Genomic DNA, 140675 nt, shown 5'->3' with positions numbered 1-140675 from the left:
TCGTCCGTTTTTTCCAGCATTTTTCAAATATTGCCAGTGGGTGGAGTCAGGCTCTGACCAGCTCTGTAGAAGCTAAACATGTGTAGCACAACATGTACACTGCAACAACAGTCTAATTTTCAAGTCAGAAGTTTGCTCACGCATTTCAAACCAGAACTTTGAAAAGGACAAAATGCTAACTTCAACTATTAAAAAAAAAAAAGATCAATTAAGATCTTGAAGAAAAATACATAATGGCATGTGCCAAAACATAAATCATAAAAGTGCAATTTGTACAGAGTAAAATACATCTGTACTTTGAACTTACAACAATTGAAATGTCATTACATTCGTGGGACAAATCAGTGCTAACTTACAAACAGCACTTTCAAATGTGCAATTCTCAAGCTCTGTAACAGATGGACATCGTGTAGCACAAAAATTTGCACTGCAATACAGTCTCATTTCAAGCATGAAGTTTGCTCTTGAGAGACTGGACTTTTTTTGACAGCTTTGAATCATCCAGTTCCAAGAAAAGTTTTGGAATACCTCAAAGGTGTACTTCAGCACTCTGGGATAATCGAGATTCAGCGCGTAGGTCAAGCCAAGGAGGACAGAGCCCTTGCAATATCTCCAAGTCCTGTGATGACTTCCACGCCCTCTATGACGATTCCAATGTTCTTTGGGCTGTTGCTTGTAGAAGCTCCAGGCTTTGGGGTCACAGTAATGGCTATTGTGACCTGTTCAAGTTCCTCCAAGTTCTCAGTGTCCTGCAACATGAAATTGCATTCCTCCCTAGGACTCTGTGCACTCTTCGATTGAGAGGACCAGAGAGGTTGTTCTTCTGTGTCTTATAGAATACCTTGGAGAACAAGGGGGACATCTATGCGAGTAGCGGAAGCATAAAAGGAGGAGCGACGACAGTGGAGATCGAGAGAGGAACAGGCCTGATTTTATGTTTCTGTTTTGTGTGGCCAGCAGTCGTCCGCGAGGGGCTGCTGGCTTATAGTTTAATTTTTTTATTTTTTTATAATTAAAGTCGTTGAATGTTCGCCGGTTCCCGCCTCCTTCTTCCCATATAACAACATACTTAGTTACAGCTTGATTGAAAAAAAAAACAGGGACAAATTCACTTTGACATGAATGAAAAGGACTGCATATCACCTCACATGTGAAATGATAAATATGGACTGTGATTCAGCTTCAAAGCATGGCATCATGGCTTAATAAACTTTTCTTGTCTTTTCATCATTTCAGGTAGCCGAAAATGTAGTAGCCAGAAGGTTTTTCTTTTTGATCGGATAACTGGGGAACGGATAAATTAGGTAAAATGTGTTCTGTTAGGCTGCTTTCTTGTCTCAATGACTGATTCAGACCTTTTAAAGATAATAAAACAATATGTTATGCCCTATTCAGTGATTTCTTAAACAGTTAAAATAATAATAATTTTAATCCAAACTCGTGTTTGTGTGTATAGGGGTAAGCCGAATTAAAAGTCCACTGGTGGCCTTGCACTGTTTGGCAAGTCATGTTTTATTAATTTTTTAATTCCATTGCAATGTTGCAATGCAAATTAGTCCATTCCATGACTAATATGATGTAGGCAAAATTCAACTGGTGTCTTGCAAGCAGCATGGAAGTTCATATCAGTGTTGTCTGTGGCAAGAGAAAACTGTGCAAAATTCAGAACTTCAGAATTGGCCTCCATTCAATTCATGAATTGGAATTTGAATTGAATTGACACCGCCCCACAGGAAGTTGAATTTGAATTGGAATGACAGGGGGTGGAATTAAATTCATGGCAATTCAAAGAAATTCCACACAGTCACACAACAGAAAGAATGTGTTGAATATCACATACATTCAGTGTTAGAAAGGTTACTCTGGAAATGAAATTGCTTACTGTTATAAATTACCCATTATAAATGTGGTTTGGATTACTTTATCAATGCAAAGCTATTTCCTTTTAATTTGATTAGTAACTAATTTAATTACACATTTTACCTCAGTAATACAACTAAATACAATTACATTAAAGTCCGCGTGAACCGGAAGTTGCAAACGACTTTTCTCAAGTGTTGTGACGCATTTCCGAGTGAAACGGAATATTGAACAGAGGGCAGGGTTTTACTTTAGCGCTCCTCCTCTCCATCTCTCGCCCATAGCAGAGTAACGGTTTGAGGGGAGTGGTTAAGCGATTAACCAACCCAAGCCGTCAAATCTACAGATGGTACTCAACCAGAATGCCTATTACCGCCGCGCCAGCCACAGCGGCAAAAATAATCCAGTCGCATTTCAAAGTCATTCGCGAAATGACCGCCAGGTGGCGCAGAGGGACATTGTGCAAAACAGAAGCTATTGCCATATTTTGAAATGTAAGCAGGGTTTATGTCAATTAACAGATGAAATAGGCTACTATAGAACATTGTTTAGGACAGAAAAATAGAATCATAATTTAAAAATAGAGACGAGAACAATATAGCTTTTATTTCATATTGTAGCCTACGCCTAGACGTCGGTGGGCGACATAAGCCTATTGCCCGTTGGGAGCAGTGTGATAAAATAATAATAATAATGATAACAAAAATAACAAACAAAAATAAATTAGGTGCAATGAAGCTGATTATTTGTTTACTATTCTATTGAGGCATGAGACGAATGATGAGCGCTTCTATGGAGAAGACTGGAGAAACCGGGCATTTCTCAGTGAGTAAATTCATGGCCGAGTGGTAAAACTTACGTACCGATCATTTGGAAGACACGGGTTCGAATCTCGAATAAACATAGACTATTGTACATTTTATATTAGCCTATTAATGCATGTCATTGCCTATCACTAATGCAGACAATCAAACAAACAAAACATGTTTTTATACAGGATAGCCTTTTTTTTTTTTTGGTTCCTAGCCTATAAAGAGTTTGTAAAAACATGGTTTTAAGCAAGGTGCGATTTGCCAGGGGGGACGGGGGGGCCTATAAAGAGTTTGTAAAAACATGGTTTTAAGCAAGGTGCGATTTGCCAGGGGGGACGGGGATTTCCTGGTCTAAACATCCCTGCTTCTGCTGAATTATTTTAATCCCCCCTCCCTCCACAGTAATCAATGCTATAAATTACTTCACCAATAGACCATTTAAAATATATAAAATAAAGATATGCAACAGGCACGTTTAAACGACAAACAATACAATCAGAACCAGTTTCAGTTACGTTCATGGTTCCAGTGGCCTTAATGCATGCACGGCTTTCAAAATGTCACAAAGCGTTTTGAGATTATTTTGAATGAAATATTGAAGTTTATAATTAAGTATTTTGGCACACCACGCCGAGTGGCGCTATCCATTGTTCTAAAGTCGGGTTTTATTCTGGCACGTTGAATTAATGTTCGGCAGACGCGGCTGCGCGTTCATTTGGATTTATTTTTCTCATAACAGACAGCTAAAATAACCTAGGCCCTAATAGGCTACTCCGTAGTTTTTTAGTCATACAGATCAGAGTAGAGTAGCCTACATTGTTCAAAACTGTAAACTTTTATTCATATTAGGCTAACGACAAAAGTTTATCTGTCGTCTCTGTCTCCGGCGTCACAAAAATGAACCGAAAGCCACTTGCCTCTGCTCAGTCACAATAAGAAATCGACTATGTCTAAAGCCTTTAAATGTCTAAATATTTAATAAATGTTATCTGATTAGGTAATCCGTTTGAAACCGAGAGGTGCAGAGGATCTACTCAAACATGTTTAGCTATTATGTGAGCGCTTCCCAATGAGGAACGGACAAGGGTGAAAATCTCGTTATGATTAAATGTAGTCTAGGCTAAATCGCCCTGAATTAAATTGTAAAAACAGATCAGATAATTTATTTGTCGAAATGTTGCGATATTGTTTCATTTAAGTTCATAATTATTCTATAAATGTTATTTAGTTTAGCAGCAGCACGAAGCACTGTAACCTGGCTGTAAGGATCCAAAGATCCCCGTGGAATTTAACATTGAGTTGAACATGTATTCATCACAACAACTGAGCATGCGTTTGAACAAATGAACATGCGTTTGTATTTAGGTTTGCTTGGAAAAAGCTGGCCCAAACCGAGGTAGCGTTTTATTTCTTCAATTATTGAAATAGGCTAATTAAATGTTTAGTAATAAACTTATATGACAGAAATATTAGGCCACATTTACACATAGCCGGGTATTTAGAGAAACGAATATTTCCTACTTTTTTTTCCTACTATGGAAGTCAATGGGTACAGACTACTGTTTGGTTACTGACATTCTTCAAAATATCTTTCTTTGTGTTCAGCAGAAGAAATAAATTAATACAGGTTTGAAACAACTTGAGGGTGAGTAAATGATGACAGAATTTTAATTTTAAAGTGAACTATCCCTTTAACTTGCACGGATTAATTGTTCACCACAAGACTAGTAATATACGCTAACAAAGTAAATAGGGTCCATTTTGATTTCATGCCGACTTTAAAGGTGGGGTATGTGATTCGCTTTTTTGTCCATTTTTTCAAAATTACTTGAAATCCTATTCCTAAACCCACTTTACAGCCACTAAGTTGAAGCACTGAAATGAAAATTAAGCAATTTAAGTATCTGTGGAACGGACAGGACTCGAAAAACTCCAGCCAATCATTTCCAAGACTACCTAGAATCATTGGACAGTAAGTTCGCCAATCAACCGGTCATACCATACCCCCCTCCCCGCGCGTGACCCCTTCGTGCGCATACTCAAAGCTCGTGCCCCAGTCACAGTAAGTGCAAGTCGTCCCGGTACAGTAGGTGCGCATCTGAGTTTTCGCTCGTGCATGATTGCGCGTCCATGTTTTTCGAATGGGTGGAGTCAGGGCCAGCGTTGGAGGAAAGAAGGTAGGACCATTTGAGTTGTGTATTTTCAAAATTTGCAAAAATCATACCCTACCTTTAATTTTGTAATTTAATTCATTACACGTAACTAGTCATTCCTCAACCCTGCATACATTTTGTTCTAAAATATAGATAATGATCAAATTCTTGAAATAAATTACCCCCTCAGTGTTGTTTAATTAGTTGTGTTCCAATGTTATTTTCCTTAACACAATCAAACAGTAATCAAATAACACAAAGTGCCTAATGCACTCATATCTGACATATACTTCATCTGACATATACTGACATATAAAGCTTCATTGTTAAACACTTCACTTAAAATATGTAGATACATTTCTTTGAATTTTGATTGAATTGCAATTCTGCATCCTTTAATTCAAATTTGAATTGTAATTCTAGATCCTCTTTTTGACATCAATTAAAATTCAAGAATTAAATTCAGGAGTCATTCTCAATTCAATTCTGAATTGTGCACAAGCCTGCCTCTGAGGAAGCCTTTAGAAAAACTGGAGTGAGGTCGATTGTCAGTGCTCAGAAGCAAATAGCGATGCGATGGAGGCATTTGGAAGAACTAGATCCGGCAGGTAGGCCCTTGTATCCTTTAGGACATGCATTCCGAGAGAGTGTGTCTGAATTTGGAACGCTTGGAAGACTATCCCATAATTTTAGAGACAAATGGGAGAGTGGTCTTTATTTAGAATAGTCTATTTGTAAGATCCTGTGATTTTGTGATTAACATAATTGATTTCAATGAACTCTCTAAATTTAACCCAACAGTGAATTTTTTTTTTCTCTGTGTTCAATGAAATTTTGTGCACTTATGATATTTTACAGTGGCAAAAGCTGGAATGACACATGGGAGCCTGCAGTGAATTCCTACTTTACATGTTATGCCTAATTCCCCACATCCCAACCAGCTTTCAGCATGACAGCCTAGTCACCTGGACTCATCAAGCACCCTTAATTTTTTAGGGTTTTTTTCTTTTCTTTTTTTCTTGCTTTTGTTCATTAAAGATTTTTGCACAATACCCAGTCTCTTTTTGTGTTTATTTTCTTGATGGTGTTAAAAAAATTTTTTTTTTTAAATCATGAACTGCACAACAGCCAGGAAGTGTACCATGGAGAGATCATAAGGGAGAAAGTTAGTGCTGTTTGTCATAATGGTGTTCCCAAAGGCATTTATTTATTTATTTATTTTAACATATTTTTGTTTTAGTATTAAGTCTACTTGAAATATTTGTCTGGTATGCCAGCCATAAATACATACCACAGAATACTCCTAAAGCTATTAAAATGTCACTTAAATGTTGTAGTCCGGTTTGAAATGTTCAATTACAATATTATATATTAATTCCTTTAACATTTATAATTATAATTAAAGGGATAACATTAAAGGGATACTTCACCGCTGGAAAGATGAATGTGTATTTAAATTGGGTCATTTATTTAGTAGAAATGTGAAATTATTTTAGAAGTTGGTGCCTTCTAGACTGAGAAAAGCTAGAAAATTTATTTTTGCCTCATGTGGATGAAAGACAACAACCCAGAATGCACTTGCTTCGCTGCCCTACGAGGACACTCCCAAGCCACGCCTACCAAGTAACACAGGGCGGTATCGGAAGTACTAGTTGACTCGAAACTGAACAGATTCCGTTTTATCGTGAGTCTCTGTGACGAGTTCGCAACAGCAATAGGACTCTCTATCTGTGTCCATAGGCGCACAGCGAGAGCACCGACACCACCAATCCGCCCCAGCTCCAGTCTGCCCGTGCTCTTCCTCCTGACCGCCAAGCAGGTCTTGCTCCTCTGCTGCAGCAACTGTTCATCGCTGTATTGCAGCTCGTACAGGTAGCCACGAGCATCGGATTCTCTCACCAGATCTTCAAAGTCCCCTTCTGCCATATCAACTTCAAAACTAACTTCCGCCATCGATTTTTGCATCATCGAAGGATTTTTTCCAGACAAAAAAATACACAAATCTCTCGTCTCAGGGGTACATGAGGCAGGGAATCACGATAATTCAAAATACTACAGGTTTTCTACTGATACAAAGCTTAATGCTAATTGGTGAAGTATCTCTTTAACTATTTAAATTTGCCTAGCATTTATTCACAGCAAAATAATGTAAAATTAATCATGTAAATATATATATATTGTTTTTATTTTGGGGGGCAGTGTGTTCTTCAAAGGGAAGAAAATTATGTATTTTCTGGTGGCAGCCTTGCATCACCTGTATGTTTGTTTTAAAGAAAAGAAAAATTAAAGTCTTTAAATAGTTTGGCATATCAATACATTTTGGGAAATTAGTACAAAGTGTGTGCAATCATCTTTAAATGTTACAGATGCATTTTATTTGATTAAGAGTTTAACTTACATCTGTTTAAAATAAATACTGCATGCTAGAATGACTATCAAGAGTAATTTTCTTTTTGTAAGATCCCTTTAGGGTTAATCCCTTTAGGGTTACAAAGCCTATCTTCAGTTGGAAGAGCCTGTTTTTTTGCAGAACTTATACATACATGATCATGGAAATTAAGCGTTGTTGTATTTCTTTCAACGAAAAATAACAACAAAATAAATAATTTGCGTACATCAAAAGTCGGAAGAGCCTGTAAATACCATATATGGACAAGTGTGACATGGCTTTGACGTTTCATTGGCGCCAGCAGGACAAGCTGTGGTTGGTCAGAATTAAAATCGCGTTTTGCTGTTGTTATGAAGTCAGTAATACTGTCAGTTAACACTGACTACGTTTACAAGCTGTTAAAATTCGGGTTAAGGTCACTCTTCGGGTTTCTGAAACATTCGGGATAACCCGTTTACATGCGTGAGCAGAGAGAGTTACTCGTGTATACATGGAATGTGTAATCAGTCGCCAATATCCCGATGTAAACGGCGACGCACGGTTAGCGTCTGGACGTACGGACAACATTAAGACGCAATATGCGTCATTTCCGATTCTTCTTCCTGTATCCAAAGACAACAACAACAACAGCAGCAGCAGGCGGATAATGAATAGTTTGGGGCAGATACCGATAGTCTTTGTTTGCGCTTTGGCGCTGGTACTGATCCACCAGCAGCACTTGACACTACTGTGCCTCATGGTCTTTATTAATAGAAGGAGAGAAATTGAGCAAAAGAAGGGAAATGTAGCTGGAGCTGTGCCACACATAAAGAAATTGGTCTCCTCCTCGCTCCAAAAGTGTGGTGCTGTGCTGCGTCTCGCCATGTTAACCTCGACTTGTTTACTTCCGCTATAATGCACGCGGGTTTTTTTTATGCGCCTTCTCTACTCAAAAGACCAAGATTCCTTGCGAATAGAACATGCGCAGAACACACATTTTGATGGGGATATGCCGAAACGCATTTACAAGACCAAATATTCGGGTTAGAAAAGGGGTACCCCAGGTATAATATACGAGCATATCCGGGTTTTTGCCGGTGTTTACATGGCCGTGCGCGACCGGGTTATTGCTAATATTCCGGTTTTGAACGGGTTATTGGCTGCATGTAAACGTAGTCAATGAGGTATTGCTATATTGAAAGAAATTAGACCTTTACCGAGATCTTAACCATAACCCTATAGTGTAACTACACACTTCAATGAACTACAATTTACAGCGCCGGTCCCATCGACACAATGATGTATGGGTTATGGGTAATGTATGGGTAATGTAAACATTTTGTAATAGAATTAAATAAATAAAATCTTTAATGAACAAAGTGATATCTAAATATGCTCATTATACAAACCTCTTTGACATATTTGAGAGCCAGTATGAAATTTGGTATTTTACTGTGAGCACTTGTTAAAATTATTTTTTTTTTTTCATTTTTTTGTTCTGAAGTCCAGGGGTGCTATGGGACCCCTGGGGGAGGAAGGGCAGTAAAACCTACACAGATGTACTATCTTCATCATGGACAACAAACTGTATTGAGTCCCATTTAAATCTGAATTGTTTTTTTCTTTCCCCCTTATCCATTACATCATGCTAGTGTTAGGTTTTGATTATATTGCAAGACTCTAAAAATACACTTATTCCTGAATTGCTAAAACACTAATAGACCTTGGTACATTCACTACCATTGCATTTAATGCTATTCTTTTAAACTTCCAACCATGTCTTCTTGCAGTGACATTATATCGATCTCCAAAATTACCTATATCTCCCTTCATAAAGGATTTTTCTGTCATGCTATCTGTTATCCATATGAATTATGACAACTGTGTTTTAACTGGGGATTTTAATATACATGTTGACAATTTTTCAGAATTTTTGGAACGGCTAGAATGTATGTCTTTCAAACAGCATGTAAACATATCGACCCACAAACATGGTCACACATTGGATTTAGTCATAGGATTAAACATCAATATAACTTCTGTTGTTGATCTGGCATTATCCTAGCCTGGGAAAACCCAGACCACTTTCGGCAAATTTATATTTGCTCTGCAAGTGGGTCTGGCAAAGAGCCCATTGAAACCCATTTCCAATCCGTCGAAATCGCGGCACCAATCAGAAACGTTGGGGCGGGCTTTACACGATGACAACAGAGCAGAGACGGTAACGCAGATTTTGTACATTACAAAGATGGATGCCGCCGTGGAACATCACAACATCACTCGTTCGAATCAGCTATCGCGTCTGTTTCAAGCGATTTAAAATTGTCATTTTCGTTAACACAAACAGAGAATTGCTGAGAGTCTCGAGATGTTTCTCCGTCGCTCTGCATACGTCATGACATTCATCGCTCTTGATTGGTTTTAGATCTATCCGACGTCCGTTGGTGACGCCCCTGTGGAAATGAATTGTCTATGGAGCTTTGCCAGACCCTTACTCAGTTACAACTGAGAGTGGTCTGGGTTTTCCCAGGCTAGCATTATCCGATAATTTCTGCGTTTTCTTTAATAGTATTGTTCCTTCTGTGCCTTACACAACGGAACGTGTTGTTAAACGTTTTATTAACTCTGAAGTAGCAGAAAATTTCGCAATGCAAATTATGAAAATAATTTTTTACCATCTTCCTGTGATGTCTTAGTTGATGAGTTTAATAACACATTGAGAACAGCTCTTGATGCAGTTGCTCCATTAAAAACAAAAAAAGTCACAAAAAAAAGGTTATTCCTTGAAAGACAGATCTGACAACGAAAATTAAAAGAAACTGTAGAAGAGCTGAAGGAAGATGGCGAAAAAACAAATTAGAAATACACCTTAATATACTCACTGAAAATCTTAAAACCTATAACAAAGAAGTTCAAAAATCACGGCAAGCTTATTTTTCCAACCGTATAAATGAAAATATTAATAACCCACGATTTTGATATAGTACCAGATTAATTCATATTAATCACAAAATTGATATTAGTTCTGCGTTACTGTTACGGCCCTTTATCTAACTTGTCTCGTTTAAATCACATATAAGATAAGGACCGAACATACTTAGAAATCACAGACGATTGAGTGGTTTTCTGACGTTAATCACGCCATAAGAAACATGAACCCTTAACTAAACCTATCGTAGCAGGAACGATCTTACCTAACTCCCGACAGAAACAACAAACAGTTGAGTCTTCCGGGCCACTGCTTCTCTACGCTATATTCTAAATAAATAACAAAAAGTGAACTAAGAAAATAACCTCTACCTGGGTCATTCTTCATTTGTGGTGGCAAGTGGTGTCCCTCTACTTTACAACAGTCGAAATGAACTTTAAATACCAATAAATTATAAAATGTTTTCATTTTTGTATTCTGTAGGATAAACACAATTTGTGCACTATTAATAGATAATTTTTAGTTTTAAAATATTTAATTGAGTTTGAGAGATTGCATTTATAACAAAATATGTATGTTCCCACCATATCTCAGAGAGATGTCATGGAATTTAATTACAACAATATACAATTTTTAACCAAAAAAAGTGGTTATATTATGAATATAGTTTTTATTTAACATGTACAATTTTATTAAATTGTTTTAAAAAATACATATTTTTTTAAATATTCACGAAAAAAGTAGTGTTCCCCAAAATTCATGTCTGTGGTGTTACATCAATGGATGTCGCCCCTTTAAGAAAAGGGGGAAATCTGTTTGGACTACTTCCTGTGTGTAAATGTCATTGCAGGTGCAGGTTGATCTGAGGGGTGCATGGTGAGTACATTCTTTCTTAAAGTTAGCTAAATTCCTGACAATTTAATGTGTCACACTTTATTAGTGTCTTTGGTGTTATGTTGATAACTTGCAGATTTTACATATTTTAATCAAAACATTTATAAATGCATAATTATTAATATTTCTAGAATGTCCTCTGATCTTGAAATCATCATGATGGCAGCCTCCATTTTAGAAAAGTCTGGATTTAGGCTAATTTGTCTGTGGTGTTACTGTCTTTCCTGTTAACACCACAGATTCTATAGTAACTCCACAGACAATATACCAATAATGTTGTATTTTTAATACAACACACAGGACATCCGTAATCATATAATTGTATCTCTTTTGTCAGGTATGGTATGATTAACAGCGTCTTTATAGACAGCGCAGAGATGCAGACCCAGTTCGAAGAGCAGAGTTCCTTCAAAAGAAACAGCAGACCTAAAAAACATTCAGTGCAAAACAAGACTGAGAATAGGAGATCTCCCAGAGAGGGGGAAGAGAGCAGTAAGGAAGAACTGGAGAATATATAAGGCAGAATACAGGGAAAGAAAGCAGAGAGAGTCACAACAGGGCACCTTGACTCCACCAGACACACCATTAAGTGTGATTTGTGTAAGTCAGTGTAAAGTTGTGATTAAGTGTAAATCAGGTGATTTGTTTAATTCCAGAGCCACTACCCGTCAACAAAAGGTCTGTTCAGATCATCCATGACATTTGGGAAGACCTTCAAGAACAATGAAATCTAAAACAAAAAAATGGTGATACTGATAACAACCAAACCACCTATAGGCACACTGCAATAAATAGGGCCAGTCCGTGAGCTGTTTTGAATGTTTTGTGTTAAAGGGGTCATGACATGGGTTTTTTTATTTTATTATTATGTTCCCTTAGGTGCAAATATAGTATTACTATAGTTTTTTTTTACAAAAAACTTTTACAATGTAGTGATTTATGACCTTTTCCCACCCTGTTTCTCATCCTCTGATTCAAACAGTCTGTTTTGGGGGTGTTTCCCCTTTAAGAGTTCAGTGTTAATGCCCACTGTTATGATTGGCTAACGTCAGTGCCTATGCATCAATTATTAACGACCCCAGCCAGAACGTTTGCGGATTCGGCGTATTTAAAAAGTAGTTTAAAGTTTTAAATACATTACTTACAGTTTGCGTCGTGGTTGTTGAGCCCAGAATAGTCGGCACGGACTTATCTTTGAGCAACAGTTTTCTGGCAAAGCCAGCATCATTTTGGGATTTGTTCTCAAAACAGTCATCCTTCAAACGATTAAACTAATACTGCCGTGACTGAGACGTCCGCAAAAAATAAAGTGCATCCCTTTTCCCCTGACGACTGGATCTTTCGCAGCGTATTCAAATATGTTGTTTGTCCACAGCCAGGAACAGCACATCTGCGTGGCATCGCAATTTCCCTGTACACAGACCCACTCACTGTCCGTCGACTGAACACTTGTGAGGCGCGCAGCCGCAGCGCGCGACGATGATACGAAATGAGCGTAGTTGTCTTGCGCTTAAAGCATAGTTGTCTTGTGCTGGAGGCGGTCTATATGCAAACGCTGGTACGTCACTTCGTACCGTGACGTCACTTCTTACCATGGATCCAGAACGAGCTGTATTTAGAGCTTGATTAAATAAATGATTCGTTTATAATGGGCTTCGTCTTAAGCTATGAAACTTGCAGGACGTTTTAATGGTACAAAGACCTCTTATATACCAAAAGATCAAGGCAAATTTGGTTTCTCATGTCATGACCCCTTTAAATGAGTTTGTGGAAACATGATTTATTCACTAAAGATGTTCAGATTTGTTTGTTTTTTATTAAATAAGTTTGTGGATATATTATTTATTCACTGAATATGTTCTCTAAATGTTCTTTTATCAGAGCAATTACTTGTAATCCTACTCATGATTAATTTAATTATTTTGCTCAATAAACTTTTAATTGTTAAACCTTTTATGCAATATGTCTGTGGTGTTATATTACGTCTGTGGTGTTACTTCAAAACGTATCCGACATTTCTTTACTTCAGAGCCATTTAATCTTATAATTTAATGGTTTTAGACTGTAAAATGGTTTTAAAGAAAGACTATAAAGGTAGCAAAGACCATTTTTCCTGCCTTTTTATGTATATACAATAAAAAATAAAAATAAAACTCTTCTTTGGCACACATAGGGGACAAGATGACCAATTAAACATTTATTTCAAAAAATTATATTTAAATGATCAATGAAACTGAGTCCTTAAAGTAATTTATTTATTAATTATTACCTAAAGTTGCATATGCCTGTTTATTTAGAACAAATCAAAATGTTACTTCAAATATTGGTAACACCATAGACATAAGTGGTTGTTTCACTTGTGTTTGATTCAAATTATTAAAAAATCTAAATGTTATTAAGCTTCAGTTTTGATTGATATAGAATATTAAACTAATTTTAAATGCATAGCAATACATTTTATTAAAAGAAAACAAACAAGCATTTTTACAATTTCTGCCTTTCATTTGCCACCCCAATTGAAGAATGACCCACCTGGCTTTAAATAATAAAATAAACTCAGATCACGATCATTGAAGTCTTCAGCATGGAGATTTGACACGAGACGATGAGCGTTCTCGCCATCAGGCGAACCACCCCAGCTGACAATAATCAGGAACGGAGGCGAAGAATGAGGAGCAAGAGAAGCGGGGAGAGACCGCGCCCTCAACGCCAGGCCGGCTTAAGTGCAGGAATTCCCATGATGTCACTCATTCCGCAAATCAGGGAAAACCCCCTAACTCCACCTATGAACTCAAATAACAAAATATTAATACACTCAGAGTCAGCAGTTCAATATCCATGTAACAGTTACCAAGTTCTAGATGTGATGAGTTTGCTAGCTACTTCAGAGATAAAGTTATAAACATTAGATTAGCAATCTACTCAGTAAACAAAAACAAGATTACTGTTTTCCCTCCTTTGCCTAGCGCCCAAAATACTGTCCAAATGGAAAGGTTTACTTTGGTTAATTTTGAGACTCTACGAAAGGTAGTGACAGAACTGAAACCATCCACTTGTTCTCTTGATCCAATTCCTACCTAAATCTATCTTTAACTCAATATCTAATGATATCCTTGAGATAGTAAATCATTCCCTACAGCTTGGCATTTTTCTTAAATTGGCCCTACTGAAACCTGTATACAAAAAAATGGAATTCAGATAACTTAACTCCTAGTGATTATAGACCCATTTCAAATCTTACCTTTTTAAATAAAATATTAGAAAAAATCGTTTTTAATCAGTTAAACATTTTTAAATGCACACTCAAAATTAGAGATGCTTCAGTCAGGTTTCAGAAAACATCATAGCACAGAGGCCGCTCTTATTAAAGTAGTAAATGACATAAGAATAAACTTAGATAGAAATTGGCCTTCAGTTCTGGTCCTCCTTGACTTGAACGCTGCATTTGATAGAGTGGATTACCAGATTCTCTTAAACAGATTAAGCGAGTATGTGGAACCGTTTTAAACTGGTCTTTATCATATCTTAGCGGAAGATCATCTGTAGTATCTATTAATAATTCTTTGTCTGAACATTATGAGGTACTGTGTGGAGTTCCTCAGGGATCAATTTTAGGACCACTACTTTTTAACATATATGTAACCACTCGGTCGTATCATCAGGAGACATGGCATCTCTTTTCACAGTTATGCTGATGACACACAGTTTTATGTAGCCGTATCTCCTGATGATCCACTTGCAAAATGCATCCAAGACATAAATGACTGGATGTCGCATAATTTTCTACAACTTAATAAAGACAAAACAGAAGTTTTGATAGTTGGATCAAAAGCACAGAGAAAAACTGACCCCTAAACTAAATATCCTGGGATTAAACCCAAGCAAAGTTTCAAAAAATGTAGGTGTTGTCTTCGACTCTGATTTAAATTTTAAAGTGCATGTAAGTAATCCTACTAAAATAGCATTCTATAATTTAAAGAATATTGCAAAAATAAGACCATTTCTCTCTCTGAGCAATACAGAAAAAATGAATGCATACATTTATAACTAGCAGGCTTGACTATTGTAACACCCTGCTTTCTGGTCTACCAAAGACTACAATTAATAAACTACAACTAATACAAAACTCTGCTGCTCGAGTATTGACCAAGACCAAGAAGAGAGAACACTTCACACCGATACTAAAATCATTACATTGGTTACCTGTTAGTTTTCGTGTTGATTTTAAAAACCTTTTACTAGTTTATAAGGCATTGTATGGTCATGCTCCTGACTATCTTTTAAAAATGCTTTCAGTACATGAACCTGTAAGGACTCTCAGATCATCAGATTCTCTACTGTTAACAGTACCACACAGTAGAACTAAAAGATTTGTTGATGATGCTTTTAGCCGCTACGCTCCTCGCCTCTGGAATAATCTTTCAGAAGAAGACGTGCTAGAAATATAAATAATTTCAAGTCTAAACTAAAAACACATCTCTTTAATCAGGCCTTCTTATAATATTTTTTAATATCTTATATATATTTTTTCGCCAGTGGCGAGAGCGTAACCAAAGTGGCCGGAAGCCATTAATTTTCAATGAGAGCCGGCGGCGAGGGCGGCGCGGTGCGTCTTGGACGGCGAGAAGAGTTGAAATCAAGTCAACTTTATGGTAATAAGCTATAACCATAGACTGTAAAAAAATATGGACGTAGTGTCCGTGACGTCACCCGTAGGTTTCTGAAGAGCATTTTTGAAGCCTAAAGTGGGCGGAGCCGGCCGTCGCCATCTTGGCCTCGCGTCACCGCTCGTCACTCCCGGATAACAGAATATGGGCAAAGAGGCGGAGCTGAGGAGCCTGGCTATCTGAAACCACGCCCACCTAGCGCGACGTTATGGAGTTAGCTCCATGGTTAGCGCAGGCTTGGGAGCTAATGCTATATGCTACTGACAGTACCAAGTCTGCGACTGCACAGCGCCTCGTGCTAAAGTGACACTGACAGTTGATGATTAAAATCAGAATGCCAATTAAAAAGGTCCTGTTTTTGCCCTTCGAAATATTATAATAGTTAAAAGACATAGCTACAAGTGAGACTGTGTATCGTGATTCTGTACAGCTATTCTGCTAGTTGAAAATGTATTATGCAGTAACTTTACAATATTACTCCGAGAGTGTGTGTGAGTGTGACCGTGATTATGTGCATACATGTCAGTCACTCTTTTATTACAGTCTATGGTCCTTCAGCGCGGCATCGCTCGTCAAGTTATTCAGTCCATTTTAAATTCTGATTTTGGCCGCATCTCAATTCCCAAATGAGTCAAAACATAGATATATTACCTATGAAGTTCAAGTAAATGTGCTAGAAATCCGCGCTCATTCAAGGATGTGCATTTATTGCATGGACGGAGAGACACAGACACCTGCAGGATTTCATCTGACGGTACATTAGCATGTTATAATCTGTTCCAGAGCAACGGTACCGCAGGACGAGTGTAGCCTTTATATCTATAGACGTTTTTAAATCTGAAAACTCCACAAAAGCAACGAAATTGTCAGACATCCATTAGTGCATGTTCACAGAGGAAAACAACTGAAATACAGCGCTGGTTGTTCTCTCGAACGATACTCGACGATAACGGCGGAATCCAAAGCCGTGGGCGAAGTAATGGGTGTATTAAATTATATGAAATAATCCCGAAAAAAAGAACAAACACGGCAGAGATGGCAAGTTCAGCAGCTGGAATTTGCTAAGGTGAAGTGACGGCTAACCGGCTAGCATTTACATCAGCGGTAATCCACCTGTCACTCAAAAGTGGACACACCCTTAATTTTGCAGAACTTTAAATATTAATCAACTAAACGGGTGAGTTCTAAAAAAATTCACCCCCCTCACAGTTGTTATGAAGGGCAAAATTAGCTGTATCTATAAAGCCACAGAGAGAACCAGGCTGTAAACATGTTTTTTTCTGCTGTAAAGTTGGGCATTTTAACATGCGGGAGATACAGATTTTACTCACTTCTGCAGCCAGCCTCAAGCGGCCAGTCGATGAATTGCCGTTTAATTCACTTCCGTGTTGGTTTCAAAAGAGAGACAGGGAGGTTGCCGCTTGGCTATAACGCGGTTCGGCGGCAACCAATCGGAATGTAGAAGTTCTCCGCCTGTGAGGATACCAGAGAACACAATCCTGTAAACTTTGGTTCCGACCACATTAGTTCCTAAGCAAAATGGAGGAAAAGTTAATTATTTATGTTGCGGGTTTCCCATTATTGTATGACTTGTCCCTGTCTGAAATTGTTGGTGTTTCTGGTGAGTTGCTGATGGGCATTAACATTATATATTTTCTAGAAAAAAGCGGGAATTGCATGATAACTTTAGCGCCATATCACGCAAAACAGTTGTTTATGCAAATCAGTCAGTAAAGTTAATTTTACGATTTTTACAAGATCAGTTTTTGTCTCTACATAATTAAATGTGCAACTATGATATGGCAATTTACTGATGCTGTACAATAGCCTACTTTAGCCCGCCAAATTTCATTGGATGTAATTATCAGCTGTTATAATAATAGTTACCTAATTTTGAAGTACAACTTTTTTTAAAATGAAAGCAGTCTCTTTTTTTATTAAAAATAATTCTGCAAGGAATAACAAAAGTGTACTATACCTGTTCCCCCTGTGATATCTATCTACAAAATGTTTAATAAAGTTTTAATTGTCTTTTCACTAGCGGATGAGTGCAGGAATAAAATGGAAGTCTCTTAGAGACACGTTTAGAAAGGAGAAGAGGAAGGAGGCAGAGAGGAATAGGAGTGGAGCAGGCGCAAGCAGTGTCCGGCCATGGTGCTACAGTGGGGTCATGGGCTTCCTCAACCCATTCCTAGAAGATAGGTTAACGTGCAGTAATATGGTAGGGGAAGACTTGACCCCAGAGGAAAGAGAATATGCCATGGCCGGGCACAATCAGGTAGAGGAGATGCACACACACAGACAGCAGTGTGAGTCCAGCCTTCAGGGACAGCCAGATGGAAGCCAGAGCCAGTCCAGCCTTCTTAGACAGGCAGGTGGAAGCCAGAGCCAGGCAGGTGGAAGCAAGGGATAGGAAGGTGTAAGCCAGAGACAGGAAGGTGTAAGCCAGAGCCAGGCCAACCTTTATGGACAGGCAGGTGTAAGCCAGGGACAGGCAGGTGTAAGCCAGGGCCAGACCAGCCTTCAGCCCTCCTCATTGAGGAGAAAGAGACCACACCACAGCTCCAATTTCGATGAGCGCATGCTAACAGCTTTGGAAGCTGTTAGTAGAAGAGCTACCACCAATGAGGACAGTGACAGGCTGCATTCCAAACCGCATACTCAATGAGTAGGTACTTAATTTCAATAAGTACTTACTTAACGAGCGCTAAAAGAGTAGGTACTTTATAGTCAAATCTCGTTAAGTATGAATGCGAACCGGACATCTGCCATGTTGACGTTATCATGTGACCTACGACGCGTTATCACAAGTGCAACAACTTAAAAGATTTGAACGACACGTTTAATTCATCTATCTGTAAATATCTTGATATTGATTAAACTTGCTCATTTTATGGTCTTTTTAAAGAAACTGCTGCCCATTTATTTTGAGAATACATTTAGGGTTGATTTAAGTTCTTATATTTAACCCTACTTATGTGACCCACCGTTTTATCCTTAACGATATTATTTATTTTTATTACGAAATCCCAAAATTGTCATCTCTTGAATATGTTGTTAATTTCTTTATTTTATATCCAAACATTTTCATCCACAAGCAAAAGTGGCTTACCGTGACAAATACTGACCGATACTTAATTATATTACTTTTTACTGAAAAAAATCAATAAAACAAACAAAATGTAATGTATGTCATATGACATAGCTATGCATGAATACACTCTAGATGTGTATATTGTGAACATATCTACATTTTCATTCAAACAATTAATTAAATAATGATATTTGATTTACTGACAACAATGATAAATATTAATAAAGGAGTAAATGAATGAATGAAAGTCACCATCACACAATAAACAAATGCAAGTCAACACATGAAACAAAGCTTTATTCAAACTACAATCATGTATATAGGCTACAGGCACTGAACCACATCTACTGCCATCTCAACACAGCGGTTCCCATTCTGCGGCTTTATTCTGATGAACCAGCGGACCGCCAGAGGTGAGCCGTGCCGGAGTGCCGGAGGTTGTTGCGTGATGTGTTGTGCTTCACAATCTGAGGCAATAAGGGCCGGTGGAGTGATGGAGGGTCTCATAAGGGCCGGTGGAGTGATGGAGGGTCTCGTCCATGGCACGATCTCCAGGATTCAGCTCTGTGCTCCTCATCCTCAGTGCTCACACCAGTCTGCTGACATTTCAGATCCTACAAAAATGCACAAACATAACACAAAAGCAGTAGTTTTAACAGCACAATGTCATTTGATTTCAGTATTATTTAGCAGACAAGAACGCTTTTTTTCCACAAATGCCGCCATCATCTTTCCTTGCAGGTCCACAGAAATCAAGAATCAGAAAGGTGCTGTAATAGCTCTGTTTGAAATTGCAATAATTAAAATAAACTACAACTTAATATTTAAATTATTATTAATTTCTGTAGTATACTCACTCAAAGCCTTTGATGACAGCCTTCAGCTTCATGAGCCTCTCTCCACCGGATAAACCCACATCTGTTCATCTGTCCCTGTAACATCCAGACAAGACTCCCATAACCTCTGTGATTTATGAGCTCAACACTACATTTTACATGTTGAGGTTGTTTTAACTTTTTATCCAACATAAATGTTCCTCAATTTATCAACAGTACTAATGGACAAATAAAATAGATAACTTATGTTTAGTTACTTTATAGATATGTTCTACATAATAGCACACATATCACTCAGATGTATATTTCATGTTGTGATGTGCTCTTCTGCAATACTTATAAAATATGTTCCTGTCAGATGTAAATAGACGTTTAAAATAAGCGTCTTTAAGATGTTTATGGTTTATGTAAATCCACGTTAGAGACGTAACTTACGTGTCCTTACTGGAGCTCCTGTCAGCTAGAGCTAACGTTATACATAATAAAACGTGTTTTACAGCAAAATCACAACTATACTATACTGTCTAACTCCTTTACACCTTCAACAGTTAAAACATTTACTCTATAGTAGTTTAACACATGCAATTTTAACACAAGGAACCGTGTTTACTCACATTTGAAACCCCGCGTGTCGCTGATCTCCGTGATGTTTGATAATGACGTATCCCCTCGCGTGGCCTCCTGGGATAGAAGAGTATCCACCGGTTGAGCACTCAAAAATCTGTCTGGAAGCAGTAAGCCATCCGGGAACTCCTCGCCTACTCTTTTATGAATACTGATGTTTCGAACGTACTGCTTCCTTCACGTACTGTTTTCGCCTACTATATAGTAGGAAAGTAGGCATATTGGAACGCACTTAAGTCCGAATCTCGCGATAATTAGTACGTCACCCAGGTAATTCTCGCCTACTCTTTTGGATTCATACATACTTTTTCGCTCGCCTACTCTTTTTCCCATACTAAATAGTAGGGAAGTATGCGGTTTGGAATGCAGCCACAGCCTTTTTTTTCAAAGCCTCGTGGAAGACTTCAGGTCGCTGTCTGTGAGGATCAGACAGGACCTGAAGTTTAAAATACACATGCTTGTGTATGAGGCTAGATGTCTGGAGGCTGAAGTTGATGAACACTGGGGTGAGAGTAACAGGGGGCAGCTGACAAGTCTGTGGGGGGTGATTGTATGCTTATTTACCTCGCAGTCTTGTCAGCTGCACCTTGTCCTCCCTTGTTCTAACAGTGTTTAAAAAAAGTGCTCAGTGTTCTGAAAGTATTAGTTCAAAAGTGCAAAACGGTTCTGTATGAAAGTATTGTATGAAAGTATTAGTTCTTGTAAAGTACAAAACAGTTCTGTATGAAAGTATTTTCAAGTTTAAAACTTTAAAATGTAAAAAATTTTCTCTTTTTTAACTTTATTATGTGTGTAGTAAAATAGGCAATAAAATATTGTCAACATTTCTGGTTATGTGTGTTTTATATTATTACAAATTACAGTCTTGCTCTGTCTATTAATATGAACTAAAATGTGTTTTTAAAATATGGAGAAACCATGTTTATGAACCGATATGTGTTTTTTAAAATATCGAAACACCATGAATATGTACTAAAATGTGTTTGTTTTTTTATCGAGACACCATGAATATTAACTTCAATGTGTTTTTAATTGGTGGCTCTTAAAAGAGCCGTTTAAAGGCATGGCTTATGCCACAGGTTGCCAGGGGACAGCTCCCTCTGTGGAGAAATAGTCCATAAATGTCTCCCGGACACGGAAGCACTCCTGTGTGGCATTATTGCTGCCCACTCGGCTGACCTCCTGTAGGCCAGCAGCTTCTCTGTCTCCAGCAGATGGTATGGGCGTCCTGGTGATGTTAGTGGACCTCCTCAGGAAGTTGTGCAGGACACATGTAGCCTTCACACAGGCGTCCACGTTGGCAGGGCTGATCGCAATAACTCGCCTGTACATCCGCCACTGGGCTGGGCTCAACAATCAGCCTTGCCCGTGACAGCCTGTAGTTATATACCCTTTGTCTGCCGGAGAGGTTGTGTCCTGGGAAAGGCCGCATAAGGTCCCAGCGGAGTGGAAAGGCCTCATCAGCCACAAAAACGTGTGGCTGTGGTCCCAAATGCTCTGCACCTGGCAGCAGAGCATCTTGTGGCAGGCCAAGGGTCCCATCTCGAAGTAACTGGCCAAAGGTGGAGTTAGCCAGCACACCACCATCGCTTGTCCCCCCCGTAGCTGCCAACATTCACTACCCGGAAGCAGTACCCGGAAACATGTTTGCCATAGATGGACCCAAGGCAGTTTGGAAAGTTCCACCGATGGAGGAACATTGGCGATGCTTTGCCAGTCCTCAGTGGTGGGGACAGGCATGACCTCCTGCACCAAGGCATCCCATATTGCCCTTGCGACCTCCCCCCCAATATCTGCCAAGGTGCTCAATCCCACACGATAGCTAAAAGCTATGGTGCGGTAGGAGTCTCCAGTGGCCAAGAATCTGAAAAAATAAATAAATAATAATAATTACTTAGGCAAAATGATCAAACAAACAAAAAAAATGTGTGGTGAAAAGAAGCTAAATACATTTACTTTTTTTCTATAAATATATTTATATCAAATTCTGTTTTTACATTAATGCATGAGTAATTGTCACAGTTCAGAAGGAGAGAGAGAGGACCCAAACGCAAAGGCAGATAATGTCTCTTTAATAAACTCAGGTAATCCACAAAAGGGAACACAGGCAGCCAACAAGGCGATAATGTCAACAGAAACTTTCTCTTCAAAAGCAAACGAGAAGGCTGGCGCACTGCCAGTAGCGGGGAAGACCGGCAAGTACAGAGAGCGGGTCCAGGTAACCAGTGGGCACAACAGGTCTCAGCAAACTCACGTCAGCGGGAGGCTGTGTAGAGATGGTTAGCAGAACGACACGTTCCAGACAGGACACGACAAGACAGCAGGTAAGCAAACAGTAACGTATGTGACATGAATCAATAATCTGGCGGAGAACAAAGGGAAGAGGAAGACCAGAAATAGCGTGTCTCATCAGGGGAGAAGGGCGTACAGGTGGAGAGAGAAAAGAGAGATGAGCAGAGGATATAAGAAGCAGCTGGGAGTAATAATGAGAGGGTAATGAGTAGAAGTGTAAATGCAAGTAGAAAACAAACCACGAGAGGGAGACAGAGAGATAGGGGAGGAAAACCCGGTTCATGACAGTACCCCCCCCTCAAAGAGCGCCTCCTGGCGCCCCCGAGGAGGAGGACTGGCGAGCGCGGTAGAAGTCATCAATCAGCGAGCGGTCCAGGATATCCCGAGCTGGAACCCAGCTCCTCTCCTCAGGACCGTATCCCTCCCAATCGACCAGGAACTGATGACCGCGCCCTCGAGGACGAACGTCAAGTAACTTGCGGACTCTGTAGGTGGGAGAGCCCTCAACGCGCACGGGCGTAGAGACAGGACGGGGAGGCGCACGCACAACGGGTTTAATACAAGAAACGTGAAAAACAGGGTGAACGCGTCGGAGATTAGCTGATAACCTTAGTTTGACAGAGACAGGACTGAGCACCTTGAGAATACGAAAAGGACCGATGAATTTAGGGGCCAATTTGCGAGACATGAACTGAAGTGGAAGGTTGAGGGTGGAAAGCCAAACCCTCTGTCCGACCGTGTAACGGGGACTCTTAACTCGACATCTATTAGCCGCCCGTCGAGTGCGGGAACGAGTCTTACATAAAGCGGTCCTAACTCCTCTCCAGGTACGCCTAGCACGCTGAATGAAAGCCCTGACGGAAGGTACATTAGATTCGGAGTCTTGCGAAGGAAAGAGCGGAGGTTGGTAACCAAGGCAACCCTGAAACGGCGACAAACCGGTAGCGGAGGATGGAGCGGAATTATGGGCGTACTCAGCCCAGGAAAGCTGTTCGGACCAAGAGGCGGGGTTACGGAACGCAAGACTGCGAAGGATGCGACCAATACTCTGATTGGCCCGCTCGGCCTGACCATTGGTTTGAGGGTGAAACCCGGAGGAGAGACTGGCAGAGGCTCCGATAAGGCGACAAAACTCCCTCCAAAACAAGGACGAGAATTGAGGACCCCTATCGGAGACTATGTCAGAGGGGAGACCATGAATCTTAAACACCTTGTCGACAACGATCTGGGCTGTCTCCCTCGCGGATGGGAGCTTAAGAAGAGGGATAAAGTGAGCGGCTTTAGAAAAGCGATCGACGACGGTAAGGATTACAGTGTTTCCCTCGGATGGGGGAAGACCTGTAATGAAATCTAAGGCGACGTGTGACCACGGTCGAGACGGTAACGGTAGGGGTCGAAGAAGACCAGCGGGAGGCGAATTGCTGGCCTTGGTCTGAGCGCAGACAGTGCAAGAAGCGATAAAACGCCGAATATCGCGCTCCCGAGTGGGCCACCAGAATCTAGATCGAATAGAGGCAATCGTGCCTCGAACACCGGGGTGAGCGAACAATTTAGATGAGTGCCCCCATTGAATTACGGCGAGACGCGCGGAAGGCGGAACGTACAAACGGTCTCTGGGGCAAAGACGGGGAGTAACGGAGTGCGAGAGCGCGCGCTTAACGAGCCGTTCAATTCCCCAGACCGCGGCTCCCACCACCATGCCCTGAGGAAGGATCTCCTCCTTGGTGGAAGCAACCTCTGGGGAAGCGAACTGCCTAGAAAGAGCGTCGGGTTTTAGGTTCTTAGAACCAGGTCGGTAGGATATGGAGAAATCGAAACGTGCGAAGAAAAGTGCCCAACGAGCCTGACGTGCATTAAGTCTCTTAGCAGAACGAATGTACTCCAAATTTCTATGATCCGTCCAGACTATAAACGGAACAGAAGCACCCTCTAACCAGTGTCGCCATTCACCGAGGGCCAACCGGATGGCTAATAACTCGCGATTGCCAACGTCATAGTTGCGCTCTGCGGGTGACAAGCGGTGAGAAAAAAAGGCGCAGGGATGGACCTTCTCATCAGCAGATGAGCGCTGGGAGAGGATAGCTCCCACGCCCACCTCTGAAGCGTCGACCTCGACGATGAATTGCCTGTTAGTGTCTGGAGTCATTAGAATAGGAGCGGATGAAAAAAAAGATTTTAGACGATCAAAGGCAGTCTGTGCCGAATCGGACCAAGAAAATCGCGTCTTGGCAGAAGTGAGGGCAGTGAGAGGAGCGGCGATCTGACTAAAATTACGGATGAACCGACGATAAAAATTGGCGAACCCCAGGAAACGTTGTAGGGCGACGCGCGAGTCGGGCAGAGGCCATTCCGTAACGGCACGAACCTTGGTGGGATCCATACTGATGCCCTCAGCGGAAATTACGGAACCAAGGAACGTGACGGAATTAGCATGAAAAGTACACTTCTCCGCTTTTACAAACAAACGGTTCTCCAGGAGACGCTGGAGAACCTGGCGAACATGCTGAGTGTGTACCTGGAGAGAGGGGGAGAAAATCAGGATATCATCAAGATAAACAAAAACGAAAATGTTTAACATGTCTCTGAGGACGTCGTTAACTAACGCTTGAAAAACGGCCGGAGCGTTGACCAGCCCGAAAGGAAGAACACGATATTCGAAGTGGCCTAAGGGGGTATTGAACGCGGTCTTCCACTCGTGCCCCTCCTTTATCCGGACTAGATGGTATGCATTACGGAGATCTAGCTTTGTGAAGATCTTAGCTCCCTGCAGGATTTCAAAGGCGGATGACATGAGAGGCAAGGGGTAACGGTTCTTGACTGTTATGTCATTCAAACCTCGGTAATCGATGCAGGGGCGTAATGAACCATCCTTCTTTTTAACAAAAAAGAAACCAGCGCCGGCAGGAGAGGAGGAGGGAACAATAGTACCAGCATCTAAAGAATCAGAGAGATACTTCTCAAGTGCCTCGCGTTCTGGCGCAGAGAGAGAGTACAAACGCCCGCGCGGGGGAGTGGTACCCGGCAAGAGATCGATTCCACAGTCATAAGATCGATGGGGAGGAAGAGAAGCGGCCCGGGAACGACTGAAGACCGCCCGCAGATCATGGTACTCCTCCGGAACGCCAGACAAATCGCCGGGCTCCTCCTGAAACACAGGGACAGAAGACACAGCAGGATGGGCAGACACTAAACATTTCACATGACAAGGCAAATTCCAAGAGAGGATGGAGCTGTTGAACCAATTAATCTGTGGATTATGTTCGACTAACCAGGGATGTCCTAACACAACAGGAGTATAGGGAGAATGAAAAATAAAAAAAGAAATAGTCTCTCGATGGTTACCGGAGACGGTGAGACTCACCGGAACCGTGGCACAGCGAACCCTGGCGAGAGGGCTGCCGTCAAGAGCATAAACCGGGGTAGAGCTCTCTAGATCAATGAGAGGAATGCCCTGTTCACGAGCCCAGGCCTCATCCACGAAACTTCCCTCAGCCCCAGAGTCAATCAATGCCCGGCAGGAGACAGCGGAGCCCGGCCAACGAAGATGAACAGGGAAAGTAGTGCGGGTGCGTGGCGGAGGGACTAAAGTTGAAGCGCTCACCAGTAACCCTCTCTCTACTGGTGAGCTCTGGCTTTTACCGGACAGGTAGAAAGGAAGTGAGAAGACGAACCACAGTACATACAGAGGCGCCCAGTAATCCGGCGCTGACGTTCCGCTGCGGAGATCCTTAACCCGCCCAGTTGCATCGGCTCCGCCTCTGGGTTGGTGGCGGACGGAGATGGAGAGACAGGTGCGAAAAGCAGAGATCCTTCAAGGCGGCGGGCTCGGCGGCGAAGTTCGAAACGCTTCTCCACGCGGATAGCCATGTCGATGAGTGGGTCGAGGTTGAGCGGGGTCTCGCGGGCTAAGATCTCGTCCTTGATGTCGGCATTAAGACCCTCGAGAAAGCGAGCCACCAGCGCGGGCTCGTTCCAGTCGCAGGAGGTTGCAAGAGTGCGAAACTCAATGGAAAAGTCGGCTGTAGACCTCTTCCCTTGGCGGAGAGTTGAGAGGAGGCGAGACGCTTCAGCCCCGTGCGCGGAGCGATCGAAAACTCTTAACATTTCCTCCTTGAAGAGCCCATAACGGTCTAAACAGTCGGCGTCGGAGCTCCATACGGCAGTACCCCACTCCCGTGCCCGGCCAGTAAGGAGGGAGACCACAAAGGCGATGCGGGAGCGATCCTGCTTGTATGTCGAGGGCTGAAGAGAAAACACAACCTCGCATTGCGTTAGGAATGAACGACATTCACCTGCATAGCAAGGAGGATTGTTCACTCTTGGTTCTGGAGCGTCGATATTCTTGTGAGAAGGCGCTCCAGCGCGAAGGTGGTGAAACTGCTGGGTCAAGTCGGTCATCTGAGCAGCGAGAACCTCCATGGCATGACGGGCGGAGACCAAATCATCCTCATGACGGCCCAGCATGGCTCCCTGCATCTCGAGGGCGGTCTGGAGAGCATCATCCTTCGCTGGGTCCATGTTGGCCAGATTATTCTGTCACAGTTCAGAAGGAGAGAGAGAGGACCCAAACGCAAAGGCAGATAATGTCTCTTTAATAAACTCAGGTAATCCACAAAAGGGAACACAGGCAGCCAACAAGGCGATAATGTCAACAGAAACTTTCTCTTCAAAAGCAAACGAGAAGGCTGGCGCACTGCCAGTAGCGGGGAAGACCGGCGAGTACAGAGAGCGGGTCCAGGTAACCAGTGGGCACAACAGGTCTCAGCAAACTCACGTCAGCGGGAGGCTGTGTAGAGATGGTTAGCAGAACGACACGTTCCAGACAGGACACGACAAGACAGCAGGTAAGCAAACAGTAACGTATGTGACATGAATCAATAATCTGGCGGAGAACAAAGGGAAGAGGAAGACCAGAAATAGCGTGTCTCATCAGGGGAGAAGGGCGTACAGGTGGAGAGAGAAAAGAGAGATGAGCAGAGGATATAAGAAGCAGCTGGGAGTAATAATGAGAGGGTAATGAGTAGAAGTGTAAATGCAAGTAGAAAACAAACCACGAGAGGGAGACAGAGAGATAGGGGAGGAAAACCCGGTTCATGACAGTAATAATAATCGAATGATATAATGGTATAATAGTCACAGTTCACTTTTACTCCTTTATGTCAATTTTCCCGATTATACTTGTTTGTATAATGTACAAAGTTTGTACATTATACTTCTTGTAGAAATGATTAGACCGGATTATACTTTTATACATTTTTAACGCAGGACTTTAACGTGTATCAGAGTATTTTTTACAGTGTGGTATAACTTAACTACTTTTTACTTTATTAAGTAAATAATCATATTTAATTATTATTATTGATAAGTAAAGGATCTAAATACTACTTTGTCCACAACTGGAAAATTGCATTTAAGAATGAAAACAATATCCAATATCCAACCCATTGAAAATACAAAACGAAATACTTATAAAAATATAAAGAAACTAATTAAACCTTAAAGAACAAAAATCTCGAACTCACCGTAGACAAATTGCAAGGCGCTTAGCCGCATTAATAGCACGCCGATAGTTGGTATCTTGCCTTCCAATTCGCGGCCCCAATTTTGACAGCAGGTTGTCAAACTGGTTCCTGTCCAGTCTGAAGTATTGCTGGAACCTGCTGTCATCCAGCCGCAGCTCCTGCACCAGCCAGTGATATTCACCAAGCTGCTGACGGGCTTGGAGAATATCATGGTAAATGGTAAATATACTGCATTTATATAGCGCTTTCACAGACCCAATCATGCACCCACACTGATCTCCGACGTCTTCTCCGCAGGTAACATAGACTAACCATAGACTTCCGTACACTTTTCACCTTTCACCGCACGCCAACGGCCACTCCTCTGTTGCTGAGAGACATAGAAGCTTGTGTGAGTGCTCATTCTCAGGGGAAATTCCTATTGGAGGATCTATTCTTTGATTGATGTCTTTTGGACCAATAGTATTTGAGAAAAGTGGGGTTTAGTCCCTCTTCCACCTGGGTTCAGATGCTCACAGACGCTAACGGTGTTCCGTACAGGCGGCCAACGGTGTTCTGTACAGAGCGCATTTCAGATTTCAACTGCAAAATTTGACGTTCAAATTATCATTTGTGAGCTGTTTATTTATTTTAAAAGAAGAGGATATTATTGAAATCTATAAGAAAGGTGAGTACATTTTTCTTTTTGTTAAAACTTAAGTTAATTTGCCTACTGCCTAATAAGCTAGACCACCACGCGATGGTTAGTCATGATGGTTAGTCTGAAGAACAAGAAGGAGGGTAAACAATTTGCATTTGTTTAAAACGTTTAATAATTGAAAATAACCAATTAATGGGCAACCGTGAACTGATAAAATGATAAGGATATTGTGTGCGTGTGTGAGTGCTGTAACGTACGTGTGTGTGTGTGTGTGTGTGTGTGTGCACCATTTAAATTAAACACTAAAACTGGTTGTAAAATTAGAAATTGTCAGTAAATCAGCAGTAGGATGTGTTAATTGTGTGTGTGTGTGTGTGTGCACTACTTAAAACGATTTACATTATGTGTGTGTGTGTTAGGTTATGTGGACAAACAACATTTATGGCAAAGCCACTCAGCGTCTGGCACTTCCTCCACCTCAGCGCATTCAATGTGGAACCAGAGATGACAAAGGTCACACTGCACCCATTCATCAATGGCCCCATCTCCTGACCCAGGTGGGACCACCCTACTGCATACATCGCAGTGTTCCCCATCTTCCTCAATGGGAGGTGGTGTTTGTTTTTTCTGCCTTTTGGCCTCCTGCGCTTGTTTTTTTCCCTCCCTCTTCTTTGCCATATTTTCTTTGCGCTTTCTCTTCTTTTCTTCCTTCTCTTTCTCCTCTGCTTCTTTCTGCTCCAGCAACTGAACATACTCGTCACTCGTGATGACGCGGGCTGGCAGCGGAAGGCGACGCCTCACCTTGTCCCTCCTGTCCAAGGCTGGGGTCATCAGGACATTTGCGAGACTTTCTGGAATCACCCCCGCTGCTACCAGGTAATTTTTTTCAACCCCCCTTTTGCAGGTGGGGCAAGGTGTTGGAGTGGTGGAGGGAGTGTTTGATGTCTGTGTGTCAGTAGTGGGATCGTATGTGTGTGTGAGAGTGGCAGGTGTGTCTGAGGGAGTGACGGGAGCAGTGGAAGGCGTGGCTGAGGGAGTGACGGGAGCAGTGGAAGGCGTGGCTGAGGGAGTGACGGGAGCGATGGATGGAGTGACAAGAGTGATGGGTGGTGTGGCTGATGGAGTGGTGGATGGCGTGGCTGAGGTAGTGATGGGAGTGCTGGATGGCCTGGCATCAACAGATGGGAGCACTCTCACCACCTAAGGCAATACAGCATATTTAATACTTATTAGCACACCACAAAAAAATGCAAGTACCTTAGAGGATAAACTATCATTGTATTAATGTTAAAATTACCTGGGTTGTGTCCACAGCCCCCCTGGACAGAGGGAAGATGCCTGCCTTCCGGAACCCAGTCTTTATGTTTGCTGCAGTGACAGCAGTGGGGTAGACTGCTTTTAGCAGGGAAGAACCACCACCACCAGATCCCCTCGCACTAGACCCATCCGGGACGCCATGGTGGAAAAACCAGCCTTAAGGGGGTTAAAGACCGCATTGTCTAGGGGCTGTAGGATGTGTGTGGTGTGGGCAGGGAGGCAGAGGATCTCAATTTTATTTACCCTACAGTACAGTATTACGTCTCTTGAGACATGCGTCTCGTGTTGATCCATAATTAGAATTATTGGCCTTTCCTCCGGAGCATACTGCACAAAATGCCTGAGCCATTTGAGAAACAGCTCAGAGTCCATGTACCCCTTCTCCTGGATGCCATAGAGAGCGTTGGAGGGCCCATCCAGCCTGTATGCGTTGCTTGGCAGCCAGGGTAGATGATGAAGGGAGGGATGCTGTCCCCAGCTCCACTCACGCAGCAGTGCACTGTGATGTCCTCCCTGGTGGTCTGCTGCTGCTGGTACACATGCTTCCTCCCAGTCTGGCACACCACCTTCTCCCTGGACCTTGGCTTGTCCCCAAAGCCAGTTTCGTCACAGTTGAAGACAAGATGGGGTTTGTCCTCTAAACTGTGGCGAACGTATAAGGCCGTATAATTTGAAGAACCCTTCAATGACCTCTGGAGTAGCTCCATGGACTCTCCAGGGAGTCGGCTGTGCGGGAGGTGAGTTCTGGATGGCGGGCCTTAAATCTGGACCACCAGACGTCACTTGGCCCCTTCTCCAGATTGACAGTGGTACTGTCCCTTCTGCCACTCTCTTTAATAATGCCAATAGCCAGCACTTTCACCACAGCTCTTGTGACTGGGAAGCCGTGGTCTGCCATCCAGAAAATAAATGAGATGAGAGCATCTTCTTCTGCAGGTGTAAGGGCCGAATTAGGATGAGGGTTCAGACTGTATTTTTTTTTTTTTGTAGTCCTGCAGGGTGATGTGTGGAATGGCATACTTTTTAGAGGTCTGCCTCAAACTAGCTCCTGCTATCACTTCCTGAACTGCCTTTTCGAGCACTACTAAAGTATACTGCTTTTTTCTGCCTGACATTCTTATTTTCCCTGGCTTTTCTTATTTTCCTTTGAAATAAACTGTTTGTTAAAACTGTGAATAAAAATAATTTCTAAACAATCATTTGATGTATGACATTTTATTAAATAACATTAACGTGTAAAGATCATATCATTGTTTTAACAGTATCATAAACATTCGATTTTATGGAAAGTTGGCTATGAAATAGCATCACAATCAATTCAGTTAACGTTATAGTAATACAACAGTTAACAGTAACATATATAACCTTATATAAAATATTGTTGATTTATTAAAGAATGACCATTTGAAATGTTAAAATATTGACGTTATATTTATAATATTTTAACATTTAAAATAGTCACTTAAATAAATCAACAAATATATATATATATATATATATATATATATATATATATATATATATATATATATATATAATTGTTGATTTATTAAAGAATGACTATTTTAAATGTTAAAATATTATAAATATAATAATCATAATTGCCCAGAGTCTGTGTTGCGTCTCTGCTGCCTGTCTCAGTGCGAGAGTTGCGCCAAGTGGCCATTGTCCGGAATTTACGTTTAAAAATTCCCATTTCAAAGCAGTTATTCAACCAAAAGTTAATATTTTTCATGATTTGTGATAGCATAATAATCAATTCATGAGGATTATATTACTGTGAGAAACATTAATCCATTAGAAATATAAATTTTTACCGCTGTAATTGTCTCCCCACCTAAAGCTAATATCTGGGCTGCAGCTTGCCTACCCTCCATTAGCACCTAGCAAACTTACTGAAATCTCTCTGGAACAAACGGCGGGTGATTCTCTTTCTTGGTCAGGGATGAAAGAGGGAGAAATGAGGTACACACACATATGTAGTTTATTTATAACCTGGAAGTATTTATTCAGCAATCGGCGGGAAAAGGTCATCTGTACGGAACATTGTTGCTGTACGGAACATGGTTAGTCTACGTTAGAGCAATGCCACACCAAACGCAATAACTTGGTCATCCATAGTGTTGTCAGTTTTATTAGAAAAAGCCGTGCAACACTATTTATAGCCAACATTTTTTCAGCGGGAATGTGATTCATTTGCTCAAAATTATAATGATTTTGACCAATTGCAGTAAAAGGCTACAACCAGGACAGTCATTGTAATGTAGATTGCACACAAATCAATGTTAATGTTAATTAAATACCAAGTCTATTAAACGTCCTATTATTATCTGCATGTTGAAATTAGACTCATGAACACAAAAGCCAGAACACACAAATGGATTTTTTTTTTTAATTTTCATTAGCAAAATAACTATAACTGTTAAGTTCTTTCCATCTGTCATTTTGTTACTTTCACATTTAGTGAACAAACTCCATCGCACACCTGTAGGTGATAGGTGCGTCGGATAATAGGACCAAACAAGTTAGTCGTTTCAGCAGATAAGGGACCGTTCGGTATTTATGGAATGGGCCACCGGAGGAAAATAGGGCTCAGAAAAAGTGCATCATGTCAGAACAGAACGCCAATGAAATGTTTACCACGAGCAAATAATAAACTTTTGTGATTGCGAATCACAAGCAGTGTCCTGTGAGTGTAACTCTACCGCTGCATGTGATATGTAGCCTACGTCGAGTTTGGGACTGAGGCGCCAGAACTGCAGTTGATAGAATGTGCGCTGTAGCACGATAGGCTACCATATTTCTTCAAAAGCAGATCGTGGAGTTATTATGTGACAGATTGAAAAGGAAACATTTGTATTTTAAAAATGCATAAGTCTGTGTACACTCTAATATATATATATATATATAGTCGCGATTTTGAATATGTATAAAAGTCTATAAAATATAAATATGTAGTTTATAGTTATTTTGAGTTTATCTGTGATCAGTTAATTGGCACGATAAGTTGGACAATCGATTGTTCTGGTCTGCGTGAACACTAGGGGGAGAGCTCGCGGGATTTCTCCATTCTACATAAAGCTTGCAGTGGAGAAACAGCGAGTGCGAGTTTTCTGTGATTAAATATATTCTTCCCCTTTTCAGGTATGAAGTATAATGATTAGTCAAAATACGTTGATGTTATAATATGTTTATTAAGAGTATGCAGACGCGAGTATTATCTTGATTGTGTGTTTGAAATGGTTCAGAAATGTGCGAGCCCATTTTAAGCACGTTGGTCACGGTGTATGGCCTATATAATGGCGTGAAGCTCGAATATGTTCTATATTTGTGTATTTAAGGTGTAATCCTGTTTATTTAGTGCTGATTTGTTGACTTGCTGAACAAAGGTGAATATATAAAGTATGAAAAGTGAATTGAGAGTTTCAGATGCATTGTCAGCTAAAATAACTAGCTGAAATAGTACATTTACGTGCTTATGACTGATTTGCCATATAGTTAATATGCATTTATGACTAAAAAAAAGATACATTTAAAAGAGTTTATACTCAGGTAACTGTAAAATGCTTTATTGTATTTTTGTGTATACTTTTATAGTGTTTTTCAAATAGCCTATTATAAAGAAGTGTACTTATGTAATTAAATGTGTATGGTACAAATTGTTGAATGTATGTTAAGAAAGATGTCAATGAGGTTCATTTGAAAAAGAAATGTGTACTGTTAATTATTACAAAAAAGATTCTACATAAAGCTTGCAGTGGAGAAACAGCGAGTGCGAGTTTTCTGTGATTAAATATATTCTTCCCCTTTTCAGGGGTACAACATTTTGGAGGCACCGCTGGGATTTACTCTTTGGAGGGCAGTCGTCACTTACCTGGCCGACACTTCCTGATGCAGTACATCCCCTAAACAACCCAGATAAACAGTGGAGAGTGGATAGAGTTCCTGCAGTAAAGGCAAGACAGAGGCAAAGAACCATAAACCTGAGGCCACAGAGATCATCAGGTGAAACAAAAGTTCAGTCAGTCTCAAGTAAGCCCCAACTCAGTGAAAAGGCCCACTCTATTGTCAAAATGGAGACAACAGTGCTAGAGGAAATGCAAGTTGAAGTTATCGCTATGTTAAACCCACTACCCAAAGACAAGCTTATTAGTGTTTGTGAGTTCCTGCAAATAGCAGACCAAGAGAATGTTTCATCTAAATCTCGCATGTCTTTGATCTCTCATATCCTTCAACATCTCGAAGAAGACATGACGGAACTAGAAGATGGCGGCATGTCTGTACTGTTAAGCCTGAGAGATAAAATTACAGAAATAAATACAGCCACTGAAAATGAGACCGCAGGACCAGGCGAAGTCACAGAAAAAGGTCGATTGCAAAGGGAGTTAGATGAGCTAAAAAGTGCAATGAAACAAAAATTGAGTGAAATTCAACAGTTGGAAGAAGTGAACACAAAACCCAGCATTGTCCAGCCTCAGCTTCAAATTGCTGCACACCCACCACATTTAGTGAGTACCCAACACCCCAGCCCACCTTGGCGCAAAGATTTCAAAATTTCTGGACAAATTGGTGACCCAGGTCAAAAAGAGAAATTAACTTTTTCAAGTTTAGCACACCAAATTGAGAACGGTTTGAGCAGAGGCTATCCAGAATGTGAGATTGTTGATGCAGTCATCCGTGCCATTTCCCCAGGCTTACAGTTAAGGAGCTACTTAGAAGGAAAACCAAACCTGACTCTACCTACCTTAAGACGAATCCTGCGCTCTCACTTCCAAGAAAAAAGTGCAACTGAACTTTATAAGCAACTTACCTCTGAATGCCAAGGGAACAAAGAAACACCACAGAACTTCCTTATGCGTGTTCTAGATCTGCGCCAGAAAATCTTGTTTGCGTCCCAAGAAGCAGAATCAGGCCTCAAATATGATCCAGCATTAGTTCAAAGCATGTTCTTACATACTGTACTCACCGGTCTCCAAAGTGACAGCATAAAAGTAGACATGCAGCCCCTACTTCTGGACCCCAATACCACCGATGAGGCTCTGTTGGAGAAACTAAACAGTGCTTGTGCCAATGAGGCAGAAAGACAAAAGAAAAAGAAAACCAATGTGCAGCACACAACTACTGTTGTCCATGCAGTTAAGTCCAGTGGTGAAGTGACTGATAAGAAATCCAGTGTGACTCAAAGTGTGCCGAAACCATCTTTCGACGTGCTGACAGAACTTAAAGAACTGAGAACTGACATAGCTTCACTAAAAACACTCAATGCTGAAATAGCTCACATCAGGGAATCGATGCAGCAACCAGCCTTTGCCTCACCACAATTTCCCATTCCTTCACAGAGAGCTTCTGACAGAGAAATTGTTCCGTGTCAAGTGCAGCCCTATTGGACACCACCGGGTGCCAACCAAACAAGAGTTAACACTCAATTTCATCCCCAGTATATGCCTCGACAATATTATGCACCAACTTCTCGTTCCCAAGCAAGAAAGTGCTTCAATTGTCAGCAGCAAAGAACAGAGGACCGTTGCATGCATTGTTTTCGATGTGGCAGTGGTGAGCACTTCCAAGCGGGATGCAGAATTCGTGGCATTAAGCCTTCAAGAGAGATTCCTTTAAATGGAGATCGGTTACTTCCACGGGACAGGGAGTAACCAGATCTACTAACCAGTCCCAGAGATGTGCAGCCTGTGGAAGGACAGATAAGCAGATGAAGCAGTGTTCACAATGTAAAAAGGTACTGTATTGTTCTAAGATCTGCCAAACTCACCATTGGGCTGAACATAAGCAAATTTGCATCAACTCAATGAGATCAGTCTCAAACTTCTCTATGGCAATGAGTATTCACACCCCTTGCATCACTCAAGTTAACCAGCATTCCCCTGTGACGTCATTAGTTGGGAGGCAATGTCTCGTGGAATGTTACCTGCACGGCTAACGATTTCAAGCACTGTGGGACACTGGCTCTCAGGTATGTGTCATTGATGAAGTGTGGAAACAGGAATACTTACCAGAAGTACCATTGAGAGATGTTTCCGACATTCTTGAGGCTCCAAATACGTTGAACCTTGTAGCTGCCAACGGCATTGATATGCCCTATAGTGGATATGTTGAAGTGACATTCAAATTATTATCACAGTCATCTCACAAAGCTGAACTTGTCATTCCTATGCTCGTAGCAAGGGGTCAAAACCTCTCTCACCCTATCATAGGTTACAATGTGATAGAACAAATTGTGAACTCCATTGATCAAGCACAACTAAACACCGTAAACAACAACATACTTGAGAAAACTGTGAAAACTGCATTCCCCAGCCTAAAGAGGAGCAAAGTCCAGGCATTCATTCAACTTCTGAGTGCAGAGACCTCATGTGAATACACAGTAAAGACCACAAAAGGGCATGTCAACGTCCCCAAACGTAGTACTGTGCAGGTCTCATGCCGAGTGTATATACAGCCAGTTAAAGAGGACAGCACACTCATTTTTGAACCTGATGTGAATCACCAGTGGCCGGATGGGCTTGAATTCACAGAAAGTCTAGTGAGGCTAACAAAAGGGGCTCCAACAAATATTACAATTGGTGTGTACAATGACACTGACCATGATGTAACTCTTATTGGCCAGACTCCGATCGGTACAGTACAGCCTGTCAAGAATGTCTTACCTGCTAGTATGTTTGAGGTGCCAGCAAACCCTACCTCTGCTGGAGTATGTCACATCCAGGTTGCGGATAACTGTCTTGACCACACAAGTACTGATGAATGGGACCCGCCCGTCGATGTTAGCCACCTGAGTAAACACCAGAGACAGGTAGTACAGCAAATGCTAAGAGAAGAGTGCCATTCATTTTCTAAGTCAGACAACGACATTGGGTGTATCAGGGATTTGCAAATGAGTATCTCACTTAAAGATGAGGAGCCAGTCAGTCGCACTTATTTGTCTGTGCCAAAACCCCTGTATCGTGAGATGAAAGAATATTTGCATGACCTCATAGCACAAGGCTGGATTGAAAAATCAAACTCATCATACTCCTCTCCAATCGTGTGCGTAAGAAAGAAAGATGGCAGCCTTCGTTTATGCATTGATTATAGAGACTTAAACCAAAAGACTCACCCGGATAGACAACCGATTCCGAGAGTGCAGGACATCATGGACAGCCTTGGTGGCAATTCTTGGTTTTCATCATTGGATCAAGGGAAGGCCTACCACCAGGGGTTCATGTCAAGAGAAAGTAAGCATCTAACGGCTTTCGTGACACCATGGGGTCTATATGAATGGGTGCGAATTCCTTTTGGGCTAATGAATGCTCCAGCAGCCTTCCAGCGGTGTATGGAACAGTGTTTAGAAGACCTGCGAGACGAGATATGCATTCCATACCTTGATGACACCTTGGTGTTTAGTAAGACTTTTGAGAACCACGTCCAGGATGTAAGGAAAGTGCTGCAACGGCTTAAGGAACAAGGCATCAAACTCAAGCCAAATAAGTGTGAGCTTTTCAAACCTGAAGTCCGCTACCTGGGTAGAATAGTCTCTTCAGAGGGAAGTAAAGTTGATCCTGCAGACACAGAAGCTGTCAGATCCCTGAAAGACAAACAACCAAAAAATGTTGGTGAGTTGAGGAGAATTCTTGGTCTACTTAGCTACTACAGGCAGTACATTAAAGACTTCTCTCGCATCGCTAGCCCTTTGTACGACCTGTTAAAAAGCACTCCAGAAGGTAATGCCCACATGACAGACAATCAAAGAAAGACAAAGACAAAATGCATGAAAACTGGTGTTCCATCGAGTAAGCCTATTACCTGGACTGATCAGCATCAGAACACTCTCGAACAATTAATTGACTGTTTGCTCCAGCCCCCTGTATTGGCATTCCCTGACTTTTCACAGCCTTTTGTCCTGCATACGGACGCGTCAGCCCAAGGCTTGGGTGCAGTATTGTACCAGAATCAAAATGGAAAACTTCGTGTGATTGCCTACGGATCTCGTACATTATCTGCTGCTGAGAAAAATTACCACCTACACTCAGGCAAGCTTGAATTTCTTGCTCTGAAGTGGTCAGTCACTGAAAAATTCCGTGATTACTTGTACTATGCTCCAACTTTCACCGTTTATAGCGACAACAATCCCCTTACATATGTCCTGTCAACTGCCAAACTGAATGCTACAGGCTGTAGGTGGGTGGCCGAATTGGCAGATTTTCACTTCACAATCAGATACCGCCCTGGCCGAGAAAATATTGACGCTGATACACTATCCAGATTGCCCCTTGACATAGGAACTGTGATGAATGAGTGTTCTGAGGAGCTGTCATCAGACGTGATAGGTGCAACAATTCAGGCGGTAGAAATTCAAGAAGGACCCAGCATCCCATGGTCAGTCTCGACAAACTGTCCCTCCATTGAAGTCTGTCCAGCAGTTCCAACCATAACTCCATTGTCGGTAAATGAGATAAGAGAAGCTCAAATCAATGACCAGGAAATTAGTCCTGTATATCAATGCAAGCTGTCTGAATTGAAACCACAAGTGAAACAACTCAAGACATATAGCTTAAAAACAAAATGCCTGTTTCGTGAATGGAGAAAACTTACCATTGATAAGGATGGTGTCCTCTGCCGAACCACTTCCTCCCGCACACAGTTGGTTCTGCCTGAGAAATATAAAGGAACAGTCTTGCGAGAGCTGCATGATGAAATGGGCCATCAAGGTACAGAGCGCACTCTCTCACTCATCCGTGAACGTTTCTTTTGGCCATATATGCAGGCAGACATTGAGCATTATGTCACAAAAACATGCAGATGCCTAAAACAGAAGAAGCCCTGTCATGAGACAAGAGCTCCATTAACAAACATTGTTACGACCCAGCCCTTTGAATTAATCTCAATTGATTTTCTCCACTTAGACCGCTGTAAAGGAGGTTTTGAGTATATTCTTGTGGTAGTAGACCATTTCACCCGATTCGCACAAGCATACGCCACTACTTCCAAATCAGGTAAAACCGCTGCAGATCGCATCTTTAATGATTTCGCCTTAAAATTTGGCTTTCCCTCTCGTATCCACCATGATCAAGGGGGGGAGTTTGAGAATCAATTGTTTGAACAGCTCCAAAAGTACTCCGGCATTACAGGCTCCAGGACAACCCCGTATCGCAAGGCAATGGCCAAGCCGAGCGTTTTAATAGGACACTATTACAAATGCTCAGAACACTCACAGAAAGTCAAAAGTCTAACTGGAAAGACTGCTTGAATAAGCTACTGTATGCTTACAATTGTACCCGTTCAGAAGTCACAGGGTTCTCTCCTTTTTACCTGTTTTATGGAAGGTCTCCAAGACTGCCTGTTGACATGCTGTTTGGGCTGAATTCAGAAATGCCTTCCTGGAAACAGAAAGAGTATGTAGAAAAATGGAAACATGGAATGGAAGAGGCATATAAAATTGCCAGAGAGTGTGCTAAAAAATCTGCGGACAGAAGCAAAAAGAACTTTGACAACAAGGTGAGGAGCACCACACTGCAGCCAGGTGATCGTGTCCTTGTAAAGAATTTAACCCCACGAGGAGGCCCTGGTAAACTTTGCAATTTCTGGGAAGATAGCATCCATACAGTTGTGCGACAGATGGGTGGTGAGCTTCCAATATATGAAGTTAAGCCAGAAAGGTGGGAAAGGGACGATCCAGAGTCCTCCATCGCAATTTGTTAATGCCTTGTGACCACCTACCTCTCGAAAATGCTCCGCATCCAAAACCCAGACAGAAACAGGAGTTGAAAAAGCCTCAAAGTAGTGATATAGAGTCTGATGAAGGGAGTGAGGATGAATTGGACTTTCATTATGTGTCTCCACAAGTACTTCAACCAAACTATGTTGTTGAACCTGAGAACCTTGAACCACTACATTTACCTCTGTACTACTTACCTCAGAGTCCGATGAGCACCCAAATGAGGTCCTGGAACAGGTTCCTGAGTCCATGTCTTCTGTGGAAAATGAACAAGATGAACAAGAGCCACCTGCGGGGACCGACAGTGCAGAACAAGAGTTTAACTCGCCTGACGATGGACAAGTCCCTGCTCCCATGTTGCCTGCTGAAAGTGACCAAGAGAGTCAAAGAGAGCAAATTTACCAGCTGCCTAAAAGGGAAAGATACCCACCAAGAGTACTAACCTATGATGAACTGGGTACACCATCTTATGATGTCAAGCAACTAAATGGGATCTTGCAAACACCACAACCGAACTTACTTTACATGCCTACACAGTGTCTGTCGACATGGGTGCCACCGTTTCAGCAATACTGCTACCAGTTGCCTTTGGTTTATAGAATCCACTAATTAGGGACGATGAACGGTTAAAGTTCATATGAGACTGTGAACTTGAAACTAGAAGACTCTGCATAATAGACTGTTACAGTCTGGCACTTTGAGAAAGATATGGAACGTTTGTTGGATGAATATTGCCTTTAACAGTTTTGAACTTTGACATTTTGAGAAAACAATGGACTGTTTGGACTGTAGGCTTGAGAGGCTGTTGAACTCGTGAAATCAAAAAAGGAATATGGACTGTTGTTTCATGCCTTTAAAAAAAAAAAAAAATTGCACTTTGATACACTCATGGACTGTTCTTTCTGATAACCTCTTGATTTTTTTCCATAAACTGAACTATTCAGTTTGGGACGAGTCATGGACTGTGAAAAGATTGAATAGAAAATTCTTGCACTACAAATATTATTTTATGCGACGTACAAACGGAACTGAGAGACTCTTTAAAGAGAATGTCGAGACGACATTAATTTTTGTTGGGGAGTGTGTGACAGATTGAAAAGGAAACATTTGTATTTTAAAAATGCATAAGTCTGTGTACACTCTAATATATATATATATATATAGTCGCGATTTTGAATATGTATAAAAGTCTATAAAATATAAATATGTAGTTTATAGTTATTTTGAGTTTATCTGTGATCAGTTAATTGGCACGATAAGTTGGACAATCGATTGTTCTGGTCTGCGTGAACACTAGGGGGAGAGCTCGCGGGATTTCTCCATTCTACATAAAGCTTGCAGTGGAGAAACAGCGAGTGCGAGTTTTCTGTGATTAAATATATTCTTCCCCTTTTCAGGTATGAAGTATAATGATTAGTCAAAATACGTTGATGTTATAATATGTTTATTAAGAGTATGCAGACGCGAGTATTATCTTGATTGTGTGTTTGAAATGGTTCAGAAATGTGCGAGCCCATTTTAAGCACGTTGGTCACGGTGTATGGCCTATATAATGGCGTGAAGCTCGAATATGTTCTATATTTGTGTATTTAAGGTGTAATCCTGTTTATTTAGTGCTGATTTGTTGACTTGCTGAACAAAGGTGAATATATAAAGTATGAAAAGTGAATTGAGAGTTTCAGATGCATTGTCAGCTAAAATAACTAGCTGAAATAGTACATTTACGTGCTTATGACTGATTTGCCATATAGTTAATATGCATTTATGACTAAAAAAAAGATACATTTAAAAGAGTTTATACTCAGGTAACTGTAAAATGCTTTATTGTATTTTTGTGTATACTTTTATAGTGTTTTTCAAATAGCCTATTATAAAGAAGTGTACTTATGTAATTAAATGTGTATGGTACAAATTGTTGAATGTATGTTAAGAAAGATGTCAATGAGGTTCATTTGAAAAAGAAATGTGTACTGCTAATTATTACAAAAAAGATTCTACATAAAGCTTGCAGTGGAGAAACAGCGAGTGCGAGTTTTCTGTGATTAAATATATTCTTCCCCTTTTCAGGGGTACAACAATTACATCATCCACGATCAAAAATTGTGATATCGCATAAGCACAAATATAAAACGACTGTTAGGCTATCATGTCTGAAAACAAACACAAATGATGCGTGCTACATTGGGGCTGTTTACACCTGGCCACTTCATGCGTTTTCTCAGATCGGATAGCTATCTGATTTATCAAAACGATTCCATTTACACCTGGTGTGGTCGCATAAATGCGTTTTTGCAAAACGGATTTTAAATCCTATCTTCAATTCTTCAAATAGTTTGCACGTTGGCTCATCTGCAGTGATGAGTGTTGCAGTAGCGTCGTCATGTCTGGCTATAACATGACATATAGCCTATAATACGCTCTCAGGTTTATTTTTATTTTATTGCATTTTTTGGGAGGAGTACAATTTACATATGTGGTTTCCACAACCAGATGCAATTACACATGTCCACTTTTGTCGGGAATGTGGCCCAGACCTCCCCTGAAGTGGTTTGAGCGATCGGATTCAAATCCGTCTCGAATGCGTTTCGGAGGGCATTTATACCTGGTCTTTTCACGATCGGATAGCTATCCCATCACAGAACACGCATGAAGTGGCCAGGTGTAAACAGCCCCTTATTCATCGCAAGACAGAGGCGAACCAACACTGAGTGGGGGCCCCAGGCAAAATTAACCAATGAGGACCTTTTTTTATTTTATATAGCCTAGGCTATGTTTTATATATAATATATAAGATTTTTGTTAATATATCTTTGTCACAAGGTGACGGGACAACGCAACTATCATCCGGGGAATTGTTTCCGGGTGGGAGCGGTTATAGTGTGACACCAGACCGGTCCCCCAATGTTTTGGGTCCGGGCGGAGCCGCTAAATGAAGAGACGAGCGTCAGCTGTGCGAGAGGAGGAGAATTAACAGTGATTGGGACACACATCCACATTGAGGATTATAAAAAGGTAATTCTGGCGTGAAGAGTGTGCGATACGGAGCGGTAAAGATTAACGCAGCGGAAAGGCGGAACTTTATTCTCGGCGTCCTGGGGGGACTGGATGAAAGGATCTATGAAGTGAATGTGACGAGGATTGGAGAGTGGCTGAGCATCCACATCGTGTATACGGTACATACTATTTACAGCGTTGGATATTCAGATCTATTGGTGTGAGAGGACGTCGGCTGGGATCGCGAGTGGGGGCCTTACTCACTGTGAGTTTGTTGTGGACTGCAGTGCTTAGTGTGGAGTGAACACGTGTGACTCTTTGAAGTGATTTCCTGCATGCACAAGTGTGGGTGTATAATTCTGCTTCCACCCGTTGGCCCAGTGGGCAGAGCCGTGAGAAGATTCCTTACCATTGTCTGTTATATCATCTGTTGTCTGTTCTGAGAAGCCGCTGTGAGAAAATCCCTTACCACAGCTTGTGCCCTCGTCTGTTGCTGTCTGCCCGGGAGAGAACTGGCTGTGAGTAAGTCTATCGCCATTATTTGTTTCATTGTCTGTTGTCTGATATAGAAGCCGCTGTATGAAAGCCTCTTCACAATTGTCCCCTTATCTGCTGTCTTCTCTGGGGAAAGACCGCCGTGTGAAAGTCTGTTCCATTATCTGCTGTTTGCTCTGGAGACGAGCCACTGTATGAACATCTCTTACCACGGTCTGCCATCATCTGTTGCTGCGCGTCTTGGAGAGGAACTGCTGTGAGTAGACCCTACTATCGTTCTTTGCTCTATTATCTGCCGTCTGCTCCGCAGAGAAGCCGCTGTGTGAAAGCCTCCCATCACAGCCTGTTCCATTGCCTGCCGCTGTCTATTCTGGAGAGAAGCTGTTGTGAGTAGATCTTACTGCCATTCTCTGCCCTATTATTTGCTGTCTGTTCCGCAGAGGAGCCGCTGTGTGAAAGCCTCTTATCACAGCCTGTTCCATTGTCTGTCACTGTCTATCCTGGGGAGGAGTTGCTGTGAGTGGATCTTACTGCCGTTCTCTGCTCTATTACCTGTCGTCGGCTCCGCAGAGAAGCCGCTGTGTGAAAGCCTCTTATCACAGCCTGTTCTATTGTCCGCCGCTGTCTATTCTGGAGAGAAGCTGCGGTGAGTGGATCCTACTGTCGTTCTCTGCTCTATTACCTGTCGTCTGCTCCGCAGAGAAGCCGCTTTGTGAAAGCCTCTTATTACAGCCTGTTCCATCGCCTGCCGCTGTCTATTCTGGAGAGAAGTTGCTGTGAGTAGGTCTTACTGCCATCCTCTGTTCTATGATCTGCTGTCTGCTCCGCAGAGAAGCCGCTGTGCGAAAGCCTCTCATCACAGCCTGTCCCATTGCCTGCCGCTGTCTATTCTGGAGAGAAGTTGTTGCGAGTAGATCTTACTGCCATTCTCTGCTCTATTACCCGCTGTTGTTCCGCAGAGGAGCCGCTGCGTGAAAGCCTCTTATCACAGCCTGTTCCATTGTCCGCCGCGGCCTATTCTGGAGAGAAGTTGCTCTGCTGCATGGAAGTCTATGCATTTACCTGCTGCCTGCTTCGGAGATAAGCCACTGCACGAGGGTTCCTTACCACAGTTGTTCCACTGTCTGCCGCCGTCTATTCTGGAGGGAAGTTGCTCCGCTGCATGGAAGTCTAGACACTTACCTGCTGCCTGTTTCGGAGATAAGCCACTGCATGAGAGTTCCTTACCACAGTTGTTCTACTGTCCGCTGCTGTCTATCCTGGAGGTAAACTGCATGAGAGTTCCTCACCGCAGTTGTTCATTGTCTGCCGCGGTCGGCTCTGAAGAGGAGCCACTGGGTGAAGATCCGTCTGGAGACGCACCGTCGTGTGCTCGACCCTTATCGTTGTCTGCATCCGTCGCCCAAAACGGCTACTCACTGGTTCCGCCTAAGAGGAACGAACGAGTCGACCTTCTGCTGGACAGAGGAGAGTGGAGTTGGAACTCTTCTACTACGTGTTTTAACAAATAGGATTTTAATTCAATAAATTGACTTTTATTACTTATCCTGTTGTCCGTCTGTGGTGTCGCTGGGTAACTCCTCGAGGTGGTACATATCAAAGGGGCTCGTCTCGGCCCGTGACATCTTCATTAGATATATTATTATACACAATTCAAAAAGTAGTAAACACAGAACATCTAACAGAACATTTTAACAACCTTATGTGCTCATTTTTTTAATTAACGAAATGTCAATCTTTATAACAGAAGATACAACACAATACATCAATCTTCAAGATACAGTAAATCTTCAAATGTGAAGATGTGAAAACAGATTGTCACCTTAAAAACAGTCATTTGCGTGGTGGAACAAGTCATGCTAAATAGAATTATAGTTAGCATCTTAACTTGTTCTATTATTTTATTAGTTTATTAACTAGCCTAATTGTTAACTCAAAAAATGTAATGTAAATAGCTGGATACTTACTAATTAAATAATGTCAAATATAGTAAATGTATTGTTGCCATATACTAAATATTTGACTAGTCGCTCGCACGTTAATTTCTGCTTCAATACTGCATGGGATATAGCCCATTCTGCGTTCAAGCGCATGTATAATCTTGATGTAAAAGCAGTAATGATAATAAATATATATTTAAAAATAACGATGCATTTTAATTGTTTATTAATAAACTCTTTTTTTCTAAATCCGTGTCCGCTGCAAACATGTCTCCATACATCTCCGCTGTAAAGTGCGCCTTTAAGAGAAATGCATCTTATACGGATTACATAATCAAATGATATTTTTTTCGTTTAAAAGTGGACATATCAAGCTTTATATAGATATTTTTTCATATATTTTAGGCTAGTATGCTATATAGCCTACGATATGTTTCTGCTTTTTTTTTTTTTTTTGACGCGCTACAGTTCACGGAGACCATGAAAGCGCGCCCTGATTGTTTTATTTTATTTTACGAAAGCAAAACGTTCTCTTGTTATTGTGAGTTTACACAAATAAAAGTATTGGGACTGATGCATTATTATTTTCTGTATGGCCAGAAATAGAGTATTTTAAGTTAGAGTGAGCGGCGATGCCAGTCGGATAATCCTCATGTTTAACAAATCAAATCATGCAGTTTCTACCTATCGCGAGTCAGTGCTGCGCCGGTTTGAAAAAGGCAGGTGTGCAGGAGTCTTTTAATGAACGTTTGGTGTAGGTCTAGGCATAGAGATATCTGAACATCTTTGCCAAGCGCAAACCAGTACAGAAGTAATCAATAAATTATCGGGGAGGGTCATGCCTTTTTTCACAATCATTTTGGAGGGTCATAGAAAAATGTATTGCTGGCGAAGGGAGGGTCAAGTCTTTTTTGACTATAGATCTCAAAACTCCTCCGGTGGCCCCTTAAATAAATAACGAACAGTCCCTAAGAAACTGCCGCACACTATCTTCACTTGCAATTTAAAATTAATGTTTATTAACACACAACGCTTCGGTCACACGACCTTCATCAGGCCTGATGAAGCACAACACAAATAATATTTTGAAGAATTTTGTCCATGCAGTGAAAGTCAGTTGGATCCAATACTGATTTCATATATGAAACTATTTAGTAAATATATATCTTAAAGTTTGCAGCCTTTTATAGTGTGATTACCATAGTGCAGTCATTTATTATTCATACGTTGCCTGTTATGTATTTGGGGGGATGTGTTTATTGAGCATATCTTATAGTATAGCCAGGATATAATTTAGTAATAATAAGAGATGATGGAAACGCATGGAAACATTGCTCTTTTATTATAATGTGGGTGGCTCTTAAAAGAGTCTTTGGTTTAGTTCTGAAAAGAACCTTTCATGCCTGTCACACCTGTGGCTGCCAGGGAACCTCAGCACAGAAGTACTCAACAAGGGTCTCACCTCACACGCGTGGCATCCCGGGAAGCGCTGTTGCTCCCTGCTCTGCTGATGTTCTGCAGGAGGCTTCTCCTTCAACAGCCAGGGTTTGTGGGTTCCGCACAGTCCTTTTTTTCCTCCGCAGGAAGTTGTGTAGAACACAGGTTACTTTCACACAGTCTTCTACATGGTCTGGGCTGACACCAATTACACGTCGATACATTCGCCACTGTGCTGCGAGTATACCGAACGCATTCTCAACTGTCAGCCTTGCCCATGAAAGCCTGTAGTTGAACACCCTGTGTCTACTGGGAAGGGTGGTACATGGGAAGGGTCGCATTAAGGGCCAATCCCAATTCTACCCCTTACCCCTTCACTTTCCCCTACCCCTCTGTTTTGCGCGTTCACGTGAAGGGGTAGGGCTGTCTCGATTCTCTTTTGGTTGGAGGGCTAGGGGAAGGGCCAGATAGCCCTTCAAACGAAGATTTTTCAGGACCACAACAAAGGGGTATGAGAAATGTCCCAGCATACACCAGCTACAGAGACAACATGGCTGCCCACCTGAGAACGGAGATACATAAATGTAAGTATTTTTGGCATTAATAAATATTTTAACAACAAAAAAACATTCGTTTTATGTTACATTCAATCTCGTGTTCATATTTACGGTGATGTTCTTAAAAGAAACGTTTGTCAAAAAAATCGCTGAAGTTAGCTAACGATAGTCCTGCAACATATTTTCATGTCTGATAACTGGGGAATGTAATTGTGGCAGAGAATGGGCTTAGGGACCGTTCGGTATTTATGGAATGGGCCACCGGAGGAAAATAGGGGAGGGTCATGCCTTTTTATTCTTTGTTGAGGGGAGGGTCATCCAACTTTTTTTAGTCTAGGGGGAGGGTCACCCAACTTTTGTATTCATGAAAACAACAAACTTTCAAAGTGGCTTGTTTTGTGCATATTTTTCCATGTAGCTCTCTCAGTCTCGGTCCCCCCATAGCTAGCAGATGGGTCTGACCCAACAAAAATCAGACGCGAAAGATCAAGTCCAGTTTGGCGCTGTTTGACAGTGCGCACGCGCTCAGAAAAAGTGCATCATGTCAGAACAGAACGCCAATGAAATGTTTACCACGAGCAAAAAATACACTTTTGTGATTGCGAATCACAAGCAGTGTCCTGTGAGTGTGTCCTACGTCGATGTAGCCTACGTCGAGTTTGGGACTGAGGCGCCAGAACTGCAGCTGATAGAATGTGCGCTGTAGTGTGTGTGATAGCGATACTACCACATTTCTTCAAAAGCAGATCGTGGAGATATTAAATCATCCACGATCAAAAATTGTGATATCGCATAAGCACAAGTATAAAACAACTGTTAGGCTATCATGTCTGAAAACAAACACAAATGACACTACATTGGGGCTGTTTACACCTGCCACTTCATGCGTTTTCTCAGATCGGATAGCTATCTGATTTATCAAAACGATTCCATTTACACCTGGTGTGGTCGCATAAATGCGTTTTTGCAAAACGGATTTAAATCCTATCTTCAATTCTTCAAATAGTTTGCACGTTGGCTCATCTGCAGTGATGCGTGTTGCAGTAGCGTCGTCATGTCTGGCTATAACATGACATAAAGCCTATAACACGCTCTCAGGTTTATTTTTATTTTATTGCATTTTTTGGGAGGAGTACAATTTACATATGTGGTTTCAACAACCAGATGCATTTACACTTGTTCAGTTTTGTCTGGAATGTGGCCCAGACCTCCCCTGAAGTGGTTTGAGCGATCGGATTCAAATCCGTCTCGAATGCGTTTCGGAGGGCATTTATACCTGGTCTTTTCTAGGGCTGGGTACCGAGTCTCGATAGTTTTTAGGTATCGACCGAATTGCCTTGATACTATCGAGTAAAGAAAAATGGCATGTTGTTCGGTTCCAGATTTCGATACCGCGCACATACTCATATGAGACGCGCGCGCACGCACAAACTCGACGCGCATACTTGTATGAGACGCGAGGACACACACACAAACTCTCCGCGCACATATTCATATGAGACGCGAGCACACACACACAAACTCTCCGCGCACATATTCATATGAGACGCGAGGACACACACATAATAGGCTACCTTAAAGATGTGGAAAAGTCGATCAAAAGTGTGGGTACATTTCTCCAGACTCGATGCCAACAGCGTGCGATGCAGTAGGCTATTTGCGGTAAAATAATTGCTGCAAAGACCGATAAATACGATGAAGACCTTGACAGTGCACGGAGTAAACATAAGAGCAGAAAGTTGCTCCGTCTCCGACTGGTAAATGAAGAGATACCTTGTTGATCTGATAGTGTTTATATTGCAATAAATAATAACCTACTGAATGTACACTGCCGTTCAAAAATGTGTTGGTTTACTTGGCTAGTCAGAATTTTTTTTCAGTAAGGATGCATTAAAGTTATCAAAGGTGACATTAAAACATGTGTAATGTTACAAAATATTTCGTTTTTAAATAAATGCTTTTCTTTTTAATTTTTTATTCATCAAAAAATCATGAAAAAATGTAGGCCTATCATAGTTTCCAAAATACTTTTGGATACTTACTTATTAAATAATGTCAAATATAGTAAATGTATTGTTGCCATATACTAAATATTTGACTAGTCGCACGTTAATTTCTGCTTAAATAGGCCTACTGCATGATATAGCCCATTCTGCGCTCAAGCGCATGTATAATCTTGACGCAAAAGAAGGCTAATGATAATAAATATTGTATTTAAAAATAACGATGCATTTTAATTGTTTATTAATAAACTCTTTTTTTCTAAATCAGTGTCCGCTGCAAACATACATCTCCGCTGTAAAGTGCGCCTTTAAGAGAAATGCATCTTTCATACGGATTACATCAGATGATATTTGCTTTCGATTTGATTTTTTTCGTTTTTAAAAGTGGACATATCAAGCTTTATATAGATGTTTTTTTTCATATATTTGAGGCTATATGCTATATAGCCTACGTACGATATGTTTCTGCTTTTTTTTTCTTTTTTTTTTGACGCGCTACAGTTCACGGAGACCATGAAAGACCCTGATTGTTTTATTTTATTTTACGAAAGCAAAACGTTTTCTTGTTATTGTGGGTTTACACAAATAAAAGTATTGCGACTGATGCATTATTCTTTTCTGTATGGCCATAAATAGAGTATTTTAAGTTGTTTCCACTGTTGATCGCATTGGCGCCTCCATGTCATGCAGTGCGCTACACACTCCGCACACACACTTGGTTATGCGCCTAAGAACAGCGAACAAATATCTAGGTTAATGTTAGAGTGAGCGGCCATGCCAGTCGGATAATCCTCATGTTTAACAAATCAAATCATGCAGTTTCTACCGCCAGTCAGCGCTGCGCCAGTTTGAAAAAGGCGGGTGTGCAGGAGTCTTTTAATGAACGTTTGAGGCATAGAGATATCTGAACATCTTTGCCAAGCGCAAACCAGTACAGAAGTAATAATCAATAAATGATCGGGGAGGGTCATGCCTTTTTTCACAATCATTTTGGAGGGTCATAGAAAAATGTATTGCTGGCGAAGGGAGGGTCAAGTCTTTTTTGACTATTGATCTCAAAACTCCTCCGGTGGCCCCTTAAATAAATAACGAACAGTCCCTTATCTTTTACCGTACGTCTGCGATGAACGTATTTTCATGTGGTTATATGTGAACACATATAAACGAACAGTGCTTACAGTTTCATGCTTTTTGCAACATGATCAACCAGTCTTGTATGTTATTTATCAAACAGGGACACCTGAGCAGGGTTCCTACACATTTTCCATTTCAAAATTCCATACTTTTCCAGACTCAAATTTCAAATCTTCTCTGTAGATTTTCAGACCATATTAAAATTGCCCCTATTATGCTTTTTCAAATATTCCCTTTCATGCTATGTGTAATGCAGCTCTCTGCAAAGGTATGCAAATGAAAGAGCACACAATAAATTAAGTTATTGTTTCTCAAAAGAAAGAATCGACTTTTAACCACCTAAACCGAGTCATCAGGAATTTGAATCCCACTTCCGTGACGGCTACACGTCACTGGGTAACCAACCCGGTCACACAAAATGCGTCCCTAGCACCTATTGTGTTTATCGTGCAATTTATACGTGAGAATTCGTTTTTACGTGCATAGGACAAGCATGGGTAGGGTAGGTTTAGTAGTGGTGTGGGCTTCCGACAATCACTGTAAGTGGTAGACCAATCACAGCAGAGTAGGCTCGTGACAAGAAGGGATTTAAAGAATCATCAAACCTGTGTGAGAATCATCAAAAATGTGGTGATGTGCAATGTATATTGATGCAATGTATAAATGAAAGCGTTTTTTGTAGGAGATCTCCAAAGCAAAATTAGTATTTTCAGTCCCCAAAAATTATTTTAAGCCAGTTATTTATATATTCTGCTGTAGTGTCAGTAGACATAGGTTATATATAAAACCAGAAATTGTAATGCGCAAGCTTGCAAAACAATTCACGTGCACATGTGAATAGTTTCTCGAGGGCACAAAAAAGTTTATAATATACACTACTGTGCAAAAGTCTTAGCCATGTCAGTATTTTCACCCCAAAAAGTGGATTTAAGCCAGTATCACGTCCGTGTCCCATCATGACAGTTTCACAGCATCCCTCCACCACCCCATCACCTCACTCTTGGCTGGTTTTCTATCCCAGTCAAAGAGGGGATAAATTACAATATCTGATTTCATGTATGTGTGAACTCGTGAATGCACAGCATTTTTTTATTATTATTATTTTAAATTCATTAGATTTTCTATTATAGAAAACTAAACAAGGGGCAATAGTCTGAAAATGCAAATATTTTTCCATACTTTTCCAGACCTGGAAATTACTCAAATCAAATTCCATACTTTTCCATACTTTTCCAAACCCCGTAGGAACCCTGCCTGAGGAAACCCGGAGGATCATTCGTTTTTGCGCTGACAACGAGCAACGTTTCCTGAAGTCCAAATATAGGGCAAAACAACTTTGGGAGTGAGTAATCTGTTAAACGTTACTGTGCTTGCGCCTAACTTCTGTTAGATATGTGTGCTTCATTTGCACTACACACTATTACATTTGTTTATTTAACACACCATACTTATTACATTTTCTTGCGTTTGTACATAACATACCTGTACATACTTATACCGTCTATTGTCTATGTTTGTATATTGTGTATTTTTTTTAAACATATTTTTACTTATTCTATTTTTATTATTTTTATTATCTGTGCCTTGTCACTGTCATTCTGCTTGTGGTGTGGAAGCTTCTGCCACCAAAACAAATCCCATATAAATGTACCTGGCAATAAAGCTTTTTCTGATACTTATTCATTACTATTTATATTGTTTATATTTATAAATGTTACAGGACCCTCGTAAAAGAAATGGGGTTGGAAGGAAAGGTGACTGGCCAACAAGCATCCAAGAAGTGGGAGAATTTGAAGAGAAAATAAGGTAAGCAATGTGGTGTTATAAAAACTTTTAACAATCTCAATAATAGTAATAATAGTAATTTATTTCACAACATGTTTAACATGTATCCTTGTTAAATGAACACACAAATATTTATTTTATATTAAATAAAGCTATAATTTCTTACAATATTTATTTGTCCCTTTTATTTAATTGCTAATGTAAAAAATGTAGTGAAATGAAAGGAATAATTGTAAGGATTATATTATATTATAATAATTAGGGCCGGGACTCCATTAAAAAAATTAATCTAATTAATTAGAGGCTTTTTAATTAATTAATCGAAATTAATCGCATTTGAATTGCATATATTATAAATATTTGACCTGAGAACAGTGAGAAGTAATTTTTAGTATACCATTGAATAATGACTGAATACATAAGCAACAAAATATTATTATTTGTTTTGTTCAAACAAGTCCAGCAGACCAGTGCATTTTTTGCCATTAAATGTAGCAATAGCATATTTATTTACATTTCAGAAATTCAGGTAGCCTATAGTTAGGTAGACCTTCTGTAAACTATGTTTTTTTAAGTAAAACACAATACTTTCAAGTACATTCAGAACATTGGAAAGCCTGACTATTAGAAAACATCTCTCTGTTGCTTCAGAGGCCATAACAGACTAAGTCCAACTCTCAATAACCTTGGCCAAAACAATAAAGAGTTCAACATAAAGTGCCAGTTGCACAAACAACATAATACATAGTTCAATATAAAGTGCCAGTTGCACAAACAACATAATACATAGTTCAACATAAAGTGCCAGTTGCACAAACAACATAATACATAGTTCAATATAAAGTGCCAGTTGCACAAACAACATAATACATAGTTCAACATAAAGTGCCAGTTGCACAAACAACATAATACATAGTTCAACATAAATGTACCATTTAAAAAAAAAAAAAAAAAAAAAAAAAAATTCCCAGTGATTGACCTCAGTCCCTATTCTTCCAATATCCTGATGAAAAATAAATCTCTCTGTTGCTTAGCCCACTGTTTGATCAACATTTCAGTAACAACAACCCCATTAGCCTCAGGATACCTCTGACTATTTCTTATTCTTCTCTTTCAGCCAGTTGCTGAGACAAACTAGCCTGTTCACATTTTCAGAGCTCAAAGCTGCCCTTTTCTTTTGAACTACGTTACCTGCCAGTGAGAAAAGTCTCTTGCAAGGGACAGAAGTGGCAGGGCTGCCCAGATACTTGCGGGCCAGGGCAGAAAGCTGTGGATGGGCTCCCTCATGAGTGGACCACCACTGCGGTGGGCAGTCTGTCTCACTGATGGTGGGCTCTGACCTGTAGCGGGCCAGAGCCCCGTTGGGCCCCTCTTCATCCTCTGATTCAGAGTCTGAATTAAACAGCAGGAGGCTCCTCTTCCTTGCTGGCTCCTCTGTGGGTTCTGGAGTGGCTCTGTTTGGTTTTATTTATTGTCACATCACAGATTTACAAAGTAAAAAGATGGGTGAAATTAATTTTCATACATGATTCCCATATAAAGAAAGAGGGGAGGGGAGGGGGTCAAAAAGAAAGAGAAAAGAAAAACGAAGACCATTACACATGTTACCTTAAAGCGTGGGTCGAGTGCTGTAGCCACCCTGAGCCATCCATGGTTGAGTGTATCTTGGCGTTGAGACAGGTCCTTTTTAAAGTCACTCTTGAACTTCACCACATAGGCTGGGTCGTCATCTGAGACCTCCATGGTGTGGGTCAGGTGGCGGAGAGCAGGTAACACAACAGAGCACGAGACATAAGTCTCACCCCCAAGGAGCTCAGTCACATATCTGCAGAGGATAGTTTAGGAAAGTGATTAATTATTGTGCCAATTAATAGTAGATTAAAAACAGTAGCAACTTTATACTATAGTCATAGTGATATTGATATTCAGTACAATAAATTTAAAAACAGTTGGTGGGTGTTTACCTGCATGGTTTAAGGAGGGTCTCGAGCCTCTGCAGTCTGTCCCACTCTGCTGTAGTTAACATGGTGAGCTTGTGCTTCTGTTTGGCTAAAGTAACCTTCACAGCCTCTTGGTTCTGCAGCAGACGAGAGATCATAAACAGTGTCGAATTCCACCTTGTGGAAACATCCTGTATCAGTGGCTCTGTCTTGTTCTAGTTGAGATTGCTCCTTGTGCAGTTCCTCTGTGTTTAAGGGGCTATGTTTAAAATGCCCCACTATTTTACGGCATCTTGCCAATGTGGCTGTGAACCCGCTGTCAGCCAGGCAAACTGTGATGGTCCTCTGCAACACGTGAGCAACTCACGGCATGTGCTGGAATGTGAGCTGTCTCATTGCAGCGATCATAGTTCTCAAAATCATCTAGCGACTCAAAATCTCCTGCCACGTTTTCAGCAAAGTGCCTAGTGGTGGTCTTCTGGATAGTTAAGGCAAATGAGTGAAGACGCCACTTGACGTCAATAAAGTGTGCCGTCACACCGAAGTAATTTGAATTGCTTACCGAGGTCCAATGATCCCCAGTCAGGGCAGCACACTCAGCTTTCTCCAATAAATTCTCTTTATCTTCCTTTTCATTGTCATAAAACTGCTGGACTCTTTTTGTCACTGTCTTTCTGCATGGGAGCTCGTATGTCGTATCAGATGACGCAATCTGTTGTACATTTTGCAGGCCCTTATCTTCTACCACTCCAAGTGGTCTACAGTCGAGTGCAATCCAGTGAGCCAGGCCGTTGGTTATTTTTTCAGACATGGACTTAGTTACCCAGGTCCTTAAACCAGTCATCTGGTGGAGTGTGGGTTGGGTGTGGGTCCTTGTACTCGGAGTTGGGCTAACGTCCATGCTAGCTAATATATGTTTTGCGTTGAGGTGATACTTGAGGCTCGATGTGCTGCGGTGATATGCAAATTCCTTGTTGCATAACTTGCACACAACCATGCTCTTGTCGACGCTTCCATCCGTTCGTTTTTTGTAACAAAATTTCCCATCCACGGGGCCAACCAAAGCGGTCTCGTCAGCTTCTTTAACGTTACTCATGTTCACTGTGTTTTGTTCTGTTTATGTCTGAAGTCATGAACGCTAGTTGGTGCTCTGGTATAATCGGTCCGCCGAAACTCATCCAGTGAGAAACGTTCTGCGGTGCAAAAATAAGTGTGATTAAAATGCGTCAAAAATGTTTAACGCGTTTTTTTTTGTGTAATTAATTAATCTTAATTAACGCGTTAAAGTCCCGGCCCTAGTAATAATATTATAATGACTATTGTGCTTGTACCTTCCTCCAGGAACCCAAAACACCTAAAACTGGTTCAGGAACAGATGCTGGAGAGGCAGCAGCTGCTACGTGGCAGTACTTGAGGTGAGGTGCATGAGGTGCTGGGTGCCAGGCCTTCTGTGGACCCTCCTGTGGTGGTTGCATCATTCAATGATGAGGATCCAGTGACAATACTCATGGTAAGGTTTAAATTGTTGTGGTCAGGAGGAATTTATAATTTTGTTCTTTTGATGTCAGAATGTAGATTTTCATAATTTTGACTTTACATATATTATTAATTTCTTTATTGTAATTACTTATGTATTGTCTTGTTCTCCTAGGAGATTGTTGAGCCCTAGTAATGCAGCCAGCACCATAGGAGCCTTCTCACCGTTGCCAAATACAGGAGCCACAGCCTCTCCCAGTGCAGCATCCCCCACGGCCATGGCAAGCCCCTTAACTCCTTCACCCAGGAAAAGAAAGCGGAAAACTAATCCTATTTTGGAATTTTTAGTTGAGGAGTCCCATGAGGAGCAGAGACGCCACAACGAGAGTGAGGCCAAGACTGAGAGGTTCTTGTGTCTCTTTGAAAAAATGTTAGACAAAATGTAATCATCTTTTAATGTGCTTTTTAAATTTGCACAGTTGTTTACAAGTTGCTTTGCACAACTCTACAGGCATTTCTACATGTTTATGCCAAGTTTTTGTTTATATGCTGTTCTATATTTTGTTATTTACAAAGTTTATACATTCCAGTGCAATATTTTATTGTTTTGATGTGAATGGATATGTTCTTATCTATTTATAGAGTTTTATGCATTTAAAGCAATTATTTACAAAGTTTATACAAAATGTATACATTCCAGTGCAATGTTTTATTGATGTGAATGGATGTGTTCTTATCTATTTATAGAGTTTTATGCATTAAGGCAATAAAAAAATATTGTTGTTTCTTAAAAAAGGTGTTTCTGGGGATTAATAACAATACCAAAAAGTAAAATACCTGAAACAGATACACAATTCACCATGCACGTTTTTGCAATGTAATTTTATTTGAAATAACATACAATGATAAAAAATAAGAACAATATATATATGTGTGTGTGTAAGAAGAATATTTATATATTTATAGATGTAAGAACAATATATGTGTAAGAACAATATTTATATATTTATAGATGTAAGAACAATATCTCTATGTGTGTGTAAGAGCAATATTTCTACACACACACAAACACACACACACACACACACACACACACACACACACGGATCATCTTCATGGGGCTTGCACAATGCCTGAAACTAAGGCAGCCAGTCTGTCCCTTGTAGCATTCCCAGATGCTCTTTCAATAATGCTGCGCGCCCTTGACTGGTAGTAATTGAAGCGTCCCTGGACTTGTCCAAACACTGGCTCTTTGTAGGGTGTGATCAAGCAGAGTGGGGTGTCTAAACAGGGATAGCCCCCATAATCCAGAATAACCCAGATAGCAAAAAATATCCACACAGCTTCTTTTTGCCGCCGGCCCTAAGCTGTCGGCTATAGGTGCGTCCCGCTGGCGTGGATGAAACGTTTGCCGCCGAATACGTCACTTCCATTTTTTTGCGAGATCCCGCCGCCGAATAGCCGGCGGGCCAACTGCTTCATTTTCTCTGGCGGTTGCCTCCATCTAATGGACCGTGGCCAGCTGGCGGCAAGCCGCTTTGAAATACAGATTTCTACTCTCAAAATCGACCAGCCATGTTGGTTTGTTTGGCATGTTGGGAGTTAGTGGAACTGACAGCATTTTAACTACTTTTCACATTTGAAGCAATTATAAAATCATAATAGCCTAAATTATAGCAATTATTAGTTTTTTTGCTCCAAAGCCATTAGGGTTTATAACAGATCCTGACTCTTGATTCCATAAGGTAAGGTTTAGGAAATTACATTTAAATGACGTTGAAACTCTGAAGTGCTTATACATTATGTAAAATATATCAAATTATTTTATGCACTTAGGTGAAAATTGTTTACATTTCTTTGATTTATGCACAATTGAGACATGCACCAATAAACCAAAAATAATTCCTTTTGTAAAACTTACTTAAGTTACTTACTTGCAATAAATATCTTTCTGATTCTGATTAGGTTTTAAAATAGATATTTCATTCATGGTATGAACAATTTAGCAGAATAAATTGATGAAGTTTTCACCAATCAGTGAACAGTGAAAGACATCTGCAACATGGCCAAAGGTATACTTGATATATTTGTATTAATTTGCGAGTGCAACCATGGTAATATCAAACCCCTGTTTTGACCTGAAGGAAGGAAAAACTGCATTTTTCCATTAGGTGCTTACGACGGAATCCTGCTTGGTGACAGGGGCTATGCCTGCAGGCAGTATTTCATGACGCCATTCCCTGACCCAAACCCAGGACCACAAACCCATTTCAATGCAGCTCTAGCCACGACAAGGACACTCATTGAAAGACCTTTGGGCAAGTAAAGGGAAGATTTCAGTTTCTGAAAAGTCTGAGGATTGCACCTGACAGGACCTGTTACATTATTGTTGCATGTGCCATACCCATACTCCACAACATTGTCACCATCAGAAAGGAGAGGACCCCTGTCGTGGACCTGATGATGACCTCCAGCCAGTGCACTTGGACCAACCTAGTGGCAGAGCTGCACGGGACAGAATTGTGGAACACCATTCTTCTTTTTTTTACAAAAAAAACAAACAAAAAATAAATCTTGTGAAATAAATGTCTTGTTTTGAGTCCTCTAACATCCTCATGTCTGAGTAGAGACTCAGAACAATCGTAGTCACGTTCATGTTGCAGTCACAGCTGTGTCTATTTGTGTGTGAGAGTGAGCATGTTTGTTCCCAATTGTATTTGTGCTCTAGTTCCAGGCCTTGGTTTTTGTGTGGAAATTTTCTGATTTCCAGATACTTAAAGTGTGACAACATTTACTGAGCATTGATGAATCGATTGAACATTGATTTTATTTGTGGAAAACTGCAGAGCTTTCTGTGGAGTTCAGAAGTTGTAAATTGTGTCTATGTTCACTCATTAAATTTTAATCACTCTACATTGGCAGCAACTCAAATGACTCTTGACATCTACAAATTTTAGATGTTTAATTAGACTGAACTATATTAATTTTTTTTATGTATTGTATATATATATATATATAATGTATATACCGGTAATTATACTTATTATAAATATTATATTTATGTATAATTTAATTTATGTACATTTATGAATATATATTTCTACTGATTCTTTGAAGATCATATTTAGCCCCCTGAAATGTTCTACCTATTTTCAGGTAATTAAGACTAATGAACTTTATATGCCTATTTTAATATTAGAAACACACCGACTCTTATATGCACTTCAATATAACATTCTTTATGTCTCGTTGTCTTTTGTTAGTAGTTTTTAATTAAATAGGTATTTCATCAATTATTGACCAGGCTCTTTTAGGACTACCTTTAGGACTTTTATTTTAGTTTGGCGAGATGACGTCACAAGACTGCGCCGCGTTCCTGCCTCTGTTGTGATTTGGCTGAAAGGTTTGTAATTTTAAACGTTTTAAAGTATTTCAATCTATGCAAGCCGTCCAGATAATTTTACAGTTTTTGCAAGTGATATATAAATGATTAATTATTATTGAAAGTAACATTTGAATGATTTATCTACATCAATGCTCATCCACACATCAGTAACAGAAAAGGTGCGTCTCATTTCGCTCCCTCTATCATCAATAAGTTTATTGTAAAAACGATTTCGGTCACTGGCGAGTGGTGATGGAGAAAAGGAGCTTTTGAAACCCCGAGTCAATCGAATCAAATGTTTAGCGAAATGATTCAGTGATTCGAATCGCCGCACGCTGGTCAAAACAGTGGATGCAGTGGAGAACATAATCAATGTAATGACAACTTTAACACACCAATTTGTAAGAGAGTCTCTAGAATCTACAAGTCATTAAATACCACGTGTAAATCTTAAATGCCTTAATATTAAGAGTGTTTAGTGTGTGTTCTTGTATAACTTATTTTTTTATTGTACTCGAACTCTGACTGACTCTCTTAACACTGAACTGCTGAACTAGAGCTGATTGAGACGCACCCAGAGATTTAGTTTGGATTAATTTTTTCTGTCTACTAATTATTCTCATCTTATTGTCCAAACACAGAAAAAGACACTATTGTAAATAGTGACACACTATTATAAAGATGGCGTTTATTAAAGAGGAGAGTGCAGAAATGACGATTGAAGAAACATTCAGAGTGAAACAAGAAGATACTGAGGAACAAACAGGTTGGTTTCATTCTCAAAGCTGAACTCAGTCATTTGATCCATACTCCGTATGCAGTGCGTTTGCGGTGCGTATTTTTTTCCGTACCCATGTTAACAGGTTAGAGCTTTCACACTGCACACGGATGCGGTCCGGCAATCCGCTCCAGTTGCGGTGCGTATACAGCAGTGCAGCGATCGTTTACGCACAGAGTCTATTTTCTGCTGTGCTGCACCGCACTGCAGCGTATTGTTCACATTGAAATAAATATCTTGACAAGAAACTGTAATAATTTGATCATTGCTACTCATAATTACAGTTAATGAACTACATTTACTAAATTACAGGATCAAGAAATTAAAAACGTTTTAAACGAGAATATAAATATATATTATTGCTGCATGTTGTTCTATTTAAACATTAATATGTAGGCCTACTGTGTTGCCCTTTTTATTTATTTTGTTTATCGTCACATTCAACCTTCATGTCATGCGAATTTATTAAATGTAAATGAATATCTGAATATGTAGTTGTAGCCTATATGAATTCATAAGTAAATAATATTATATAGTTTTATTTTTGAATATAAAGAAGTTAAACAGGGTGTAATTATAAGTTTGTTATAGTTATGTAGGCTAGTTATAATTAATTTTGACTATGTAATTGTAAATCAAAATGTTTAACTTTTTGGTGCTACAGCCAGCCTTATTTATAGCAGAGGATACTCGTTTTAATGTAGTGGCATGTGCTAACAATAATTATTATATCAAATATTAATTTCCAAAAAGGTCCTTTGTCTTCTGGGGGCTAGCCCTCTCCCGGTTCTTATTTTTTTTTTAGTCTTAAAATATGCATTTATAATCAGTATTTATACATTTGTATTCTAATTTAAAATATTTGTTTATTATATCTTAGCAACAGATATAGCGTGATAGCTTTTCTTCTGTCAACAACTCGAACTAAAACAAAGAATCACAATGATTAAAATAAATTTCATACTGTTGTAATGTCTGTAACAATGTCAAAGTTAAAGTTTGGTTTTAAAATCAAAATTACTTAGCCTACCAATTTTTTATTTTGTGACACAGAAACTACGTATCAGTAGCGCTCTGCAAACGCAGCATATGTGAAAGCACTATAGCGCGTGCTGCTCCAGTACCGCACACGCACTGCAACACGCACCGCACACGCACTGCATACGGAGTATGTGTGAAACGGGCGTTAGTGTGTAGCATTAAACCAAATGGGCCCTATCATACACCCAGCTATTTTTTTTCATGAGAGGTACAAAGTCAGTAGGAGAGCCATTTTTACAGCAAAGTATAAAAAGTTACACCCAGTCATAAATACCATGTCTTTTTATCAATCTGTCACCCCTGAACATACAATATGCAATACAATAAATACAAAGGGGTGGGGGAAAAAAAACATTCTTAAAAACATCTACCGGTATATGTTTACTTGCACAACTTTTGTTTCAATCGTACTGAATTCATTCCGATTGATGAATCTGACTGTATTGTATTTTACATGAACGCCATAAACATCGTGATGTGATACATGATCGGGTTGATGTGCGCGTTTTTAAGTCAAAAGATTCAAATCGGATTCGGATTTTTTGGCATGCGCGCACACTGCACAAATATACAAAATTTCCTGTTGTTGTCGCTTAATAACCATTCTCCTACATTGGTTCTTTATTTGTTTTAAACATCAAATAAATGTCATAATTTGGAGACAATGACCATATGAACCGCTGTGCCGTGCTGTTTGTATTTATCGCGCAGTAAAAATGGCCAAAACCAGTCATCTGTGGATGAGAATCTGAAACAAGGACTGGTGAGTCGTTGTCCTGCTTCACTTCACAGACGCTAAGTGAAAGAAGAATTATAAAATGATCATATCACGTATTATTTACCGCCATGCGAGCCGCGCAATGAGTAACACTGCTTTAACTGATCACACACACACAACAGCAAGCGGACCGCGCACCTTATGTCCAAAAACTAATTAGTTTGGACTGAAACCCAAACTAGACTGAGTGACCTCCATTGCAGCTAACAGAAGCCACAGAACACCTTCCTCCCAGTCTTGATTTAATGCAACACAATATGCACGGAAAAGAGACAGTGTTGGATGAAAACGCTTCAGCACGCCCTGACTCAGTGGATGGTTCGCGCTGGACTGGTGGTGTTGAATTCCCAACTGTTTTAATATCTCCGCGAACATATTAGATGTAAAATTCGTTCCCTGGTCACTCTGAATGACCTTAGGGATACCAAAAAATTGTATGAATTGCGACAGGGCCTCAACTACAGATCGAGTAGTGATTTTACGCATCACATAAGCTGCTGGATAGCGAGTACTCTGACACATTGGGGTCAACATTTATTTCCAGACTTTGTGTCGGTCCGTTACCGCCTTCAATCTATTAACAGATGCTCAAACGGTTGTTCCACCGGAGGTATTGGGCACAGTGGAGCTCGTTTTAAGGTCTGGTTAGGTTTCCCAGTCATTTGGCAAGTTTTAATTAACCACAAAACGGCCAATAAAAATACTGCGAAATTCTGTAGTACGTCTTCTTTACCCCTAAATGGCCCGCTATCTCGCCGTGAGCCAATCGAAGTACAGCATCTCTAAACTTCACCGTCACAACAACTTGAACAAGTGACTCATCCACTCGCAGCACTCGCCACATCCTCTGGTGGAAGAATAGTAGCAAACAAGGGTTAAGCCAAGATCATTCTAATGAGCATCCCGAAGATCTGCACGGGATAGAGTAGAGAAAAGAGACAACCCAGGAGCGACCGTTTTAACTGGTACGCGAGTAAGCATCAATGCGAGATCATGCAAGTTACATTTGTTTTTTTTTGGAAATACGCTCATTTTCCAACTCCCCCAGAGTTAAACAGTTGAGTTTTACCGTTTTTGAATCCTTTCAGCCGATCTCCGGGTCTGGCGGTAGCACTTTTAGCATAGCTTAGCATATAGATCATTGAATCTGATTAGGCCGTTAGCATCTCTCATAAAAATGTTTCTATATTTTTCCTATTTAAAACTTGAGTCTTCTGTAGTTACATCGTGTACTAAGACCGACAGAAAATTAAAAGTTAAGATTTTCTAGGCCAATATGACTAGGAACTATGCTCTCATTTACTGCGTAATAATCAAGGAACTGATTATTGATATTAATGATATTATGTAGCGCCTGAAAATAGCTAGGTGACTTCCAACGTGACTGGCACTAAGTTTGTAATATCATTGCGCCTGCTGGTACGGCTGCACAGTTCATTGATTATTACGCAGGAATGAGAGTATAGTTCCTAGCCTATTTCCAAAAAAAGTGGAGTGTTCCTTTAAGCCTTTCTATGTCTATTTCATGCTTTCGCATCTCTTTCTCATGTGACTATTGTATTTCAATAAGCTATTTTTGCTGTTCAAATGTCAAACCCACAAATGACAGAAGGACTTTGAGCCGCAGCAGCTACTACCGGTACTCATTTTGATATATTCGGCAAAGTCTGCGAATCACTCAATTCTTGTTTTAGGATCTCTCTAAGCTCATCCTTTCTCAATCACTTATCCATTCCACTCAAATAATAAAAATAAAACAAAATCATGTAATTCTACAATTTCCCACAACTGTTTTTTAAAACAACGATTCAATAATTTATCCGAAGGAGTGTTACGAAATTCCTCAATCAACGTCATAATGCATCTGATATATCCAGTCAAATCTACGTATGAAATTCAAATAACGAATTTAGCCTACCCCCAAAATACAATTCTTATGGTCAAAACTGTGCACATTCTCATCTCCCCACCTAATCCTAACAACATCCTCTAACTAACTCTCCCATAGTCTTCCGTGCGCTTCCAAGAGTCGAGCCCTTTGAAGCACCCATATACAATGGCGTGGAACAGAACAAACAGTTCGGAGCCACCACCACGGCAGTGCACTCAACCCAGGAGACGCAAACAAAACTAAAACAAAAATCAACGCAAAGCGTTGCTACAACCTAGCTGGGGAGAACATATAAAATACTCCATTTTAAACCGCAAGAACTTGCCTTTTCAAAGCTGACAACAAAATCAACGCATCAGTCACAGCTTCCGTCAAATGGTCTCCCCCACAGAACTAATTAAACCTACAAAAAAATTACGAACAAACCAAATCAATCAACACAAAATTGGACGAGCCCCCATGTCACTGCTGGCTCATTAATGTGACATTAAGGGGAGACGACACACAGAAGAATAAGCTCAAAAGAATACATTTATTACATATAAATTAACAAAATATTGTATTTTCCGGACTATAAGTCGCTCTTTTTTTCATAGTTTTGCTGGTCCTGCGACTTAGTCAGGTGTGACTTATATATCAAAATTAATTCATACTGACTGAGATGAACCAAGAGAAAACATTACCGTCTACAGCCGCGAGAGGGCGCTCTAGTTAGCGGAGTTGTTCAGAAGCGACAACGAGGAAGAACTCAATGGATTCAGTGTTGTGGAATGAGATTGCGGGAGCTTGGTGAACTTGCTTACTGGTAACTTGTTGGACTCGCTGGCTAATGTTAATTAGAGCCCGACCGATATGGATTTTTGGGGGCCAATGCCGATATTAACTCGAAAAGAGCCGATTTATAAGCCGATAATTTGATTTTGAAAATAAACTGGATATTAGACCCATTTCCTATAAACTGCACTTACACAACATTCAATAGCAAAATATCTGCCTGTTCTATGTATGTGGGCTGTATAAACCATTTTCCAGAAGGGATTATGTTTTTAAAAAGCCTTAGATTACAGTCTCAATGACTAAACAATTGCACATCAAAAGTATATATTTTTTAATGATCAAAAAACAGTCTGGTTTTAAACATTTAACACTTTTACTTACTTCCAGTTGAAGCTGGTTTTAACAGTCTGTGTACTGTATGTCAGCTTGCTTATCTTTTAAATTATTTCCATCAAGCTACATCAAACCATTTTCAATCATCAGTTGCTGCCTGCCTTCTAAAACCTACTATTTAGCGATCTAAATCCATTATGTGACTCGTTAATACTGCGGCTGAACGACAGTCTGCAACGCACACTTGGCATCATTTGATTTCACACACATGTAAAAGAAAAGCTAACTTTTATGCACAAGCTACATTTGATACTTTTTCTCTATGTCTAAATGTTCACTCCTCGCAAGTCTAACTTACATTTTACAATGCAGGGACTGTAACTAGAGATATGCTAGTTATAAATACAGTAATCATTACTTTATTTAGGCAGAATAAGTTCTTTGTGGTTTCCAAGCTCGTTAACGTTAGCGGTCTTCCACTGATAGTGGCATTAGCTAGTCTATGATGAGCCATAATTTAGCAATGGATAACATCATACTGCAAATTGTAAAACATACATTTTCAATATAACAGGCCAAGGAGAGATGATACGTCTCATTGCTATAACTGTCACGCTATTAAAGAAATACTTCAGTCACATTGTTAAAAGGACAGTCAGTCAACTACACTAACAACGTAACGTTACTAGCTAATTCCGCTTCACTCTCGGCTTATTTAACAGCAGCAAAACTGGACATGATGGTACGCGAGAGAGACTGTGCTCCAAACCGCGTACACGGCAGAGAGGGACAGAGAGCAAGAGACCGCGTGTGCGCCTCATGAAGCGCATGTAATATGCCCTCTGGTGGACAAACTATACAACGCCAACACTCATGACATGGTTGAAGGCTGTTTCGTCCGTTGTTATTTAAATATTCTTTTATCAGCCATTATAAATGGCGATACCGATAGTTTGGAAAATGCCTAATATCGGCCGATAATATCGGCCTGCCTAATAATTGGCAGCTCCTTTCAGTCGCTCTCGTGTTTATCTAAGCGCGGGGTGTACCAGACTAACTTTTTTACTATGAGCACTGTAGCCGATATATACCACGATAAAGTGTCTGTGCATATTAAACTGCAAAAAGACTATTTAAATATTGACCCTGCATGTTCTGCTTGTCTCTGTGTGAATGAATGGCGCAGACGCACGGTTTCATTTACTGCACACACACACACGCACTGAAGAACGAGTTTTCAGTCTCTGCTGCCTCACGATATTATGATAATTCATCTCCAGAGCCACTCTGAGAGTCACTTCATGAGCATTTTACCGTTTTGAGAAAAACTATCGTCATATCATACACACACAGAAACTCAAAGGTCTGCACGGCAACTCGTCAAAATAAAAGTTCGGTTTAACTTTGAAAAAATTGACAGAAATAATGATATTAGTCTACTGTACAATAGATTTAGCTACATCTCCATACTACTACTAATTATAATAATAATGTGTGCATAGAAGGTTGCTTATTTTTAAGCAATATTTCTCAATATTTGCGTTTTACAGCATGTAGCCTTCAATGCTTATATGTATTATTTACTTATGATTACTGTCATAAATAATAAAGTAATTTAATTGAATGGTTTTTTTTTTTTTAATAGTTACATAAAATAGAAAAATAGTTCCAACAGATTTTGAACTAATGTGAACGGTAGCTACTAACCTAGCACAAACAAACTGCACAGCTGCTAGATCTAGCTAACGGTAGCAAGCAGATTGCAGTAGCTTTTAACGTTATCTGTCTAACGTTAGCTAACTCACGACTAAACGTTAGTTAGCGTTAACTCATGCTGTGGTCGTTTACGAGTCAAATACATAACGTTAGCCAGCTTATAGTATTATGATTCAGTACGCTAGTTCGCCAATGTCAATTAACGGAGCCAAGCAATGTCCAGGCCAGGGTTTTTATTAATCGAGCAACAGAAAAACAATTGTTATATTAATCGTCCAATTAGTCGTCAGATTAGTTGACTAATCGATAAAATAATCGCCCGACTTTCGTTTTTATTAATAATTGTTTACCCAAGCCCTACTGTGTACATGGTTTGCCACGACTGAATGCGCGCAGAGTGTGTTCCCTTAATAATTCCTAAAAAGCTGACATCAGTTCATCGCAATCTCATACATCTGTTATTATCAATGAAGCTGACTGCATAATGAATCTTTCATAATATCTTTAAATCAGAGGATTTGCCTGCATGCAGAATTCAGCACTGAACAAAAAGTCCGTTTTGAGCGGTGAGGGGATTCTATCTTAAATGCTTCTGATTGGCCATTACGTTCAAGAAATCAACACTTATATCTGTGATTGGCTACATCGCTCAACGCTCCAAAGATGTTACAAATAGAAACTCTGGTCTGTAAATCGTTTCTATTTTGTTTTAGTTGTTCTTGTTGCTTTTCTGCAACAGATGAATAACAATTTATTCGTTTTTATATGTTTTATTCATAGATATTTCTATTTAGTCGTTTTATTCTCCCGCAGCCCGCACACACAGGGTGAGTGCATTAGGCTACCGTCTGCGCTCGCACTTGGCCATCAAATCTAGTCCCGGCTCGGGCAGAGAATCTAAGCTCTAAACAGGACAGAGTGACACGGCGGATATCGCTCATATACTTTTTTTTGACGACGTAGTTAAGGCGGCAGGCGTGTGTTGCTTAGTTCCAAAGTGCTGCGGGAAACCCTGCGTTACGTTAACATGCCGGACACCTATTCAGCCTGTTGTTCTGTGTGCTATTGTGTAGTTGAATAACTTGTCTTTCCAGATTAAATGTCTGTTCTTGGTTTTGGATTTTGTGAAATAAATTTCTTAACAAATGCGACTTATAGTCCAGTGCGACTTATATATGTTTTGTTCCTCTTCATGACGCATTTTTTGACTGATGCGACTTATACTACGGAGCGACTTATAGTCCGGAAAATACGGTACCATAATCAAACCTGTCAGTCATCTGTAATATCAATCAGTTTGAAATGCCAGTGAATGGATGTGTAACTATGGGATGTTGTCAGGACATGTGCATAGTTGTGAAACAAAAATAACATTCTCAAAACTGACGCGGCGATCTGGCAAACTGCTCAAGCAACAACTTAGCAGCGCCCCAACTAGCCACACTGCGTTTTCTCTGAACTCCATGGAGCAGCATAATATTCTTCATGTTATGTATATTATTAAATATGTAAATAATTAACCATTGTAACATAACATTCTCATTTTACAATCTCATCAGCAATTTCACAGTATAGTGACATGAGAAAACTGCTGTGCTTTCGCGCTATGGCTGGCGCTGAGCCAAAGACGGACCCGTTCATCATATATCACAACTATTCAGTGTTTTTACCACATATTGTTTGTAATGTGCTTTATGGGCCGTAAAGACAAAAAAAAAAAGAGATGTATCGGGCCAAAAAGCACGTCGGTCCACTGGGAATCTCCCGGAAGTCCCGATGGCCAGTTGCCTACATGCCTTTATATCCTTCCTGTTGCCTTTCACCATCCACTTATTTAGCTGCTGTCGCATCAATTGACATGCCATCTTCTTTTCCCTCTCTTTCTATTTTTAGCCCCCGACAGCTTTTTTGCGTTATCCATCTTTTTCGACGTCAACTCGCTACTCGTACCTGCTCGCTCAGCGCTTACGGCGCCCCCACCCGCTCGCGATATTACCCCCAAAAATTCTATGATGAAATCTTATGAGGGTGCCTAGCCTGTTAGTCCTATAAAATGTTATATAACAAATATAGGGAAATGCAGAAATGATTTAGAAACGCACAACAGCAGCAACATATAGAAAATACTTTTTTGTTGTAATTTTTTATAAAAAAAATTTACCATCGCTTTGGCGCCCCTATGCGCCGCATATAGTGCATACCCACTTTTTTCGCCACTGGTTACCTGGATGATCCACAACATTTTTGTCTGTTTTGTGTTGTTGTTCTTGATTCCCTCTTCTGTCCTGAGCAGGTTAACTGCCCAGTGTTCTTGGGTAATATCCATCAGGTCCTGCAAAGGGTCCTGCAGCATCTTTTGAATATTTTAACCCTTTCCAGGAGTGACTGTATGATTTTGAGATCCATCTTTTCACACTGAGGACAACTGAGGGACTCAAACACAACAATTACAAAAGGTTCAAACTAGGGCTGGGACAATTACCGCAATACCGCGGTCACGTGACTCCTACCGCGGGTCTGAGCTTGTCACCGTCATCACCGCAAAAAAAAACCATTGGCCTGCACATGTGGTGCACGTTGTGTCTAATGACATGGATTCATTGATTCTAATGACATGGATTATGTCTAATGACATTGTGATTTAAAGCGGTTTACCGCTATACACTGGGAATTTCTTGCTTTTCAACCGCGGTAAGAACAAATCCATACCGTCCCAGCCCTAGTTTAAACATTCACTTATGCTCCAGAAGTAAACACGATGCACTAAGAGCCGGGGGTGTCAGTTGTTTTTCAATTTAATTCAAAGATTGAAATCCAGCTTTCTTGTTTTGTATAAACTTAAATTAAAACTTAAACTTAAGCTACAAAATTACTCCATTGTAAAAACACAAATACAACAAGTGAGCAGAAATTGAGGTGAGATAAACCCCCCAATGCCCAAAGGGGGGAATTCAGACATTCTTGAGACAGTTGAGGACACTATTTTTCTAAGAGGAACGTGGTTGGGAACCCCTGTATTAAATTCAGGTTAACTTGTATTTATCTTTTTTTGCCTTAGACCTGATGCATCTGAAAGAAGAGAGTGAAGAACTGAATGAAATGGAAGAGAAAGATCAGTATGAGAAACATTGTGATTTCATAAATGGAGAAAATTATTTTAGTTGCTCAGGGGTCGAAAAGGCTTCCTCGCGAAAAAGAGATCAAAAGATAGGAGCTAGAAGTAATGTCAATTGCCAACAGTGTGGAAAGAGTTTTGGTAAATATGACTACATTAAAGTCCACATGAGAATTCACTCTGGAGAGAAGCCTTACTCCTGCCAACAATGTGGGAAAAGTTTCACTCAAAGAGGACACCTTAAAGTCCACACGAGAATTCACACTGGAGAGAAGCCTTTCTCCTGCCAACAATGTGGAAAAAGTTTCACTGAAAAACGAGGCCTTAAAGTCCACACGAGAATTCACACTAGAGAGAGTCCTTACAAGTGCAAACAGTGTGGAAAAAGTTTCACTGAAAACTACAGCCTTAAAATTCACATGAAAATTCACACTGGAGAGAAGTCTTACACATGCCAAAAGTGTGGGAAAAAATTCCTTCGAAAAGAAAGCCTTAAAAACCACATGAAAAATCACACTGGAGAAAAGCCCTACACCTGCAAGCTGTGTGAAAAGTGTTTTACTCATAAACAATCCCTTGATTTCCACATAAAAACTCACACTGGAGAGAAGCCTTTCACCTGTAAACTGTGTGAGAAGAACTTCTCACGAAAAGATAGTCTTAAGACTCACATGAGAATTCACACTGGAGAAAAGCCATTTGTTTGTGCTCAGTGTGGAAAGAATTTCAATCGTAAAGAAACACTTAATTCCCACATAAGAAGTCACACTGGAGAGAAGCCTTACACCTGCAAACTGTGTAGGAAGAGCTTCTCACAACAAGGAAACCTAAGGACCCACATGAGAAGTCACACAGGAGAGAAGCCATTCGTATGTGGTCAATGTGGGAAAAGTTTCTGCATTAAAGTGAACCTTAATATCCACATGAGGATTCACTCGAGATAAACTGTTTAAATGTCATTAGTGTGGAATGAGTTTCAAAAAAGAAATATGTATCTGTTAAATCTGTGTATATCTGTTCACACTGCAACTGAATGTTGGCCAAATCTGATCGTCCACCTTATTGAATACTTATTTTATTTGCATTCTTCATACTTTGACTATAGGCTTTTCATATTCATTATCTTTTCTATAGTCAAATATTGAACAATTTCAATTGTATGGCAACGTCACTCCATTCTGAATATTGACACCTCAAAATCAAAATATTAGTTTACTATGAAATGACAAAATATGAATGAAAGATTGCACATAAAAGGACATAAACTAAAGATTAAAATAAATAATGCATGCCAATTTTTATTTCATTTATTGAGTGATTGCACATGCAAGCATATGTTGTCAATCTGTACTTGATCATGACTTGTTATGGCTCATCTTAATTCTGGAAGCTGGTTTCAGGGCCAACGTTGCTCATCCCTCATTTACACAATGCAGATTGCGGCTTAAAAAAGGGCCACCATCTACACAAAAACACAAAATGCTTTGAAATCACCCTCTTATTTTTACCCGATTTGCTTCAAACTTCATCTGTATAATGTAAACACACGGCAGATGTGGACCTGTGAAAGGATTATTGATATCTTAAATACTGTTGCCATGGCAACGCATCAAACTTTAATATTTTTTTCTGATGTTTTTGAGACTCTTAGCATGCTTGAAATTGGATGAAACTCGACAGACACATTACATTTTTAAGCTAGTAGATACGTGCAACGTTTCAGAAACGGGCGTGGTGAGGGGCTCAGTAGCGCCACCTTTAGTCAAAAATGGGGTATTAGTTTTACCTACAGTAACAAAAATCAGTATGGATATTGTTCTCCTCGAGCCGGACAACTTTCTAATTTACACTCATTAGCCCCTACCAACAGGAAGTCAGATATTTTGGTTTGAATGGGAGAAGATCTGAGAATTTTGCCAGTCTCTCTCAGTGTCTGTGGGTCACACACACAGACAGCCCCCCCTTTTCTGTGTGTGTTTGGAGGGGAGCAGAAAGACTCACCCTGATACAAGCTCTAAAGCAGACTTCTTCTCGACAGTCAAAGCGGGGTTACGTTATTGCCCAGCGATGGAGGGCCCAAGCCGGTGGCAGCGCCAGCTTAGTGTAACTACAGGCACCACCGGCTTGGGCCCGTAATCGCTGCTTGCAGCTATATTTATTATAAATTGAAAAACTGGCGAAAATTGACATCTGATATGTGTTTCAGAATTGGGCGGGGTAAAATGGCTCGATAGCGCCACCTATAAAGGTTCAACGGAGTGCGCCTCCCGCTACGTTTCACGTACGTGTATGAAATTCGGTACATACATGTAATGACCCAATACCTACAAAAAGTCTCTTGGAGCATAGCCTTAAACACAAAAGGAAGTCAGCCATTTTGAACTTCCTCTCTGATTTTTGTGCAGTTTTTGCCATTTTCAGGCCTCGTACTTTAACAAACTCCTCCTACAGTTTTAATCTGATCATCTTCAAATTTGGTGAGTGTAATCTTAAGGCCTTTGCGACGTTAAATTGCGAAGATCTAGAGTTTTCGTCGAAGGGCGTGTCCTCGGCGGCCTGACAAATTTTGATGTTTCGCCATGAAACAGGAAGTTGCTGTAACTCAGGCAAACAATGTCCAATCTGCCCCAAACTTCACACGTTTGATAAGCGTTCTGTCCTGAACACATGACCATGCTCAAATTCAGTTACAGTCATAGCGCCACCTGCTGGCAACAGGAAGTGACATGTTTAACACTGTTTTGGACTCCTAATAACATATAAAAAATTGCCAGCAAGTGCTAAACATGTTAACAACATACTAGAAACATGCTAAAACATGCTAGCAAACATTAGCTAAGTGCTAAAGCATGCTATTACTGCAATTAAATAGGAATTTGCTGTAACTCAGGCATTGAATGCCCAATCTGCCCCAAACTTCACACGTTTGATAAGAGTTCTGGTCTGAACACATTTACATGAGAATATTCAGTTATAGTAATAGCGCCACCTATTGGCAACAGGAAGTGACATGTTTAACACTGTCATGCTGTACTAGCAACATATTAAATAAACCATTGAGTTATAAACATGTTAGAAACATGTTAAAACATGCTAGCAATTCTTAGCTAAGTGCTAAAGCATGCTAATGCAATGAAACAGGAAGTTGTTGTTACTCAAGTAGGCAATGTCCAATCTGCCCCAAACTTCACAGGTTTGATAAGAGTTCTGTCCTGAACACATTTACATGAGAATAATCAGTTAGAGTAATAGCGCCACCTGCTGGCAACAGGAAGTGACATGTTTAACACCATTTTGGACTCCTAATAACATAAAAAATTGCCAGCAAGTGCTAAACATGTTAACAACATACAGGAAACATGCTAAAACATGCTAACAAACATTAGCTGAGTGCTAAAGCATGCTATTACTGCAATTAAATAGGAATTTGCTGTAACTCAGGCATTGAATGTTCAATTTGCCCCAATTTCACACGTTTGATAAGAGTTCTGGTCTGAACACATTTACATGAGAGTATTCAGTTATAGTAATAGCGCCACCTACTGGCAACAGGAAGTGACATGTTCAACACTGTGATGTTGTACTAGCAACATATTAAATAAACCATTGAGTTATAAACATGTTAGAAACATGTTAAAACATGCTAGCAATTCTTAGCTAAGTGCTAAAGCATGCTAATGCAATGAAACAGGAAGTTGTTGTTACTCAAGAAGGCAATGTCCAATCTGCCCCAAACTTCACACGTTTGATAAGAGTCCTGCCCTGAACACATTTACATGACACTTTTCAGTTATAGTAATAGCGCCACCTACTGGCAACAGGAAGTGACATGTTCAACACTGTGATGTTGTACTAGCAACATATTAAATAAACCATTGAGTTATAAACATGTTAGAAACATGTTAAAACATGCTAGCAATTCTTAGCTAAGTGCTAAAGCATGCTAATGCAATGAAACAGGAAGTTGTTGTTACTCAAGAAGGCAATGTCCAATCGGCCCCAAACTTCACACGTTTGATAAGAGTCCTGCCCTGAACACATCTACATGACACTTTTCAGTTATAGTAATAGCGCCACCTACTGGCAACAGGAAGTGACATGGTTAACACTGTGATGCAGTACTAGCAACATATTAAATATGCCATTGAGCAATAAACATGTTAGAAACATGTTAAAACATGCTAGCAATTCTTAGCTAAGTGCTAAAGCATGCTAATGCAATGAAAGAGGAAGTTGTTGTTACTCAAGAAGGCAATGTCCAATCTGCCCCAAACTTCACACGTTTGATAAGAGTCCTGCCCTGAACACATCTACATGACACTTTTCAGTTATAGTAATAGCGCCACCTACTGGCAACAGGAAGTGACATGTTTAACACTGCGATGCATTACTAGCAACATATTAAATATGCCATTGAGTTATATACATGTTAGAAACATGTTAAAACATGCTAGCAATTCTTAGCTAAGTGCTAAAGCACGCTAATGCAATGAAACGGGAAGTTGTTGTTACTGAAGAAGGCAATGTCAAATCTGCCCCAAACTTCACACGTTTGATAAGAGTCCTGCCCTGAACACATCTACATGACAATTTTAAGTTAAAGTAATTGCGCCACCTACTGTCGACAGGAAGTGACACGTTTTAAACTGTGATGCATTGCTAGCGACATATTTAATATGCCATTGAGTTCTAAACATGCTAGAAACATGCTAAAACATGCTAGCAACACTTATCTGAGTGATAACGCATGCTATTATCCCCATAATAAAGGACATTTTTGTAACTGACTTTGACATACTCCTATATTTACCTACTTAAATGCACAATGCCCACCGTGCTCTGTCTTCCTAAATCCACCGGGTGGCGGTTGGCACGGGTGCGAGGGCCCTTTCATCGCTGCTTGTTATTAGGGCCCAAGCCTTGAAAAGGCGAAGGCCCTATTGTTTTCCTTCGGATTATTCTTCTTTATTATTTATTATTTATTATTATTATATTACTACCTTTTGGGCACTTTTGGGGGCCTTAACGTGCTCAAAAACTCTTGAAACTTTGCACAAATGTCAGAACCTGCGGCCATTAGAGCCGGACTGAAGCTGGGACCCGGGCGTGGCAGGGGGGCTCGACAGCGCCCCCTGGAACGCGGTCCGAAAACTTGGTCCATAAATCAAACACGCTTGCGTGTAATAATATGAAACTCGGTACACTTATAGATCTCATCGGTTCATATATCCTTCGTGCTCTGACTTTTTACCCCAGCCCAACAGGAAGTCGGCTATTTGGCGTAGTTTAAAAAACACATGCAATGGAATTTAAAATACTCCTCCTAGACGATTCAACCAATCACCACGAAACTCGGTGTGCATGAAGTCAAGACATGGAGGATGAAAAATTGCGAGGGGATTTTTGATATCTCGAAAGGTTTGGCCGTGGCGAGGAAACGAATTTATGGCGAATATTGGAAACAGGAAGTGTGTTATAACATCCTCATACATTAATTGATCTTGATGAAACTTCAGCAGTGTGTTCGTTGTAAGAGGCCGATCACATGGATGTGACTATTGTGAGTCAAAGTTATAGCGCCACCAACTGGCAGCAGGAAGTGTGTCACTTTCAAAATGCTTTGAATTCACCCTCTTATTTTTACCCGATTTGCTTCAAACTTTATGTGTATAATGTAAACACACGGCAGATGTAGACCTGTGAAAGAATTATTGATATCTTAAATACTGTTGCCATGGCAACGCTTTAAACTGTTATATTCTTTTTGGGTGCATTTGAGGCTCTTAACATGCTTCAAATTGCATGAAACTCAACATGCATATCAGATTTATTAGGTACTAGGTATGTGTGAAGTTTCAGAAACGGGCGCGGTGGAGGGGCTCAGTAGCGCCACCTTTAGTCAAAAATGGGGTATTAGTTTTACCTACAGTAACAAAAATCGGTATCTATATTTATCTCCCCGAGCCGGACAACTTTCTAATTTACAGTCATTAGCTCCGACCAACAGGAAGTCAGATATTTTGGTTTGAATGTGATTTGATGGGAATTTTGCCAGTCTCTCTCAGTGTCTGTGTGTGTGAGAGAGGAGGGGGGCTTTATTTTAACCCTTTCTCTGCTGTGTGGGACTTCTCGGGCACTTTTGGGGCCCTTAACGTGCTCGAAAACTCTTGAAACTTTGCACACAGGTCAGAACCTGCGGCCATCAGGGCTGGGCTGAAGCTGGTACCCGGGCGTGGCAGGGGAGCTCAACAGCGCCCCCTTGAACGTGGTCCGAAAAACTTGGTCCATATATCAAACACGTTTGCATGTAATAATATGAAACTCGGTACACATATAGATTTAATCGGGCCGAACAACTTTCGTGCTCTAAGTTTTACGCCAGTCCAACAGGAAGTCGGCTATTATGGGCTGTATGAAAATGCATGCCCCTGGAATTTGATATACTCGTCCAAGAAAAATTATCCTATCGCCACCAAACTCGGTCAGCATGAAGTCAAGACATTGAGGACGGTAAATTGCGGACGGATTTTTGATATCTCGAACGGTTTGGCCGTGGCGAGGAAACGAAGTTATGGCGAGAAAAGAAAAACACAATGTGTTATAACGTCTTCATACATTTATTGATCTTGATGAAACTTCAGCAGTGTGTTTGTTGTAAGAGGGCGATCACATGGATGTGACTATTGTGAGTCAAAGTTATAGCGCCACCAACTGGCAGCAGGAAGTGTGTTACTTTCAAGATACTTTTGACTAAAGTGGGTGGGTTATTTTTACCTACAGTCACAAAACTCGGTATGTAAATTGTGCTTATCGATCCGGACAACTTTCTCATTTACAGTCATTAGCTCCGACCAACAGGAAGTCAGATATTTTGGTTTGAATGTGGTTTTGTCTCTCTCTGACAGAGTTCCCCCTGCCATTCTCTGTGTGTGTGTGTGTGTGTGTGTGTGTGTGTGTGTGGGGAGGGAGGGAGGGCACACACACAGACAGCCCCCCCCCTTTTCTGTGTGTGTTTGGAGGGGAGCAGAAAGACTCACACTGATGCAAGCTCTAAAGCAGACTTCTTCTCGACAGTCAAAGCGGGGTTACGTTATTGCCCGTCGTGCACAGGAACCCGAAAGGCAACGGGGTGGCGGCTTTTTATATATATATATATATATATATATATATATATATATAAATAAATATAGCTGCAAGCAGCGATGGAGGGCCCAAGCCGGTGGCAGCGCCAGCCCGGTGCCTTTAGTGTAACTAAAGGCACCAGGGTGGCGGTGCCACCGGCTTGGGCCCGTAATCGCTGCTTGCAGCTATATTTAGGGCCCGAGCACCGATGGTGCGAGGACACTATTGGAATTGCTCTGTTTATTATTAGGGCCCGAGCACCGATGGTGCGAGGACACTATTGGAATTGCTCTGTTTATTATTATTATTATTATTATTATTATTATTATTATTATTTTCCGCATTCAATCGCATTTTTGAGGGCCTAAACATGCACGAAAACTCACGGAAATTTGCACACGCGTCAGAACTGGCGAAAATTGACATCTGATATGCGTTTCAGAATTGGGCGGGGTAAAATGGCTCGATAGCGCCACCTATAAAGGTTCAACGGAGTGCGCCTCCCGCTACGTTTCACGTACGTGTACGAAATTCGGTACATACATGTAATTACCCAATACCTACAAAAAAGTCTCTTGGAGCATAGCCTTAAACACAACAGGAAGTCAGCCATTTTGAACTTCCTCTCTGATTTTTGTGCAGTTTTTGCCATTTTCAGGCCTCGTACTTTAACGAACTCCTCCTACAGTTTTAATCTGATCATCTTCAAATTTGGTGAGTGTAATCTTAAGGCCTTTGCGACGTTAAATTGCGAAGATCTAGAGTTTTCGTCGAAGGGCGTGTCCTCGGCGGCCTGACAAATTTTGATGTTTCGCCATGAAACAGGAAGTTGCTGTAACTCAGGCAAACAATGTCCAATCTGCCCCAAACTTCACATGTTTGATAAGCGTTCTGTCCTGAACACATGACCATGCTCAAATTCAGTTACAGTCATAGCGCCACCTGCTGGCAACAGGAAGTGACATGTTTAACACTGTTTTGGACTCCTAATAACATATAAAAAATTGCCAGCAAGTGCTTAACATGTTAACAACATACTAGAAACATGCTAAAACATGCTAGCAAACATTAGCTAAGTGCTAAAGCATGCTATTACTGCAATTAAATAGGAATTTGCTGTAACTCAGGCATTGGATGTCCAATCTGCCCCAAACTTCACACGTTTGATAAGCGTTCTGTCCTGAACACATGGCCATGCTCAAATTCAGTTACAGTCATAGCGCCACCTGCTGGCAACAGGAAGTGACATGTTTAACACTGTTTTGGACTTCTAATAACATACAAAAAAGTGCCAGCAAGTGTTAAACATGTTAACAACATACTAGAAACATGCTAAAACATGCTAGCAAACATTAGCTAGGTGCTAAATCATGCTATTAATGCAATTAAATAGGAATTTGCTGTAACTCAGGCATTGGATGTTTAATATGCCCCAAACTTCACACGGTTGAATATTCTCATGTTTAACACATTTACATGAGAATATTCAGTTATAGTAATAGCGCCACCTACTGGCAACAGGAAATGACATGTTTAACACTGTGATGCTGTACTAGCAACATATTAAATATGCCATTGAGTTATAAACATGTTAGAAACCTGTTAAAACATGCTAGCAATTCTTAGCTAAGTGCTAAAGCATGCTAATGCAATGAAAGAGGAAGTTGTTGTTACTAAAGAAGGCAATGTCCAATCTTTCCCAAACTTTACACGTTTGATAAGAGTCCTGCCCTGAACACATCTACATGACACTTTTCAGTTATAGTAATAGCGCCACCTACTGGCAACAGGAAGTGACATGTTTAACACTGTGATACAGTACTAGCAACATATTAAATATGCCATTGAGTTATATACATGTTAGAAACATGTTAAAACATGCTAGCAATTCTTAGCTAAGTGCTAAAGCACGCTAATGCAATGAAACAGGAAGTTGGTGTTACTGAAGAAGGCAATGTCCAATCTGCCCCAAACTTCACACGTTTGATAAGAGTCCTGCCCTGAACACATCTACATGACAATTTTAAGTTAAAGTAATAGCGCCACCTACCGTCGACAGGAAGTGACAAGTTTTACACTGTGATGCGTTACTAGCGACATATTTAATATGCCATTGAGTTCTAAACATGCTAGAAACATGCTAAAACATGCTAGCAACACTTATCTGAGTTATAACGCATGCTATTATCCCCATAATCAAGGACATTTTTGTAACTGACTTTGACATACTCCTCCTATTTTTACCTACTTAAATGCACATTGTCCACCATGCTCTGTCTTCCTAAAGCCACCGGGTGGCGGTGGCACGGGTGCGAGGGCCCTTTCATCGCTGCTTGCAGCTTTAATTAGGGCCCGAGCACCGATGGTGCGAGGACACTATTGGAATTGCTCTGTTTATTATTATTATTAGGGCCCGAGCACCGATGGTGCGAGGACACTATTGGAATTGCTCTGTTTATTATTATTATTATTATTATTATTATTATTATTATTATTTTCCGCATTTGATCGCATTTTTGAGGGCCTAAACATGCACGAAAACTCACGAAAATTTGCACACGCGTCAGAACTGGCGAAAATTGACATCTGATATGCGTTTCAGAATTGGGCGGGGTAAAATGGCTCGATAGCGCCACCTATAAAGGTTCAACGGAGTGCGCCTCCCGCTACGTTTCACGTATGTGTACGAAATTCGGTACATACATGTAATGACCCAATACCTACAAAAAAGTCTCTTGGAGCATAGCCTTAAACACAACAGGAAGTCAGCCATTTTGAACTTCCTCTCTGATTTTTGTGCAGTTTTTGCCATTTTCAGGCCTCGTACTTTAACGAACTCCTCCTACAGTTTTAATCTGATCATCTTCAAATCTGGTGAGTGTAATCTTAAGGCCTTTGCGACGTTAAATTGCGAAGATCTAGAGTTTTCGTCGAAGGGCGTGTCCTCGGCGGCCTGACAAATTTTGATGTTTCGCCATGAAACAGGAAGTTGCTGTAACTAAGGCAAACAATGTCCAATCTGCCCCAAACTTCACACGTTTGATAAGAGTTCTGTCCTGAACACATGACCATGCTCAAATTCAGTTACAGTCATAGCGCCACCTGCTGGCAACAGGAAGTGACATGTTTAACACTGTTTTGGACTCCTAATAACATATAAAAAATTGCCAGCAAGTGCTTAACATGTTAACAACATACTAGAAACATGCTAAAACATGCTAGCAAACATTAGCTAAGTGCTAAAGCATGCTATTACTGCAATTAAATAGGAATTTGCTGTAACTCAGGCATTGAATGTCCAATCTGCCCCAAACTTCACACGTTTGATAAGCGTTCTGTCCTGAACACATGACCATGCTCAAATTCAGTTACAGTCATAGCGCCACCTGCTGGCAACAGGAAGTGACATGTTTAACACTGTTTTGGACTCCTAATAACATACAAAAAAGTGCCAGCAAGTGTTAAACATGTTAACAACATACTATAAACATGCTAAAACATGCTAGCAAACATTAGCTAGGTGCTAAATCATGCTATTAATGCAATTAAATAGGAATTTGCTGTAACTCAGGCATTAGATGTTTAATCTGCCCCAAACTTCACACGTTTGAATATTCTCATGTTTAACACATTTACATGAGAATATTCAGTTATAGCAATAGCGCCACCTACTGGCAACAGGAAATTACATGTTTAAAACTGTGATGCTGTACTAGCAACATATTAAATATGCCATTGAGTTATAAACATGTTAGAAACCTGTTAAAACATGCTAGCAATTCTTAGCTAAGTGCTAAAGCATGCTAATGCAATGAAAGAGGAAGTTGTTGTTACTAAAGAAGGCAATGTCCAATCTGCCCCAAACTTTACACGTTTGATAAGAGTCCTGTCCTGAACACATCTACATGACACTTTTCAGTTATAGTAATAGTGCCACCTACTGGCAACAGGAAGTGACATGTTTAACACTGTGATGCAGTACTAGCAACATATTAAATATGCTATTGAGTTATATACATGTTAGAAACATGTTAAAACATGCTAGCAATTCTTAGCTAAGTGCTAAAGCATGCTAATGCAATGAAACAGGAAGTTGGTGTTACTGAAGAAGGCAATGTCCAATCTGCCCCAAACTTCACACGTTTGATAAGAGTCCTGCCCTGAACACATCTACATGACAACTTTAAGTTAAAGTAATAGCGCCACCTACTGTCGACAGGAAGTGACACGTTTTACACTGTGATGCATTACTAGCGACATATTTAATATGCCATTGAGTTCTAAACATGCTAGAAACATGCTAAAACATGCTAGCAACACTTATCTTAGTTATAACGCATGCTATTATCCCCATAATCAAGGACATTTTTGTAACTGACTTTGACATACTCCTCCTATTGTTACCTACTTAAATGCACATTGCCCACCATGCTCTGTCTTCCTAAAGCCACCGGGTGGCGGTGGCACGGGTGCGAGGGCCCTTTCATCGCTGCTTGCAGCTTTAATTATTATTATTATTATTATTATTATTATTTTCCGCATTCAATCGCATTTTTGAGGGCCTAAACATGCACGAAAACTCACGAAAATTTGCACACGCGTCAGAACTGGCGAAAATTGACATCTGATATGCGTTTCAGAATTGGGCGGGGTAAAATGGCTCGATAGCGCCACCTATAAAGGTTCAACGGAGTGCGCCTCCCGCTACGTTTCACGTACGTGTACGAAATTCGGTACATACATGTAATGACCCAATACCTACAAAAAAGTCTCTTGGAGCATAGCCTTAAACACAACAGGAAGTCAGCCATTTTGAACTTCCTCTCTGATTTTTGTGCAGTTTTTGCCATTTTCAGGCCTCGTACTTTAACGAACTCCTCCTACAGTTTTAATCTGATCATCTTCAAATTTGGTGAGTGTAATCTTAAGGCCTTTGCGACGTTAAATTGCGAAGATCTAGAGTTTTCGTCGAAGGGCGTGTCCTCGGCGGCCTGACAAATTTTGATGTTTCGCCATGAAACAGGAAGTTGCTGTAACTCAGGCAAACAATGTCCAATCTGCCCCAAACTTCACACGTTTGATAAGCGTTCTGTCCTGAACACATGATCATGCTCAAATTCAGTTACAGTCATAGCGCCACCTGCTGGCAACAGGAAGTGACATGTTTAACACTGTTTTGGACTCCTAATAACATATAAAAAATTGCCAGCAAGTGCTTAACATGTTAACAATATACTAGAAAAATGCTAAAACATGCTAGCAAACATTAGCTAAGTGCTAAAGCATGCTATTAATGCAATTAAATAGGAATTTGCTGTAACTCAGGCATTGAATGTCCAATCTGCCCCAAACTTCACACGTTTGATAAGCGTTCTGTCCTGAACACATGACCATGCTCAAATTCAGTTACAGTCATAGCGCCACCTGCTGGCAACAGGAAGTGACATGTTTAACACTGTTTTGGACTCCTAATAACATATAAAAAATTGCCAGCAAGTGCTTAACATGTTAACAACATACTAGAAACATGCTAAAACATGCTAGCAAACATTAGCTAAGTGCTAAAGCATGCTATTAATGCAATTAAATAGGAATTTGCTGTAACTCAGGCATTGAATGTCCAATCTGCCCCAAACTTCACACGTTTGATAAGCGTTCTGTCCTGAACACATGACCATGCTCAAATTCAGTTACAGTCATAGCGCCACCTGCTGGCAACAGGAAGTGACATGTTTAACACTGTTTTGGACTCCTAATAACATATAAAAAAGTGCCAGCAAGTGTTAAACATGTTAACAACATACTAGAAACATGCTAAAACATGCTAGCAAACATTAGCTAGGTGCTAAATCATGCTATTAATGCAATTAAATAGGAATTTGCTGTAACTCAGGCATTGGATGTTTAATCTGCCCCAAACTTCACACGGTTGAATATTCTCATGTTTAACACATTTACATGAGAATATTCAGTTATAGTAATAGCGCCACCTACTGGCAACAGGAAATGACATGTTTAACACTGTGATGCTGTACTAGCAACATATTAAATATGCCATTGAGTTATAAACATGTTAGAAACCTGTTAAAACATGCTAGCAATTCTTAGCTAAGTGCTAAAGCATGCTAATGCAATGAAAGAGGAAGTTGTTGTTACTAAAGAAGGCAATGTCCAATCTTTCCCAAACTTTACACGTTTGATAAGAGTCCTGTCCTGAACACATCTACATGACACTTTTCAGTTATAGTAATAGCGCCACCTACTGGCAACAGGAAGTGACATGTTTAACACTGGGATGCAGTACTAGCAACATATTAAATATGCCATTGAGTTATATACATGTTAGAAACATGTTAAAACATGCTAGCAATTCTTAGCTAAGTGCTAAAGCACGCTAATGCAATGCAACAGGAAGTTGGTGTTACTGAAGAAGGCAATGTCCAATCTGCCCCAAACTTCACACGTTTGATAAGAGTCCTTCCCTGAACACATCTACATGACAATTTTAAGTTAAAGTAATAGCGCCACCTACTGTCGACAGGAAGTGACACGTTTTACACTGTGATGCATTACTAGCGACATATTTAATATGCCATTGAGTTCTAAACATGCTAGAAACATGCTAAAACATGCTAGCAACACTTATCTGAGTTATAACGCATGCTATTATCCCCATAATCAAGGACATTTTTGTAACTGACTTTGACATACTCCTCCTATTTTTACCTACTTAAATGCACATTGCCCACCGTGCTCTGTCTTCCTAAAGCCACCGGGTGGCGGTGGCACGGGTGCGAGGGCCCTTTCATCGCTGCTTGCAGCTTTAATTATTATTATTATTATTATTATTTTTTTCCGCATTTAATCGCATTTTTGAGGGCCTAAACATGCACGAAAACTCACGAAAATTTGCACACGCGTCAGAACTGGCGAAAATTGACATCTGATATGCGTTTCAGAATTGGGCGGGGTAAAATGGCTCGATAGCGCCACCTATAAAGGTTCAACGGAGTGCGCCTCCCGCTACGTTTCACGTATGTGTACGAAATTCGGTACATACATGTAATGACCCAATACCTACAAAAAAGTCTCTTGGAGCATAGCCATAAACACAACAGGAAGTCAGCCATTTTGAACTTCCTCTCTGATTTTTGTGCAGTTTTTGCCATTTTCAGGCCTCGTACTTTAACGAACTCCTCCTACAGTTTTAATCTGATCATCTTCAAATTTGGTGAGTGTAATCTTAAGGCCTTTGCGACGTTAAATTGCGAAGATCTAGAGTTTTCGTCGAAGGGCGTGTCCTCGGCGGCCTGACAAATTTTGATGTTTCGCCATGAAACGGGAAGTAGCTGTAACTCAGGCAAACAATGTCCAATCTGCCCCAAACTTCACACGTTTGATAAGAGTTCTGTCCTGAACACATGACCATGCTCAAATTCAGTTACAGTCATAGCGCCACCTGCTGGCAAAAGGAAGTGACATGTTTTACACTGTTTTGTACTCCTAATAACATATAAAAAATTGCCAGCAAGTGCTTAACATGTTAACAACATACTAGAAACATGCTAAAACATGCTAGCAAACATTAGCTAAGTGCTAAAGCATGCTATTACTGCAATTAAATAGGAATTTGCTGTAACTCAGGCATTGAATGTCCAATCTGCCCCAAACTTCACACGTTTGATAAGAGTTTTGTCCTTAACACATGACCATGCTCAAATTCAGTGACAGTCATAGCGCCACCTGCTGGCAACAGGAAGTGACATGTTTAATACTGTTTTGGACTCCTAATAACATACAAAAAAGTGCCAGCAAGTGTTAAACATGTTAACAACATACTAGAAACATGCTAAAACATGCTAGCAAACATTAGCTAGGTGCTAAATCATGCTATTAATGCAATTAAATAGGAATTTGCTGTAACTCAGGCATTGGATGTTTAATCTGCCCCAAACTTCACACGGTTAAATATTTTCATGTTTAACACATTTACATGAGAATATTCAGTTATAGTAATAGCGCCACCTACTGGCAACAGGAAATGACATGTTTAACACTGTGATGCTGTACTAGCAACATATTAAATATGCCATTGAGTTATAAACATGTTAGAAACCTGTTAAAACATGCTAGCAATTCTTAGCTAAGTGCTAAAGCATGCTAATGCAATGAAAGAGGAAGTTGTTGTTACTAAAGAAGGCAATGTCCAATCTTTCCCAAACTTTACACGTTTGATAAGAGTCCTGCCCTGAACACATCTACATGACAATTTTAAGTTAAAGTAATAGCGCCACCTACTGTCGACAGGAAGTGACACGTTTTACACTGTGATGCATTACTAGCGACATATTAAATATGCCATTGAGTAATAAACATGTTAGAAACCTGTTAAAACATGCTAGCAATTCTTAGCTAAGTGCTAAAGCATGCTAATGCAATGAAAGAGGAAGTTGTTGTTAATCAAGAAGGCAATGTCCAATCTGCCCCAAACTTCACACGTTTGATAAGAGTCCTGCCCTGAACACATTTACATGAGAATAATCAGTTAGAGTAATAGCGCCACCTACTGTCGACAGGAAGTGACACGTTTTACACTGTGATGCATTACTAGCGACATATTAAATATGCCATTGAGTAATAAACATGTTAGAAACCTGTTAAAACATGCTAGCAATTCTTAGCTAAGTGCTAAAGCATGCTAATGCAATGAAACGGGAAGTTGTTGTTACTGAAGAAGGCAATGTCCAATCTGCCCCAAACTTCACGCGTTTGATAAGAGTCCTGCCCTGAACACATTTACATGAGAATAATCAGTTAGAGTAATAGCGCCACCTACTGTCGACAGGAAGTGACACGTTTTAAACTGTGATGCATTAGCGACATATTTAATATGCCATTGAGTTCTAAACATGCTAGAAACATGTTAAAACATGCTAGCAACACTTATCTGAGTGATAACGCATTCTATTATCCCCATAATAAAGGACATTTTTGTAACTGACTTTGACATACTCCTATATTTACCTACTTAAATGCACAATGCCCACCGTGCTCTGTCTTCCTAAATCCACCGGGTGGCGGTTGGCACGGGTGCGAGGGCCCTTTCATCGCTGCTTGCAGCTTTAATTAGGGCCCAAGCCTTGAAAAGGCGAAGGCCCTATTGTTTTTCTAAGGATTATTATTCTTCTTCTTCTTCTTCTTTATTATTATTATTATTATTATTATTATTATTTTACTACCTTTTGGGCACTTTTGGGGGCCTTAACGTGCTCAAAAACTCTTGAAACTTTGCACAAATGTCAGAACCCGCGGCCATTAGGGCCGCACTGAAGCTGGGACCCGGGCGTGGCAGGGGGGCTCGACAGCGCCCCCTGGAATGGGATTCAAAAACATGTCCATATATCAAACACGCTTGCATGTAATAATATGAAACTCGGTACACATATAGATCTCATCGGGCCGAACAACTTTCGTGCTCTAAGTTTTACGCCAGTCCAACAGGAAGTCAGCTATTATGGGCTGTATGGAAACGCATGTTCTGGCATTTGAAACACTTCTCCCAGAGAATTCATCCGATGACCACGAAACTCGGTGTGCATGAAGTCAAGACATGGAGGATAATAAATTGCGAGGGGATTTTTGATATCTCGAACGGTTTGGCCGTGGCGAGGAAACAAATTTATGGCGAATATTGGAAACAGGAAGTGTGTTATAACATCCTCATACATTAATTTATCTTGATGAAACTTCAGCAGTGTGTTCGCTGTAAGAGGCAGATCACATGGATGTGACTATTGTGAGTCAAAGTTATAGCGCCACCAACTGGCAGCAGGAAGTGTGTCACTTTCAAAATGCTTTGAAATCACCCTCTTATTTTTACCGATTTGCTTCAAACTTCATCTGTATAATGTAAACACACGGCAGATGTAGACCTATGAAAGGATTATTGATATCTTTAATACTGTCGCCATGGCAACGCATCAAACTTTAATATTCTTTTTTAAAGTTTTTGAGACTCTTAGCATACTTCAAATTGCATGAAACTCGACAGACACTTTACATTTATTGCCTAGTACACTTGTGCACAGTTTCAGAAACGGGCGTGGTAAGGGGCTCAGTAGCGCCACCTTTAGTCAAAAATGGGGTATTAGTTTTACCTACAGTAACAAAAATCGGTATCTATATTTATCTCCCCGAGCCGGACAACTTTCTAATTGACAGTCATTAGCTCCGACCAACAGGAAGTCAGATATTTTGGTTTGAATGTGATTTGATGGGAATTTTGCCAGTCTCTCTCAGTGTCTGTGTGTGTGAGAGAGAATGGGGGCTTTATTTTAACCCTTTCTCTGCTGTGTGGGACTTCTCGGGCACTTTTGGGGCCCTTAACGTGCTCAAAAACTCTTGAAACTTTGCACAAATGTCAGAACCCGCGGCCATCAGGGCCCGACTGAAGCTGGTACCCGGGCGTGGCAGGGGGGCTCGGCAGCGCCCCCTGGAATGGGATTCAAAAACATGTCCATATATCAAACACGCTTGCATGTAATAATATGAAACTCGGTACACATATAGATCTCATCGGGCCGAACAACTTTCGTGCTCTAAGTTTTACGCCAGTCCAACAGGAAGTCGGCTATTATGGGCTGTATGGAAACGCATGTTCTGGCATTTGAAACACTTCTCCCAGAGAATTCATCCGATGACCACGAAACTCGGTGTGCATGAAGTCAAGACATGGAGGATGCTAAATTGCGGACGGATTTTTGATATCTCGAACGGTTTGGCCGTGGCGAGGAAACGAATTTATGATTAAAAAAGGATGCATAAAGTGTGTTATAACTTAGTTATAGTTTTACCTACAGTTACAAAACTCAGCGTGTATATTGATCTTATCAAGCCGAACAACTTTCTAATTTACAGTCATTAGCTCCGACCAACAGAAAGTAAGATATTGTGGTTTGAATGTGAATTGTGTCTCTCTCTGTCTCTCTGCCATTCTGTGTGTGTGTGTATGTCTGTGTGGGGTGGGGAGGGGAGGGGGGGATCTGTGTATGTGTGTGTGTGTGAGGAGGGGGGCTAGTTTAGTTTAACCCTTTCTCTGCTGTGTGCAAAATCTCGGGCACTTTTGGGGCCCTTAACGTGCTCGAAAACTCTTGAAATTTTGCACACAGGTCAGAACCCGCGGCCATCAGGGCCCGACTGAAGCTGGTACCCGGGTGTGGCAGGGGGGCTCGACAGCGCCCCCTGGAATGGGATTCAAACACTTGTCCGTATATCAAACACGCTTGCATGTAATAATATGAAACTCGGTACACATTTAGATCTCATCGGGCCGAACAACTTTCGTGCTCTAAGTTTTACGCCAGCCCAACAGGAAGTCGGCTATTGTGGGTGGTATGAAAACGCATGCCCCTGGAATTTGAAACACTCTTTCTAGAAAATTCATCCAATCGCAACCAAACTCGGTCAGCCTGACGACAAGACATTGAGGATACTAAATTGCTGACGGATTTTTGATATCTCGAACAGTTTGGCCGTGGCGAGGAAACGAAATTATGGCGAGTAAAGAGAAACACGATCTGTTATAACGTCTTCATACATTTATTGATCTTGATGAAACTTCAGTAGCGTGTTTGTTGTAAGAGAGCGATCACATGGATGTAACTAATGTGAGTCCCCCCCCCTTTTCTGTGTGTGTTTGGAGGGGAGCAGAAAGACTCACACTGATACAAGCTCTAAAGCAGACTTCTTCTCGACAGTCAAAGCGGGGTTACGGGGTGGCGTCTTTTTCTATATATATATATATATATATATATATATATATATATATATATATATATATATATATATATATATATAAATAAATATAGCTGCAAGCAGCGATGGAGGGCCCAAGCCGGTGGCAGCGCCAGCCCGGTGCCTTTAGTGTAACTAAAGGCACCAGGGTGGCGGTGCCACCGGCTTGGGCCCGTAATCGCTGCTTGCAGCTATATTTAGGGCCCGAGCACCGATGGTGTGAGGACCCTCTTGGAATTGCTCTGTTTATTATTATTAGGGCCCGAGCACCGATGGTGCGAGGACACTATTGGAATTGCTCTGTTTATTATTATTATTATTATTATTATTATTATTATTATTATTATTATTTTCCGCATTTAATCGCATTTTTGAGGGCCTAAACATGCACGAAAACTCACGAAAATTTGCACACGCGTCAGAACTGGCGAAAATTGACATCTGATATGCGTTTCAGAATTGGGCGGGGTAAAATGGCTCGATAGCGCCACCTATAAAGGTTCAACGGAGTGCGCCTCCCGCTACGTTTCACGTATGTGTACGAAATTCGGTACATACATGTAATGACCCAATACCTACAAAAAAGTCTCTTGGAGCATAGCCTTAAACACAACAGGAAGTCAGCCATTTTGAACTTCCTCTCTGATTTTTGTGCAGTTTTTGCCATTTTCAGGCCTCGTACTTTAACGAACTCCTCCTACAGTTTTAATCTGATTATCTTCAAATTTGGTGAGTGTAATCTTAAGGCCTTTGCGACGTTAAATTGCGAAGATCTAGAGTTTTCGTCGAAGGGCGTGTCCTCGGCGGCCTGACAAATTTTGATGTTTCGCCATGAAACAGGAAGTTGCTGTAACTCAGGCAAACAATGTCCAATCTGCCCCAAACTTCACACGTTTGATAAGCGTTCTGTCCTGAACACATGACCATGCTCAAATTCAGTTACAGTCATAGCGCCACCTGCTGGCAACAGGAAGTGACATGTTTAACACTGTTTTGGACTCCTAATAACATATACAAAATTGCCAGCAAGTGCTTAACATGTTAACAACATACTAGAAACATGCTAAAACATGCTATCAAACATTAGCTAGGTGCTAAATCATGCTATTACTGCAATTAAATAGGAATTTGCTGTAACTCAGGCATTGAATGTCCAATCTGCCCCAAACTTCACACGTTTGATAAGCGTTCTGTCCTGAACACATGACCATGCTCAAATTCAGTTACAGTCATAGCGCCACCTGCTGGCAACAGGAAGTGACATGTTTAACACTGTTTTGGACTCCTAATAACATACAAAAAAGTGCCAGCAAGTGTTAAACATGTTAACAACATACTAGAAACATGCTAAAACATGCTAGCAAATATTAGCTAGGTGCTAAATCATGCTATTAATGCAATTAAATAGGAATTTGCTGTAACTCAGGCATTGGATGTTTAATCTGCCCCAAACTTCACACGGTTGAATATTCTCATGTTTAACACATTTACATGAGAATATTCAGTTATAGTAATAGCGCCACCTACTGGCAACAGGAAATTACATGTTTAACACTGTGATGCTGTACTAGCAACATATTAAATATGCCATTGAGTTATAAACATGTTAGAAACCTGTTAAAACATGCTAGCAATTCTTAGCTAAGTGCTAAAGCATGCTAATGCAACGAAAGAGGAAGTTGTTGTTACTAAAGAAGGCAATGTCCAATCTTTCCCAAACTTTACACGTTTGATAAGAGTCCTGTCCTGAACACATCTACATGACACTTTTCAGTTATAGTAATAGTGCCACCTACTGGCAACAGGAAGTGACATGTTTAACACTGTGATGCAGTACTAGTAACATATTAAATATGCCATTGAGTTATATACATGTTAGAAACATGTTAAAACATGCTAGCAATTCTTAGCTAAGTGCTAAAGCACGCTAATGCAATGAAACAGGAAGTTGGTGTTACTGAAGAAGGCAATGTCCAATCTGCCCCAAACTTCACACGTTTGATAAGAGTCCTGCCCTGAACACATCTACATGACAATTTTAAGTTAAAGTAATAGCGCCACCTACTGTCGACAGGAAGTGACACGTTTTACACTGTGATGCATTACTAGCGACATATTTAATATGCTATTGAGTTCTAAACATGCTAGAAACATGCTAAAACATGCTAGCAACACTTATCTGAGTTATAACGCATGCTATTATCCCCATAATCAAGGACATTTTTGTAACTGACTTTGACATACTCCTCCTATTTTTACCTACTTATATTGCACATTGCCCACCGTGCTCTGTCTTCCTAAAGCCACCGGGTGGCGGTGGCACGGGTGCGAGGGCCCTTTCATCGCTGCTTGCAGCTTTAATTATTATTATTATTATTAGGGCCCAAGCCTTGAAAAGGCGAAGGCCCTATTGTTTTCCTTCGGATTATTATTTATTATTATTATTCTTCTTCTTTATTATTATTATTTTACTACCTTTTGGGCACTTTTGGGGGCCTTAACGTGCTCAAAAACTCTTGAAACTTTGCACAAATGTCAGAACCCACGGCCATTAGGGCCACGCTGAAGCTGGGACCCGGGCGTGGTAGGGGGGCTCGGCAGCGCCCCCTGGAATGGGATTCAAAAACATGTCCATATATCAAACACGCTTGAATGTAATAATATGATACTCGGTACACATATAGATCTCATCGGGCCGAACAACTTTCGTGCTCTAAGTTTTACGCCAGTCCAACAGGAAGTCGGCTATTATGGGCTGTATGGAAACGCATGTTCTGGCATTTGAAACACTTCTCCCAGAGAATTCATCCGATGACCACGAAACTCGGTGTGCATGAAGTCAAGACATGGAGGATGCTAAATTGCGAACGGATTTTTGATATCTCGAACGGTTTGGCCGTGGCGAGGAAACGAATTTATGATTAAAAAAGGATGCATAAAGTGTTATAACTTAGTTATAGTTTTACCTACAGTTACAAAACTCAGTGTGTATATTGATATTATCAAGCCGAACAACTTTCTAATTTACAGTCATTAGCTCCGACCAACAGAAAGTCAGATATTGTTGTTTGAATGTGAATTGTGTCTCTCTCTGTCTCTCTGCTATTCTGTGTGTGTGTGTCTGTCTGTGTGGGGTGGGGAGGGGAGGGGGGATCTGTGTATGTGTGTGTGTGAGTGTGTGAGGAGGGGGGCTAGTTTAGTTTAACCCTTTCTCTGCTGTGTGCAAAATCTCGGGCACTTTTGGGGCCCTTAACGTGCTCGAAAACTCTTGAAATTTTGCACACAGGTTAGAACCCGCGGCCGGGCTGAAGCTGGTACCCGGGCGTGGCAGGGGGGCTCGACAGCGCCCCCTGGAATGGGATTCAAACACTTGTCCGTATATCAAACACGCTTGCATGTAATAATATGAAACTCGGTACACATTTAGATCTCATCGGGCCGAACAACTTTCGTGCTCTAAGTTTTACGCCAGCCCAAACAGGAAGTCGGCTATTGTGGGTGGTATGAAAACGCATGCCCCTGGAATTTGAAACACTCTTTCTAGAAAATTCATCCAATCGCAACCAAACTCGGTCAGCATGACGTCAAGACATTGAGGATACTAAATTGCTGACGGATTTTTTATATCTCGAACAGTTTGGCCGTGGCGAGGAAACGAAATTATGGCGAGAAAAGAGAAACACGATGTGTAATAACGTCTTCATACATTAATTGATCTTGATGAAACTTCAGTAGCGTGTTAGTTGTAAGAGAGCGATCACATGGATGTAACTAATGTGAGTCAAAGTTATAGCGCCACCAACTGGCTGCAGGAAGTGTGTTACTTTTGACAAAAGTGGGGGGGTTAGTTTTACCTACAGTCACAAAACTTGGTATGTATATTGTGCACATCGAGCCGGACAACTTTCTGATTTACAGTCATTAGCTCCGACCAACAGGAAGTCAGATATTTTGGTTTGAATGTGGTTTTGTCTCTCTCTGACAGAGTTCCCCCAGCCATTCTGTGTGTGTGTGTGTGTGTGTGTGTCTGTGTGTGTGTGTCTGTGTGGGGAGGGGAGGGAGGGCACACACACACACACAGTCAGCCCCCCTGTCTGTGTGTGTGGGGAGGGGAGCAGAAAGACTATGAACAATTGTGCCATCTAGTGTTTTATACTATGTATAAATGTGTTTTTTATTTTAAACAAGTGTTTTAAAGTACACTAATTTCAATTAATGATATGCTACATTTTTAATATTTAAACATTATCAAAGTTAGGATGTCATTTTTTTTAGTTTCAAAAGTTATCTGTCTCTGTCTCTGTCTCCCTTTGGCTGTGATTACCCTCCCCTCACTCCCACAGTCTCACTTATTTCTTTCTGTATCAAATAATATTACCATAAACAAAAAGTTTGAGTTTCTTTTTCAATCAATGTATTATGTGTAACTTAAAAATAAGCAAAAAGTTTGAGGTCAAGACATGAAAACTATGAAATATAATATAGTATTAGTAAAAGAGTGCAGTATAGGGTTGGATGAATCAGATAAATAACATATTTTGGTAAAAAAAACATTTGGTTAAACAAAATCGAGTGATACATAGGGCTATATTGCCCTCTCGACAGTCAAAGCGGGTTACGTTATTGCCCGTCGTGCACAGGAACCCGAAAGGCAACGGGGTGGCGGCTTTATATATATATATATATATATATATATATATATATATATATATATATATATATATATATATAAATATAGCTGCAAGCAGCGATGGAGGGCCCAAGCCGGGGGCACCGCCACCCCGGTGCCTTTAGTGTAACTAAAGGCACCAGGGTGGCGGTGCCACCGGCTTGGGCCCGTAATCGCTGCTTGCAGCTATATTTATTATTATTATTATTCTTCTCCGCATTTAATCGCATTTTTGAGGGCCTAAACATGCACGAAAACTCACGAAAATTTGCACACGCGTCAGAACCGGCGAAAATTGACATCTGATATGCGTTTCAGAATTGGGCGGGGCAAAATGGCTCGATAGCGCCACCTATAAATGTTCAACGGAGTGCGCCTCCCGCTACGTTTCACGTACGTGTACGAAATTCGGTACATACATGTAATGACCCAATACCTACAAAAAAGTCTCTTGGAGCATAGCCTTAAACACAACAGGAAGTCAGCCATTTTGAACTTCCTCTCTGATTTTTGTGCAGTTTTTGCCATTTTCAGGCCTCGTACTTTAACGAACTCCTCCTACAGTTTTAATCTGATCATCTTCAAATTTGGTGAGTGTAATCTTAAGGCCTTTGCGACGTTAAATTGCGAAGATCTTGAGTTTTCGTCGAAGGGCGTGTCCTCGGCGGCCTGACAAATTTTGATGTTTCGCCATGAAACAGGAAGTTGCTGTAACTCAGGCATTGAATGTCCAATCTGCCCCAAACTTCACACGTTTGATAAGCGTTCTGTCCTGAACACATGACCATGCTCAAATTCAGTTACAGTCATAGCGCCACCTGCTGGCAACAGGAAGTGACATGTTTAACACTGTTTTGGACTCCTAATAATTTATAAAAGATTGCCAGCAAGTGCTAAACTTGTTAACAACATACTAGAAACATGCTAAAACATGCTAGCAAACATTAGCTAAGTGCTAAAGCATGCTATTACTGAAATTAAACAGGAAGTTGCTGTAACTCAGGCAAACAATGTCCAATCTGCCCCAAACTTCACACGTTTGATAAGAGTTCTGCCCTGAACACATTTACATGAGAATATTCAGTTACAGTCATAGCGCCACCTGCTGGCAACAGGAAGTGACATGTTTAACACTGTTTTGGACTCCTAATAACATATAAAAAATTGCCAGCAAGTGCTTAACATGTTAACAACATACTAGAAACATGCTAAAACATGCTAGCAAACATTAGCTAAGTGCTAAAGCATGCTATTACTGCAATTAAATAGGAATTTGCTGTAACTCAGCCATTGAATGTCCAATCTGCCCCAAACTTCACACGTTTGATAAGCGTTCTGTCCTGAACACATGACCATGCTCAAATTCAGTTACAGTCATAGCGCCACCTGCTGGCAACAGGAAGTGACATGTTTAACACTGTTTTGGACTCCTAATAACATATACAAAATTGCCAGCAAGTGCTAAACATGTTAACAACATACTAGAAACATGCTAAAACATGCTAGCAAACATTAGCTAAGTGCTAAAGCATGCTATTATTGCAATTAAATAGGAATTTGCTGTAACTCAGGCATTGAATGCCCAATCTGCCCCAAACTTCACACGTTTGATAAGAGTTCTGGTCTGAACACATTTACATGAGAATATTTAGTTATAGTAATAGCGCCACCTATTGGCAACAGGAAGTGACATGTTTAACACTGTGATGCTGTACTAGCAACATATTAAATAAACCATTGAGTTATAAACATGTTAGAAACCTGTTAAAACATGCTAGCAATTCTTAGCTAAGTGCTAAAGCATGCTAATGCAATGAAACAGGAAGTTGTTGTTACTCAAGTAGGCAATGTCCAATCTGCCCCAAACTTCACACGTTTGATAAGAGTCCTGCCCTGAACACATCTACATGACACTTTTCAGTTATAGAATAGCGCCACCTACTGGCAACAGGAAGTGACATGTTTAACACTGCAATGCATTACTAGCAACATATTAAATATGCCATTGAGTTATATACATGTTAGAAACATGTTAAAACATGCTAGCAATTCTTAGCTAAGTGCTAAAGCACGCTAATGCAATGAAACGGGAAGTTGTTGTTACTGAAGAAGGCAATGTCCAATCTGCCCCAAACTTCACACGTTTGATAAGAGTCCTGCCCTGAACACATCTACATGACAATTTTAAGTTAAAGTAATAGCGCCACCTACTGTCGACAGGAAGTGACACGTTTTAAACTGTGATGCATTGCTAGCGACATATTTAATATGCCATTGAGTTCTAAACATGCTAGAAACATGCTAAAACATGCTAGCAACACTTATCTGAGTGATAACGCATGCTATTATCCCCATAATAAAGGACATTTTTGTAACTGACTTTGACATACTCCTATATTTACCTACTTAAATGCACAATGCCCACCGTGCTCTGTCTTCCTAAATCCACCGGGTGGCGGTTGGCACGGGTGCGAGGGCCCTTTCATCGCTGCTTGCAGCTTTAATTATTATTATTATTCTTCTTCTCCGCATTTAATTGCATTTTTGAGGGCCTAAACATGCACGAAAACTCACGAAAATTTGCACACGCGTCAGAACTGGCGAAAATTGACATCTGATATGCGTTTCACAATTGGGCGGGGTAAAATGGCTCGATAGCGCCACCTATAAAGGTTCAACGGAGTGCGCCTCCCGCTACGTTTCACGTACGTGTACGAAATTCGGTACATACATGTAATGACCCAATACCTACAAAAAAGTCTCTTGGAGCATAGCCTTAAACACAACAGGAAGTCAGCCATTTTGAACTTCCTCTCTGATTTTTGTGCAGTTTTTGGCATTTTCAGGCCTCGTACTTTAACGAACTCCTCCTACAGTTTTAATCTGATCATCTTCAAATTTGGTGAGTGTAATCTTAAGGCCTTTGCGACGTTAAATTGCGAAGATCTAGAGTTTTCGTCGAAGGGCGTGTCCTCGGCGGCCTGACAAATTTTGATGTTTCGCCATGAAACAGGAAGTTGCTGTAACTAAGGCAAACAATGTCCAATCTGCCCCAAACTTCACACGTTTGATAAGCGTTCTGTCCTGAACACATGACCATGCTCAAATTCAGTTACAGTCATAGCGCCACCTGCTGGCAACAGGAAGTGACATGTTTAACACCGTTTTGGACTCCTAATTAACATATACAAAATTGCCAGCAAGTGCTAAACATGTTAACACCATACTAGAAACATGCTAAAACATGCTAGCAAACATTAGCTAAGTGCTAAAGCATGCTATTACTGCAATTAAATAGGAATTTGCTGTAACTCAGGCATTGAATGCCCAATCTGCCCCAAACTTCACACGTTTGATAAGAGTTCTGTCCTGAACACATTTACATGAGAATATTCAGTTATAGTAATAGCGCCACCTATTGGCAACAGGAAGTGACATAACACTGTGATGCTGTACTAGCAACATATTAAATAAACCATTGAGTTATAAACATGTTAGAAACCTGTTAAAACATGCTAGCAATTCTTAGCTAAGTGCTAAAGCATGCTAATGCAATGAAAGAGGAAGTTGTTGTTACTAAAGAAGGCAATGTCCAATCTTTCCCAAACTTTACACGTTTGATAAGAGTTCTGCCCTGAACACATCTACATGACAATTTTAAGTTAAAGTAATAGCGCCACCTACTGTCGACAGGAAGTGACACGTTTTACACTGTGATGCATTACTAGCGACATATTAAATATGCCATTGAGTAATAAACATGTTAGAAACCTGTTAAAACATGCTAGCAATTCTTAGCTAAGTGCTAAAGCATGCTAATGCAATGAAAGAGGAAGTTGTTGTTAATCAAGAAGGCAATGTCCAATCTGCCCCAAACTTCACACGTTTGATAAGAGTCCTGCCCTGAACACATGTACATGACAATTTTAAGTTAAAGTAATAGCGCCACCTACTGTCGACAGGAAGTGACACGTTTTACACTGTGATGCATTACTAGCGACATATTAAATATGCCATTGAGTAATAAACATGTTAGAAACCTGTTAAAACATGCTAGCAATTCTTAGCTAAGTGCTAAAGCATGCTAATGCAATGAAACGGGAAGTTGTTGTTACTGAAGAAGGCAATGTCCAATCTGCCCCAAACTTCACGCGTTTGATAAGAGTCCTGCCCTGAACACATTTACATGAGAATAATCAGTTAGAGTAATAGCGCCACCTACTGTCGACAGGAAGTGACACGTTTTAAACTGTGATGCATTACTAGCGACATATTTAATATGCCATTGAGTTCTAAACATGCTAGAAACATGTTAAAACATGCTAGCAACACTTATCTGAGTGATAACGCATTCTATTATCCCCATAATAAAGGACATTTTTGTAACTGACTTTGACATACTCCTATATTTACCTACTTAAATGCACAATGCCCACCGTGCTCTGTCTTCCTAAATCCACCGGGTGGCGGTTGGCACGGGTGCGAGGGCCCTTTCATCGCTGCTTGCAGCTTTAATTATTAGGGCCCGAGCACCGATGGTGCGAGGACACTATTGGAATTGCTCTGTTTATTATTATTATTATTATTATTATTATTATTTTCCGCATTTAATCACATTTTTGAGGGCCTAAACATGCACGAAAACTCACGAAAATTTGCACACGCGTCAGAACTGGCGAAAATTGACATCTGATATGCGTTTCAGAATTGGGCGGGGTAAAATGGCTCGATAGCGCCACCTATAAAGGTTCAACGGAGTGCGCCTTCCGCTACGTTTCACGTATGTGTACGAAATTCGGTACATACATGTAATGACCCAATACCTACAAAAAAGTCTCTTGGAGCATAGCCTTAAACAAAACAGGAAGTCAGCCATTTTGAACTTCCTCTCTGATTTTTGTGCAGTTTTTGCCATTTTCAGGCCTCGTACTTTAACGAACTCCTCCTACAGTTTTAATCTGATCATCTTCAAATTTGGTGAGTGTAGTCTTAAGGCCTTTGCGACGTTAAATTGCGAAGATCTAGAGTTTTCATCGAAGGGCGTGTCCTCGGCGGCCTGGCAAATTTTGATGTTTCGCCATGAAACAGGAAGTAGCTGTAACTCAGGCAAACAATGTCCAATCTGCCCCAAACTTCACACGTTTGATAAGAGTTCTGTCCTGAACACATGACCATGCTCAAATTCAGTTACAGTCATAGCGCCACCTGCTGGCAAAAGGAAGTGACATGTTTTACACTGTTTTGTACTCCTAATAACATATAAAAAATTGCCAGCAAGTGCTTAACATGTTAACAACATACTAGAAACATGCTAAAACATGCTAGCAAACATTAGCTAAGTGCTAAAGCATGCTATTACTGCAATTAAATAGGAATTTGCTGTAACTCAGGCATTGAATGTCCAATCTGCCCCAAACTTCACACGTTTGATAAGAGTTTTGTCCTGAACACATGACCATGCTCAAATTCAGTTACAGTCATAGCGCCACCTGCTGGCAACAGGAAGTGACATGTTTTACACTGTTTTGTACTCCTAATAACATATAAAAAATTGCCAGCAAGTGCTTAAAATGTTAACAACATACTAGAAACATGCTAAAACATGCTAGCAAACATTAGCTAAGTGCTAAAGCATGCTATTACTGCAATTAAATAGGAATTTGCTGTAACTCAGTCATTGAATGTCCAATCTGCCCCAAACTTCACACGTTTGATAAGCGTTCTGTCCTTAACACATGACCATGCTCAAATTCAGTGACAGTCATAGCGCCACCTGCTGGCAACAGGAAGTGACATGTTTAACACTGTTTTGGACTCCTAATAACATACAAAAAAGTGCCAGCAAGTGTTAAACATGTTAACAACATACTAGAAACATGCTAAAACATGCTAGCAAACATTAGCTAGGTGCTAAATCATGCTATTAATGCAATTAAATAGGAATTTGCTGTAACTCAGGCATTGGATGTTTAATCTGCCCAAAACTTCACACGGTTAAATATTTTCATGTTTAACACATTTACATGAGAATATTCAGTTATAGTAATAGCGCCACCTACTGGCAACAGGAAATGACATGTTTAACACTGTGATGCTGTACTAGCAACATATTAAATATGCCATTGAGTTATAAACATGTTAGAAACCTGTTAAAACATGCTAGCAATTCTTAGCTAAGTGCTAAAGCATGCTAATGCAATGAAAGAGGAAGTTGTTGTTACTCAAGTAGGCAATGTCCAATCTTTCCCAAACTTTACACGTTTGATAAGAGTCCTGCCCTGAACACATCTACATGACAATTTTAAGTTAAAGTAATAGCGCCACCTACTGTCGACAGGAAGTGACACGTTTTACACTGTGATGCATTACTAGCGACATATTAAATATGCCATTGAGTAATAAACATGTTAGAAACCTGTTAAAACATGCTAGCAATTCTTAGCTAAGTGCTAAAGCATGCTAATGCAATGAAAGAGGAAGTTGTTGTTAATCAAGAAGGCAATGTCCAATCTGCCCCAAACTTCACACGTTTGATAAGAGTCCTGCCCTGAACACATTTACATGAGAATATTCAGTTATAGTAATAGCGCCACCTACTGGCAACAGGAAATGACATGTTTAACACTGTGATGTTGTACTAGCAACATATTAAATATGCCATTGAGTTATATACATGTTAGAAACATGTTAAAACATGCTAGCAATTCTTAGCTAAGTGCTAAAGCATGCTAATGCAATGAAACGGGAAGTTGTTGTTACTGAAGAAGGCAATGTCCAATCTGCCCCAAACTTCACGCGTTTGATAAGAGTCCTGCCCTGAACACATTTACATGAGAATAATCAGTTAGAGTAATAGCGCCACCTACTGTCGACAGGAAGTGACACGTTTTAAACTGTGATGCATTACTAGCGACATATTTAATATACCATTGAGTTCTAAACATGCTAGAAACATGTTAAAACATGCTAGCAACACTTATCTGAGTGATAACGCATTCTATTATCCCCATAATAAAGGACATTTTTGTAACTGACTTTGACATACTCCTATATTTACCTACTTAACCCCCTGGGGTCGGCAATCACGCCGGCGTGATTTGGGCGATTTTTTTTACATAGCAGCTAAATAAACTTAAAATACTCCGTCAAATATGGTCATACAGACTTAATAAATATGAAAAAATAATCTGTGAGATGTCTACTTTTGTATGTGTCCACTTACAATCAAAACAAAACGTTGTGCTTTTGTAAAATAAAGAAATTAAACCCGGTGTGCTTTCTCCCTCTCCGTCTCGTGAACTTTTTTTTTTCTTGAGCACGTCTCTAAACAAACAAAACTCAGCGAATACTTGTCACACATTTGTGAGCTCTATATATTTATAAACATTTAAGTGTGTAGTTTTAAATTATCTGATTCAAAACGAAAACAAATATTCTCTGTTTAAGTAATTTGTATAAAACCAACAAGATATCCAAGTTATCTAATCCTTCCTCATTAGTTTTAATGTGACCACACCCACACGCGCAAAACATATAGAGATGCAAATCGTCCACGCGTCGCGCGAACGCCCCCATTACCTCAACAACAAAGCGCCGCCAAAATTCATCAGTCCTGCAGCAGTCGTCGAGTTTGGAAGACATGTTGTGAGATTATTGGATTTACCGAAGAAGAACGCGATTTGAAGACAAGAAAGATTTTAAGGTAAGAAATAATTCTGAATTATATTAGTTTGTATTGTTGCATAAACTTCACATTGCAGTCGAACTGTTGCTCGATGCTTCAGTGAATGTTCTCAGTCGCGCTGTGTGTTTGAAATAGTTCGACCCGAGCCCACATCAGCGCGGCATTGAACATTTTATCTTATTATGTAGGTAGCCAATGTGCCTGATGCTTTCACTTGATGCAACGTTCGTTTTTGTGATTAAAATACATGTAAAATATTACCATAACATCTGTCTCCCTGTGTGCGGAAATTTGTTTATGTAGCCGTGACAACGAGACACGTGCATGCGCGCCAAGAGCCTTGTTGCTCTGCGCGCTGATGCGCTCATCTGTTGACATTTCCGAATAATTTCCACACAAACAAACGTACATGTGTAATTAGTATGAGAAAAATATATATTTATGCCTATCGGACGCGGGCCGGGCTCGGACAGAAAAATCCGCAAAACGCCCCAAACATAGGCTTCATGTTTTTACTCCAATCTCATTTCATAAAGTCATATCGATGTAACGTCATATGGATGTAAACATTTGAAGTAACATATGATAATAAATATATTTTTCTCTAGTGTAGTGTTACTGAAGTGTTCCTTTTTAAGGATGCCTGCTATAGCCTACTATTGTTATTATTTTATGCAGTCCTGCACGTATGCCTGGTGTTCATTTTATATATATATGTATATATATATATATATATATATAATGTATATATATATGTGTGTGTGTGTGTGTGTATATGTGTGTGTGTATTTTATAAATTTTAAAAAGCAATTTTAACCAGAATAAATCTAAAATGTATTCCCAAAATCGTGCAGCCCTAGTTTCTCTTGATATCAGCATGTTCACAGGTTGTTGTTTTTTTTTTTTTAGGTATAGTCCTGCTGACTTCAACATGAGCAGAACATGGTAGTGAAAAATCAAACATCTGGGAAATTACAGGTATGTAGGCTACTATGTTTCAGGAATGGCACAAAGGTGTGTGACTGGTTAAGTCTCTGTCTTTAGTTCAGTGTGTTAAATAATGTGCTTTTTTGCCATTTGTTGTGTATCTTTGAATTATGTTGTGTTGTAAATAAATCCAAACAATCAAAAAGCCGTTCTTTTTAAAATCTCCTCATTCTTTGTTCAAAGTTCCTCATAGGCCCTGAGAGCTCCTAATAGGGCCATTATGGGAGGCTCTTTGTCTCTCTCAAGTGTGAAACACTCAATATTCATGGGTGGTTAACGCCTACTCGCATAAAGCTTTCTTACACAAGTCATGTCATACAAATTTTAAATCAATATATTGTCTGATCTGAATGAGTAGTCAAGGTGATTTTCACATAGTTTTGGAGCAAATATTCTAGGCTACGTGATACAATTTTCAAAAGTCTTGTGAATAAATAATCAGTTTGGGTTTCATAACCTCATTTCAGTGACTTTTTTTTTTGTCATTTTCACAAACCACGCATAAATGTTATCATCTCAAATCTACAAACTTTTACATACATGCTGCTGACATATTATTGTAGCAGAGTTTGTGCTGAATGCAGTGTAATAAGATTTTAGCCATGAAAATGTCACAAGTAACAGAAATAAGCACAATTATCAGAGCATGTCAGAACACCTCCAGGACCCACAAAACCCCTCAGACCCCTGAGGGTTAAATGCACAATGCCCACCGTGCTCTGTCTTCCTAAATCCACCGGGTGGCGGTTGGCACGGGTGCGAGGGCCCTTTCATCGCTGCTTGCAGCTTTAATTATTATTATTATTATTATTTTCCGCATTTGATCGCATTTTTGAGGGCCTAAACATGCACGAAAACTCACGAAAATTTGCACACGCGTCAGAACTGGCGAAAATTGACATCTGATATGCGTTTCAGAATTGGGCGGGGTAAAATGGCTCGATAGCGCCACCTATAAAGGTTCAACGGAGTGCGCCTCCCGCTACGTTTCACGTACGTGTACGAAATTCGGTACATACATGTAATGACCCAATACCTACAAAAAAGTCTCTTGGAGCATAGCCTTAAACACAACAGGAAGTCAGCCATTTTGAACTTCCTCTCTGATTTTTGTGCAGTTTTTGGCATTTTCAGGCCTCGTACTTTAACGAACTCCTCCTACAGTTTTAATCTGATCATCTTCAAATTTGGTGAGTGTAATCTTAAGGCCTTTGCGACGTTAAATTGCGAAGATCTAGAGTTTTCGTCGAAGGGCGTGTCCTCGGCGGCCTGACAAATTTTGATGTTTCGCCATGAAACAGGAAGTTGCTGTAACTAAGGCAAACAATGTCCAATCTGCCCCAAACTTCACACGTTTGATAAGCGTTCTGTCCTGAACACATGACCATGCTCAAATTCAGTTACAGTCATAGCGCCACCTGCTGGCAACAGGAAGTGACATGTTTAACACCGTTTTGGACTCCTAATTAACATATACAAAATTGCCAGCAAGTGCTAAACATGTTAACACCATACTAGAAACATGCTAAAACATGCTAGCAAACATTAGCTAAGTGCTAAAGCATGCTATTACTGCAATTAAATAGGAATTTGCTGTAACTCAGGCATTGAATGCCCAATCTGCCCCAAACTTCACACGTTTGATAAGAGTTCTGTCCTGAACACATTTACATGAGAATATTCAGTTATAGTAATAGCGCCACCTATTGGCAACAGGAAGTGACATGTTTAACACTGTGATGCTGTACTAGCAACATATTAAATAAACCATTGAGTTATAAACATGTTAGAAACATGTTAAAACATGCTAGCAATTCTTAGCTAAGTGCTAAAGCATGCTAATGCAATGAAACAGGAAGTTGTTGTTACTCAAGTAGGCAATGTCCAATCTGCCCCAAACTTCACAGGTTTGATAAGAGTCCTGCCCTGAACACATCTACATGAGAATAATCAGTTAGAGTAATAGCGCCACCTGCTGGCAACAGGAAGTGTCATGTTTAACACCATTTTGGACTCCTAATAACATATAAAAAATTGCCAGCAAGTGCTGAACATGTTAACAACACACGGGAACCATGCTAAAACATGCTAACAAACATTAGCTAAGTGCTAAAGCATGCTATTCCTGCAATTAAATAGGAATTTGCTGTCAGGCATTGAATGTTCAATTTGCCCCAATTTCACACGTTTGATAAGAGTTCTGCCCTGAACACATCTACATGACACTTTTCAGTTATAGTAATAGCGCCACCTACTGGCAACAGGAAGTGACATGGTTAACACTGTGATGCAGTACTAGCAACATATTAAATATGCCATTGAGTAATAAACATGTTAGAAACCTGTTAAAACATGCTAGCAATTCTTAGCTAAGTGCTAAAGCATGCTAATGCAATGAAACGGGAAGTTGTTGTTACTGAAGAAGACAATGTCCAATCTGCCCCAAACTTCACATGTTTGATAAGAGTCCTGCCCTGAACACATCTACATGACAATTTTAAGTTAAAGTAATAGCGCCACCTACTGTCGACAGGAAGTGACACGTTTTAAACTGTGATGCATTGCTAGCGACATATTTAATATGCCATTGAGTTCTAAACATGCTAGAAACATGCTAAAACATGCTAGCAACACTTATCTGAGTGATAACGCATGCTATTATACCCATGATAAAGGACATTTTTGTAACTGACTTTGACATACTACTCCTATTTTTACCTACTTAAATGCACATTGCCCACCGTGCTCTGTCTTCCTAAAGCCACCGGGTGGCGGTGGCACGGGTGCGAGGGCCCTTTCATCGCTGCTTGCAGCTTTAATTATTATTATTATTCTCCGCATTTAATCGCATTTTTGAGGGCCTAAACATGCACGAAAACTCATGAAAATTTACACACGCGTCAGAACTGGCAAAAATTGACATCTGATATGTGTTTCAGAATTGGGCGGGGTAAAATGGCTCGATAGCGCCACCTATAAAGGTTCAACGGAGTGCGCCTCCCGCTACGTTTCACGTACGTGTATGAAATTCGGTACATACATGTAATGACCCAATACCTACAAAAAAGTCTCTTGAAGCATAGCCTTAAACACAACAGGAAGTCAGCCATTTTGAACTTCCTCTCTGATTTTTGTGCAGTTTTTGCCATTTTCAGGCCTCGTACTTTAACAAACTCCTCCTACAGTTTTAATCTGATCATCTTCAAATTTGGTGAGTGTAATCTTAAGGCCTTTGTGACGTTAAATTGCGAAGATCTTGAGTTTTCGTCGAAGGGCGTGTCCTCGGCGGCCTGACAAATTTTGATGTTTCGCCATGAAACAGGAAGTTGCTGTAACTCAGGCAAACAATTTCCAATCTGCCCCAAACTTCACACGGTTGATAAGAGTTCTGTCCTGAACACATGACCATGCTCAAATTCAGTTACAGTCATAGCGCCACCTGCTGGCAACAGGAAGTGACATGTTTAACACTGTTTTGGACTCTTAATAACATATAAAAAATTGCCAGCAAGTGCTAAACATGTTAACAACATACTAGAAACATGCTAAAACATGCTAGCAAACATTAGCTAAGTGCTAAAGCATGCTATTACTGCAATTAAATAGGAACTTGCTGTAACTCAGGCATGGAATGTCCAATCTGCCCCAATCTTCACACGTTTAATAAGAGTTCTGCCCTGAACACATCTACATGACACTTTTCTGTTATAGTAATAGCGCCACCTACTGGCAACAGGAAGTGACATGTTTAACACTGTGATGCAGTACTAGCAACATATTAAATATGCCATTGAGTTATATACATGTTATAAACATGTTAAAATATGTGTGAAATTCTTAGCTAAGTGCTAAAGCACGCTAATGCAATGAAACAGGAAGTTGTTGTTACTCAAGAAGGCAATGTCCAATCTGCCCCAAACTTCACACGTTTGATAAGAGTCCTGTCCTGAACACATCTACATGACAATTTTAAGTTAAAGTCATAGCGCCACCTACCGTCGACAGAAAGTGACACGTTTTACACTGTGATGCATTACAAGCGACATATTTAATATGCCATTGAGTTCTAAACATGCTAGAAACATGCTAGAAACATGCTAAAACAAGCTAGCAACACTTATCTGAGTGATAATGCATGCTATTATCCCCATAATAAAGGACATTTTTGTAACTGACTTTGACATACTCCTCTTATTTTTACCTACTTAAATGCACATTGCCCACCGTGCTCTGTCTTCCTAAAGCCACCGGGTGGCGGTGGCACGGGTGCGAGGGCCCTTTCATCGCTGCTTGCAGCTTTAATTAGGGTTGGAACTAAAGTCTGTAGGACACTGGTTTTTCAGAACTGGAAATGAAGAGCCATGACTTACTGTATTAGATTATCCAAAACACAGGGTACTTGATCAGTACGTTTCCTTGAGCAGATTCAAAAACACAAGCCAAGTAATAAAGGTGCACAATCCCATAGCTGAGGTGAACCCAGCAGATGTGTAGTTATAGTGGGGGTAACAAAGTGCTGAACGGGTGTGGAAACAGAACCACTGCATGTATACTGTTGATTGATCTATGCCCTCAACCTTGAGTATTCCAAAATAGTATCCCCTTTGCAGATTAATACAAATTTGTCCCCTTTTTTTTCTTTTCTTTTTTTGCACGTTAAATGTGGAAGGGGCTTATCAATGAATCCGGAATATGTGGCAGGCCAATGAGTGCGAGAAGAATAGGGAATAGCCACTGTAAGTGGCTAATGTGTGGAGGGGGATGGTCCTAGAGATAATCGAGCGCGCGTTTAAACGTCTGTGGGAAGGAGACGTAGACAAATATCACAACCTGTGCGTCTGAGCAACGAGCAAGCAAACTATTGACTCGTTCTTCCGACCTGCGGCTAGTGTGCCAGTTAAATTCACTTGCTGGCTTCCAAATAATACATTACAACAGCGATAATAAAAAAAAAACGTGAACAAAACGATTACTCTTTGTAAACATTGTTCAATGTGAGTGCCAAATGCTCGAACATGACCTGTCATTTACGCCGTCATCACCCGGGAGTTGATAGCGCACGAGCGCAGGCGAGACCTGAACTCCAGACGTTACCATCGGTGTTTAAACTAAACTCATTTATGTTTTGCCAATGTAAACATTCAAGAGCAAGACGCGAAAGAGAACTCGCGTCTAGTTTTGTGCGCGTGTGCGTGTGTGTGTGTGTGTCCGCGCGTCTGTGTGTATGCGTAGGCTACTCATCTCAGACAGCGCGCAAAAATTTAGTTATCTTTCAAGTCTTGCACTTGAATGGACAAATTCACACAAAGAGTATGTCAACATGTCCATCTCGAGTATCCTAGCACATCGGTTCCCAACAAGGGGGTCGCAGCCCACAAGGGGGCCTCAGCGAGCTCTGTGGTGGGTCGCGTCATATTTTGAAAAGTTTTGAGCAATGAGAATTAAATAAAAGTCCTTAACTTTTTTCTGTTCAAAATTTTCAAAACTTATATAATGAGCGAGTTCATCGTGATTCCATTTTCCAATCCGTGTTTTTGTCTATCCTGAACCACTATGATACTCCTATAATAAGTGTTTACATTGGGACTATTTAACACGGGTTTGGATCGCTGCGGAGTAGCCCAGTACCTGCGTGACTCGTCATAGACGTTCACAGAGAGTAGTAGTTCCGGCTACAATGTTCTTCCGAAAGACGCATTATTCTGTTAATCAGGGTTCTTGCAGGTTTCAGTAAGTCAAAATAAGACCTTTTTAAGACATTTTAAGACCATAAAGATTGAAATTTAAGACCTACATTTTTTTAGGCATTACCAAAAAAATATTAAAATCAAAGAAATTCTGAAAAAATATTTTTATTTTAATGAATTCAGATAATCACATCAGATAATCTATCTAACATGGATTATCGTGAGTGAGTGAGAGATATTACATATGCTTAAGTTCCTCCCCTTTAGCACTGTTGTGGCAAAACAATATTTAACAAACCAGCATTCCCGTCAATAGACGTCAATATTCAAATTGTATTTAAAAGAAAATATACATTTATTCTTGCAAGAATAGTTCCCAGTCTAGCCACACAGGCCAGCTGCAGGGTGAGGGTGAAACCCCCCAACCCTAACAGCCCAGTTTGCAGGCAGAGTGAGACCCAGATCAGGCTTGGCTGGTAGTTTTTATAATGTTCTCATCAAAGCATTCTTTAAACACCCACCCTAAAGGGCAGGAGCTGAGGAACCCCCATGGTCGTCTTAACCCCTCCCTAGCCTGGGGTCTTCTCAGTGTCACACACACACAGCTGTATCAACGTTACAACATTAAGCTCAAAATACAGCACACGTCATTCATTTGTTAAATCATTGAGAAAACAAAATAAGAAATAAAAGATTAAAATTGCTACTACAAGCACCAATCTCATTCTCAATGTTTTTGAGTTCAGCCATTTTGTCTTTGTATGCCCTTCTAAGGGCATTTGACTTGGATAGGAGCTGGGCCATCTTTGAGCCAGCCTTTCCCTCAGCTTCCTCGTCAAGCATGTCTGCCTCCCTGGCAAGACAGTTGGACACCTCTTTTAAAATGGTCTTCCTCTTTTTTAGTTGCTCTAAACCATCCTCTGCCAGCTTTCTCTTCTAGGTTTGCATTTCCGTTTCTTTCTTTGTGCGCTCCTGATCAAGAAAGATGCGGTACCTTGACCGTGCTGCACCCACACATGTTAGGAGCTCTCTGGTTAGGGGAACTTTTGTCACACCCCCATGCATCTCTACATAGTCGCAGACCAACCTATTTGTGACGATGGTCTCCTCATGCATATTTTCAATCTCCACCTCCTTGTTAACCGAAAATCCCCTTTCAACGGAGGCCTGCCCATGTGAAAGGAGGAGCAACCTCTGGCAAAAATTCCAAGCAGCAGGATAGGGACGGCTTAACCGCTCATGCAGGAAGGTGTCTAGTCGGTTCTCAAATGGCTGGAAGGTGAGAAGTTCTTCGTTCCTTGCCTCAATGGACAGGAAAGACTCAATCTGTTGGACAATGGTATCCCCTAAAACAAAGTAAGTGATAAAAGAAAGGTCAAATATGCATATAGATAAATCACAGCACTCAAGACTCAAAACCTACTCTTAACCTATGAAATGTCTTCAATAACAACAAAAGCCTGTGTAAAATGATGGGACTTATTACAATTACAATTAGGGCTGCACGATGTATCATTTTAGCATCGATATCGCGATGTGCGCATCCATGATAGTCACATTGCAGGATGTGTGATGTCAAGTATAGGGATCGTAGTTGATCCGTGATTCATGATCCATACGGACCAGCTGCTTCCCGAACCGTAACGCTTGTGATTCGCAGATTAATTGCAAAGTTTACCCATCATAGAGTGAAAGTTTATCATTTGCATGTGTTTTTAAGTTCTGTCAGTTAAACATCAAGCGCAAGAAGACTGGAACTTGCTGGAGAGCAAGATCTTTCACACGCGGAGGCACAGCGCGCACAACACGACAGCCCTGTTCTATTGTATTTATCTATGCTTGTAATTTGTTTATTTCTTTCTATGCAGATTTACCTCCATTACAAAACCCCAGTCATTCTAGAATGATTAATTCTTTCCAAAAACTGCTATTCAAGTCATCCGGTGAAATTGTTTTCATAATCGCAATATATATTGCAGAAAAATAAAACAACGCAATGTAATTTTTTTCTAATATCGTTCAGCCCTAATTACAATACACAATACATATGAGCCACTGCACACATAACAGGTGCAGGACCTTAGAGGAGGGAATAACAAAAGCAAAATGTCCATGCTAAACCAATACCCTGATAGGAAAAGAGAAAAGAGCCAAATGGGAGACCAAATGTCTGCAACAGAGAGAGAATGCTCAAAACACAGTCTTATAAAAAAAAATCTGAGTATAGTTGAGCATGGTACTCAAACTTTGGTTCATAACTACTCCTACCAGCAGATACAGCTGCTTGTCCTTCAGAAATGTCTGTACGAGACATTTAATTTGAGCCTTGCTTTTCTCTGGATCCCTGAACATGAGAGACGGGTCCAGACACTCCATCTGCCTAACTGTTGCATATTTCAAGGGGCTCTTCTCCTGAACTTTTCTCACGATGTTTGAGAGTCCCTGCATGCAATCCCTCCTAAACTCAAGGACCCTTAGCTCTGCACTTTTACTGTTCTGGGGTGCGTTTCCCAAAAGCATCGTTAGCCAACTATGGTCGCAAGTTCCATTGAACTATTGGGAACGACAGAACTTGCGACCATAGTTGGCTTTGGGAAACGCACCCCTGGACAGGGGAATGTGCAATAAAAAATACATGTTACTTAAAAAAAGTTTAATTTAGGGCTGGGGGAATTAACGTGTTAATCTTTGCGATCAATTTGAGATGTTTAACGATTACATTTTTTTTATCGATTCCCAGCCCTAGTTTAATTTTAAAAAGTACACATGATTGGGCAATCATGAGACTTCATGCAATGAGGTCATATGACTTAGTGTATTAGCCTAATGACAAATATTCTTCCTGTTGCACACTTTACAACTGACATGTTTGGAGTATGTTTAACTAAATGACACTTGCTGCCTGCATATTGATAATTATTTCCAAAACCTTAAGAAATATCATGACAATACCTTGAGAGCTGCCTCAGCACCCAAGCCGATGTCAACCCTCTGTGGGAGGAGGAGCAAGTTCTTGTCAGACAGGTCCAGTGTGGTAAGCTGAAGGGCAGTGATGTCTTGCAGGACCTCTCTTTTAACAAAACGCCTCAGTAGACTCTGTCAGAAGACAAATGAAGCAACAATAACAATAACAGAGTTGAAAGGGTTCCATTCAATTAACAACAAAGCAATTAACATTCACTTGCACTAGAGGAGAATGGCCCTAAAATACTTCACATAGGCCTAACAATGAGACACATACTTTGATTAACTTTGATAAAAGCAATCGCCAGAGATGAATGAATAAATAAACAAATAGAATGTATGCTGAGAGGTTTATGCCAACAAGTGATACAACCCATATACTGTAAATACTCACCTTAATCAACTCAGCCAAGTCTTTGCCAAAGAAAGGCATCACAGGTTCGTCTGTTTGGTACTTCCTCAAGAATGGATCAAAGGTCCTGGCCACTGTCATGAAGAAGTACATCCTTGCTATTGTTAAAGGATCCTTGTGGGCTGCTTCTATGGTGTCAAATGATGCCGTCTTGGGGTTTGGCAGCTCTTTTCTGTGCACAGCATCCAGGTATAGCTTAAGAGATGGCCAGACCGGCAGAGCCCTCTCAATAACTGGAAGATTTTCCAGCCACCGATGGCCGCAGAATGACTGAGGGAACACTGTGGATTTGGTGACTCTTACGTAGTCCTCCCTCCTCGCTGGAACATGGTGGAATAATGTGTGCATTGCCTTTAATATCTTGTCCACATGCCACATCGAAAAGCCAGCCTTGAAGGCATTATGCAGTGTGTGGAGCCCACAGCTGCCTACGGACACCAGCTGTGCACCCCCGTAGTTCTCAGCATGGTCAAGCTGGAGGAGCTCTAAAAACTTGAAGTTCACATTAGGCCCATCCATGGAGACTGACATCAGCCTGCTGCGGTCCAATTGATCCAAAGACTCCTTATGCATTGAAAATAAGGAGAAATAAAAAGACAGATATACATCATTAAAGCAATGACATACACAAACACACACACACACACACACACACACACACACACACACACACACACACACACACACAGTCATTGTACACACACATTGTACATTTAACTATCTACATGTTTGACTACAAGCCTTTCTTCATGTATCTCTGTAGGTGTATAGAACTATGACTGCTAATGTGGCCTAAACTGTATGTGAACCTACATTCCCTAGCATCTCTTGATTGCAGAATTTTAGTTTGAGACAATAATATATCAAATAAATGAAACCATATACAATCCATATACAATGTTAGGTTACATTTTCTATGTAGCCTACAGCTTCAAATGTTTTGACAGACATTACTTTCTACATGCATTGTTTCCTTAGTCTCAAAATTGATAAGTAAAAGAATAACCCATTCAACTTTCACTTACTTTGACATGTTTCAGTAAGTCCCGCGCTGTCCCATGTCCCATGAACTGTGAGCCCAGGTACCTCGACTTAACAATTTCATTGTTCCAGAAACGAACATGGACGTCAAGCTGCTTGGTCTTGGTGGTCTGATTTAAGCTTTCGTCGAACATTACGACATACGGCCCGGTAAGAGAACGAATCAATTCTCTCTTAATAAACTCCCCCAATCCAAATCTCGCCACATAAGCGATCTTGTTGGGCCCGCAAGAGAACGTCTTCACGATAACTGAATCAGGGAACATTACTTGGAAGAGGTCGCTAATCTCACTGTTGCTATTAAACGAGTGGTGTTTAGTCACCGTGTGTAGTATCCAAAGCACCTCGGCTTTCGATGTGTCAGTCGATCCAAAAGTACCCCGATGGTCATTCGACGGAGCTGCGATGGCATTGTGCTGGAGACCGGAGGGACCAGGCATTGAGGAGGTCAACGGCAGAGGTGAGGCACAAAACTGGCTAATTGGCCGAGTCCGCTGAAGGCATTTTGCGGCTAGCTTATGTTTCTCCGCTCTGGCATGTGACTCCAGCGCCTTCACACCCAGAGTTCCTAACTTAATATTTTTTCTGCAAAATGTGCAGCGAGCCTCGTACCTGGAGCTGTGTACCCTCATTTATCAATCTTGCGTCGAAACTGGCGTATATGTTGGCTTAAGATTATGTTTACACTCCTCTCACCGCCTGATTTATGAAGCTGTGCGTACCTTTGAAATTCAGGTGTACGCAATACCTGCCCTTGATAAATGCAGCGGCTGAAAACGATCGTCATTAGATTAACACGCCCCTATATATTCACGTCTCCGCCTCCCCCACGCCCTCATTTACGCCATGGACACACGGAAGACGGCAAAAAAGAGAAACTTCTCCGACGTGGAGATCGAGACCATCACCAGGGAAGTGGAAATAAACAAAATTGTTTTATTTGGGAGTTTAAAGAGTGGGATTAAAGGCGCCCACAAAAACAAAATATGGACCCAAATTACGAGTTCTGTAAATAGTGTGGGGGCTGAGAAGCGCACTCCAGCAGAGGTAAGAATGTTTTATTGCTTAATATAGACCAATAGTGATCAAGTTAAAGGGCATATTGCAGGTTAGAGTACCCAGTGAGCCAATGTATAGAACAATAATGTAGGAACTAGATTTAAATATAAACATATACTTCTAAAATGCTATTTAGGCTTCTGGAGTCGTTTTTGTGAGAAAATTTTACTTCCGCATTTGAAAACCGCCAAACCGGAAGTGACGTATCATGAGGGAGCGCGGTCAAAGTAAACCATAGGAAAGCAATGGATCGCAATGACAGTTCGGACGCTGAGGAAATTGTAGCCTAAATGTTTACTCGTATGACAGACCTCAGCCATATAATTATGAGCCTTATATGAAGCCAAGAGAGTAGACAGGTCAGGATTAGACAAAACAACGGTCAGAGGAGACGCATTGAGCTGTGGTGTGAGGAGAACAGGGCAGGAGTCGGGTCTCGATGAGAGAACAGTGTTAGCTTATAGATGTATTCACGTTAGCCGACGATATGTATAACACTATGCTCAGATCACAATATTGTAATTATGTGTCAGGCAATAGCAAAGCTAGTATTTAGACCCTTACCTGCACGTGTATGTCAGCCATTAGGAGACAGTTTCCAGAGAAAGAGGGACATTATAAAGGTTTTGAATGGCCCCATTTGATGATAATGAATAAAAAAATAATCACAATCACAACTTTCTTACTGTATAAAAACTTTATATGTAGAAGCAGCCAACACAAACATTAAAATTCGGAGTACAGATTGAAAATGAACATATTATATTATATTATAATAATAATAATAAGTGTCGGCTGCAGACTTGCAAGACATTACAAGTTTATGGAGGATACGTTAATGAATTAAATTAAGACAAGGCACATTTTGTAAAACAAATGTACAGTAAGTGATCTCTGACGGATCCGTGACCGTCATGTTTCCCCCCGGTGGCCGACCCACATGCTAACGGCGGACCGGGCAACCCGATGAAGGAGCCGGGACAGTGTGCACATATCGCCGTCATCATATAACGTAACGTTAACTCATCATATCGCCGGGATTATAATCATGCAGTCTATAGTGAACGCTACACACTACCGCGTTTTTCAAAGCAGACGCAGAAGCGAAGGCCGTCTCTTACCCTGCACAAAACGCACACAAACACGGAAGAAAGCACCATCCTTTTTCTTGTTCGGAAACCTGTGGACTCGATGTCCTGACAGGTCATAATTCACAGTCATTTATCACGATAATTATTAATTGAAATACAATAACCACCGAAAACACACTGAATCACGACCGCTTCAACATAATACCAGCCTATTCTGCACTGAGCGAACGCAGCGCCCGGCAAACGACTCCCCATTGTGACGTAATATGACGCGGTGGTGAAAAAAAAGCGTTTTTTCAACACGGTCAAGGAAACGGTCACGTTTTCCGCTGAATTTGTGCCCTTATGTCTGGCAAAACAATTTTTAATCGTGCATTTACTTTTCATATGGTATTTTCATACAAGGTTATATATTAATTCTGAAAAAAAAAACTGCAATATGCCCTTTAAGCATGAGTTTTCTTAATTGCTTAATATAGACCAATAGTGATCAAGTTAAGCATGAGTTTTCTTGTTTATTGTAGGTGAAAAAAAAGTGGTCCGATATAAAGATCGCCACAAAGAGGCGCGTCTCGGCACTGAAGAGGAGCCAGAGACAGACTGGGGGAGGCCCACCGGATCCAAGCCTCCAGCTGACACCGAACGAGGAGCGGGTGGCAGCCCTCATCGGAACGGCGTCTCTAGAAGGTATCACCAGTGGGATTAAAGATACCGACGACATTCATGGTAAGTAAACTTAAATTTGATAGACCAATAAAAAAACACAAGTCCATAGTTAACTCATTTTATTTAAATTTTATTGTTTTGTAGATGATGGCACTGCAGGCCCCAGCGCCCTCGAGGCATCTCCCCCTCAGCCCATCCAGGAGCCTGAGCCTATCCTTGCGCCCCACCCAGAGCCTGAGCAGGTGCAAGCGGGGGAAGCCGAGGCTCGTCCACCAGCCTCCCGTGCGCCACGGCCAAGGGTCCTTACGCATGAGGTCCTGGAAAGACAGTCAGAAATTTGTAGACTACTGGTCGAAATTAACCAGTCATTAGTGTCAATAAATACGACATTACAGCAAATAAATGAAAACTTAAAAAAAAACAAAAAAAACAATGAAAACAAATTCTGTGTTATTTTAACTTACCCTTAAAACCGCCGAACAAGGTCCCGTCTGAGCTGAACAGCTCCCAAAGCCGGTGGTGCTGCCCACTGCTCCACTGGCACTTCTGGGTCTGGGGCCAGCGCGTCAAATGGCACACGGTTTATCTCAGCCATGTTGTGCAAGACGGCACATGCCAAAATGATGTTGCACACCTTCTCTGGCGAATAGAGCAACGTGCCCCCCGCGTGTGCCAGGCAGAGCCATCTACCTTTTAGGAGCCCCACGCAGCGCTCCACAGTGGTTCGTGTTCGTGTGTGCGCGTGGTTGAAGTTGCGCTCCTGATGCGTCACAGGGTTTGGCACAGGGGTGATCAAAAAGTCCAAAAGAGGATAACCCCTGTCACCTAAAGGGGAAAAGAGAGGTTAGGAAAAGAATATATTTAGCAAAATAAATTTGCTCTTAGTACTCACCTAAAAGATAAGCATGACCCCTCAATGCCCCCTCTTGTAGTCGTCTGCGCACGCTGCTGTGCTCAAAAATGAAGGCATCATGGGTGCCTCCAGGCCATCGTGCCACAACATTTAATAGGCAGAGTCTGGCATCACAAATAATTTGCACATTGACTGAATGATAATTTTTGCGGTTGATGTATGCGTAATTATTAACCGATGGTGGTTTCAGACGCATGTGGGTACAGTCAATTGCACCTATGACATTTGGAATCCCAGCAATCTCATAAAAACCCCTTTTAATCATTGTTTGCTGGGCATTGTCGTATGGGAATTGGATGTAGTGTGGGATGAGAGTCCTGATGGCAGCCAGCACGGATGACAGCATGCGGCTCATGGTGGGTTGGGATATGCCAGACCTGCAATCTCCCGTTGAAAGGTTCCAGTGGCCAAGAACCCCAGTGTGGAGAGAACCTGGACTGGAACAGGTAAGGCCCTTGACCGCCTGGTCTCACGTTGGAGGTAGGGCTCCAGGTGATTGCACAGCTCCAGGAGAAGATGCCTTGGAAGATGGAATCTGCTCATCAGCCATTCATCTGATTCATTCAGAAGATCTCGCCTATCCTGAAATACTCTTTCCCTTCTCAAGGGCGCATATACGTCTTCTAAAAGCGCCAGGTCAGCCATCATTGAGAATTGGTGTACGGTGGAAATCCAGTTTAAATCCTGTTTGGATGAGCAAATGACCTATCACATTGCATTATTTTACAGCACATGTTTTGAAACAATTAGCATTTAATTTTGTATCACGTCACATGTATTGGGGTGTACAATAGTGATGATGATGTGATGTGGAGTACCATTCATTCACATTAATAATTGCATGACAATTTGTTATATTCTTCTTATTATGATTTGTATTATTAATGACGCTTATTGTTATTTAGAAGAAGAATGTCGTTATTATTATTATTATTTAAAAGAAGAAGAACGTAATTTTAATTATTTTGTCAGTCTGAATTATTTTTTGGTCATTGAAAGCCTTTCATTACTGAACCCAGTCCGTGCGCACCTGCCGGGCTTAACTCACAAAAATAAACACTGAAGTTTATAATTTCTATGTTGTTGTTTTTTTACAGTGGGTCATAATATATCATATCTTTATGTGGCAAAGCGGTGTTCGCTCAGACAGTTCTAATTTACCTACTTTCGACTACGCCACCTGGGGAATTTCACCCCAGGAATCTAACGGTACCTCTAATGTAGAAGGCATGCACAGGTCCTAATCACTTTGAGTCAGAGACACAGATGAATTGCAAAAAGAGATGTACATTTATTTCATTAATCGTTAAAAGACATTTATCATTAAAAGGTGTTGACCAGCAATCACTTCAATTTACTAAATCCTAATGTTGGCTGTGGGGGACCTGGGCACATCCAGGGGGCAGTCTCAGGATATCACCTTTTTGGAAATTACTCTACTCAGTGCACACACACCATTCATTTCAGGAGGGGACCAACTCATTGGACCCGATCTGGTCGTCACAAATCAAAAACCCAAAACAATAAGAAAAGCTCTATAAACACAAAACACAGGTTTTGGGAAGATCACAATTTCAGCAGCATAAGTCAACCAAAAATAATATATAAATTCACCAACACAACAATTGAGTCGGAAACAAATACAAATTCAGAAAAACACTCGCTCCTTAACATAAATCAAAGTAATAAACAAAAAGAAGACAAAATAAACTCAAAACATACCAAAATTTACTCAGAATGGATTACTTGAAGGGCTTCTCACAAACAGTTCGCTCGGATGATTCACTGGAAACGATTCACTTAGAATGGGTTACTTGAAGGGTTTCTCACAAACAGTTCGCTCGGATGATTCACTGGAAACGATTCACTTAGAATGGGTTACTTGAAGGGTTTCTCACCAACAGTTCGCTCGGATGATTCACTGGAAACGATTCACTTAGAACCATTCACCTGGCGTGAAACCGCGCCAAACAGAAGGGAAACAAAACAGAACAAAAACAGAACAGCACAAAAGCAGAACAGCAGCTGGTAAGGCACAGCGCAAACAGGCTCCACAATGAAGCACCAGGCAGATAACTCTCGTTCAGAATGGCGATATTGTCCTTGTCGCATGCCTAAAAACAAAGCAGAGGGTGTTACACTGAGAGTTCTTCCCCCTTAACTTCATGCTCTAACAGTGACTCTATACTCACAACGGAGCACGCTGTCCCGGGATCAATATGCGAGGAATAGGGCCGAATGCCTCCGACAACGCTCACCAGCGCAGACAGATCTACACTACAGTGGGCATACGGGTTAATCAGACTAATCGCTGGGTCAAGAAACTCATAGGAACGTGGTTTACAAAGCGCTGTCGCACGCAAATGCCTCTTACCTGTCTCAAATGTCCACATACAACTCTCCCAACAGCACCCAGACCGGCCTACAGCACTGCCAGAGGCCAGCAGCTTCAGTGAGCTTTTACGAGCGGCAACACAGTTTGCCGTGCACTCGATCAACCAGCAGTAGGGCACATGGATGACGTCATGGCCCCGGACGATGACGCATGCCAAAATAGCAGGTAGGCTGTGCTCTTATTCACACTGGGTGCCGGGCCATTGGCCAAACATTAAACAATTACGAGTGGGAGGGGCGATAGACCGTCCTGCTACATTTAGTTTGTCAGTGCGTTTTGTGGTGTTAGGAATTGTTTTTCTGCGCATTTCAGCACTAACTCAAAACGTGCGTACATGTACACCACCTCCTGAGCCGGCGTAGGATTTGAGCGTGCCGTACGCCAACGTCCATATTGATAAATCGCAAAGTCACCGTGGTTTTGGGTGTACACCAGGTGTACGCTGGAAATTTGGTGTACGCACTTTTCATAAATGAGGGCCATTGAAACTACACTTGCCCATTTTCCACACGTATCCGAACTTTAAAAAAAACTCTGAGGAGACGCAGACGTATTTCGCGGGTATTGCATTTTTTATCACCGCGTACGTACCAACACCAATATCCCTCAGAAAGAACTACAACACAGAAATAACTTTCTGCGGCCAGCGTTTCTGGAAATGAACGAGGGTAAACATTTTTTTAGACCTATCTAAATTTAATTTAAAGGATGATTCCGGTATTTAACACCTTGAGTCTATATTGCAGTTTGTTTTGGATGAACAAGAGTGGTGGACAAATTTTTTTTGACAATGGTTCCTCTCTCGAGTTTTTGACTATAAAAGAATTGGCCATGGACCCATTTAACATTGTAGTCAATGGGCATGTCCGAAAATGTCATTAAAACAACCTTTAACATTAGTTTTCAAAACTGTGCAACTCACCGAGTGATTAGTGATGTTAGTTGATGTTCCAGAACCAAAAAGTGTTGCGAAATACAGTTTCTGTCGTGTTTTATTCGTCATTTTGTAAAATCCCATTGTTGAAAAAATAGTTCCACTATAGCTAAATAAACGGATTGCAATCATATATTGCGACGATATATTGTTTATAATCATCAACGAACACCACTAACCACTCGGTGAGTTTAACAGTTTTGTAAACGAACATTATTGGCTGTTTTAATGACATTTTCGGACATGCCCATTGACTCCAATGTTAAATGGGTCCATGGCCAATTCTATTATAGTCAAAAACTCGAGAGAGGAACCATTGTCAAAAAAATGTTGTCCACCACTCTTGTTCATCCAAAACAAACTACAATATTGACTCAAGGTGTTAACGGAATTATCCTTTAAGACCACGGATGAAAATCTGGCCGTTTTTAAGACGTTTTAAGGCCTTAAATTTCAAGTTCAGAATTTTAGACTTTTTAAGACCCCGCGGGAACCCTGGTTAATAAATGCAAGTTTATTACCCCTCGCTATAGCGCCAAAAGCGTAAAAAATAAAGCCTCACATTGATAAAGCCTTACAAATAACATGCAAGTATTGAGGTCCCAGACAGCAGTCATTTAGTAATAGCCTATATTCTTTCTTTTTTTACCTACACACCAGTGTGAATTTTTTTGTTATTGCATTTAAAATAGGGCCAATTTATAGGCTACTCCTAGGCTTACATTTTTAAACTACAAATATTATAGGCTATTATTTGTGCATAAACATATCTGGTTGTAGTAAACATACTGTTTGTTTGAAAACAACATATTTTGTCATCCTTGCTGCAAGCTTACAAGAGCGATAATATCATTAAATGTGAAGGGGGGCCCTAAAATATTTTCTTGGGAAAAAGGGGGTCTCAGACAAAAAAAGGTTGGGAACCACTGTCCTAGCAGACATAGTATCTGTTACGCCTTAAGTGAACATGCATGGTCAAGAAAGATACTCACAGTATCGGTTTAGGCCTACTGAATCCGCTCTGAATTGAATAGCTTTTGTAACTTTAAGGATTAATCTTTCATTTATACAGTCAAATATGCAATGTTATTTTACATTTCATTATTTTATTCAATTTCTGTACCTGAAAACTAATGTTAGACCTACCTGAAAAGCATAGTTAATTTTATTAGTAGGCTATCTTAGCTCTATTGTATTTATTTGTGCTTTTGCTTGTGGTTAGATTACTTGTTCTTATTTTCTTAATTTTTTTGGACAGTAGTCTTTTTTTTCCCTTGAACATAGCACATACCGAATCATACCGAAACCGTGAACCTAAAACCGTGATACAAACTGAACCGTGAGCCATTTGAAACGTTGCAGCCCTAGTACAGTGTCACAGTCGGATGATGATTCAGAGTGAGAGGTTTTGGGAAGACTGGCTGTGAGAATTCAGCTGGTTGAGGTAGTACTGTAAGAAGACGAATTCCATGAACTGCGAATGTTGCAGTCGCTACCCCACAACTGCGGGGAACACGAAGTTTGCCTACAGTGCAGGCACTTCTCAGTTTAAACACAATACGCTAGTTAAACACAATCATGACATGTTAAAGTCTGAGTGAAACGGAATATTGAGGGCAGGATTTTACTTTAGCGCTCCTCCTCTCCATCTCTCGCCCATAGCAGAGTAACGGCTTGAGGGGAGTGGTTAAGCGTTTAACCAACCCAAGCCGTCAAGCCTATGTCATCAGAAAAAGAACCATTCCAGACCCGGAAGTAACTTTTCAGACTTTGATTAAAGATAACTTCGGCAAACAATTTGTTTCCATGTATTAACTTGCACGGATTAATTGTTCACCACAAGACTAGTAACATCCGCTAACAAAGTAAATAGGGTCAATTTTGATTTCATGCCGACTTTAATAAATCAACTGCTGGTTGCTTTTAGAAGACAAGAGACTGTAATGTTAAATCAGAGCACAAAGGCAATGTAATTTCTGCATCTATTATCGAAGTATTTATTAGTAATACACTGGAAATTAGTAGAAATGTGAATATTTCGTTAGTATGTTGATTTACGGTGTGTGCTCCTAAATTTTCTGATTGTGCCCCTAAAATTTTCAGTTGGGGCCCACTGTGGTCCTAGTGAAAAAAGTTAGTCTGGAGCCCTGGGACTCTCTCAACCACAACAGAACCTCAGGAGTTTGACACAACGCCTTCATTTCAATGCAGAAGAAGTCAATTGGAACTCCTACCTTTGCTCTCTTGTTTCTGGACTCTACTGCTGCTTCTTCAGGTTAATGTCTGTGGACACAGCCTGCTAGGCCTTCACTCTCCCAACAGAGTCAGACTGTATTTTCTTCCATCCAACTCGGAAGAAAACTGCAACTCTACCCTCACTGAATGGGCAGCCATTAACTCTCTTTTGACTTCCTCACTCCTTGGTTGCCTGCATAGCCCACAAATCTGCATGTGCTCAGCCATGTGCTCATGGAGTTAGAGAACTCTCAACCACAACAGCATCACAACTACCATGCAAGTTCATCATCATCTTCTCCATCAAGCAGAGAAAACGATGGCAACTTGCACCATGACTTTAGACACTCACAGACTCGTCAACAAACTCTATTTTCAACCACTTCAAGAATTGTCCTCGCACACAGACCATGTAAGTATCAATTTAATGAGGTGCTCTGAGAATGATAAGCTGATGGTTCTTCTCATATTTAAATAGATCTTTTCCAAAGTTCTATTTCCTGTGTCCGGTTCCATAACACTCACCATTTTACCTATGCATGTATGTATGTATGTTTGTTTAGTTATGTTTGTGATTTAGTTAATAAAACTTCTGCACAATTATGGTTATTATATTTGGTTTCTGATCCTCTGCTTGCAACAAAGTCCCTTTTACGATCTTGATCTTGTTACATGCTCTAAGTGCTGTACATATAATTATCTTTCGGTGTCCATGAAATATACACTTTTCTTAGGATAAATTAATAATCAAAGAGTTCGTTGGAACTGATTAATTGATTGTAATATTAATTTAGCTCACTTCAAAGTTAATCTAATTAACTGACCCAAATATTAATAATTAATCATAATTGGTAATTATGGATTATTATTAATATTTCCCCTTTGATCTAACTCGTTTCATGTGCTTTCCAGAGGTGGTAGTTACTTCTGCCTCCATGGTCTCCAAAACAAAATGTATAGCAGTGAACTTCTCCACAAAAAAACTGTGTTCGCTCTGCTACCCCATCTAGTGTCTGACATCAGTGGGATCCCTGCTGTTTTTGGTTGCCCTTCTCTTCTACTCTCTGCCCATTGTGCATCTTTCCTGGCCCCTGTGGCTGAGAAGAACACTGCAATCTTTTCTACGATGGACATTGTGTTTCTCACTAAAAGAAAGTTCAGACCAACCATGCACCACATCCAAATTAAGTGCATGGCTCCTACAATGGGTATACACTGCCCTGGGGTACAGTTCCTTGACTCTCTTTTGTACCCCACTAACAATGCCACTCATTGTAGAGGCCCCATCATAGCCCTGACCCCTTAGGAAAGTTGTTTGAAGACCCCACTTTGTCAGCTGATGGCTGAGATTATTGTTGCCGCATCTTGTCTGGGCAAGGGACAGAAATCAAGAAAATCATCCTTTATCTCTAGGTTTTCTTCCTCCTCATTGATGTAACGGACACATATGGACATGTGTTCCCACTTATATCCATGAACTCATCAGCTAATATAGTGAAGTACCTGCTGCCTGTAGGGTCCCTCTGATTTTCTTTGCACAACATTCAATAAGCTCATTCTGAATTGCGGGTGAAAGGTATATTGCATCTTTGGGTGCAGTCTATATGTGTTGCTTTAAGGCCACATCCAATTGTGCTTTCCAGTTAACGAATTGGTTAAAGTTTCCATTCTCACTGTCCCCCTTCCAGTTCCCTCGGAATGCTACATTTCGCTGGCCAAAACACACAATTATGTCAATAATAGATAGAAGACTGTTACGGTTCGCAATTACCTTTTCTTCAGACTTCTGGCCGATAATTGAACTAATGTCCTTTCTTTATTTTTTGGCCAAAAGAAAGGAAGTTTTCTGCCTTGTGGATTTTCTGCCCTGTGGATTTTCGGTGTCCTTCTGTTAAACTGTGTCTTGGGATGATACCTCTCTTTTCACCCACAGCATTCTTCCAGTCAGTAAAGCCCTTTGTAAGAAAACTACAGTTTGAGCCCTTTAACTTATTAAAGCTGAGGCAATGAGCACAATATGCTGAATCCTCAAATGGTGAGTAGTGAAGCCATTCATATTTTTTCTCCCACTGGACATTGTATTTTAGTTGTTTTGTGCCAAATGTCCGATAGGGATAGCTATGCTGCTCTGGTGGTATCAATCTATTTTGGAGCAAACAGGTTTTTATCTCCATCTGTGAGTCTCTCGTCCTTAATTATTTTGTTCTTTATTCTCACAGGGTCAAAGAGATGTAGAGTCCCTCCTTCAGTGTTCTCGCTGCCCTGCTCAAGTTCCTCTGCTCTCTGTCCTCCTCCTCTGTCTCCTTCTCATCTCTATCTTCCTCTCGGTTGGTCTCTATCTTCCTCTCTGTGGCTCTCCTCCATCTCGTTTTGATCTTTATCTTCCTCTCTGTTGCTCTCCTGTCTCCTTCTCATCTCTATCCTCCTTCTCTGTTACTTTCTTCCATCTTGTTTTGCTCTCTATCCTCCTCTTTGTTGCTCTCCTCTTTGTTCTCATATCCATATCTTTCTGATCTTTCAATTTAAGCTTTTTTTAAAGAAATGCATCTAATGTATTTTGCCGGAACCTTTTTGCCATTGCCAACCGTGAAGAATGGAGGTGGAAACATCATTCTTTGGGGATGCTTTTCTGCAAAGGGGACAGGACGACTGCACCGTATTGAGGGAAGGATGGATGGGTCTTGGCCAACAACCTCCTTCCCTCAGTAAGAGCATTGAAGATGGGTCGTGGCTGGATCTTCCAGCATGACAACGCCCCGAAACACACAGCCAGGGCAACTAAGGAGTGGCTCCGTAAGAAGCATCTCAATGTCCTGGAGTGGCCTAGCCAGTCTCCAGACCTGAAGCCAATAGAAAATCTTTGGAGGGAGCTGAAAGTCCGTATTGCCCAGCGACAGTCCCGAAACCTGAAGGATCTGGAGAAGGTCTGTATGGAGGAGTGGGCCAAAATCCCTGCTGCAGTGTGTGCAAACCTGGTCAAGAACTACAGGAAACATATGATCTCTGTAATTGCAAGCAAAGGTTTCTGTACCAAATATTAAGTTCTGCTTTTCTGATGTATCAAATACTTATGTCATGCAATAAAATGCATTACTTAAAAATCATACAATGTGATTTTCTGCATGCAAACGAACATCATTGCTATACAAGCAGTGGCGGTTCTACATTGAATTACACCCTGGGCGAGACCCCCTGCAAGCTTTTTTTTAACAGCTTGTGCCGCCCCCCATGTGACATGAAAAAATACCCCGTGCCTAAAACCGCTACTGTATACAAGTTGTGAAGAGGTTCAGTGTTTAGAAGGAAGACAGGGTCGGCGTGACTGGGACTCGCACGTTTTATTTACAAAACTCAAATCAACAAACAAAAGTCGTGCCAACAGCGCATTACCCGTAGCCTTGCTACAGCATAATAATAATAATAATAAATTGTATTTATATAGCGCCTTTCCAGGGCTCAAGGACGCTTTACAATAAACAAACAACGATAAAGGCAATTTACATTAAGACAGCAGACAAACCAACAGTAGGTAGATGAGAGTGCAAGTACAATATGCGAATTAGGTAGAATACAAAACAATCTCACAATAAAACTCTTTCCACTCGTCAGTAACTCTTTCCACTCGTCAGTAGAGATGGGAATTGATAGGAATTCAACGATCTGAAGGTCGTTCATGACCTCAAGGCTAGATTATTGCAATGCTCTACTGGGTGGTTGCCCTGCACGCTTAATAAACAAACTACAGCTGGTCCAAAACACAGCAGCTCGAGTTCTTACCAGAACCAGGAAGTATGACCATATTAGCCCAGTTCTGTCAACACTGCATTGGCTGCCTATTAAACATCGTATAAATTTTAAAATATTGCTGATCACTTACAAAGCACTAAATGGTTTAGCTCCACAGTACTTGAGCGAGCTCTTAACGCATTATAGTCCTTCACGTCTACTGCGATCTCAAAATTCCGGCCAGTTAATAATACCTAGAATATCAAAATCGACTGCTGGCGGTAGATCCTTTTCCTATTTAGCACCAAAACTTTGGAACAGTCTTCCTAACATTGTCCGGGAAGCAGACACACTCTGTCAGTTCAAATCTAGACTAAAAACACATCTCTTCGGCCTAGCATACACATAACACATTATAGACTTCTATAATTCAATGTTAGGCTGCATAGTTTAGAACAGCCGGGACCGGGAACACTTCCCGTAAATCCTGATGTACTTGGTACATCATAAGAAGGATGGCGTCTACGCTAATATTAGTCTCTCTGTCTATCCCGAGGTTTACCGCTGTCCACCGGAACCAGGCCGTATCCAGATCTGATGAAGGACCAGCGCCAGGACACGACGACGACGCTGACCTGAAGTGTCAACCAGTCTCTCCTCCTCTCCACTCCAACCAACCGGAACTGGACAAATTCTCTGATTCTTTCTGACTTCTGACCTGTAATGCTCCTGAATCATAATCATCCACTGTTCGCTGGTTGGGCAGAGGAGAACTGGCCCCCGACTGAGCCTAAGTTCTCCCAAGGTTTTTTTCTCCATTCTGTCACCTGATGGAGTTTTGGTTCCTTGCTGCTGTTGCCTTGCCTTCTGGCTTGCTTAGTTGGGGACATTTAATATTCAACAATATTATAGATCTGCCTTAAAGGTGGACGATGATGAAATTGTTTTTTTGTATTATTTTCATGTTATCACTGTGAAGCTGTTTTGATACAATCTGCATTGTAAAAAGCGCTATATAAATAAATGTAACCGGGGCAGGAATAGCCTGATATTTAATTAATTTCCCTGGTGAGTTGCCCTTATGTTTGCGTTGACTCAGCTGAGCGCGCTGTCCCCTTTAAGAGTGTGTGCATGCGCAGATGAGAGCGAGCGCGTCAGACTGAAAGAGAGCGCAGTTTGAGACAGAGACACAGAGTGAGAAATAGTCGATTAAACCGTTTAAAAAGAGAACGTTTCCAGGTTGAGATTGACTTGTAAATCTGTGGTGACAACAGTTGTGCGATAGTGTCGAGTGTGTGGTTGATTTCGCTGCTCAAACGAGTTTTGTGTTCCTGCACGTGAGAGATCTTCCGTGGGAAAAGGAAATCCTGAGGTGTTGGGGAAGATTGAGCGTGAGTTAATCTGTAATATGTTATAAAAAGTTGTTGCAAGGTTAAATAACAGTTTATTTTATATATTACTGTAACATTGAGTACTTATTTTTCTTTATGTTGTGTTAGAGGGGAGAACAGAGACACGTGATATTGCACGTGCACCAGCTACCACGTGAGCTTTTTCTGTGTGCTTCAAAGTCTCAATAAGAGTGAGTTCTGATAATTTCATTCTCTTAAAGTGTTTATGAATAAGTTTAGAAGAATATTTGTACCCTGTTTCAAGTGTATACTATTTAGTTGGGTCTAATTACTGATTGATTTGAACAGAAGGGGTCAAACTGTGGAATGTAATGTATTCATGTGGTGAAATGTGCAGATTTCTCATGTATGCTGTTCTTTATTTCTTTCATTAGGCACATACAGGTCACTACCATTGTTTTTGGCACTCATTTTATTTGTTTCTGAGATTATCAATGTGAAAACCATTTTTTTATTATTTGTTTTTGCTTTGTAAGACTCTTATCACTTTTTCTGCACTCATTGCAGGATAGTTGGACAGTTTATTTTGTTATGCCAGTTCCACTTATTAATTGGAAGATTTTTCTAGAACTGCTTTTCTCCTGAACAAAAATATACATTAACGCTGTGTCTCATTTGAGGCTCAGTCAGGAATAAAAGAACCCATTTTCTTTAGATGTTATGGCTGTGTCTTATTTCCTGGCATAACGTTTGAACGGCCACATAAAGGTGACTTGACTTGACTAGAAATATTTTCTGAAGCACCTCAAAAAACGCTTTCAATTCCTCAGGATAACTTAGGTTCATTGCATATATGACACCCATTAAGAGCGCACATGCAGAAGCGATGTTTCCCAATTCGTGAAGCACTTCAACACCCTCAATCACTATTCCAACATCAGCTGGAGTGGTGGTGGCATCACCTCCCTCTACATACCAGCAGCCATATCACCCTGTAGCCCAAGACTGGTTGCCCACTGAAGCTAAGCGGGGCTGAGCCTGGTTAGTACTTGGATGGGAGACCTTCTGGGAACACCAGGTTGCTGCTGGTAGAGGTGTTAGTGAGGCCAGCAGGGGGCGCTTATCCTGTGGTCTGTGTGGGTCCTAACACCCCAGTGTAGTGACGGGGACACTATACTGACAAAAGAGCACCGTCCTTCGGATGAGACGTTAAACCGAGGCCCTGACTCTCTGTGGTCACAAAAAATGATTTTCTTTTTTTACAATTTTTTTAAAATCACTTGAAATCCTATTCCTAACCCACTTACAGCCACTGAGTTAGAAGCACTGAAATGAAAATTTAAAAATTTAATCATCTGTGGAACGGGAAAAACTCATCATTTCAGCCAATCATTTCCAAGACCACAGAATCATTGGACAGTCAGTGCGTCAATCAAATGGTCGTACCATACCCCCCTCCCCCCATGCCCCTCTTCGAATGGGTGGAGTCAGGGAAAAAAGCTAGGACCTTTTGAGTTGTGTATTTTCAAAATCTGCCGGCTGTTTTGCAAATCACATATCCCACCTTTAAGTACACCTGTATGATCTGATGCCATCTAATATAGCAGCTCTGCCATAAATTCTACTTTTATAAGATTATAATTTTTATATTTTTAAGATTAAATGATCAGAAACATGATTTGTCTAGACCAAAATTGCCATTCCTACAAGCCAGATTCCACAATGTTAAATGGATATTTTGATATTCTTAAAAGCCCTAGGATACTGTTACTGCTGCGGAAATCGTTATTACCTACCAGATACTCTTTGAAAAGACTGCTCGGATCTTCATTTAAATAGATACAAAGTACCCTGAGGAGGCACTCCCTCTTCTTTTCAACAGTTTCATTCTAAATAGAAAAAAAGCAGCATCAACATACATAATATACAAACCTATTACACTTCTATAATTATGTGAAATGGGTGAAACTTTAACTATAAAAGTAGGCACATGTACAATGACCATTTACTTATACAAACATTATCAATGATTATGCAATTAGTCAATTTACCTATGCAGTCGGAGCAAAAGTGAGGTTAATTTTTTTTTCTTTTAGATCCACCCATCTTCTTCAGCACTCTTTGGAGCTGATCAGCGTAGTGGTCAAGTTGTGCAAAAAACGTTGCGACGAGGGGAACAGTGGTAATCCTCATAAATTCTGCTTCCACCTTTAAATAATGTCCACAAACAACCTGTTATTGGTGTATACTAAAATTTTTGTGAAAATACCATATGTTACTGTATTCTATATGTCTTTCACACTGTCATTTGATGCATTAACATTGATTATGGATGTTTTAAGAAGCAGTTTATACCTCAGGCACAGTGAACAGTCCTGGCCATCTGGTCTTGAACTCTGCAATCATGGGGTTGTCTCTGACTACCTCCTGTCTCCTATACGCAAAGGTATTGGCCATCTTCTCCTTGATAACTGCATTGTTGTGTTGTTTTTTTTCTTCGGACAACAGTGAGACTCTTTGGCCTTCAAGGCTGTCCTGGGTCTCTCCATCAGGATAGGGGGGACAGAAATTTACTTCTGCCTTTCTGGGTTTTTTAATCTTATAGCCCGGCTGGAACTTATCTGCAGGTTTGTTCTTGAGGGAATTAATGCTCATCTCTGGGCACCCCAAGTTTCTTAGCTTTGTCCTATAGTTGGCCATCTTGTACTTGAGGCTAATTTTCCATCCGTAGTAACCACTAGAGGATCCTTGTTCCCTCAAACATGGGTGAGCTTTGATTAAAGCTTCAGCAACAGATTCTACTTCCAAATTTGAAGGATACGCCTTAATAATAATACATTTTATTTATTTATTTAAGCCAATGGAGGTTCCTAAGCACCCCAGAGATATGCTGACGAGAAGGAGTGTGTGTAAGAACACGTGCAGCTGAGTTCTGTATGTGTTGCAGCCGCTTAATAGACTTTGCAGGTAGGCCAAGATAAAGGGCATTACAATAATCAGCCCTAGAGGTTGATTTTGCCTTGAACTTAATTATTTGCTGAGCCAGAGTTTCCAAGATGTCTGACTTCAGTTTGTGGCTGGGGTTTAGGAAAACTCTGCTTGACATGAAGGCCTGGTTTGCACTTTGAAGTTTGATCTCCACATCATATGGAAACTTAGGTATTTGAAATTCTGTAGGTCACTGTGATCGAGCAGTTGCTGGGTCAGGGGAGGAGAGTATCATTGTGTTCTGTAGGTCACTGTGATCGAGCAGTTGCTGGGTCAGGGGAGGAGAGTATCATTGTGTCAGAGGATGAAGATGTGTCTTCACCACTCTGGTTCAAACAGGCTGAACTGACATCTGAAGCATCAGACAATGAGATGACTTTCACTGTACTCTTGCCTTGTAAATCACTAATTTGATTAAGGTTAACAAAGTTATTATCAAAGTCGCTGTCCATGTATTGGAGTCTAATGTCCCCCTCTATATCAAACTGACGTTTGATCTCATTTGAAAGATCCTCCACAGACTTTGGCATGCCCGATTCTATGGTCAGCTTCTCAGCATTATTGGCACCAAAGACAATCTGAAATTTCACTGGTGCAGCCATCATGCAAATACTTCAACCTAAAAAAGAAAAGAAAAATAATTTAAGCCATTGTGTGTATAAAAGGACGAAAATTCAAAAGTCAGAAACTTGCTTGATAAAAACCTGAAACAATTAATAAAGCAAACATGGACCGTATTCACAAAAGGAAATTGTCTCCCCACAATAAGCCCTCCTAAATACCATTTGTGTTGTAACAATTTTAAGTAAAATTAGGACTGGCATATCTCTTATTTCTAGAGACATGTAGTTAGGTTAATTGGAGATTCTAAATTGCTTGTAGGTGTGAGAATGAGTGTAAATGGTTGTTTGTCAGTATGTATTGGCCCTGTGATGGACTGGCGACATGTCCAGGGTGTGCCCCGCCTCTCGCACAAAGATGGTGTAAAAATAAATAATCGATACACTAACGCCCAATATCAATATTTTATTACAACACAAAATGATTAATTTACCCGTTGTCAGTGTCACTGTCACTACCCAATATCTACCATTCCGTTTGCGGGGGGCGCTGTTCGAGTAAATAGGGGTAAAGTGGCGCAAACAGCGGCCGGTGAAGAACACAGTACACGGTGCGAGTTTGGACACTCGGGAGGTCGTGAGATATTGCACACATTACGAGTCAGTTAAACTGATAATCGTGTCAAAGCAGCTGGTACACGGCACGACTGTCCTGCACAAATTTTATCCCGAGCCGGCGGCAATCACGTGAGCATTCGCGCTAAACACAGAGACCGGAGCTTTCAATGTTGCAGGCAATAGCTTCAGATAGAAAAATTACAGAATGTGTGTGCAAATGATTTGTTGAAAAGCAGAGAACAGTAGACATTCCGTTCAACATAAAAAACGAGAGAGAGAGAGAGAGAGAGAGAGAGAGAGAGAGAGAGTGTGTGTGTGTGTCTCTGTGTGTGTGTGTGTGTGTGTGTGTGTGTGTGTGTGTGTGTGTGTGTGTGTGTGTGTGTGTGTGTGTGTGTGTGTATGCGCACGCTGTACGCAAAGACCCACCCGCTAGTTTCCACTCTAAAGTATGGAGACACTTCGGGTTTTACGAGACAATAAAGATCATAAAGACAATAAAGGATAAAGACCAGGAGGCAGTGAGTTATTATGCAAATGCATATTTCTTTGCACAATGTTGGAAATGTTGGCATTAATAAATGCATAAAATTTCCTTATTTCCTTATTCCTTCTTTTTCTTTTCAGTCACATATATCGTGATATATCGTTGATGAAATTTCTTCCAATATATTGAATATCGTAGATATCGCGAATCGTGATATTATCATATCGTGGACCACATATCGCCACAGAATTGAATCGTTAGGTACCTGTATTGTCCCACCCCTAGTTAGTAACAACAGCTGTTTAACAACACCTACTTTTGATATAAGGATATCTTTTAAATGTAACCAGTCGGAGTGGCTCAACGAAGTAGTCATGCAGTGGGTACTTCTCTGGCAGGGCATCATGTGTTATCACGACCATTTCACCAGTTGGACATGGTTGCAGTTCAAAGGCCCGGTAGTGCTCCCTAAACCAAGCTGAGAACTTCTTGACTATGAAATTAACTGTATCCTGAAGTACACATATCCTAATTATCTGTCCAAAATCAGGCAGTCCATCAGTAAATTCACAGATTACTATCATTCCAGTTCTATAGCAGATCCCTTTGCAATCTGCACTTTTAGCCATGTTTACTTCTGTTATGTTTGGGTACATCTGCTGGATAGGTAATGATACCTCATCTTTTAGCACCTCAAGAGGAACTCTTGTTGAACCTGAAACTTCAAAGCCAGGTTTACGTGGAGTTGATGAGTGTAAGTGATAGGCAATCATCAGCTGGTGTTTCTTTGCCAGTGTTAAAGCAACATTCTTGAAACACTTGGTATGACGAACAACATTTTTAAAAAAGCTGTGTTTGCCCTCAAATCGCATGGTCCACAGGCCAACCAAAGGACCAAAACACCGGATCATGTTAGGGTAGTGCTACAAGTAGTGATGTTTTGGCAAGAGTTTCTGATTAGGAAATGCTTCTTTGTATTTCTGCCTGTCATCACAAATTTTGCACTGAAGATATCCAATGGATTCTTCTGTATGTACCTGTGCAACAGCAAGTTCCACTATCTCTTTTAAATCCAAGATTATCTCCCACACTGTTTCCCCTTCAGGTATAACATCTCCAAGCATGAAAGGCAGCAACCTTAAGAGAGTCCAGTTCTCAGCAGCATTGCCACCAATTGTGTTTTTTCTTTTAAATGACTGTGGCACAATATGGGGATGGTTTTTCTGATCATCTCCCTTGTAGGGAAAACTGAGAATTATCTTATTTAGAGTTTCCAAAGAAAAGTATTTTTTGTACATTAACATATCCAGACACAGTGCAAGTTCCACTGGAACAATGCCCTCAAACAGATCATGGAGTATATCAGGAGGATATCCAGTTGTGACATCAAAATGAGAAAGATTCTCTGTCAGCACACATGCCCTTTTTACTCCAAAACAAGGTTTTCCACTCTCCTTTGCACTGTTCACATGTTCATTGTGGCTTTCTTTCAATCGTAAACTAAAATCTCCTGACAGAACCTGCTTGGACTGAAAGTCACTGGAACTCCCAGTGCAAAATCGACTTTTCCAATACAACCAAATCATGCAAGAGAGGTCCAAGAACTTTTCCATATCCATAAGTCTTGATATGGCTACTTTTACACAGCAAAGCCAAATAGATGGATGACAAAGAGGACTGCTGACCTGGGGGTAAGTTGCTTAAAATCCAGTACACAGCACAAAGTTTGTGCTTCGTTCTTGAAGTTCCCAGAGGATTACAAACTTCAAAGTCATCAATATAAAGAGTGACACAGAGTTTCAAATTCCCCTTCAGATAGGAACCGATTTTGTTTAAAAAACTCTCCATCTTGAAATGACTTGTATTCTTCTGCAGTTTCATTTTGAAAAACAGTTTCTGCAGTTTCATTTGAGTGAGCACTACAGTTTGCTAGTACATCATCAATGATACCATCTTTGCAAAGGAGCTGCTGCAATGACTGCAGTAATGGTACATATTGGTAGGTATGTTTGCTGTCCTTATTCAAAACATACTCCACTGGTTCAACTACTTGGAACTTGTCTTTGAAGTATTTTCTCCGCTTAAAAGCAGAACTAAGTGGGCCCTGATCTCCTATAGATTTTGTCAAGGGGTTAGAGAAACATGCTGCAGAGGCCAATTCCGAAATGATATAGAGCTTATAAATGTGTGACAAGTATTCGCTGAGTTTTGTTTGTTTAGAGACATCCTCAAGAAAAAAAAAAGTTCACGAGACGGAGAGGCAGAAAGCACACCCTGTTTAATTTCTTTATTTTACAAAAGCTGTATGACCATATATGATGGAGTATTTTAAGTTTATTTAGCTGCTATGTTAAAAAAATCACGCAAATCACGGCGGCGTGATTGCCGACCCCAGAGGGTTAAAGTTCTGCAAAATTAAGGGTGTGTCCACTTTTGAGTGACAGGTGGATTCCCGATGATGTCAATGCTAGCCGGTTAGCCATCACTTCACCTCAGCAAATTCCAGCCGCTGAACTTGCCATCTCTGCCGTGTTTGTGCTTTTTTACGGGATTATTTCATATAATTTAATACACCCATTACCTCGTCCATGCCTTTGGATTCCGTCGTTGTCGTCGAGTGTCGTTCGAGAGAACAACCAGCGCTGTATTCCAGTTGTTTTCCTATGTGAACATGCACTAATGTATCTCTGACAATTTCGTCTATAGATATAAAGGCTACACTCGCTCTGCGATACCGTTGCTCTGGAACAGATTATAACATGTTTATGTACCGTCAGATGAAATCCTGCAGGTGTCGGTGCTTTCTCCGTCCATGCAATAAATGCACATCCTTGAATGAGCACGGATTTCTAGCGCATTTACTTGAACTTCATAGGTAATATATCTATGGTTTGACCCATTTGAGAATTGAGATGCGACCAAAATCTGAATTTAAAATGGACTGAATAATAAAGCTCTCTAAGAACTTGACGAGCGATGCCGCGCTGACGGACCATAGACTGTAAAAAAGAGTGACTGACATGTATACACATAATCACGGTCACACACACACACACACACACACACTCTCAGAGTAATATTGTAAAGTTACTGCATAATCAATTTTCAACTAGCAGAATAGCTGTACAGAATCACGATACACAGTCTCACTTGTAGCTATGTCTTTTAACTATTATAATATTTTGAAGGGCAAAAATAGGACCTTTTAATTGGCATTCTGGTTAGCACGAGTCCCCGTGCAGTCTCAGACTTGGTACTGTGAGTAGCATATAGCATTAGCTCCCAAGCCTGAGCTAACCATGGAGCTAACTCCATAACGTTGTGCTAGGTGGGCGTGGTTTCAGATAGCCAGGCTCCTCAGCTCCGCCTCTTTGCCTATATTCTGTTATCCGGGAGTGACGAGCGGTGACGCGAGGGCGGGCTCCGCCCACTTTAGGCTTCAAAAATGCTCTTTAGAAACCTACGGGTGACGTCACGGACACTACGTATATATTTTTTATAGTCTATGGCACAGACCAAGCACTGAATGGGATGCGGGACCTACTGGAAGAGCCCAACAGTGAGCCCAATGACCTAAAACCGCTCATTAACCCTCTATTGCATGATATATGAAATAATATAGAAAAAAAATATTTCCACACATTTTATTACCAGTCATAGAGCACATTGAACAATTCAACACATAATTTACAAAAATTATAATAATAGGGGGTAGATCTAGGTATGTTACTTTGGCACAACAACATGCAATAATGGGAATAAATAGAAAAAGTGCAGTCTATTTAAAATATATCTCTTTATTTCATAACAAAACACATTTTATGAAAGATCTTCAACATCAACTTCATTTAAAAAAACAAACATTTGTGCTGAAAAAGTTATACAGTTAAAACCAGTTACCATCCTAGTGGGGTTTGTTACCTACAGTAGAAGTAACAATGCGCAACAAAGGAGTATTATTTTTATGCATTCATTCTCATTAAATTTTCATGTTTAAAAATCAAAACTGGATAGAAAACTAATTTGTGTTGTTTAAAACAGACTAAAGAACAAACAACACTGGTGGATCATTCAGTATTAACACATAAATCATGGATGAGCCCCACTGACTCCTCTTTCTGCCATAGATTGTTGATATGTTCAATGTCACTGAAAAAGATAATTACACAATTATTATATGTATCTGGAAATATTAGAGGCAGATTGAACATCTGGTGCACACACACACACACACACACACATCTGAGCTTACAAAGCTACAAATTATGCATACTTATAGCTAAACTGTCATCATAAATATTTGTATTGTTATTAAGTATTTTAAAATAAAAAAAACAAAGGCACATACTGACAAATACTTTAATAAGTCTTGGTATCCTGCAATCTGTGTGAAATTTTATATTGCTGATAATATTGTATTGCTAACTAGCATGAAAACAGGGAATTCTCATTCCACTGTTGCATATTGTTGCTTTGAGGCAACATAGCTATTTTACCCATTTACAAAATAAATATTCAATGAAAACATAATCAACGGAGTCAAATTAAATCAGAACTTACCCAAAATTATTAACCTATCTATATGGTAACACTTTATAATAACTGCACGCTATTAATCATTAGTTAAGCATTAGTAAACAGTTAATTCATCATTTATAAAGCATCAATAGACATTAATAAGCAGTTTATAAATACAGCTATAAATGCTTTATTCTTGATTTATAAGCATATCTATAATGTGTTTAATAATTGTATTTTCATACTTTAATGATCAATTTATTATTTATAAATGAAGTATTTCATTATTTACAAACCAGTTATTTAAGAGTTGTCAGTGGTTCATAAGATCACTTAGAAAGTGTAAGTAAATGATTAATAAACTATTTAAATGTACATTCATACATCTTATTATTCAGACATATCGTAATAGTTACTTAGTGTGTTAATAAATGCTTTATTAACATGTATTCCTACTGTAATTCATGGTTAATTCAGGTAGTTATAAAGCATTTAGTAGTGGTCAGTTAACTATTTTTGTGAGCTCATCTAAAGTGAGGACTATTTATGCCTTATAAAGCATTTATAAAGGAGATTTAAAGGCTAAGTTATCTTCTAAACAGAAAAAGGAAACAAACACAATAAAATAAGCAAAATATTTTGGTGTAGTTAGAAGGTTTTCTTGTTTCATGGCTGAGTGAAAATTCATTTCAAACAGTGAGTCATAAAGTAGTGCCAAACATTCTATGAATTCCATCCCAGTGCTCTTACACTGGTTACAGTGACTGAATATGACTACTTGTACTTTCTAGAAATGTCATGAATCAATCTGCCAAATGCACCATCATAAGTGTTTCTTTGCCAGCCATTCATTCCACTCAATCACTGCAAGGTGGTCCGTAAGCAAACTCTCAGTCCGATTTCCCCTAAGCCTCCAGATCTGCTCCTTGTAGGATCTCCAGGCCCTCTCAATATGCTGGGTATGGGCACCAGTGTGGGGATCTACATACCACCTGCTGTGGTTGACAGTGTGATGGCTGTACCCTAGTGCAGGGAGTCTGCGATAGGCACGCCACTCGTCACTTATAATTGATGACCCAGACCTCACATGATGCACAATCAAGGGGACTAGATGACTTCGAGATCTTCTCTCCAGAAGACGTAGAATAGGTTTTCCAGATCTTTGCTGCTGATGATGCCTCACACCTAACATCCCAAAGACCCACTTCTTTCTTTTCCACCCACCAGCCATTCTTCCTCTACCATACTAATGGAGAAAAAACACAACAAACACAGACATAAATTGATACATTATAATAACAATAACTTTGGTAACTATATTTAACATTTATTCACTCACTGGGTTTTTAGTTTGTCACTGCTTGTTACATTGTGTGTGTACCATAATAATTGCATTGGAGATTCAGAGGACCTGGTAGACCATCTACATCAGCTTCAACACTTTTTTTAGAATGTTTTGTTAAATCCATGTAAAAGACTTTTTAAAAAAAATTAGTGTGACTTAATAAGTTGCATTTATTGCATTAAAGGAGCATTGCATAAGTTCTGAAATTTCTAACCATTACTGACACCAGTGGCCGTTAGAGAAACTGCAGCCATGACGTCACATTTTGTGAATTTTCGCGCCAATTCGAACCCCACTCCTCCACACACAATTGAGCCTACAGGCTGATAGAGGCAACCGTGGTGGACAGTCAAGGTGTCATTCTTTCTATTACATTATGGTTGGCTCGTAAACGTACAAATGAAAACTCTATCTTAAAGATTTTTTTAAGTGAAATCCTCCACATAGCCCCTTTAAATCATAAGTTCATAAGCTACCAGTTACTTTACTCTGGAAGAAGTTACAGCAGCTACCCTAAAGAGAAATATTATTTGGTTAGCTAAAGTACTGTGTAAAAAAACAAACCAATAAATCACATCCTCATTGCAAAATATTAAATCAAATGAAATATATATATTTGCACATGACTGTATAATGAACAACTCTGAATTCAGAGGTTTTAATTTAACATTGGACTGAACTGATTGTCTGGGTGTTACTGAGGTGGTCTGCTGTGTTTCTATACCGAAGTTTGTAGAATGTGTTACACTGTAGATTGAAACAATATATGAATCGAAGGTGTGTGTGTGTGTTTCAAAGTGTGTGCGATAAGAATAAAACCAAATACTACTAACACTAATTCTATGTTCTCTGAATTACAGCTCAAACACCACAGCAGGTGGTGGCACGATACAAAAAAATTATTCGGCACTTCAGTAGAGGAGAGACAATGTCAGCGGCTTTCAAGCATGTTGGGGTGGACCGGAACACAGTGGTGGTCAATGCTCCAATCGCAGAGCTGTACATCGCTGCACCCAGCAAGTTTAAAGAAATCCTTAAAAACCACAGCAGTCAGGTTAAACTTAGTGTGTTTGCCACACAATGTGCCACTGCAATTCAGGAGGATCGAGCTGTAGAAGATACTATCAAAGCCTTTAAGGCTTCCGGTAAGCTGCTGCCCCTTAAACAAAAATGAACTTACCTAGGATCTGGGGTCAGACTAAAGATGTTCACGATCTGCATTGCTGTTTTCGAATGTTTTAAAGTTAGTACTGAGGTAGTTACACTGAAATATTTTATATATTATTATTGTTGTTTTATTTAAAAAAAAAGTTGTATTTTTGCACTGGTAAATTGTTGTTTACACTACATAAATTTATTTTTATATGCGACTGCAGAGTCCTAGTTTAATTTTACTGCACAGTTATGTTTTCTGGAGATGTACAGGAATTTATAGAATTTTTATTTTCTATAACATTGCAGAGATTTATTTTTCATTTTATGTAAAATGTATAGTTTTATTTTTTGCATCGTGAAATAAATATTTCTATGTTCTGTATCACTGTGTTGTGTTTGTTTCCTTTTTCTGTTTAGAAGATAACTTAGCCTTTAAATTTCCTTTATAAATGCTTTATAAGGCATAAATAGTCCTCACTTTAGATGAGCTCACAAAAATAGTTAACTGACCACTACTAAATGCTTTATAACTACCTGAATTAACCATGAATTACAGTAGAAATACATGTTAATAAAGCATTTATTATCACACTAAGTAACTATTACTATATGTCTGAAAAATAAGATGTATGAATGTACATTTAAATAGTTTATTAATCATTTACTTACACTTTCTAGTTGATCTTATGAACCACTGACAACTCTTAAATAACTGGTTTGTAAATAATAAAATACTTCACTTATAAATGATAAATTGATCATTAATAAAGTATGAAAATACAATTATTAAACACATTATAGATATGCTTATAAAACAAGAATAAAGCATTTATAGCTGTATTTATAAACTGCTTATTAATGTCTATTAATGCTTTATAAATGATGAATTAACCAAATATTTTTTATTTCATGGAAATCCTAAGGAAAATGTCACTTTTTCAAAGTTTTGTGGAGCTGAAAAAACATGGCTGCCGCATGTGAGTGCAGGTGAGGAAAAGACATTGAAAAGAGGGTTGGACAACTTAAGCCATGTAATCAAATACAAGCATTCTATTGGCTTTTCATACTTCCTCCAGATTTAAATAAGCTTATTCTTTTTTTGGTGTATGATTTTGTAAGCCTGAGAATATGAGGGAAAATGGGTATGTGACCCTGAAGCAACACTATGCAATTGAAGGTTAACTGTATGAAAACATTCCCTGTCAGCACAGCAGAGTGTGAGAGGAACTTTAGCCTTATGAACAATATAAGCACAGACAAAAGGGCTGTCCTACTGGTCTCAAACATATCAAACTTAATGATGATTAACATCAACGGACCCCCTAGAAAGTTTGATCCTAGAAAGTATACAAGGACCTGGTTGAAGAGCCACCGTGCTGCCTCTTCTGTGCGTTCTAGACAATGCAGTGTAAAAACCCCTGCAGAGAGCAAGTTTGTCTGGAATATACTGTAGTACAGGGGTAGACAGGCTTTTGACAGGTTTAAAAACCGGCACTATGAAGCAATGTTGAGCGGGAAGGTGTGATTCAAGGCGCGAGGAGACTCAGGAGAGGAGAGGACTTTTAATCAGACACCAGCATCGAGGTGGTACAAAATGTCAAAATATAGGTTTGTCCTTGTTAGTTGGGCCGAGGGACCCGACAAAGACCAAACCAGCATAATTCCAATCAGTTGGATAATCGATTTCGACCCAGCTGATACTGACAAGAAATATTTTGTTGAATGCCGTTCAACAAATCACAAGCCTACGTCTGGATGGCCCGTCGAACACGCGGTTGTTCTTCAGTTAGCAGGCAAGTAACGTACACACACTTGCACTCTTAGAAATGAAGCATGGGTGTAGTTTAATTTAAATAATAGTTTTATGGTAAAATTACTAAAAGTATTATGTTTATACAGTAAAAATAAGCAAGTTCTTATGGCATTAAATGAATAGTATAATATTTCAAGTCTACAAAATGTCACAGATTCAAACCAACTTAACCAGATCATTTTAAACCTACTAGCGGTAGAAGATTGTCCCAAAGCGCTTTCCGTACATGCAATTTCGCACATGCACGAGACGACGACGACAGCATTTACCATCTGTCCTTGACCAACTTTTGTAAATATTTTGAATCCGTCATCATCCATAAATTATTTGGTAAGTAGAACGTTTTTTTAGTAATATATTTTACAATTGTACATTTGTGTGACAACAGATATTGTTTTTTGTGCTTAGACGTATACTTTGTTGATTTTTTAAAAGATTTCTTGCTAGCTTAATTTACACAGAATTATCCTGTATCCTTGACATAGTTAAGTGTTAGAAGTGGTCATTAAATTACCGAAATATTGAGAATTATGTGTAGTTATTTTAGTTTAGTTGTAATTTAGCTTTAAACATTGCGCTTTATTTATTTTTTGATATATTTAACATTAGCCTAACATAACATATGGCATAGCCATGTTCTTTTTTAATGTTTTTTTTTAGCTCCTGTAGGCTACAGTATTTTATTTTTTTTAAGCTCCATTAGTATTAAAATAGTGCTGCTGTCTGTTATGCCTGGTTCAGATTACAATATTTTTTTTGTCTGTTACGATAGTGACGATGTCAGATTACACGATTTTGACTCCTAAAAAATCTTGTGTCGTGGACAAGAAATGTCAGACTACACGTTGCTTTCCGACCAGTCACCGTGTGCCGACGCACACACACACACAGTCGCTCACTCACTTGCGCTCACACACACTCTCACTGTCGCTTGCTCACTCACGCACACACACACACACACACACACACACACACACACACACACACACAGTCGCTCACTCACTTGCGCTCACACACACACTCTCTCACTGTCGCTTGCTCACTCGCGCGCGCACACAGGCTCACACACACTGTCACTCGCGCACACACAGGCTCACACACACTCACTGTTGCTCACTCACTCCCGTGCACACTCACTGTCGTGCACATACAATCGTTCAATCACGCACACA

At 40.4% G+C, this 140675-nt stretch overlaps 4 protein-coding genes and 3 long non-coding RNA genes across 12 annotated transcripts; 3 read left to right on the top strand and 4 right to left on the bottom strand.

Moving 5' to 3' along the window:
• Positions 1 to 18318: 18318 nt before the first annotated feature.
• Positions 18319 to 20601, bottom strand: LOC307004305. Its single transcript, XR_013799004.1, has 3 exons — positions 20228 to 20601; positions 19635 to 19709; positions 18319 to 19391 (listed from the first exon to the last, which is right to left on the bottom strand). It is a non-coding gene; the product is annotated as an uncharacterized lncRNA (long non-coding RNA).
• An 8611-nt stretch (positions 20602 to 29212) lies between these two features.
• Positions 29213 to 30613, top strand: LOC307004387. The gene is made up of 3 exons (XR_013799022.1): positions 29213 to 29680; positions 29714 to 29896; positions 30006 to 30613. It is a non-coding gene; the product is annotated as an uncharacterized lncRNA (long non-coding RNA).
• A 22425-nt stretch (positions 30614 to 53038) lies between these two features.
• Positions 53039 to 54314, bottom strand: LOC307003637 (uncharacterized protein). Its single transcript, XM_079622329.1, has 3 exons — positions 54027 to 54314; positions 53671 to 53887; positions 53039 to 53516 (listed from the first exon to the last, which is right to left on the bottom strand). The coding sequence occupies exons 1-3, from the start codon at positions 54158 to 54160 to the stop codon at positions 53460 to 53462; spliced, it is 408 nt and encodes a 135-aa protein (XP_079478455.1). The 5' UTR covers positions 54161 to 54314; the 3' UTR covers positions 53039 to 53459.
• A 4327-nt stretch (positions 54315 to 58641) lies between these two features.
• Positions 58642 to 114937, top strand: LOC307004302 (uncharacterized protein; the record flags this gene model as incomplete). 6 transcript variants are annotated; one of them, XM_079623420.1, is made up of 4 exons in its annotated part: positions 58642 to 58881; positions 59505 to 59629; positions 114326 to 114527; positions 114612 to 114748. In XM_079623420.1, exons 2-3 carry the CDS (start codon positions 59545 to 59547, stop codon positions 114505 to 114507), a joined length of 267 nt encoding a protein of 88 aa, XP_079479546.1. In that variant the 5' UTR covers positions 58642 to 58881; positions 59505 to 59544. The 6 variants fall into 6 exon arrangements, with proteins under 6 accessions (XP_079479546.1, XP_079479541.1, XP_079479544.1 ...); XM_079623415.1 differs by lacking the exons at positions 114326 to 114527; positions 114612 to 114748 and adding an exon at positions 69236 to 71349 and having other exon boundaries at positions 58786 to 58881; XM_079623418.1 differs by lacking the exons at positions 58642 to 58881; positions 114326 to 114527; positions 114612 to 114748 and adding exons at positions 58892 to 59042; positions 69236 to 70771.
• Positions 106750 to 111142, bottom strand: LOC307004109 (uncharacterized protein). The gene is made up of 3 exons (XM_079623059.1): positions 110593 to 111142; positions 110187 to 110330; positions 106750 to 108580 (listed from the first exon to the last, which is right to left on the bottom strand). Exons 1-3 carry the CDS (start codon positions 111139 to 111141, stop codon positions 108488 to 108490), a joined length of 786 nt encoding a protein of 261 aa, XP_079479185.1. The 5' UTR covers position 111142; the 3' UTR covers positions 106750 to 108487.
• Positions 114648 to 115735, bottom strand: LOC307004304 (putative nuclease HARBI1; the record flags this gene model as incomplete). Its single annotated transcript, XM_079623424.1, has 3 exons — positions 114648 to 114784; positions 114932 to 115292; positions 115360 to 115735. The coding sequence occupies 2 exons, from the start codon at positions 115733 to 115735 to the stop codon at positions 114934 to 114936; spliced, it is 735 nt and encodes a 244-aa protein (XP_079479550.1). The 3' UTR covers positions 114648 to 114784; positions 114932 to 114933.
• A 9871-nt stretch (positions 115736 to 125606) lies between these two features.
• Positions 125607 to 126776, top strand: LOC307004582. Its single transcript, XR_013799066.1, has 3 exons — positions 125607 to 126061; positions 126170 to 126252; positions 126457 to 126776. It is a non-coding gene; the product is annotated as an uncharacterized lncRNA (long non-coding RNA).
• The last annotated feature ends 13899 nt before the right edge of the window (positions 126777 to 140675 follow it).

This window comes from Phoxinus phoxinus (genome assembly GCF_949152265.1).
Source record: "Phoxinus phoxinus genome assembly, chromosome: 9".
NCBI lineage: Eukaryota > Metazoa > Chordata > Actinopteri > Cypriniformes > Leuciscidae > Phoxinus > Phoxinus phoxinus.
Note: the sequence above shows the minus strand (reverse complement) of the source record. Positions and strands in the feature narration are given on the sequence as shown.

Bases quoted from the DNA above. Each gene is read 5' to 3' on its own strand.
- LOC307003637 (XM_079622329.1), bottom strand. From the start codon at position 54,160: ATGATCTCTCGTCTGCTGCAGAACCAAGAGGCTGTGAAGGTTACTTTA. The intron at 53,888-54,026 runs GTAAACACCCAC...TATCCTCTGCAG, and splicing joins ACCCTCCTTAAACCATGCAG to ATATGTGACTGAGCTCCTTG. The intron at 53,517-53,670 runs GTAACATGTGTA...AAAACCAAACAG, and splicing joins CACTCGACCCACGCTTTAAG to AGCCACTCCAGAACCCACAG.
- LOC307004109 (XM_079623059.1), bottom strand. From the start codon at position 111,141: ATGTCAGTCTCCATGGATGGGCCTAATGTGAACTTCAAGTTTTTAGAG. The intron at 110,331-110,592 runs GTGAGTATTTAC...GTCTTCTGACAG, and splicing joins ACTTGGCTGAGTTGATTAAG to AGTCTACTGAGGCGTTTTGT. The intron at 108,581-110,186 runs GTATTGTCATGA...ACTTTGTTTTAG, and splicing joins GTGCTGAGGCAGCTCTCAAG to GGGATACCATTGTCCAACAG.